The sequence below is a fragment of the Rousettus aegyptiacus genome, unplaced genomic scaffold (assembly GCF_014176215.1).
Source record: "Rousettus aegyptiacus isolate mRouAeg1 unplaced genomic scaffold, mRouAeg1.p scaffold_m13_p_5, whole genome shotgun sequence".
Lineage (NCBI taxonomy): Eukaryota > Metazoa > Chordata > Mammalia > Chiroptera > Pteropodidae > Rousettus > Rousettus aegyptiacus.
In genome coordinates this window covers 100,419,070-100,563,248 of record NW_023416308.1, presented here as the reverse complement: position 1 = coordinate 100,563,248, position 144,179 = coordinate 100,419,070, and the positions used below count along the sequence as shown (strand labels likewise).

Genomic DNA, 144,179 nt, shown 5'->3' with positions numbered 1-144,179 from the left:
GAGGCTTTGGAAGAGTAGTCTGTGGCTGGATTTCAGCTGAGACCTTGATAAGTCATGGGAAGTCACACACTCAAGCCGAATCAGGCGGGTAGGGGTAGGGGACACCTTGACATGTCGTTTATAAACTCCAGGTAGGGAGGTTCTGCAAGCCGAAGTTCCCTCAGCCATGGTGGGACAGGTCATGCTTTTCCACACTCAGGACCCTTTGCCCATTCCAGAACTATCTCCCTCCACTCTCCACTCTCACCTCCTCAAAAAGCTCCACGGAATCTGCAGTAGACATCCTCCATCTGTTATGGTTATATGTCTCAAACCATCTGCAGAAATACCTGTTTTAATGCATTTTATCTTGCCTGAGCCCAACCTGGATTAAAGGCTGCTTCTAAGAAGGGAAAACTTGTCTCTAACGTTTGGGACTGGGGCCATCCTAGAATGTCCTTTCTTTGGGGGTTTGACAGGACAAAACCAAGAAGCAGAAAAGTCTGTGTTCAGCTCCTCTCATGACTGTCCATAGTGTCTTACCCTCTTCCAGAGGCCCAGCACCTCTTAGCCCTCCTTTGCTTCTCCAGCCCTGCCTTTCTCTCACCTCAAAATCATCTGTTTTCTAACACCTTAACTATTCGTATTTGATTTATTGCATACTTATGTAGTGGTTGCTATTTCCCAGGCATTGTTTTATGGATATATCTATATCTATGTCTATATATTATAATTAGCTTCACTAAAACTCCTAACAACCATATGAGGTAGAAATCCTCAACATCCTAATTTCACAGATGAGGGAACTTAGATACAGAGAAGTCAGGTAATTTGCCCAAGGTTACACAGCTCATATGTGGCAGAGGTGAGATTCAAATCCTGGTAGCTTGGCTCCATGCTCTAAATCACAAAATGTGATGACTTTCTATTATTGATAAATATTCTTTAAACTATTTTCTCTTTTGCAAGGCCATTGGTATTTCAGTTAAAAAAAAAAGTCTTCAGCTGAAAAAATAAGAAATGTGGATTTTAGACAGCGAGTAACAGGGATATCTGGGGGTAAACTGCCTTTCAGGTGCTCTTCATCCATATCGCACCTGTCACACGGGCTAAGGGATGCACAGGACCCCCACAGGGAAGGGGTTATTGCACATAGCAGCTTTATCTTGTGTAGGTTAGTCCACAGAACAGCAACTGATGTTGAAAAAATGGAAGTACTATGTGCCAGACACTGGGCTAGAAGCTGTATACACATTATATCAACAACAGTGTGGGGCGGGCAATATTCATTCCCTGTCGGAGATTAGGACATGGAAATATCAAGTGGCCAGTGGCTAAGTAATTCAATTGAAGCCACACAACTTGAAAACAGCAGTCCTCGTTCTGTCTGAACCCAGTCCTAGGCGTGTCTGGTCTCTTTTTACGACACAAAAATGATTAAAGAGTGAAAGCTTCTAGTTTTGTACTCTTTGTTTTTTGGTCACAGTGTCAATTTCGGCAAATGACAAGGTAAGTATAGAACCTTCCATTTCCCCACACATGAGGCAGTTACTCCCCCAGATTTTCACACCATAGAATGTGGTACCACCATTAGCCTAGGTACTCAAATAAAAAACCCAGGACTTGGCCTTTATTTATCCCTTATCATACCTTCTTTTTACAACTTGCCAGCATGTTCTGTCAATTCTATCTCTAAACTGCATCCCGAGTCCATCTCCTTCTGCCCATCTCCACTAGCAACCCGAGTCCAGGCCACCACCATCCATTACCCTGGCTGCACCAACAATGCCTTCCTGTGCCTATCCCACTGCACCTTGTAAGCTCTCTCTGAATAGAAGGCGTATGTGATCTTCTTAAGATAACATTTTGATCTTATTCCTCCCTTAGTATTTATTCTTCCACATCCCACTGCACCTTGTAAGCTCTCTCTGAATAGAAGGCGTATGTGATCTTCTTAAGATAACATTTTGATCTTATTCCTCCCTTAGTATTTATTCTTCCAGCTGGGTTCGAAGCCATGTTCTTGCTCCCTCAACTCATCCCCAGCCATGGTGGAATAGGTCATGCTCTTCTACACTCGGGACTCTTGCCCATGCCAGAACTGTCTTCCTCCACTCTCCCCATGGCTGTCAACTCTTCGAAAAGCTCCACAGAATCTGCAGTAGACATCCTCCTTCTGTTATGGTTATATGTCTCAAACCATCTGCTCAAAGTCTTAGACTACCTCCTGGCATATAGAAAGCACTCAATTAATGGTAGCTCTTGTTAGTGTTTAATGATCATTGTTGTTTTAGTAGACTTTAAAAATGTAGGCCTAAATGATTAGATAAATGAAGTAGGAAAGAGGAATAATATCAATACTAGGCTTCCAGGAGCTTCTGTGAGAGGAAGGTTAGATATTTTTAGAGGAAAAAGATTGTGGGTTTCTAAATCCTTTCTCTGCCTTAAAAAAAAAAAGTTACTACTATTATTGCCACACACAATTACTATGTGCCTAGTGGAAGCAGATTTTACCATAGCAATGTAACATATAGTTTTTTTAAAAAAATAGAAGCACTTAATATATATTTTAAAGCAGTATCTAGACCTGATTGATTTTCCTAAATAAGACTTACCCTGGCTCTTACAGCCCTCCACCACGTTTTTCAAAGACTTAGCAACAAGTACCTAAAACAAAGTGTATCCTCTTTTTCCTTTTCCAGTATCCTTGCTAGCAATCTTGGAAATGACTTCCAGAAACACAAAAAAAGAAAAAAGAATAAAGAAAACTAGGGTTACAATAACCTATGAACTGGATAATTAGACTTTGTGCAATTAACAGAAATAAAGACGACAGTGTGGAGACCTCACACCCAACAAGTGGCAAGGTCGGACTCTTCTTTGACAAATGGTGCCCTGGTTTATGCACCAAGATACCCATCACAGCATTATTTGTACTATTTTGTGTCCAGTGCCAGGGGCTTGCTTCAGTGAGTTATTCCATTGTTTGATGGAATATTAGAAAGCCATTAAATAATGCTGGCAAAGAAATTTTAACACATGGGGAAAGCCTTATAAAATTTAGTGGATAAGAAGGCTTATGAAGGGCATGCATTAAAACCTATCGTTTTACCAGCTACATTGATTAAGCTTTCACTTTACTTCAGGCGTCATTCCCAAGTGAGAGCAAACAGAGGAGGCTTGGAAATGAGTCAGGGGTGGCACAGTGCCATCGACCCCTAAGCTCTTTCTCCCAATCTAAAAGCTAGGATGGGAAACACACCAAAATATTAATGCTGTACATCATGGCAGGCCTTTCTTCTTTGTTCCTCTGTATTTTTCAAATGTTCTAACACTTCTTAAAAAACACTTTTGTTCTCTTTTAATGTTTTCCCAGAAACTTCTACAAGGCAGCGGGTATGGGCTCACATCGCCCCACCCCCTTACCCTGCAAATGTGTAAATAAAGAAACACCTCTATGTCTTTAATTTATAACAGGATAAACTTTCTCCTGTAAGTTGATACTCCGACCAGAAGTCTGTGGGTAGGATGGGTGTTATGTTTTTTTTTGGTAGTAGCTTCTTTTGGCTGATAAACTAGCACTTAAGTGTTTCCCTTTTCCAAACCCCCAAATGGCAAACGTCTTTGTGGTGAGGTGGCAGCCTAACCGTCATTGCCAACGCGAACGGTTCTGGGGACACTTATTTTTAGTTTGCAGTCTAAGCAAGAGCGAGGCAGGGAAACCAGGGGCCTCAGGGCCCCAAATTCCAGAATCTGAAGCATGAAGCTATTAAAGAAAAAGCAAGGTGAAGCCACCAGATCTCTTCAGGAAGGCTTGCACACCTTTTCTATGGGGGCCAGAAAGACAAGGCAGAGCTCTGGTCTTAGATGAGAAGACTGTAATCCACCTTTTACATGGTTTAATTTCTATCAAGGATGCTCTACAACAAAAACGAGTTGACTCCATTTGGATCAATGTAAATTCAGGAAGCCTAGGGGAACTAATTGTAACAATACGGTTGATGATAATAAGCAGAGACTGTGGTAGACATCTGTTCTATGGCCTGCTCAGTACCTTGTTCTCCCTTCTAACCAGGCCTAGAGGAGGGCGCCTCATCTTCTGCTGGTCAAGTAATTGGAACGTCACCAAGCAAGGCCAATTGTCTCTCCAGGGAAGAGAAATCCTGAATGAAGTGACACACGGGATTCCTAGATACCAGAAAGTCCACTAATTTCTCCTACTTAGGTCCCCCAGTTTCCTCTCCTGTATAAAGCCAGATTCGTTAGCTTTTTATGCAATTCTCTGAGCTACTCTGTGGCTTTCTAATATGTGTGTGTGTATTATTATTATTATTATTATTATTATTATTATTATTTAGCTTAAATTAGCTAAGTGAATTTTTTTTTGTTGTTTTTTGGGTTTTTTTTTTTGTTTGTTTTTGGCTTGGAACCAAAGAACTTCCTCTAAAATTAGAGCCCAGACATATTATACTGTATATATGCAAATCTCTCCCTGGCTCCGGACAGAAGGGCAATTTCTCCTCCCTGCTCCACCCAGACCCAAATATTTTCAGCTTAGGGAATAATGAGTCCTCCCTCTTAAACAGGAACTGTGACATTCTGGGTTTTATGAAAGCAGTGGTGATTTTTCCTTCCTTCTTTTTTCCACAAATGCAAGCTTCTTACTATTTCCTAACCAAGAGCAGCCAAGCAACCCCAGCCTCAAAAGAACCCTTCAGACAGGAGAGGCAGTGAGGGCCTGCCCACCTTCCGAGTCTTGCATATCACTGCTGTGGGACCTGGCTTCACTCGTCCTATGGTTCTCAAGCAGGAAAGCGGACTCTAGCGTTGACCTCTCAGAGACCGGCAGGCCCAACAGAAGTGCCTCTGACTTCATGACAGAAGTGCTGGAGGTCAAACAACAATGTGTGCAAAGGCAGAACTGCTCACTCACCCCTACAGTATCTGGCTCCTCGGTCACAGTCACATGCAGAGGTGGCATTGACGCAAGTGGCAGCAGGAAGGGCAGTGACACTCTATCACCACCGCCGCTACTGCTGCTGTTACTTTCCGTGGCGTGGACAATATCTCTGATCTCTGTAGTATATGTATATATACATTACAAGGCATGTCTTACTTCATTTGATGCATTTTGTAACTCCGTAAGGTAACAATCCAGTAAGCAACATTTGTCCCATTTTATGGATATGGAAACTGAAGTTTTCTTTATAGTACGTTACGGAAACTGAAATTTCCTTCACATGCCTGTACTTCACGTTAGATCACGTATTATTATTACTGACAATAACAATGGTAGTCATAGATGTCAAATTATGAGACCTCTCTCCCAAAAACTCTTTAAAGCATAACAAAATCAGCAATAGTTCATATTTATTGAGTTCTCCCTATGAGCTTCAATATTGGAGTTGATGTAATAGTCCTTATTTTAAAGGTAAAGAAACTAGGGTTTGGAAAGGTTAAGTAATCTGCCTATAAACACATAATTAGTAAGTGGTTGAGTCAGCATATGAACCCAAATCAGTCTGACTCCACAAAGTCATGCACTGGACTAGAAAGTCACATGTCTGTTAGTCCATTTTTTGAAAAAAAAAAAAAAATTCCATTGCAGTAAATTGGCCAGACTCTTAAGACTTTCTATTTTAATCTGAGTCCCATTTGTGACAGTTCTTAGTCTGAGGGTAAACATCCTACATTCACTAAGGGCTGAAGAGCTCTTCACTAATATTTTCAGCTCAGAGTTTGAAAAGGTAGAACAACTCAAAGGAGAAGGTGTCCAAGTCCATTCTAGAGACCCAGATGGCTTAAAGGACTTGGGTAAATACTCAGCTGGAAAATGCTAACGAAGCTCCCAGCCTTGGCCGGTTACCTCAGCCCACATGTGCCAAGCTAACGGAAGTTGTAGCCTGGAAAATGTCAAGGATCTACTAAGTCAATTCACACTGAAACCAAGCCTGACTTCCCTCTACACTGTGTACCTCTGTCTGCCCTGTCAGTCTCCACAGTACTACAGACACCAAAATGTCGCAGGAAACCCAGCGGTTTAGGCAAGAAACTTATCACTTTCAAAGCAGTGTTTGCCAGCTAGGGAGGGAAGGCAGATTGGAAACAAACATAAGATTGAAGGTTTGATAAGACTTGGTATCATTCAAATGACAGCCACAGACATTTGAAAGATGCTTTGCTCATGTGCACAGCTTGGGGCAAAATGGTAAATTCAAGGAAGTTGGTCGTGGGCAGCCTTGACCATCTTCAGTGCCTTTTCCTCCCTTAGAAAGTCATCTTCAGACACTCACTGCCCTCAGCTACCGCTTATCTCCAGAGCTGGGGCCTCCCAAGGGTCCCCCGTACAACCCTGTCCTGTCTGACCAAGCCCTTGGCTGTTTTTTTTTTTTTAATTATTATTAAGAAGAGATTTTAAAGTGCATTTCCCCCTTAGCTAATCATTCCTTCAAAGTATTAGCGACTAAACCAAAACTGATAAAAGTAATTCATGATTTATATGCCACTGGGTGATAATGAATATTAATAAATAAATACTGTAAGAGAACTTTTGACATTTACTCTAACACTAACGGAATTTTCTGGTACTCTGAGAGGCTGATGTGATAGAGATGGTTAGTGCTTGCTTTTATCCTCTTTTTCTCTCCTTTGAGACAAGGTCATGTGACTATGGTCTGTGTGTTACATATGGACCAAGGTATTTAATTGCCAGTGAGAGACATTCCAGAATGTTCTTCCTCTGTTGTGGCAACTGTGGGGTCATGTACTGAAATTGAGGTGTCATAAGATTAAAGTAGTCTGAGGCACCATGTAGAGAACTGATGTCCTAGAGACTCATCCAGACCTACAACAGACTTTTGGTGAAACATTATAAACTTGCTTTGTTAATTAAGTAAAATTTGTGCGTTACTTGTTATAGCAGCATAGTCTAGCATATCCTGACTGTTACTTTTGTAACTTCTAATCACCTCGAATCATAATCCACAGTTTGGCTCCTCTGTACTCTTAAGACAGACATGTGCCACTTACTCGCTGTGTGGCTTGGACAAGTCATTATAGTGCCGCAGAGTGACTCTCAGTGTCTCTGTACGACAGGATGGCTGGCTGGTCTCTTCAAGGTGTAAAATTCTACCTAAATGGCAATCCAAAATTGCATGGCACCTGCACCCTGAGGATAACTGCTGTATGCTAAGACGAGGCAGTCTGTCCCCAAGCAGAAATGTTTAGTCCGAACCAAACACTTTTTACCTAGTCATCTGTCTGAACAGGAGGGTCAAGATCCCAGGTTGCAAGCTGATAAGCACACATTTTAGGGGTCTGAGACTTCACCAAGAGGTCATATAACACCTCTTTACCCTTTACATTGGCCATTCTATTACCTCTCAGTTATCGATAACTGTCAAAGTAGAACTGTTCAATTTGAGAATCGGGCAGTTTTTCTCAAAGTTTATTTTGGAATTAAATGGAAAAATCTCAGTTAATGTCTGAAGACAAGAGGTTCACACCTAAAACAGTGGTTCTTAGCCCTTTTAACCAGAGGACACTCTTCAATGCAAAAAAAAAAAAAAGTCCCCAGATGTGCCTGTGTGTAGCTATTAGTGCCCACTGATCTAAAAATGCACTGTTTAAAAAGCTATTTTAGTGAAATTTTAGTAAATTATTATTCATATATTTGAGAAATAGCACACATATTATTCAAAATATTTAGACATATTATATATTCCAGATACAGGCAAGGATGGGCATGTAGGTATACTTGCAGACCCTTTGCAGTAACTCTGAGGTTCCTCAGGGAGCTATTCATACCCACAGGCTGGGAATAGTAAACTTAAGGAATCTAGGAGAATACTGCAACCTGTATTTTGCTCTCGTTTCCTCCCTCTTATCCCTAACCTCTTATTCTCTAGGAAGCAAGTGCTCAGACAGAATTAGGAATGCATAAGGTATGGGGGGGAGGAAGAGGGGGAGTAACAACTGTGGAAGGAAATGTGAGGAAGCAGGAATGGTCACAAGGATGTCACTTGATCATGTAGACTGTTAGACCAAGAGGTTGCACCACAGCAAGGTTGCCCGTTGGAGCTGAGTCCCCATCAGATGGAAATGGTCAGGTCTTTACTCCATGGCCTTGCTCAGTTACTGGTTGGGGCCACTCTGAGCAGAGTGTTACTGGCTCAAAAGCTGTAGCTGGGGAGGCTGTCATCAAGCTACCCTTCAAGGAGCTGGGCAGAGAGTCCTTTCTTGAAGGGGGATTAGATTGGTGTATCTCTATCCACCACACCCCACATTCCCCCATAATTCTAGATTTACCTTTCAAGGTAATTCATGAAGACAGCATAACTCTATAAATGACAGCACGAAGTGCCCTTGGGAAATAGGCCATCTCTAAACCAGCAAAATCAGAAAGAAAATTTTGACCATACGTAAGCATAATTGCATTAGCTAAAGGGTGAGGTGTTCCTGGGAAATGGGATTGTATTCAGTTTAAACAGGAACTCCTTTAATTGCAAATCTGAAATAAGATCAGAGAAATGCTTGCTACACAGGTCTGGTCATACTCTGCAATGAACATGAAAACTCATGAATACATAGTATTTGATCATTAATTGTGGGGAAGTCACAGATGAGAAAAATGAAGCAGTAATGGGAAAGTGGGAAATGGACTGGGGCAGGAGGAGGAGGGGATGTTGGACCCGTCTGGTAGCCTGGGCTCCGAGTAGGTTTTTAGCATGTGGCATGAAGAGCAGGCTGGGATGGATCCAACTAGTGGGAAATGTCTACAAGATCGAACCTGAGAATAGGGACCATATCCTGTCAGTCCGGTTTCAAATATAAACCAGTTCATCTCTCAAGATGCATCTTTCATAGTTACCACGGTGGTTTCCAACTGGGAGTTCATGGAGACCAAGGAGGGCAGAGGGGAGAGCAAACGAAAGGACAGCCCCGGGGGGCTGTACCATCTCCTACGCTTGCCACTAGCCCTCCTTCAAAGAGCGGTCCCATCTTTATCTATTTTACATGTTAGGATTTTGTGTAAGGTTACCTTTAAGAAAAAGGTCTCTTAATGAAAATAAATGAGTCAGTTAAGTACGGTTTCCTAGGTCTCACCTGAAACCTACTGAAATGAGATCTCACAGGAATTTGTACTCCAAAAATGCTGCTCAAAGTACCTCCTGGTAGAAGGATGGCTAGATGGATGATATGAGATAGATGAAAGATGATGGATGACAGATAACTAGTATACATTTGCCAGTATAGTAATTTATAATGCATATTATATCATACACAAAAATAGAAAGTTTAAGAGGATAAGAAATAAATATAATAGAGGCTCTAGTATTTTCAAGGGATCATCTTGATTTCCCCCGAAGCAGGCACACCTTATCCTGGGGGCATTCTCATAGCCTTGTCTGTGAGAGAAAAACCCTGGGGAATAGGGAGATGACTTACCATTACTTACAGATCTAAATCCTTCCCACTATATTTTTAATGGTCTCTGAGTCACTGAGAAAGGGGCACTCCCCATCCTGGCCTATTCCTTTCCCCTTGCCAGGGCTGGGGCCTGGAAGTATTGTTGACAGTGATGGTAGTTGATTACTACAAGGCTGGAACAAGGCAGAAGCCTTTTTCCAAACAAGATGGATTCTTCCTCTCCCTTCCCATCAAGCAAAGATGAAATGCGATTTAAGCAAAACTGAGCTCTACTCAATGTTTCGAACAGTGAGTGGAATCGCTGCCGTTTTAATTGATGAAATGCCCTATAGTTCCACTCTAAAAGTGCATCATACATACATAGTCACTGATATCGGGGAGGATAGCTAGAGAAGGACCAGTCGGAGGGGTGTCGCCCCTGAGCAAGGTGAGTAGATATCGGCGGAGGGGAAATCTCGAGTCCTGATCAAGCAAAGGCAAAGCTCATTAACGCCCCGGGGAATCAGGAGGTATGAGACAGCAACCAGATGTGTTTGTGTCACGTCAGTGACTCAGCTTCTATTTCAGCTACTGATAAATAAAGGACCATTTCCAGGTATGCTATGTTTGGTCGAACCCTAAACTTGGACATTAAGTATAGCCCTAAGGTTAACAAGACCACGCTGCTCTAAACCACAATTATTTCACACATTGAATTAAAAAGAAATTAAAATTAGACACATAAAAAAATAAATGTCTGTGGGTTTCCCACACAATCTACAAATCTCCCTTCACTACCAGCTTAACACAGGAGTTCTGCTTCCATTTTGACAGCTCCTTCCGCCTCGGAGACCTGCTTTCAGTACTGGTTCCCCAATGTGTTTCCCCACCTGTTCTTCATTCACATTCTCTCACCCCCGCTCCTGTACCAATCTGCCTTTCCAATCCCACCTCCAGATGCAGGTACAGGCTTTGCCCCAAAGCCTCCCCCAGTGAGCAATACCTTCTCTGGGGGTAGTAAGCACTGACTCATTGCTTCCTTCTTACCACAGTTTCCAAAACAGAGTCTTATTTCACTCTTGTCTCTACCCAGATCTCTGTCAGTCTGGGCCACCGTGTACGTAAACAGACTCTTAATGGGGGATTCCCTCATTTTCTTAACACCTTCTCACTATCTCTCTTCTGATACCTAATCTCCAAAAATTTGGAAGAAAGCAGTGCTTAAGAAACTAGGACCCTTCAGGATCCATTCTTTCCTGTATCTCAGACTTTTGGCTAATAAAACTCCCATCCTCCTGCTGAGACTCAGAGATCCTTAGAGAAATAGCTCTGTAAAACCAGACAGAACTACAGTCAATTCCATCTTAGTTTCACTACCTACCTGGGCAGGGACAATATAACTTAAAAATAAGCCAAGATTTTTTTTCTGAATTGGGTAGCTAAGTGAGTTTTACTTCTGTTCTTCCAGCCTCAGCGAGAAGCAGTAAGAGATTTACGTGCAGGTAGTTGAAGATGAACGTTCTCAAATTTTTATGTTAAATAGAAGTGTTTTTATGCCTTTATCAGATTCACACAAAGCACTACGCTTAAGATGCTGATAGGAAGGTGGCTCGTTACAAACAAGAAGGATGCTCTTTGACAAAGTCCAACTGCCCTCTTAACTATTCCCAAGTTTCTGCTTGAACCAGCTTGAACTGAGTGTTCCTACCCGTTGACACTCTCTTTTCTCTGGATTCCTTAGATCATTCCCCAGCTGGTAAAGTCTCCTGATAACTCCGAATTAGTTTATGATATTCCTCCACACCTCTACCTGTCTAATCAAGACCAAGCCTGTTCCCTACTGATTTCCAGCATTGACCCCAGCATGCCTTCAGGTTTCACCTCTGCCAAGATGTGCATGGCTTTTTGATTTGGGAAGCAGAGAGAAGCATGCGCAGCAGCCTACGCCTTTAAAACTCCACAAAGCTGATGAGTAGTTCTGCACCAGCATCCATGGAGAAATTTATTGAGAAATTCTTCCATCAGAAGAGGAAATGCCTTCTTGTCTTCTGGAACTTCTTCATGTCTTTGCTTAGAGAAAAAGCAATCTGTAACATTTAGAAGAGATTCCCATGCCTGCCCATCACAAGACCACAGAAATAAAACAAACCAAACAAATAGTCCCCTGTGCAATAGTCCCCTGTGAATAAAATGGAGATGTCTCATCTGAAATGATGCTGGTGGAACCATTGTTGTCACTAAGCCCCTGGAGGCAGGCTGCTTACCTAGTCACCAGGTCTCAAAGAATTTGCATTCCATATGACTTCCGGATGGTGCACAGATCATCTCATGTATTTTTTGTAACATGTTCAATCATATTTGGGAACTAGCTTCCAACTTGGGAGAGTTTCTCAGTAGTACAGAAACCTGTTTCAGCACTGACTCATAAATATGGCGTAAGCTCAGTGCTAGACAATTACAGTGATTCGCATGACCATAGGCAAATCGATCCCTGTTCTGATTTTTCCTTCCAGAAAATATAAATGAAGCAGAGCTTAAGAAATCAGGACTTCCAGGATCCAATTTCCTTCTGCATCTCAAGACATTTATCAGATAAAGAGTATTTTTGCTGTTAAGTAAGACTCTGAGGCTCTTAGTTAAATGGTACCACAACGATATAAAGTAGTATGTATAGTCATTTCCAACTTATATTCTCCACTTGGGCAGGAAACTCAAAGATGAGCCAAATTTTCTCTGAAGGTTTCATTCATTCATTCAATCAATCAATCAATCAATCAATATTATTTAAGTAGTCATGCAGAGCTGAGCATAAATAATCATTGATGCCCACAACTCCTCTTATCTTCTTAGAGAGCATAAATTAGATGAGCACCTCTGTAGCCTTTTTTTCCCCCTTTTTTTCCCCTGTGTGCCATTGAGAATTTCTATATCCCACAGAGAAGACATCTGGGGAGGGTTAATTCACCTCATCTACGTTGCATGCACCAAGGTCCTTAAGTTCAAGCAACAGAAATCAACTCCGGATTAACCAGAGCAGAAAGTAAGTTTATTAAGAAGTGTTTAGGGAAGTTCACAGAATAGACAGGAAGGCAGGAGGCTGAGGCTTGGAAAAATGCGAAGACCAGAACAGCTCCAGGGAAACGGGAAACAGTAAGTATCATTGAGATCACGTCTTAGGAAGAGCTTATTTAAGACATGCTGTGGATACTGCCAATGCTGTAGCTGTTGCCTTCTCTTAATGTGCTGCAAAACAGTTCAGTGAAAAAATGGAAACCAACCAGTTTGTGTCTATAGGAAGTGCCCTTGTACCCTGTGTGGTGGCCACTCCTCTCAGTATTTCCAGGGAACTGGGCGGCTAAGGAAGGTGGGGTCAACCTGGGCTCTTTAATTCACTTGGTGGTCAAGGAGGTGCTCTCGGCTGATAGGTGAGTTTTTAGGAAAAGGGCTGATGGGTTGGTGGAGTCCATAGGTATTCAACGTGGCTAATATGTGTTCAAGGCTAGCAAAAACTAGTCCTGTAAAGGGGGCTGGAGTCAAGGCAGGGATTGGCCAGATGGCTAAGGCAGGACCACGGACAAGGGGCTGGAGGAAGAACCAAAAAAAATGCAGCTGGTGGTTGATAAGTCACAGCTGAAACCAAAGACACGAGCAGGGTACAGATGCAAGGAGTGTGCTGAGGTCCCAGGACAAGGCTGGGGTTTCACCTAGAGATGGGGTCCTGCTGGCAATGAATGGCCTCTGTCAAATGCTGCTCTTAAAAGGGAAGCTGGAAATGACTCCTCTCGGGGCTAACTGAACCCAGAGCACCTAGAATGGCAGTTGTAAATATCTTCACTTACATATTATTCTTTAATCAGCAAAAAAATTAAATGTTTGGCTTTAAAATGAACCTTCCAGACAGTGAGATATGGTAGGCCTGACTTTTGTTTGACTCCAGCTCTTTCCATTAACCAGCTGGGTGGCACTAGGTAAGTGAAAATGTTCAAGGCTTCAACTTCCTTCCGTCAAATGAGAAGGTTGGGCTAAACATTGCCTAAAGACTTTTCCAGCTTCAGATATAACGAGTCCACTTCGAGGGCTCAAGTGTATGCACACGCATGCGTGTGCATGAGTGTGTATGTGTGCGCGCACACACACCCCCCAGGGTGGCGCTGCACATGCGCTCCCAGAGGGTAGTCACAGAACACCATCCATCCATCTCTCCCACTCTGAAGGTGGCTCTAGGAAAGGCAAACTTCCTCAAATACCACAGCTGCTGAAACGGCCCCAACAGTTAGACTTAATTTCTGTTTCCTAACATCCTGACTGTGGGGCCCGGCAGAACTGATAATGGGGTACTTCCCCCAAGTTACTAACCACAAACCGAAAGGGGGAAAACAATGCTACCCAAGGACTTTGCCAGTAGTGGGCAACTGGAGCCAGAAATACAAGCCTGATCTGGGACAGACCAGTTCACAGCTTAGGAATGTACAGTGGTAGCCCAGCTAGGATTTCCCCTTTTCCAAGACAAACCATGCGGGCTCTGATCATGGCTTAAATCCCCGTTGTTACTCATAGAATTATTCCCAAGGTTAAATTGTGGACTATCATCAAAGGTTTCTTGGGAGTCTTTGAAATTATTCAACCATTCTAACTGATGTGCACTTATCAGCCTCTCCACTGAGTGATGAATTGAGCGTCTTTATGTGCCAGGCTCTGTGCCAGGTGTCGGGAACACCATAGTAAACAAAACTACAATGACCTGTGCCCTCATGGGACCTACGGTCTAATGTGGGAGATGAAAAACATATGAATAAATATATAACTACAATGAGTGACATAAAAAAAAAAAAAAGCAGAATGCAGTGCAGTGACAGAGAATAATGGGAGGGCCAAAGGAGAACATATTTGCATAGTGATTAGAGAAGTTCTCTCCCTGGAGGTGATGTTAAAACAGAGGCCAAAAAGATGACAAGAAGCCAATTTTATGAAATGCAGGATCGGGCTGAAGTAACTTGTGTGGTGTGCGTATACGTGTGGTGTGTGTATGTGTGTGTGTGCGTATTTAGTGGACGTGTGTGTGATGTATGCGCACATGTGGGATGTGTGTATATGGTGTGTGCGTGGTATGTGTAGGGTGTGGGTGTGTATGTGTAGGGTGCGTATGGCACGTACGTAGGGGGAGGGGGCTGCATATGCGGTGTGTGTGTGCGCACACTTATGCACATGCATTGAGGATGGGGAGAAGCAGTAGCTTACTAGCAGGGGAGTGCAAGTTTACAGAAAGCTCAACCGATTCAAGGAGTTGAAAGAAGTCTTATGTGGGTGAAGCAAAGGGGAAGACAATACGGGATGAGACTGGTAGATCTGGTAGAGGCCAGATCATTCAAAGTCTCCAAAAAAACCTGATATTTTTTCTTAAACTTTTTTTTTAAAATTCAATAGAAAAGCATTGATGCATTTTAGACAGAGGAATATCAACCTTATTCCTATTTTCTGTTCATTTTGTGGACAACAAAATGAAAATAGGAATGAAATTTGAACCAAGATGGCTAGGAAGGAGACTACTGTAGCTAAGACTAAATGGTTCTCTGTCCTCTAGGGGGCACGTGGCAATGTTTGGAGACATTTTTGCTGGTCAAGACTTGAGGTTTGCTACTGGCATCTAGTGGGTAGAGCCATGGGTTCTACTAAAGACCCTAACAATGCACACCACAGCCCACACAAAGAATAACCCAGCCCAAATGTCAATAATGCCAGGGTAGACAAACCCTGGACTAGGTAGTGGCAGAAGTGGAAAGCAATTGGATTCAAGCTATTTTTTAAGTTGAAATGACCAGGGCTTCCAGAGATTCAATGTGAAGAGAGAAAAAAAGAAATACAAAATGGCTTTCGGATTTCTGTCATGAGTAACATGTCATGAAAACATGTTGGATGGATAGATATCAAAATGTCTGTCTAGTAGACAGACTCGATTGCTTAGCTTAAAATTCCACATCTACTATTTACCAGTCGTGGGTTGAAAGATGCATAGCACTTTGTGTCTCAATTTCTCCATCTATAAAATGGGATGACAGTTTACTTACTTCAAAGGTATGTGATGAGGATCAATAAATCAATCATGTAAAAAGTGCTTCAAATAGGACTGTCATGTGGTGAACAGTTGAGTCCTAGTCACTTTTTTGTTGTTATTGTTGTTAGTATTATTATTAGAGTCTGGACCTCATGAGAGCTAGCAAGGTGAGATGTGTGAATTTGGGAGCAATCAGCATAGAGAAGGCTATGCTAACTAACAATGCAGGCATTTAAAGCTTTGAGATGAGTATGTAAATAGAGAAAATGTCTAAGACTGGACGCTGGGCACTCCACTGGTAGGATATTGAGGAGGTGAGAAAAAATCAGCCAAGGAGACTGAGAAGGATCAGACAGTGACGTAGGCAGAAGTCAAGAAAGGAAGGCATTTCCAGAAGGGGATGTTCAGTTGGGTTCAATTAAGAAGAGAATAGAAAAGTAACTCTTGAATTTCAAGGTCATTGGTGACTTTGATGAAAACAACTTCAGTTAAGAAATAGGATGAAAGCCAGTCTGGAATGTGCTGAAGATTAAATGGAAGAAGATATGAGACAGAGTATTGAAGAGCAGAACTGGTAGAGGTTTGTTAACAAAGGATGGAAATTACTTTCCAATTTAAGATAAATTTTATTATATTTTACTTCTATACCGATGAGAATAACATGGTAGAAAGGGAAACATTAGAGATACAGGAGGGAAAAAAAGACAAGTAGAGAATCGAAGTCCTTGAGAGGTTGAGAAGAGACAAGGCAGGGTGGCCTTTGGTTAGATAGGAGACACTTTGTGCTTTGAAATAGGAGGCTAGCAGAAGATCGATGTCATGCAGACAGGTTTACAGTTTTTATTTTAGGGAAATGAAAGTAAGGAAATGAAGTTAGTGCATGTTTGGTCACTTTATTTCCTCAGTGAAGTAGAGGAGGGAGGCACACCCAGAGATAAGCAGAAGAGAGTGCGTTGTGAGTATAAAATAGCCACCTTGGAAAGTGGGAAGGCTAGACTTCTAGAGAAAAGTGGTATGATTGCTAGTCATCTTTTAAAACTCATGATTATGAATTTTAAGTGAAACCAGTGAACTTCATTCTTTGATTTTCTCCTGCAGTGTCTAATTGTTGAGATGTAAGTGTTGAGAGGTAAAAGGTAAAAACACTGGATACATTAAGCAGCTAGCGTTTTGCTACGTGACTAGGACATAGGATGAGGCAAGGGAGTTGAGGGTATTTGCAAGAGAGTGATTATAATGGTAGGCCATGAAATCTAGGCTGGGATAAGATGGGATATGAATAATAAAAGGGTGGATATGTGGGCGAGAGTGGTGGGGAGTCACAGGATTTGCCTCTGCATTAAAGTAGAATGAGAGAGGAAGTGAGACGGAGATAAGGGGCGATGGTCAGAGAGAGGGTAATGACATCAGATTTCAAAGGTGGTACACGTTCCGGTGATGTCAGCGTCTGGGATGTGAACGGACATGTGGATGGCTGAGGTAGAGTGGAAGGGTTGTCATTGGTCCTGAGTGGATCAAGGAACCAAGGAATTAAGGGGCTAGATGATCATCCATTTAAAAATTGGATATGTCAGTGGGATTTGACTTAGAGAGAAAAGCAGAGGTTTAAGTCCTCAGAGAATGAAGGAGTTAGCAAGACAGCGTACATCTTAGGGGTACACGAGGGAACAATATGACGCTTCCTCCTCTCCTGGACATCAAATATTAAGGGTATGAGAAAATAAAGAGTCTCTGGTTGAGAGGCGTGGAGGTGTGTGGTGGACTCAGGACTGCCAGATCCTAGTAGGGCAACGAATTTGTACTTCAGAGAAGAAGTCACGCCACCTGCCACTTTCAGCCCTCATCTGTGCACAGCAAGGTCTATTACATGATATGAAGTCCAAGCCTGCTTGGTTAAAGCCCCTTCCCTCCCATCCTCCCATTCCCCGCTTCCAGTATAGAGGAAGGATTTTCAAAAGTTTGCAGACTAAAAATAACCACAGAACAAGCTAATTAAGTGGCAATGAGTGGTTTAAACAAAAGCCCACACACAGTGCCAGCGTGGATTAGGTGGAGGCTGTTTTTATGAAATCTACATTGTTTTTGAGAGCATCCTTCCCTCCCCAGCATTCAAGTACAAAACACGCCTTTAAGCTTTGTTTTAAATACTCTAGACTCAAAACTCCTTATAGATATTGTGAGAAAAAGAGTAGTCTGATTAACTCCATGGTTGCTGTGGCCTTTTAAATCCAATCCTCATGCTTACATACCATGGATACCCTAAGCTGTTGATGATAATTGTCTAAGATCAGGGATAGCACTGTAATAACAATAACATTTACTGAGTGCTGAGTGTGTCCTGGGCATTGTTCTAGGCAATGTGCCTTCGTTGCTGCATTTAACGTTCACAAAATCTTTATGGGTTTTGATCTCATCTCACAAATTGGGAAAACGGGACACTGAAGAGATAAGAGCTAAGCCGTAAGGTTTATTTTATCCTCATTCATTTGACAATACTGCCATACGCCGCAAATGCGCAGTGCATTTTCTTTCCCTTTGTCATTCAGAGCAGACACCACGGTCAGCCACAGAATCCCACCAAGCTCGATCCCTAACCCGTTGCTCTGGGAGCCGCTAGCAGTTGTTAAGTGCTGGCGCTAGAAGAAAACCTCTCTGCTTTCCTTCCCTAGACCTTCCTTCCTTCCTTGCTCCATTTCTCCTTGAAACTTGTCCCAGCCCTGCTCCCAAGTTTGAGTCTACTTTGACTCTGACTTTCTACACTCAGCATATGGTCTTGGTCTCTTTCACATTTAACTCAGACGGAGACTCCTGGATCCCTGTGCCCTTTTTCTTGTTCCTTCTCATCCGCACCCCATCATGAGCTGTCTCAGTGAGTGATGCGGTCAGTGTTCATGAGGCACCTAAAGTGCAGAGATAAAGCAGGGCGACAGGACAGAAAAAGAAGGGTCTCAGTGCAGATTCGTCCCCAGAAGCCTGAGCTCCGAGCCCTCTGTAAAAATTTCTATGTGAACAGTATTGATCCAGAGTTTTAAATGTGGTATCATGTTCTAAAGATCCTACAGTTGGAGATGTACCTCTGAATTATGCTGTCCATGCCTTTTTAGAATGCCCCCCGCCCCAAAGCCTCTTGAGTTTAGTCAACTGAGTTGTAAATGTTAAGAAAATCTTTTAATTTTATAGGTAAAACTTCTAGCTGTGTAATGCTGGAAAATCACTTAGCCTCTCTGGGCTGTGGTTGGTCTGTAAAGAGTGTCGATTAAATGGAGGACCTCTCAGGTCTCTTTTAGTCCCAGCATTCTGTCGACATGTTTCAGAGGCTCTTGTTGTTACCTGCTTTGCAGGGCTACGAACTGCCAGCAGTTCTCTCCAGTTACTCCGAAGAGTCACCAAGAGGTGCCCCACGTGCACTCACAGGAGTTCTATCAGTTTCCACAGGTCAGGTGACACCTTAGCTCTCTTTCCTGCTCTGGCTCTGCTCTGTTTTGCCCACTGCTACTGCCTGTGGTGTTCCCTGAGTTGCTGGTTCTGTGGAGTCTAAGGTCTATCACCCATCATCACCATCACAGCCACACGGGGCCAAAGGGCCAAAGCTCCTTTAACATTTGTTCACTCTAATACTGAAACCTGAAGCAGGACTGCCAAACTCCACTGCTGACAACTGGACCCTGAGTGTGCTTGCTAAAAGGCATTGCCAAATGACTATGAAAAAACTTTAGAGGCACCATTCAAATTCTTGACCATATGTCAGTCTCTTCTCTATTTCCACAGAGCAACACGAGTTGGGTTGAACACCGAAGACCCACAGAATACAGGACTGACCTCATCTGTCCCTGGAAACCATCAAGACAAACCCATTATCTGAAAAGCCGGGACGTTATAATTGGAACCACAGTGAGTCACAGCTCATGGGAGTTGGCTCAGAAGCTCTCACTCATGAAATGACATACAGCTTGACATCTACTGAAGCTCATCCTGGGTACCATAATTCAGTCTTGTACAGGGCTTAAGGGATATATCAGAGACAAGTAAGATTCTCAGAGCGCAAGGATAGTCATGCTGGGCCCAGTTTCACTTTTAAGACAGAATATCAGCTACAGGAAGTACAGACAAAGTGACAAAAATCTTTACTAGAAAACAAATTCCCTTCACTGCACGTTTTCTCTTTAATTCTTCTTATGGTGTTGTAGTTGCTAATTTAAGCCTTTCACGTACTTTCCCAGCAGTGAATTGAATTTATGACTTTATTGTACATCCTTCTAGGCCTGGTGGATTTAGAAAGAATATAAGCTTTAAAATCTCAGCTCCATGACTTACTTACTGGCTGTGAACAAAACTGTGAACTTTTAAACCTTAGTCCCTTTATTTATAAAATGGAATTTTTTTATGAGGATTAAAAACAATAATGTATGCAAAGCACCGGGCTCAAAATCCCCCACATGATGGGTGTTCAATCACTGTCAGTTTCTTTCCTTCCTGTTAGAGGTCATCAGATGATACTAGCTCTAGGTCTTGTCAGACACAGAATGCACCCTTCAAAGTGCTAATGCTATTTCAGCTCAGCAGACACTCGTCTAAAGAAAGCTATTAGATACCCTCAAAGTACTATCTTTTTCTCCTGGTAACTAGCTCACTTCCCACAACTTCCCACCACTTTATATTAAGTGAGCCCAACAAATGAGTCACACTACTTACAAAAGCAAATTCGGGAGCTACGCCCAAAACAGAGACATTGACTTTTCCTAAGAAGCTGTCAGTACCATCAAAAGGAGAGCCTGGGGGACCTGGATAAAGAACCCCAAACTGCTAAGCCATCTCTGAGTTCACATGCAAATCCAAGGGCTTAGTTCATTCTTTTCAGTGAATTTCTGTCCACAGTAGTCAATGACAGCTGAGAATCATCACTGGACAACATTGAAACTTCTGCTGAACTTGTTACTTTATATGGTGGTCCTGTAGGGATGGTAGGGGGAGGTGAATACAGTAATATGGCTCAATCACTTCCTCTCTTAGGTATATAGGCAATACAAAATTAAATATAAAATAACACCCTATTTGTTGGGAAATTTAGAGGTGACTAATCACTTACTAAAAACATCCACGATAGCATAATATGACTCTGATTTTCATAAAAATTTCAAGTTATTCATTATCAAAGTGCAAAATAAGATAAAGGAAGCCTGCTATTTGCCAAAGTCATGGCTAAAGAAAAAAGTTGCACTTGGGATATAAACACCCAAGCCTGTAGAAAACAAAGGTGTGGTGATAGAACCTGTGTTGTATGGAAATCCTACCCAAGGAATTAACAAAATTGGTGAAGAACCATGGAAAGCCCTACGAGCAGAAAGTAAAACATTTCTTTATAGGCTTACAAAATCCAGAGTACATGGGCCTCTTACATCATTGAAAGCTGTACGATAATAAACCATGACAGTAAATAAGCTTCTATAAGAAAGAGTCATCGGACACCATAAACAAGAGAGTTAGCACCCTAGGGGCTGACCTATTAGAACAATCTACAAGACAACAAAATCAGTGTTTCAAATAATTAAGGAGTTCTAAGAAAGGGAAGAGAAGGAAATAAGATCTACAGTAAAGAAGAGGACAGTACAGCAAGAGAAAAGACAGATCTGAAAAAGAACCAAAAGAAAATGCAGTCAATGAAACAAAAAATTAACAGGATGTTAGATACGGCCGCTGAGAAAATTAGTGAACTGGAAATAAAACTGAGGAAATCATCTAGGATACATCACAAAGAAAAGATAACAAATATGAACGAGTAGATAGAAAATATAAAAGCTAAATTAAGAAAATTCAGCAGATATAAGATAGTGCTGTCATGGTGTATTCTTCTAAAGGCTACCATTCACAAGAAATACAATATTAATGATTTTTCTAGGGTTTTTATATTTCAGTCTTTATTTAATAAAAATTCCAGAAGGTGAAAATATAGAAGATGGGGATAAAATAATAATTTAAACAAAAATAATAGATAAAAAATTTCCAAAACTGAAGAAAGACAAAAGTTCTCAGTTCTCAGACAGAAAAAGTACACAAGTGTCCTGGTTAGGAAAAATAAAAATTAACAAGTGTCTAAAAAATTTGTGAGGAAAATTGAAAAACTTCAAAAACAATGAAAAATATGGGGAAAAAAACCATAAATAAAAGAATTACTTGAAAAATAATAAGTAATCAAAATGACTTAAGACTTTCTATTAGCAACAATACATGCCAGAAAACAATGAAATAATATCTTCACAGTGCTGAGGCAACAGTTCTGCCACTTAAAAATTCTAAATCCAAATACACTTTCATTCAATAAAGTACGTTTCATTCATAAAATGAAAGTTTAACTTGGAGTGAACATCATAATACATTCTTAAGTGAAAAAATGGATACTTTTGTGTTAGGAAGGAGAGTAAGTATATAGAGTCAATTTATAGTGATTGTATATAAAATACTGGAAGACTACCCAAAGAATAAATATAATTGTTACCTGTGGAAGAAGAGAACTGAATGGAGGATAGGAATGAGAGCAAAACTTCTGACTGATTATGTCACTAATTACTCTTTTAAATTTTTTGTTTAATGGGAAAATTCCTAGAAATGCACAAACTACCAAGCATGAATCATGAAGAAATAGAAAATCTGAACAGAACTATAACTAGGAAAGATTGAATAAATAACCAAAATCTTTCTGACAAAGAAAAGACCAAGGCCAGATATCTTCATTGGTGAATTCTACCAAACACTGAAAAAAGAGTTAACACCAATTCTCCTCAAACTCTTCCAAAAAACTGAAAAGGAGGGAACACCTCCAAATTCATTCCATGAGGCAAGCATTATTCTGATACCAAAGCTAGATAAAACACTACAAGAAAAGAAAACTACATACCAATAGCCCTCATAAATATTGATGCAAAAAAAAAAAAAAAACAATAAAATACTGGGAATAGAATTCAATAGCACATTATAAGGATTATATACTATGACCAAGTGGGATTTACCTCTGAAATGCATGGATGGTTAAACATGTTAACAGCAATCAATGTAATCCACCACATTCACAGAATGAATGAAAAAAAAAAACCCACATGCTCCTCTCAAATGGTGTAGAAAAAGCTTTTCATGATAAAGACAAAACTCTCAACAAAGTAGGAACAGAAGAAACCTATCTTAACATTATAGAAAGCATACATAAAAATCCTATAGCTAACATCATACTAAATGGTGAAAGACTGCATGTTTTTCCTCTGAGGCAAGGAACAAGATAAGAATGCCCACTTTTGTCACACAGTTTAACATCATACTGGAAGACCTAGTAAAGTAACCAGACAAGAAAAAGATATAAAAAGCATCTAAATTGGAAAGGAAGAAATAAAATTATCTCTGTTCACAGATGACATGATCTTTTATGTAGAAATCCTAAACGTCACTCACAGGGACACACAAAACTGTTAGAATGAATAAATTCAACAAAACACAAAATAAACACAAAAATTAGTTCTATTTCTATATATTAATAATGAACAATTTGCAAAGAAAATTAAGAAAATAATTCCATTTACAATAGCATCAAAAACAACAACAACAACAACAACAAAACTTAAGAATAAACTTAACCACAGAGGGAAAAGACTTATACACGGAAAATGATAAAATGTCGCTGAAAGAAATTAAAGACACCAATAAATGGAAAGATATCCAATGTTCATGGATTGTAAGGCTTAACAGTGTTAATATGTCAATATTACCCAAAATGCTCTACAGATTCAATGCAATCCTTCTTAAAATTCATATGGAATCTCAAGGAACCCCAGGTAACCAAAACAATCTTGAAAAAGAACAATGCTAGAGATCTCACACTTACTAACTTCAAAATTTTTACAAAGCTACAGTAATCAAAACAGTGTGGTACAGGCTTAGAGACAGACATACAGACCAATGGGAAAGAACAGCTTACACCACACTAGATGGTGAAAGACTGCACACTTTTCCTCAGGAACAAGAAAAGAATGCCCACTTTTGTCAGAAGCAAAGAAACAAACACTCACATATATATGATCGAATGATTCTGACATGGGGGCCTAGACCATTCATTGGGGAGAGGACAATCTCTTCAATAAATGGTGTTAGCAAAACTTGATAGCCACATGTGAAAGAATAAGGTAGGATCCTTATCTTAAACAACCTATAAAAATTCACTCAAAACAGATCAAAGACCTAAACATAAGAGCAAAACCTATAAAAAATCTTAGAATGAAAAATAGTAAAAAGCTTCATGACATTAGATTTGGCAATAATTTCTTGGATATGTTGTCTGTACAACAAAAGAAAGAGTAGACAGATTGGACTACATCAAAGCTTAAAACTTTAAAACAAAGGACACAATCAACAGAGTGAAAAGGCAACCCAGAAAGGGAGAAATATTTGCAAGTCATATATCTCATAAGGAGATAATATACAAAATATATAAAGAACTCCTACAACTCAACAGCAAAGAAACAACTTAATTAAAACATAGGTAGAGGTCTTGAATAGACATTTTGCTAAAGAAGTATACAAATGGCCAGCCAATAAGCACATGAAAAGATGCTCAAAATCACTAATCATTAGGGAAATGCAAATCAGAACTATGATGAGATACTACTTCACATCCATTAGGATACTACTATAGAAAACCAAACTAAGTAAAAAAATGACATGGGGTAAAGAGTTAAAGAAGTACAAATTAGTAGTTGATTGTTGGGCATGGGGAGTATGGAAGAGAGAATGCAGTTAGCATTAATATGATGGCTAAGTGGAAGGCCGGGGAGGGAAGGAGCATTGGGGGGATCGTTTTATGAACATTATAGATGTCTAATCAATGTACTATATACTCGAAACTAATTTAAATTTATTTAAAAAAATTACAAGTGTTGGGAAGGATATGGAGACGTTGCAATCATTCTGCACTGTGGGTGGGAATGTAATATGGTGTAGCCACTACAGTTACAGTTCCTCAAAATTTCAAAACAAAATTACCACATTAGATAGCAATTTCGCTTCTGAGTATATACTCCAAATAATTAAAAGCAGAGACTCAAGGTAATTCGTACCCCCATATTTATAGCAACATTATCCACAATAGTCCAAAAGAAGAAGCAATGTGTTCACAGACAGATTAACTGATAAACAAAATGTGATACCGATACACACACACACACACACACACACACACACACACACACACAATGGAATAGTACTGAGCCTTAAAAAGGAAAGAGATTCTGACTATTTTGATGGAGCTCCTATTTTTAATTGGATAAACTGGTATTTCTATGCCAGAATGAAGTAAAAGTTAAAAAACCTATCATTTTTTTCAGCATTTAAACTTGGTAAAACATTAAAAATAATAATAAGTACAGGCAATTTTTGTGGTAAATTTTGTTTTTAAAAATATATGTCAAAAAATGTTCCTCTGAATGGAATCCAAATAAGAGTATGTTAAAATATTCAGGTTGAAATATTTAGTTATTTCAATATTTAAAAAACAGAATTGAGTATACACTCCAACCAGCATAAATTTCCCTAATCTTAGCATATACCTCGGCATCTACAAAATATTTTCTCAATTAAAAATATATTTTTACTATAAATAAGTTATTTGAATATACCTAGAATTTGAAATGTATTAGCCACCAATTACAACTTTGAAGATCTCAGGATTTGATGGGGAAAAAAATCCCCACACAATAATAAAAATATGCTGGAAAAAACATGCTTCAGAAAAATACTAGTGACTGTTTTAGAGTTAAAAATGGCTAAGAATGAATAAGTGAGTAAAAAAGACATTTAGGGCAGTGAAAATACTCTGTATGATACTATAATGAAGGAAACATATCCTATACGACACCAAGAATGAATCCTAATGTAAACTACAGACTTTGGCTGGTAATGATGTGTCAAGGTATGTTCACCAATGGCAATAAATGCATCACTCTAGTGAGAGATGTTGACAATGGGGGGGCCTATGCCTGTGTGGGAGCAAGGGGTATATGGGAAATCTCTGTAGCTTCTGCTCAATTTTGCTGTGGACCTAAAATTGCTCTGAAAAAAATAAAATCTATTAAAAAAATTTTAGGCATAAAAATAAATCTGCTAAAGGTATGACTTAATAAGTGAAAAATGTATTCAAGCCAGAAAAATTTTATGTTTGAGACATCACATTAATAAAGTATTATTTTTCCTTTTCTTTTTTTCTATCAATAAGTACTTTTTAAAAATATTTTATTTATTTATATTTCCCTCCTTATTTTTTGTATTGTATAAAATTTTAACACCAAAATAATATTTTTCTAAATTTACTTTGTTACTTATGTATCATAATTACCTACATAACATTTTATAAATAATACATATTTTAATGGAAAAAAAGGCTAAAAAACTGATTAAAGAACAGGAATATGTATCAAGAATATTTATTCTAATTATGTTATTTTAGTGGTCATATAATCAATATACAAACATTAAAATTATTTGCATTAATGTACATGTTGTTTATTTAAAATATTTTTAAATAATTTTTGAATAAAATGACTTTCTGTCATTCTGTTAATATAACAAAAAACTTTCTTAGTCAACAAATACTTCGATCATACATAACAAATTATTTTAGTATTTTTTTTCCCCTCTTCTCAAAAGTATGCTGTCACTTTGAGGGCAGTTAGAAGAATCCTCTGTGTTCTGAAAGCAGTTTTAAAAAGGGAGTCAATGAAATGATTTGAGCAAAGGCAATGAACAACCATTGAGTTTCTGAAGGAAAGCACTTGAAAAAGGACAACACTCATGTAGAATTCCCAACATAAAGCTGAAAAAAATTCTATTGACTCGGTTCCCTCACTGGTTAAAAAAAAGTTTGTCCTAAAGTAGATCCGAAAAGCCAGTCTATGGGAATCACTTAGAGCACTTTAAACAAACACTGAGAGTGACACCCAGAAATGTTCATTTCAAAAGGCTTCCCAGAGATTCTGCCAGGCAGCCAAGCTTGACCCTGCTGACCCAGCTGCCTACTTTGAATGACTCTCTGTGGATGCATGTCTGCTCTAAGATGTTTTGGAAGAATCAGGACATTGCTGTCATTCAACAACAGCACTGAGAATCTGCTAGGTCATCACACCGATTACGCTGTCCCACCCTCATGTTGCTCAGCGTGGTGATAAAAGATAGCTTTACTAGGCTTGCCTATAGACTTCTCCCCTTTCCTCATGAAGCTTCCACTCCTCGAAGCCCTTCTAGGGGAGGAAGATTTGTCCAGACTCTTCCCACTGCAAAAGCTGCATGACAGACAGAAGTCGCCCCTGCCCCCTGCAGTGGTTATCCTCACAGGCTGCACGGTATTCTTCATCTACCAGTGAGTAAGGGATGCCTGAGACAGCTCACCGTTAGAAGTGGTCTATTTGTAGCAGGCAGGTGAGCATTCATTTTTCTTTTTTTCTTGACCCTTGAACATTTATTGTATTTTCCTCCTGTTAAACTAGTCATATAGGCTTGACAGAAGTTTGAAAACACAGAAAAGAAAAAAGATAAAATAAAAATCATCTAAAATATCACCTGGTTTGTATATTCATCTAGTCTTATTTGATTGCATTTACATATACTTTTCAGACAAAAGTGAAAATTATTTTGCACATATGGCTTTGATTTTTTAAATGTTAATCTTATGAACACATACAAGAAGTATTTCTATTTTAATTTTTCCTGGAGATTAAATTTCTTAACTCAGCAGAGGAAGAGTTAAGATGTCTCATTAAAACTTGAATGAACTCTCTCTGTCACACAGCTTATTTATATTAGTAGCTTCCTTAAAAATCAATGACTCCCACTAATAAGACATATATATTAATGTCCCATAGTCAAATACATTAAGAGGCAAAAGAGCTAGTCCTTTGTTATATATCGTACACAAAACAAACATGGTGAGCAATGTCAGCTCCTCTTAGGCACAAGATTAAAAACTAGACTTCATCTACAATTCTAGGAACCACAAGTCAAAATCAGATCACAACCTTCTTTGTCACACTGAACTTGGAAGGAAGTGTAAATAAGATATGCCCTGCCTTGAATAAAAGCTGCTAGAATCTGGAAGAATCTTTGCATAACCAAGGATTGTCTTTGAGGTTCACTCCAAAAACTGAACGACTACTGAGGACAGCTAGTGTCATAATTGTGAGTGTTTAAAGTACAGCACTTTCAGCAAATGAGCACTAATATAATTTGTGAAAAACAGTACACCCACAACTGGTATTCTACACAAAACTAACAAAGTCTCTTTTCTACTAGAGTATATTTCCTTCAATCATTAAGCTGGAAGAGATACGGTTCTGGGACAAGGCTTAGAAGGAGCATAGAGCAACAGAAGCAGGTGATTTAATCATCCCTCGCATTTCTTTTTCCTTTGTAGTAATTAGCAAACATTCCTTTCTCCACCATATCTCTTTGTTTAGGTCATATCAGTAATTATCTGCCCTTCAGTTTATGTGAAACTACCTGAATAATTTATAATGCAGAAGAGCTTATCAACTTCCTTCCCTGTTCCTTTGTCCAAGAATGATTAGCAATGAAATGTTTCAAACATACAGAAAAATAGAGGTAAATAAAACCACCTAGATTTAAGAGGTTAATACTACTGTGCATGCTTAATATATTTTTAATAAACCTCTTCTGTCATCACTGCCACATTTACAAGAATATTTGGCCCTTTGCTATTAACGTGTCTAATCCTTGTATGTAAGTCTCTTACATATTTCTCTGAAGTGATTGCATAGCTGTCAGCTCCATGGTCTTCATCGTTCTAACATGGCCTACTCCACAGGGCAGGAGATGAGACCAACTGGGGTAGTGGCTGCAGCATGGTTTTGGGACCACACATATCTGACCATCAGTCCCTGCCAACTCACTGAATGAATGTGGGCAAGTGTCTATGCCTAGTTTCTCACTTATAAAATGGAATAATACCTACCCTGTAGAGATGCTGTGAGGTGATGTAAGTAAAGCATTATATGAGAACCTAGAACATAGTGGTTATTATCAGCTCATGTATCTATTTATGTACCAAACAATCCTCAAAAGCTTGAGTCCTTCTCCAACCAGAAACTGGCCAAACACTGTCCAGATAATGAACAACTCCCTAATTGTTGTTCTTTAGACTACTACATGGCACTTTTGTATGCCAGACCAGGTTCGGCCCAGTGAAATGGCAATCTTCATTTTTTTTTTTTAAACAGCTGAAGGTGACTTTTTCCTATGCTTCTGATTTCAAAACATGATGAAATTTTATGGAGTTTTATAGCACTTAACCTTATATAAAGTCATATTAATCCATGAGATAAGGGAGTAGCAGTTGGCTATAACCAGGAAGCAAGCCCATGGGCATTATTTGCTATCTATTTCTGTCTCTTCCTTTCCTTAGGGTTATCTGATTTATCATTAGAGCAAATTACCTTTAAAAGATGACATTGTTTGACTCGGTGGTTCTCAACTATAGCTGAGCTTCAAACTCACCTGTCTAAAAAATTTATCTATCTATCTATCTATCCATCCATCCATCCATCCATCCATCCATCTATCATCAATCCCAATGCCCCCACCCAAGGCATCCTGGGAATCTCTAGGACTGGGAGTCATGGGGTTGGTGAGGACGAGGATGGGAGGGGTTAATGTTCCATCAAAGGGAGGTTGTTATGAACCTAGGGTTAAGAATTGCACTGGATTAACTACTTGAAATGGTACCAAGCTGAAGAGCAGTTTAAGATTTGGGGATTTACCAGGAAGTTTTTTTTTCCCCCAATAATTTTGTGGGATGCTGCTGTTCTGAGTCTTCTGTTGCAAACCATGCCTTCCATAGGAATGAAGTACACACACGGTTCATCCGAGCATGGTGTAAATCAAAACACATGTCCACCACTGGAGCAGAAGCATCAGGATCATTTAACTAGATTCTACTGGAATGAGTCTGTGTGATACTATGACTAAGTTAATTGTAAACAACCCCACTAAAGAAGGCTACATGAAAGATAGCCAAAATGCACACGCACACATAAAACGCTGAATTTAGCCAAATGTTCTAAAAAAAAAAAATTCGTATAACACACATGCTGTATCCTTTTGCAGACAAAACCACACCAACTGTCAGAAACTGGCATGAGAGTACCTGGTTTTCCAGATATGAAGCCCAGACTGGCACTGACCATGCTTCCCATACCCCACTTCCTCTCCCCCTTCCTCTTTATTCCCAATAACTGTACGCTCTCTCAGGTCATCTGGCAGAGAAGTGCATCTGAAGATGGAGAGAGCATGAAGAAACCACGCTTCTTTATTAGTTTTCATGGCAAGAGCAAAATAAAAGACAATGGTGTTTCAAAGCAACAACAATTAAAAAGGCAGTATCTCTTTTAGGCAGGCCAACCTTGGAGGGAAAGTAAAAGCTATACTGTTCTCTGTGAGATGACATCATGTGCCTTTCCCCCAAACCAAGAGGCACGTCTCTTAATGAGGCTGCCTACCTGTGGACATTAAACTCCTGCGACCAAGAAGCTACTCCTAAAGGCACTTTTTTTTTATTTTTGGGGGGTGGGGGGATCCTTTTGCTGTTTCACTTTTGATTGACTTCCAGAAATCAGACAGGATATCTCTGGGACTTTCTGGGTTACCTAAGTCAAAGTAATCAGGAACCTGAGTAAGGTTAGATCTGGAATTTGGGCTACTGAGATAGGTAACAAGTTCTATCCCTTAGGACAGAGTCAGCAGGGAAAATGCCCCAGATCACTGGGGTTTCTAGTGCCTGAGGCAGGTAACTCCAAAGCTCGATTCCTCTCCCTGAGAAAATCAGGGCCACCACGCTTATTAGTAAGATAGTGGTGTATTCCTCTCACTGCAACCTCATCTTCATTTTGTCACCTTTGTCTTGCATTCAAGTGCCCTGGCCCATGTCAACTGTGGTAGTTTTCCCTTTCAATAAAGGCTCCAAATAGTATCAAATCCTTAGTTTCTAAGACCATCCAACTCAATGACAATATTCTCCTTGATTAACCTCCAAGAACCCAGCTCAGAAGAGTGCAAAGTTAGGCGGAGAAAATGGTGAAAGTAGTGGTTCATAATCATTCACTTTCTTTCTTTCTTTCATTTTTTTTTTAAGGGAGGAAATCCCCTCAGTGGATGTCTTAGAGAAAAAAATGGTAGCTTTGGACTTGCCCCTACATTCACTCATGCTGGTACTTTTTAAGTTTTTATAGAAGGCAGGTTTCTCTCTGCCTAAAAACCCAAGGGAAAAAACCCAATTCTTTAATTTACTCACATCCTGCTATGCCTTCTCAGGCTATTCATTTTCATATCAAGCCTCATCTTCAGCTGCAACATCCTCGTTTGAAGGAATGGAGGAGAGGGGTCACCCGGTGGTTGTTCCAGTCTCAGAGGGAGAACGCCAAGGTGCCTCTTCCCGTAATAACACGGGGGCTGCTGTACCCAACACCAGGGCTGCTCTAGGCCATTTCAAAACCTCAGCAGGCTCAATCCTAGAAAGAACACCACTTCCTTTCTAACCTGCCTGGGCTCAGTGAGGCACAAAGAATAAATTAAGTAAATTCAGTGATAAAATCTCTTAACTGCCAGTTCCTGAGAACCCAAGAGATAAACAGTAAGAGGTATCCTCAACCTTCAGGGATGAAGAGATTATCTTGATGCAAGAAAAATAAAGGAATGATGTGCTCTGAGGATCTGGGAAGGGGCTCTCCTTCTGCCCTGGGGATAGCCCTGTGTCCCTGGCTTTAGGAGACACCTAGAGCCTGACTGTGAGGTTGACAGTTACCCACATACAAAAAAAGCACAACTTTTGATCTACTTGCAGGTTGGGCCTGTGGACTGGTTTTATTCGATATGGGTGATGTTTCTTTTCTTCCTGTCATGGCAGTTCGTACTGTGCCTCATCCTTATCTTAAGTGTTTAACCACACTAAAATGAACTGAGGGTCAGCAAGGAGCCACAAATGAGGGACGGAGGAAGAGGCAGTAACAAGGGGCCATTTCTGGTTGACAAGGATAGTCATGACCTTCGGGGATGGATGGTGGGAATTGTGGATAGATAATATATGAGACATGACTATAAAATAAAGGCACCCATTGTCCTGCTTGGTTGGTGAAGCCAATTTTATTATCATGCTGTCATATACTGAATGTATATAAGATCTACAGATCTCTTTTATTTATTTTTTAGCTCCAGTTGGAGAATCCACATCCATCTCCTCCTATAGCCCCCAACTCGGTCACCATGCAGCCATCAGCGAAGTCCCATGACCTTTGAATTAAGGGAGCTCTCTCACTCAGAATTTGACATTACACTCTTAAACTACAAAGTCCTCTGTTTTATGCCCATTCGGAAAGTCAAAGCAAACTCATTTACTCTATGGAAACCTACTCGATAACCGTGGACCACGAAAAAGTTGCTTCGGATGGCAGGGAGCTAATATGCTAGTGCTTACTCTATCCCTCATAGCCATTTGACTTTAGGAAAAGACCTGTCTTGTCTTTGGATTTTAGTTCTCTCCTTTTTAAAAATGAGAAGCTGGCTATACATATCTTTCGGCTCTACGTTCTAAGCTTTGCAACTGCAAGGCTGAAGGTCTGAGAATCTATGTCCCGAAAGGGCTTAAAAATAATAATACCAACACTTAAGTACTTCACATGTATTAACTCGTTTAATCCTCTCTGGAACTCTATGAGGTACTATCATTATAACTCCTATTTTTTAGGTGAAGAAAAAGGCATAAAGAGAGGTTGAACGGCTTGACTTGTGTCATACAGAAGTGGTGGAGCGGAGGTATGAATTCGGCAGTCTGGCTCTAAGGTAAGTACTCACAATGACCAGAAATACAGGAAAACAGACAGATCTGAGGACTGAGGCTCCTTGATGTCTGCAAGCTTAGAAAGTGTGAGAGGGAGTATGAGAATTAGTTTATCTGCCAGTCAACAGCACTCACAAAGAACCAAGACCAGAGCCAGACAGCGCCTTCTTCAGCACCTGCTGGATTCTACTGTGTTATTTTGTGCACACCATACCACAGGCAAACACGAGTACTTCACAATGATGGCATGAATTAGGATGACTCTGGCAGCAAAGCCTTAGAAATCACATAAAGATAAAATACCAGCTTGGGATCGCTTTGCCATCTACTGACCTGTCAGTGTATTGATGTGGTTTGGGGTGGGAAATGTTCAAATGATACTGGATGAGGGGACTCATGAGGCCAGACAAAGGGAGTCGCTCTCAAGACTAGTTTAGAGAAAGCGGCTGTCTCCAGGGTCTTGAAAACACAGCCACTCTGAGGTCCTGACTGTCTCCTTATGATCTCCCAGCATCAGCCTCCACAAAATCAAGTGCCTTTCACCGAGCCTGACCATAGCCCAGCCAAGACCTTTGCAAAAGGAAAGACAACATGCTTGTTCATTTTGAAAATAGGTCTATTAAAGAACCCTCAAACCCAACAAGACCCTCTACCAGGAAAAGTTCTGGCCAGTTCGCTGCAGAAAGGTAGTGATGAGAAAGTAGAATGCTATCTTGATTATAAGCTAATTGCACCAGGGTCTAAGTTACTGAATTGGGCCTCTTTTTAATGCTTATTTACTGTAGAAATGTTTTATTAAAACAGAGTGTTGTTTAGTTCTATGCCCTTCGGGTTTTTTCCGTCATTAATCCTCTTGGAACAGGGTGAGGCGGAGCTGGGAACGACACGATGTGACTCTGGGTGCAGCTGTCCTTATGCAACCCAGCACTCCATAAGTTAACAGCGCCTTTTGCGGGAAGCCAACACAACTAGCTGTGCTACCTGACGCAGCTTCGGGAGGCTAGTCACTAAATGTACTGTCGCCAACTGGGAAAGTTCTCTATGTTGGTAATTCCTTTTACTCCATCAACCAAATGGCTATGTGCTATCCTATAGAATGAAATGCCTCTCTTTCCCTTGAGCTAAAACCACCCCATAAGAAACTGTAGATTCTTTGCCACCCTGTCATTGATTTACCTACTGCACTCTGTAACACAGGAGCGCTATGAATCATCCCTCTTAACTTTTCAGCTAACAAAACAGGTTCCTTTTAATACAATTGCTTCTTTATCTAGATTTATTTGTTCCGAATCACAATGAATTCTTAGGGCACAATTTCTTATTGAGGACAGCTCTCCCTCTGTGTTTGCTTAATGATAATTTTTATTTCAAGCTCTTCCTGAGTAATGCTTGCTTTTTCTCAAGGCTTTATATTCCTAGGAATACCTGAGTCACAGGTCGTCAGATTCCAGCATTCATCCATCACAGGCGGAGGCACACATTTTCTTGTCTCTCTCGTCACATGAGTCAGTGAGCAGTGTTAAAATTCTGGTTTATTTTGAGCTGAACTCAGTGATAATCTCTCTTTTTCCCTTCTCTTTCATATTCATTATTTTAATTTGCAGGTAATGCAATAGATAATTATACATTCAAACACTAGTTGAGGAATCACCATGTGCTGGACACTTTGCTGGGGATGGGGAGGGCAGAGTTGAAGGAACATGATCTGCTCTTAGGAAGCTCACAACATAGTGAAAGATCAGGACTAGACAAAGCAGGAAGTGTGCTAAGGAAAGACCGCAAGGCATTTATTGATAGGTGTGCAGAGGAAGGCTTGACCCTACCTGAAAGACTCCAGAAAAATCCATCCAAGAGCCAAGAAGAAGTGATGCTCGATCTGAACTTTAAAGGACAAGTACCAGTCACTTTGGGGGAATCCAAAGAACAGATGGATAGATGTAGATGAAGCAGAGAGACATAATAAATGGAGAAGTTGGAGAGTCATGAAGGGCTTTGTTCCTTTGTTCCTTGAACTTTATCTTAGACAGGAGGGGAAAGACAGCAAATTGTAATACAGAATGGTATCATAGATAAAAGGATAAAATCTCTGCTAAGTTCATAAACATTGTTAAGACTCTGTGTCTCCATTTGCTTCATCTGACATTGCTTGGCCCTAGTGACAGCATGCAGAGCATGGGGAGACTAGTAGAGCCTAGTGCCAATTCATGGTGCCAGCTTACCTCCCGGGTGACTTACAGCAATAACCATCTTCAAACTCCCATGGAGAATTGTGCTTGTTCTGTAATCTGGTCTACAGAGGGTTACAGGATGGAAATTATCCCAGAAGCCTTCCTAGAACAGAATCTCTTTGTAAGAGGTCATGAAATGAGGGATCCAGATGGCAGAGAGCAGTGTAAATGGCACTTGCAGATGAGAAGTGTGCACAAAGGAGCAGAGATGCAAGTCGGCAAGCCCCGCGAGATGCATGTCAAATACAGAGGGGTAGGGGAAGAGGTAAAAGCGATCAGAAGATCCGTGGGTTTGCTTTGTTTCATGAGAACGTTGCAGCACAGAATTTGACGTTTCCAAGTTGGAGAAGTCAGGGTAGAAAGAAACTATCTCAGCACAAATGAGTCAATAGCAAAATAATATAACAAATCACATGGGCTTGCTTGCTTCTGTTTCCAACCTCCTTTCTCCATGCCCCAAAGCAGCCTGCCTGTCATATGACTAAGATATTCTCCCTTTGAAATCATGCACAGAGCTTAAGGAAGCTTTCAGATGGAGATGCCATTACCTTAATAACAATAATAAAAAAGGCTCAAGTACCATCCTAATCATCTCCTATTGTCACTTATATATCTGTAGTATAGCTCATGTTCACTCACGTAGTTAAGGCTCATCAGAGGACTCGGAAACTGCTCAGGAAAACAATTTGACTTCTAATGACCCCTGAACAATTCTTTCTTTCCTCTTGACACTGACTTTAAATTTTCCATAAGAAATTTTGGATAAAGCTAATTCATAAGCAACATAATTTTCTGAGTGCATGAAATTTTTAGGCTTATCTGATTTCACGCACAGTGGCTTCCCCGCTCCAAAACTCATATCGTTCCCCTTCCCCCCATATATATGTTTCATGATGGATTTTTTAGGAATTTAAAAATTTAAAACTTTCACTCAAGCCAAGGTTCCTCAATTTTCATTAGCCAACTTCATTAGTGAGGATGTGTCAGAGACAAAAGCAGTTTCAAACTGCTGGTTCAGTCACATTGCCTGCAAATGACTGTCAGCCTAGCAGAAAAAAAAAAAAGGTTTTTGAGTTACTGTCCCCAGACATACCCTTACGCAAGCACATAACTCCCTGATGTTACTCCCATTTGGTTCATAGTTCCTATTTCACAGATACAAGGAGGCAGGTTCTGAATACTGGACGATGGATATAGGTTCAGTAAATTTAATGCAGTAGGTGTATTTCTACAAACATAAACATAAATGAGGATTTTGGAAGTGCCATTTAAAACTACCTAAAAGGAACTTTCTAGGTAACCCTTCTGTGGATAGTTTCATAAAGCAAAGCTGTTTTGAAAAAATATCACTTTCCATTTCATTGTTCTAATTTCAGGTTTTCATGAATTTCAAAAAGTGATGGAGGTCTCCATCCTTTTTCATTTGTTGAGTAAGTGCCACAGTAACTTAAAACCCAATAGTGCTTTATTGTTAAGCTTTACTAAACAGACAGCAAAATTTGAAAACATGGGCTACAGAAGAGGAAACTTCCCCATGAGTCAGTAGCCAAGCCCAGCAAAAGCTCTCATGCTTCCAGCTAACTAGCCCACAGCCTTTCATTTCCAGTTCTGCTTTTTATAGTGGTCTAATTTCTGGTCAGGAACTGAGAAATTGGTTTAGTTTCTACTTCCACAGGATAGTACTGGTGCTAGCTGAAACACTGTACATTAACAATGGTAGAAAAAGTGGCCGAGTCTCAAGCCCTCAAATATGGGAACTCTTTCTCCTCAGCCCCATTCCACCTTCTCCTCCGTGAGGTTCCAAAAGGATACAGTAAATGAGCAGAGAGCAAGGCCAGGAAAGAAAGACATATTGTTAACCGGCTCCTGCCTCAAAGCCTGATGTAGTAGATCCCAGGGAGCTGGCTTGGAACACAAGCCCTCTTGCCAGACGAACCTAGTTCCTAAATCCAGTCACACATCACAGTTACCTAGGGCGGTCTAGTTTGTTTTGAACTGTAATTCCAAGTCTCACCTCAGACTTCCCTCCAGGGACAGGACCCCGTTAAAAAGCATGGCACAGTGGCCTATGTCTCCCTCCGACCCCACCACCAGCAGAGAACCACTGATCTGCGCTGGAAGGCATAGGGCCAGGGATGTACTGAAGCTAGTTTGTTCCAGCTCGTGAGAGCTGACTGTTAAGTTTTCAGGAATTTTGCAAGTACTAATTAAATTCTATTAAATAAAAAGTTAAATTAAGTACTATTAAATAAATTTTATCAAAACAAAGATGATACTCAAAGCTCATCACTTCCTAATCATCTATAACATTTTACTATTTCCTTTATTCTTGAGATTTTGTACATCTATTGTATATGTAACAGTAGGAAGTGCTATATAATGGTGTGTGGCTGCATATCTTCCCAACTCTGCATTCAGTGACATCACGTTGGTAACTTGAGAGATTATTTATACCATGAAAATCTGCAAATGCTGAAAATCAGGGCTTGATTTGTTGTTGATTATCTCTAGACTTAAAGTAATGAGAAAACGTAGTTACCTACAAGGGAGCTCCCATAAGACTATCAGCTGATTTCTCATCAGAAACTCTGCAGGCCAAAAGGGATTGACATGAAATATTCAAAGTAATAAAAAACTAAGGACCTACAACCAAGAGTACTCTAGTCAGAGATAAAAGAGGTTCTCAGACCAGAAAAAGCTGAAGGAGTCCATCATCATCAAACCAGTATGACAAGAAATGTTAAAGGGGCTTCTTTAAGAAGAAAAAAGTATATGAATAAGAAAATATTGCAAAGAAAAAAAATTTACTGACAAAGGCAAACACAATTAAAAGCAGTTGATCGACCAACACTAAAGCCAGTACAAAGGTTAAAAGACAAAAGTAAAAAGATCGTGTATAATTACAACAGTAAATTAAGAGATACACACAAACACACACACAACACAAGTAACAAATAATGACAAAAACGTAAGTGTGGAGGCTGTGAGTAAAAAATGGTAGTGATTTTAAAATGTGTTCGAACTTAAGCAACCATCAAATTAAAATAGAATGCTGTAAACATAGCTTGGTATATATGAAGCACATGGCAACGACAAACCAAAAATCTACAAGAGATATACAAGAAATAAAGAGAAAGGAACTCAAACGTAACACTGAAGAGAGTCATCAATACATGAGAATAAAAAACAGAGAACTACAAAAACAATCAAATTAATAAAATGACAATAACTATGTACTTGTTGATAATTAACTGAAATGTAAATGAATTAAATGCTCTAGTTGAAAGATAAATGGATAAATATGTAGTACATACACACAATGGAATATTACTCAGCCACAAACAACGAAATCTTATTTGTGACAGCAAGAATGGACCTAGAGGGTATTACACTAAGTGAAATAAGTCAGAGAAAGACAAATACCATATGCTCTCACTTATATATAAAACTTAAAATAAATAAATCAAAGAATGAACAAAACAGGAAAAGACTCACAGATACAGAGAAACCTATGGTCACCAGATGGGAGGAGGGTTGGGTGGCTGGGTAAAAAATGTGAAAGGATTAAGGCGTACAAACTAGCGGTTACAAAACAGTCACAGGAATGTAAAGCGCAGCATAGGGAATATAGTCAATAATATTGTAATAACTGTGATTGCTGTAATATGGGTACTAGACTTAGTGGGGAGATCTCTAAGTTACCACTTTGTAAGTCACGTAAATGTCCAACCACTATGCTGTACACCTGAAACTAACATGATACTGAATGTCAACTGTGACTGAAAACTAAAAATTTTTTAAAAAGTAATGGAAAAATGTCAATAATGCAGACTAAATTTTAAAACATCATGTCTATTAGTCTCTACATTGTGAACAGCACAATATTTGAGGAAATATTCTTCCAGGATTAGAAGATGATCTGATTTCAGTAAAGATGTTATTCTCCTCACTGACAAACATGTAAAATTGCAACATATATCTTTGTTGTTTTAACTTTCACCTTACTCTTCATGTGAAGAAAAATACCAACCGACGTTCATGTCAAGAACCATACTTATCCACCAACTGCGACCATTGTTCGGCTACAGATACAAGAGTTCCATAAAATCGATAAGAGCTATAAATAAAATTTACAACAAAGAGTTCTTTATGTTCTACTATTACCTGTGAATTGTATATTTTAGTAAATTACTATATTACACATTGACTGTATTTAATAGTATTGTGTATTCTACTAAATTTATGATTTGTATATTTTATTATTTGTATGTAAGTAAAATTTCTTAATGTACTGACTTTTGATTATATATTCGTATACATTTCTTTCTCAGAGAACTTGTTAAACATTTACCAGCACACCACTGCCTACACCAAGAACAAAACAAGTTGAACAGCCTCCTTGTCTTCTTCTATCCTACAGGTCCATGCTCTTATCCCAGCTTTTTAGTTTACCATTCCCTGTCAAGAAAATAACAAAGATTGTAGAATAATACAAATCAAAAGGAAAAGAGATTTTCCTGAAGACTCAAAGCAGATAACTTAATCTGCTTAATTCAGCCCTCCCTAAAAAGGAACAGTTTTGGGCTGGTGTGACCACACCTTCCAAGAGGCGATAATAAGAGAGAATCCTAATAGATGGCAATCTTGGCACTATAATGTCATAAACGTCCTCCCGCTTGAATACATAGAGATGGCTCCTTAGGAGCAGAGGACGAGCGGGGGAGAGGAAGTAGAGGTATCAAAGTAGCCAACAAAAGGAATGTGTTCCTAGATGGGGAACACATCTAGGATTCAAAATAAAAGATCAGTATGTGTGCTTCTACCCTTCACCAAGCAGAGTGCACATCAACATCAGGGTTTCTTATGCATTTTATTTTTAAATTGTTGTTGCTTGTGATTTTAGAATGTCTTTCTAAAGGGGAAGTAAAACAGTTACCAAACCAAGATGTATAGAAATTTTTCCAATTCTGTTACTTGGCAGTCTTCCTGCTGGGTAACGTTAGACCAATGTCAACAGCCAACACTAACCACTAAGGAGGTTCCTTCAGTGCTGAAAAGAAGTTGCAATGAAACTCTAAAGTTTTCTTAAATAAAACAAACAAACAAAAAAGATCAGACCTGTTTCTAATCGAATCAGGTTTCTGACTGCTCACGTTACCCTTGAGTTCTTGTTCGCCCATCTATTCAATACCGTGTTTTTTCCATTTGCCACAGTCTTTCCTTAATGATTTTTCTCTTAAAAAAAATAAGCAAAATTCTACCAAATATGTTATTATCGTTTGAGTACCACGAGGTAGAAACCTTTGCTAAGGGAGTACAATTTTTCATTAAAGAAAAACACAATTGATGTAGATAAGAAAAAGAGGTGGCTTCAGGTAAGCTGCTTTTGATGGCTTATTTATAATACTGCAAACATATATGCATAGAAAGACTTTTCTGACCTCTGAACAAGAGATGAGTCAATGCTACCATCATAAAATGTTCACATATCTACCTCCCAGAAAAGGGAAACTAGTCTCAGAACATCTCAGAGAAAGCGTGATATTATAGGCTAGTCATGACAAAGAGTAACACTTTTATTTAATCAGTATGTTCTTGAAACCCAGGCATAGAACTGCTCCAACAAGATTCCTCAAGCCCTTAAAAAAAGGAATGTTTGGTGAAGGTCAGACTGACATATTTAGGGAGTTGAGAAGGGGGAAAGAGTGGGAGAAACCCAATTAGTCTGGCATCATACGAAGGATGAGCCTTGTGTTACAGTTTATGAATAAATAATTGTGTTGGTAATAATAAGAATGAGGGTGTAGAAGTGATATATTTCAAACAAAAACATATCTAGAAAACTGACAAAACAATCTGGGAAAAAATCAGGGACATATTTCTACTTACCAAGCTCTGCTATCTGCATAGAAAGAACATGTACTTTCAACCACAAGGACATTTATTAACTCTAAAAATTTTTATTAGGATTTCTTTTTCCGTGACTTATCCCAGAACGAAAGCAAAGAATTCTTTGGTATCGCCGCACAATAATTTGTCCTCTAAATAAGAACATCAAGGTGTTTTTCTGTTTGACCCTTAATTATTAATCCATACCAGCTATCACCCCTTCATGAATCAGAGGTTAAAGGGATACATCATTCACTAATACTAAAATCTAGAGGACAAGAAATGTCAGATTTCTGTGGCTTTAGCCACAGACTTATTTCTATATTCCTGTAGGAGGTGCTATACTGAGTTCGACAAGCTGTTTTCACTGTATTAAGAGGCTTTTCCCCAACTCATCTTTTTAGTGTGATAAACTCCTGAATTACCTAATAAGGTGATATTTTTAAAAGAGGAATCTCTAGTGAGGCTATGGGGCCAGACCACCTGCCTTGAATCCTGTCACTGCTACTTACTAGCTGTGTAATCTTAGACAAATTACTTAATGTGCCTTTTGTGAAATATTAATAATATTAATAACTATCTAATGGGGTTGTGGTGAAGACTTAATGAGCTAATAATACATTCAAAGCATTCAGAATAACTGGAACACAATACATTAGCTATTACTATCATATGATATTTTCAGGGTCGACATATATATACTTTAGAAACAAAGTCTGTATCCACTTGATGAGACCTAAGTAATTAGATAACTAGAAAAAGTATATTGAAATATCTACCTAGAAAATATGTAAAGTAGAGAATTTCCCAAATGATAATTTTAAACATGTTTATTTACCAGTTTAAGTTCATCAAGGGTAAGGGCTGTTAGCTATGTATGAATCCTCAGTGGCCAGGCATAGACGTTCACCATTGTTCCATGAATAATGTATTTCAACATTTTCTTTTGTTTCATATTTTAAAAATGTCTCACCTAGAAAATACGGAAATTTACTCGAAATAAAGCGACAATATTTTCAATATTACCTCCAGCCTAGATAGATCTCTACACACAAACTGGGTCTAATACAGACTGCTATGCCTTTTTAAGGTATCTTATCATTGGATATTATTCCAAAATAAAAGATCCCATTTTACTTCCCAGCCTCTCTGGTTGGGTTGTTGTGCCAGTTACTAATATATTGTCCCTGAGATTCAAACATACCCTTTAATACCTGCCCTACAATAATCAATGATTCTTTTGAGCATTTCTCCTTTACAGCAAGCACAGTGTTTCTTCTCAGTAGAAGGTGCCCAAGCCTTCTACTAAGGTAATTCTATTAGGTGATTCTAGCGATGCATGGCTGGTCAGCAGGTGTAAAACACCCAGTGATGCTTTGCCCCAGCTATGTGCCCAGAATGGCAGCCCCAGCTCGGCCTGGTGACCACCTTCTTAGAGCCCTCCCAAGAGACTCCATGTACTCTGGTGCTCCAGGCCTGCCACCTGAAGTGACACCCTGATCCCCCTAAGTGCACTAGCCTAGCAACTGCAGCTGACCTGGGTCCTAGAGGGTGGCTTCATTATCTCCCTGGCAACCAACTGCAGACAGATCTGGCCTGGGCACAGCAATGAACTTCTCTGCCACCCAGTGGGCTGAAACTCTTGGGCCCTGACTGATAAAACTATCAACACAGAAGCCTGAAGCCTCCAAATTCAGCCTGAGTCTGAATTTGAAACAGACTCAAAGATACTGATTAAAAGTGTCATGTTCTATATCTTGTTTTTATCCTTAGAGAAACAAAGCTTCTAATTTTTTTTAAGCCTGTATTTTCTAAGCCTTCCATTCAGACACAGAAGTTTTAACACTTCATTTCAGCATTTCAAGTTGACAGTAGTTGTCCATACTTAAAACAAAAATCCCTCCGCACTTTCTGCTTACAACCACCATAAAAGCACAAAAAGAACCACTGCAGAGAACGTACAAACTGATTTACAAGTGGTCATGGAGTAGACAAATTAGTGTTATTACCGAAGAAGAGAACCTTCAGTTCTTGCAAGTGGAAACTGCTCCCTGTTAATATAAAACTATCTCAGCAGCAGGAAGACAGTTTAGAAAGCTGTGTTCTGTAATGTAGTGAACTTGAATTTTGGCGCTGCATAGACGGAGCTATGTGCTTTTGGCCAAATTACACCATCTCTGAGTTTGTTCCCTTATCCTGCCTTACAATGATGATTACAAAGTAGGATATACCTACCTTTTAGAGTTGAGATTAAACAAGATAAGCCAGCATCATTGTGATTAATTTTTCCTCCCGTTTCCTCATTTTATAGGTAAGACTGAAGCAGAGCAATAAGGTTTTTACTGAGAATACAGTAATTTGTAGATAAAAGTTGAAAATAGGCTTAAAATACTCTTAAGTACACAACTTGGGAAACAAAGTATGTACTAAAAGCCAGGAGTTTCATTGAGAAAAATGGGTAATTTCTTAAGTACCATCCTATAAGCTTCCTGGTAAATGCCACTCCCTATCAAACAGATTGCTGATGAGCCACTGACAAAGTGTAGAATAAATGCAATTTGTGGTATTAAATATTTAACATCTTAGGTTCTTACAACACTTTATGTTTTATGAAGTGCTAGTCCTATCATTTAATTTGATCACAACAGCCTTATCTTTAAAAGTCCTGCTTTTAGTAATAGGAATAATGATGAATTTCATAAACTAAGAAATTTCAGAAAAAATAAATTATTTTAGGTGTGGATAAAGGACAATCATGACTAATTAATGACTTTGCTAATAATTTTTCAACTTTTCATAAAAGCTCAAGTTTCCCTTAATTGTACATATCATATAGTAGAGGTTACGATAGAGGTTTAAAAAAAGCTACTTTGCTAGGAAGAAAAAGGCTGCTTGGATTTGTTGCAAAATATATATAGATAAGTGATAAATGTGAAAGTAAACTTTATATGATCAAAAAAATAAAAGATAGCCACTGAGGCTAATAATTTTTCAAAATACATCTTCATACCTCATAATTTTAATTAAGTGGTGTCTTCAATATTACAAGTCTAGACAAACCATACCTTCCCTCCAACTCTGCCTGTCCCCATCTCTTAAAACCAAAGACACTAGAAAATAAAAATTTTAAATCCACAAAACTAAAAAAAATAATTTCATCAGAGGACTATTGCTTTCTCCATTTATAAAAAGTTTAAATGTCCTCTGAAATATATCACTTGCTGTACACAACTTATCAGGACCTTAATCTTTTGTATGCTGGTGATGGGGGCCACAGGGCACTGTGTTTTGGACCGGGAAGCGCATCTTTGTTGATGCATTACCTGACAGCACACACCTGCCTCGTGTATTGATAATACATTGATAATACACTGCAAACTAGCATGCCTAATAGTCTTGATTTTCACCCTTCTTTAAAGCCACTTGACCTAGGACAATTCATGCTTTCATTATATCAAAAACATCCAAGTGGTTCTTGCTGACTGCTGTCCTCTCTGTTTTAACTGACCTTGCATATTGTGGCCAGACTAATCTTAAAGCAATTCTGCATTGTTAACTTCTTTCTTCAAAGATCAACGAAAGTATCCCATTAACGTCACATTTAAATAAATGGCTAATTCTTACCTGCCACACATTTGGTTCTTTCGCTTATTCACTTTACCTGAGACAAAGTCCATCATAATGCAATGTGTAACGAGAACAAATTTTCCCTGAAAACTAAAATTTAAATTCCACTTTTATTTTTCTCCCATACTCTAAGTACAATATTTTAACTCACAGCACCATCTACCTTTCAATAAAAGGTTAGGAAACTAGGTTTACTTTTAGCACAATGCCCAAATGGCTGGCTTATACAATGTAGGGTGAAATTAAGTCCAAAATGCAAAAAAAAAAAAAAAAAAAAAAAAAAAGGAAAAAAAAGCTAAAAATACAAGTTCCATTTGACAGTATACAAAAAATACTTGTACCAGTATACACAAATTTCTTAGTAACATTTCAAACAAAGGAGTCTTGCCAGTAGTATAATGATCATTTTAATCTGCCACAAAAAAAGTCAGCGAGCGAACTGTACCCACAAATGTTACCTAGATGTTGTACTCAAAGAGAAGCAGGGCCGTTTGACTTAAAAATTCTAATGTTCATTGATATTTACATGTCCAAGTGTTAACTGTAATGTGTGTTGCCTTTTCTTTAGAAGTCTTTTCCAATATTTTAGTCATTTTCCCTGTTTAAATGAGAAAAAAAATAACCAGGTATAAAATTTCATTTTTATATCCTCTCAATGTAAAATCTATCAATACTACAAATACACACACACACAGCTTGCTCATGCAGTATACAGTTCATTCTCTATAATGATCCAAACCAAGCACACCATATTCCTTTCTCAAATCAGCGTTATTCTTTGACCTCATGCTGCAATAGAATTCTTTATAGAAGTGCCAATTTCCTTACATTAACGTAAGCACTATAGTAATACTGTAAAAATTACTTTTAGTCAACATGAATGAGCATTTGTACCAACAGCTGAGATGTCAAACCCAGAAAAAGTCAAACTACGAGAAGCAACTCATTAGATGAAAAGCCTCCTTGTGATGTCCATGAAGAAATAAAATGTCTTCAATTTATACAGCATTTCTCCTGTGTAGTTCACAACAACTCTGTAAGGCAGGCTGGGGTGGGGATCAACACTCATGTCCCCTACAGGGAAAGAGATGCAGTATGGTTTATGCATCTCAGCCCATGGAAAACAGAACTCCAAGCCAAGAGTTTATGGCTTGTAGTTCTTTTTTTTTTTTTTTTTTTTGATTCTTTACATTTATTTGCATTTATATTAATGAGTATTTACATTTATCAGTATACCAAGCAATAACATGTAACAGGTTCTCAAATTCTATCATCTACTAATTTTGATTAAGAGATACTAAAAGCAGCTCAAATAATTGTATGAGTATTCACTGTTCTAACCTTAAGCCAGAAAAAAATATTTTAAGGCTGGCTGCTACTTTACATGCTCTATTCCTCAGATATAAAAATTAGAAAAACACACACACAAATTTCAGTTAAAACTGACTGAAATAAAATAATTTATAAAAGTTGTTTTGAAAGCAGCATTTGATTACCACTTTCAGCACAACTGTTAATATGACAAAAGTTCTAAAGCTATTTTTTTAAAAGCTTGCTAAAACTGAGTAATTGGATTAAGATTTTTTTTTTTTAACAACTGATAGACTGTGGCTCTATGTCAGAAGGCTCTTTTCTTAAAGTGTAAGTAGTTCATGTCAACCCATACAACTTGTACCAATATAGTCTTTCTTTTGGTGATTCATGTCAGCAGATACTAACATGACCCTTTCTATGACTAGTTAATTAAATTACCATCTAATTTTTGGTACAACTATCTTGCCAGTTGTAGCAGTTTCAAGAGAAATAAGCTCTTCCAATCTTTACAATAATTAGTGAAAATTCCATATCGACAGATTAAAAAGGATAGTTCTGACCTGCTTCATAAGCCTTCTCTTCTACTCTCTTTCCAAAGTTTTACATTCCATATTCATTATTTTCCTAATGTCATATAAAGTTTAAATTCCTTCTTCCCTTCTGTAGAGTTCCTTTTAAGCTGTTCCCAGAAAATCACTAAAACTTCTGTGTCCTAACACTTAAAACACAATAGAAAATTTTATATATTCTCACATCTTATTGCACAATACAAACTTGATTAAAATGCATAAGAAACAACATTTTGTGTTATAATCAATACTAACTTAAAATGTTTGGAGGAAATAGCATAATTTATTTTAATATATTCCATCTTATTATAAAGGCAAGCAGTTACTTCTGAGGGTACAGATATTTAAACTGTAGTTTACCATTAAAACAAACGAATTTTTTGGTCTCTTCATTTTTGATTTTTTCTTCTTCTTCAGAAGTTCACAGTGATTCAGAAGTGAAAAATACGACTGATAGAAAGCACTCTAAAACATATGGCTTTATGTACATAAAAAATTCAATAATGTTGCCACAACCCCTAATACAATGTGATCCTTATTTATTTACTATTCTCCAGGATATTACATATTCTGTACATATTAAATTGTTCAAGTAAGTATATCTAGAGCAGTGCTGTAAAAGTGAGGTCCCACTGCTAAATTAATGGGCATCTCTTTGAAGATCATTTCTAATTCCAATACAATTAAGTAGAGTTATAACAATTTGTTTAGTTTACAATTTATCATACATTCTCAAATACTCTAAAATGCTTCAAGGAGCCAAACATATAATTTAACTTACATCTAGTTTATTAACACCCCTTTTGTACAGCACCAGAGGTTAAAAATGGATCTGACTAAACAACTGTTCTCCTTCTTTTATTAGTAACAGTTTGTTATCATTTATTTCTACAATATTAAATCCAAGTTGAAAATGAAGACAACTTGGGTCAAATTCTTTCACCTTAAATAAACAACATTTCATCCACTTCACACTTAAATACCTAATTTTTTCACATAGTATATATTTCTATTAACAACTCTAGCTTTGAGGACTAGGCAAGCAGAATAGGATTCTCCAGGTTTGCTTTAAAACTTTCAAGAAACCTGGTAGCTAGTTCGTCATCTACCACTCGGCCGTCACTTGACATTGTGACTGTGACGAGCTGGCGCTGCTGGAGTTTGTCATTTCCCTCTTCATCCTGAGTGAGCTTCAGCACAGGTCGGAATCTTCCAACAGCCAAAATGCAGGCCTGAGGAGGGTTGATCACTGCAGTGAATTCATCGATGCCAAACATCCCCAAGTTGGAAATACTAGGGGTAAACAAAAAGCTCTGAAGGTGGCATTGTCTTCAATCAAAGAACCCGTCCCCCAAGCATGAATTTTTCTTAACTACAAAACTGTGCTACAGACCTTATACCAAGTCATTCAAAGACAAAAGATAAATAACATTCACAATAGCAACAAAAAACAAATATTAACACATATACGAACATTATACCTAATATAAACACCTGTTCGGAATTGAACTGGAAGTCTTAGGCAGTGGCATATGGCAAGAAAAAGAAATGTAAAGTCTTAAGGACTGAAAAAAAATTAAACTGTCATTACCCACAGATTAACTGATTATGTACATAGAAAATCTAAGACTCTACAGATACACTTATCAGATTAATAAGTGAATTTAGCTATACCACTACATAAAAGGTCAAGGAAATTTAAGAATACCATTCACGTACCATTCATGTATCAAAGAATACATCTAATGAAACATATGTAGGACCCCTATACGGAAAAGCACAAAACATAACTAAAAGAAATAAAAGAATACTGAATAAACAAAGGTTTTACCACGTTCACTGACTGGAAAACTCAGTTCTGTAAAGATGTCAATTCTCCTTAAACTAACCAAAAGATTCAATGCAATCCCAATCAAAATCCCAGCAAGGTTTGTATATATGTGTGTGTATGTAAGAAAAATGACAAGTTGATTCTAAAATTTACTTGGAAATACAAAGAGCCAGGAAAAACAATCTTGAGAGGGAACAAAACTGGCAAACTTTTATCACCAATATCAGAAATTATAGCTTGGTGGTACTTAGCCAGGGATAAACGAACATGCCAATGGAAAAGAAGAAGAAAGAACACAGAAACAGACGGAGCACATGCACAGCCATCTTGTCAATGCTACGGAGAAGGAGTAAGCTTTTAAATAACATGACAGAGGGTCAAATTAACACCCATATGAGGAAAAAAAGAGAATCTTGACTTTTATCTTTATACCATGAACAAAGTCCAATTTCAGATAATGATCTACATGTGAAAAGTTATAAAGCTTCTAGAAGGTAATATAGAAGAACTACTTTGTGACTCTTTAGGTGATAATTCCTAACAAAACAAATAGTACCAACAATAAAGAAAAATACTGGTAAATTGGACCTCATTAAAATTTGGAAATTCTGTTTATTAGAAAACAGCATCAAGAAAAAGTTCCAAAGGCAAGGTACGGAGTGGGCAATGGTATTTGAAATAATATATATCTTACAAAGGTTTGTGCATCTGGAAATAAGAACTCCTACAAATCATTTTTAAAAATAGATATAAGACTTCAACACGTACTTTATCTGATGAGTTACCATATACCCCAATGACTGAGAGATAAATGAAAACAGTTTTTAACATTATTAATTTGCATTTCCCTGACCACAAAGAGTACCACTATATACCCCAAGAATCGTTAAAACTTAAAACCTAACATTATTAATGGGGATTCTCATACACTGTTGATGCCAATAAATATAAATTTGCATAACCATTTTGTTAAATTGTTTGGCAGTACCTATCAGTGTTTAACCCAGCAATTATACTTTCAGGTCTATAAAACAAAAATGTGCATATGTAGTCACCATGAGACACACATAAAATAGCACCATTATGTGTAACAGCAGTAAACTGTAAACAACAAAATGCCCAACAATGGTAAAATACTGGCATAGTTATGCAGTGTACTACAGAAGACTATATACTGTAATAATACCAGATAAATGAATGCTTCACACAGCAACATGGGTAATCTCACAGACATTAATGCTGAGTAAAAGAAGTCAGACACTAAGAATGTGTATTTATATAAAGATCAAAGCTAGCAAAACAAATCTATGGTGATAACTTCAGAATAGTGGTTACCTTGGAGGTGATGATTAGGAAGTATATCCTGCTTTGGTTGATTACACAGGTTTCTTTCACATTCAAGCTACACTCACTGTGTGTAAGTTATAACTAAATAAAAACAGAGCTGGTATTAACTGAAGGGTCAAAGTGTTAATAGTCTCTCTACAGTACCTTAAAAGAGATTGCAAGTAGAAAAAAAAATAGTTGAGGTTTACAAATCTATTGTATTTCTATGTATTTTTTAAAACTGCAGAGTGCATGTTATTCTATGAACATCTGAATGGGTTAACTAGCTAACCTTAATGGGTTCCTGAAAACCTGAATAGTCTGAAAATATTTTCTCATATTCTGTTATCTAAATAAAATATGTGATATTTACTTAAATTTTTAAAATGTTTCAGAAAATAAATAAAACAGGATAACAAGGACTTCGTAAGTCTTTTATCTGTGCAATCCTATTGATAACTGAGTTTAAATTTTACCTAAAAGATCCTCCTTGGTACTCTTCAGGCAACAATTTTCCATCTCTTGCTTTCTTTGATAGAACCTGAGAAAAACAGAAAGTGTGTCAACCAACACTATAGTTCACATAGTAAAAGAGTATTTGTCACTTGAAATATTTATACAGAGTACACTCTCATCTCTGATATACTTTAACTTTATGTTTTATATATATCTATATCTATATAGATGATCTTCTCTAAAACAATTTTAAAAATGAAGTTAAGAGCAGAGATAATCTAAGAAGCTAAAGATGTAAATCAAAAATCTAGAAAAATCACTTTCCTTTAAAATTTCAAGTATTGGAATTACCTTGTGCACCATTACTATGCAGAATGTTTCAGTGTTTTCTATTTTGTGTCTACAACTTTTTCTTGTGAGATAAAATATTAGAAGAAACCATTCTTGTCAACCTAGTATTTTAAACAAATTATGCCATAGCAACAAACTCACAACCCACATATCAATTTTCATTCTTCCATTTTTGCCTCTTTTTTTTTATCCATAACAATATATAATTTTAGGCTACTGTAAAAAAAAAACAACTCATAACTTTATATTTCACTTCTCAGTATTATAAGCACCTTTTGTGTTAAATCTTTATAAATGATTTTCAAATGTCTGCTTAACTATACAAAGATGACATCTGCTAGAATTTATTTAGTCATTTCCCCAGTGTGATAATATGGTTTTTGGTTAATGGTTTCTTTTGAATGATTTCATATAAACTCTCAGAAGTGGAATTACTAAGTCCTGGAAAATGAACATTATTTTGATTCTTGGTCATACAGCTGAAACATTTCCTGTATGAGCTAGTCCAGTTTACATTGCCATACAGAATATAAGAATGTAGTAATTTCTTATTACTCTTGACAATATTGATTTCTAAAAACTTTCAGAGGAAAACACAAATGATACCCTGAGAGTGACTTTAAGAAAAGTTGTTAAATTTTCCTTTACTTGCACTTGCAATTAACCACACTTCTGTTCATTTTTATTTGTCAATGCTTCAAAAGTAAGGGAACAGAGGTTGAGTTATTATATATGAAAAGTTAATAATAAATTATTTTGTAAGAAGAGTAGAGAAAAATAAAGTTACTGTCATTTGGGTGGATGAAATAAATCTAGGGCTTACTTAATATTCTGTATTATACAGAATAAACATAATTATGACCACCATTAATAACTATTTAATTTTAACTCACAGATGATTTAAATTTTGAAAAATAAAAAATTCTTCAATTACAGATTTATACTATTTGGATATAGTTACTCATGAAACTATTTGGATCCAAAATGAAAAATGAGAGATGGACTTAGACTTGTATAGTCCATGGAATATCAGAAGTAGAGAGAACAATCTACAGATGTGTTTTTCCTGCCTTAAGCAATGTAGCTGTTCACATGATTTGAACAGGCACATAGCATGTGGACTCTGAAAGGCATTTCTTTAAAGGCAGATGACCACATATCCTAATGGGCTACCACACTAAAACAAATAAAAAGCACATTCATTTTAAAAACCAGATTGTCAGCACACATAATACACTTAAAAAAAAATTCTCCGCAGACCTTAAACACATCAGCCTGGAGTTAAGAATAGATTCTGAGGAGAATTGCTGGTTCTGAAAATTCCTAATTCTCACTGGTAACATAAAAATGCGAACTTAAAGTCAAAGTAGGTGTTACTTGAAGCATCCAGCTGAAAGGATATAATACAAGATGACTAGCAAACACTTCTAAAACATATTGTAGTCTTATTAATTCATTCAAAAAAATTACTGGAGACTAAAAGCAAACTTTATCTCTGACTTTTAAAAGTACTATAATTAATGAAGAATTAAGAACAGTGTGGGATGTAAGGCTTGTTACTATATTACTTTATTTAGGGAATACAAACTTGAACTTGACTGAGACGTGCCATTAGCACCACACACTGACATCCTTGGGATTACTTAAGGTCAAGCAAATACTTACTGCAAGTGTTCTTAACCTAAGGTCCTCGGATGAATTTCCAAGGACCAAGAAACTCCTTGGAAAATTAGATTCAGTAAAAATTTATATTGAAATTTTTAAAAATCCACTGAGCAATCTCCTAGAATTGGATATACGGCAATGAAAGAGAGTCGATGTGAGACGGCAAGGAACAGAAGGCACAAAGAGTAACAAAACCATATCAAGACAATAAAACAGGGAAATGTGAGCGAAGGTATTGTAGCTATGGAAGCCACAGAAAGCCTAAGAAAGTAGCATTTGAAGTAAGAAATGCCTGGGTTTAAATAAATCCTCGCTTCCACTGTTTTTTAAATGCATCATCTTGAACAAATTTCTTTAAGTGTTAAACTCAGTTTCCTCAATTTTAAAACGAGTAAGTTTAGGTTCTAACTATAATACTGGGCTAAAGGGATTTTATGAAATGCTTAGCCTTAGTGTCTGGTGTATCCTAAGAACAAGAGAAGAGAGTGTTGATCATAGATAGCAGGGTCAGAGAGAGAAGCAGGTAGAATGAGAAGCACAGACGAGCAGCCAGAACCCAGCGAACTCTGAGAGTTGCTAGGAATTACGGGAAATGCTCAAGGACTCCCAGAAACCCTAGGACACTCCAAAAGGTTGGGACCGCCCTTCCCGCTGTGGAGAGGCTGCTGACAGTGCTTCCTTCCCACCTCAACTTCAGTTCTTTCAGGATGGAAGGGAGAGAGAATGCTAACATAGCTACTCTAAGAACGATTTATCACAGTATTAAAATTGGTACATTGGTCAGAATCTAAGAAACCTCCCTATAATAGTTAATTTTAACAATGTAATATGTATAAAGGAAATTCTGACTCTACAGTGAAATGCAATTTCTACTGAACTTTATAAAACACTAAAATACATGTATTCTCACTATTGCTGAAAACCCTCCACGAATAAAAGGCAGTATAAGCACTGCCCTAGTAAACCTACTTCTGTTATTTTGACTTTTAAATTGGTTAAATTAATACCACCTCTCAATTATGAAAAACAGTACATTTTTATCTATAAAAACACACTCCACAAATCTTTTCAAAAAAGAGTGAAGAAAAGTTTTAAAATGTCAATTCCACTAAGATTATCTTTAATTATGTCTTACTCGAAGATTCTAAGGGTATGCCTTTTCAACTAGATTGCCTTGCATTCATTTATTTATTTTGGGCAAGTTGGTCACACATTGATACACTGTCAGTTTCCCAAAGAACTCTTACCTTCTGCCTTCCATCCCCCTTACAATTTGTTCTACCACTATCCACACAGCTGGTCCTTCGTAAATGAAAAAATAGAAATCACTTATCTAAATGAATCTGAAATGTTCAATTCTAACACTTCAAGGCTTGTGATATTTCTGCCCCCAAAACACCCTTAGAAATTATTGAGGCTGTCAAAGCTGATCTACTCCCTGTATTCCTGTCTATTCGACATGATGTTTTTTAGTGAAATCAGATTCCACCACACTGGAGCTATAAAATTACTTTAAAAAAAGAAATGGAAAAATAAAGTACTTTTGCTTCTGGAATACTAAGTACTTTCAGTGGTCTCAATTCTAGAAAGGAAATGAGTAAGCTTTTAAGAATAAAATGATGTTAACAGTGAGGTCTACCCATTATCGCTTTCGCAGAAATATAGTTTCAACTTAAACTTTAAAATCTGTCTATAATATTATCTTTAGATTTAAAGTCTAAACTTTGGGAAGGAAAGAATTTGTCTATAAATTGAATAGTTATGTTATTTCTAAATTTCTGAATGTTAAATATTCTTAAAATGGGTCATACCTGGATAAAACCTTAAAACCTCATATACATAAATGACAATCACTTGGAAACACACACACACACACACACACACACACACACACACACACACACACACCTGTATGTATGTGTGTGTGTGTGTGTGTGTGTATAAATATATGTAACTATATATAGATATATGTATATCAATCACAGAGTGACCAGATCATGTCAAGACTTTATCAGAAAGTAAATGCTAACATTTCGGAAGAACAGTATTTAAGGCATACCTTTACAGAGTCAGCAATTTCCTGTAAACCCTTAGCAGCAGCATCTTTTATGATTGGTGTAATTAAACCTTTATCTGTTGCCACAGCCACTGAAATGTCAATAAAGGGCAGTTGCTTTGGGCCCTCTCCATCCCAGCTTACATTAACACTTGGCATTTGCTAGAAAACAGAAATAGGAAAAAAAAAAAAACACGTTAACTAAAGAAGCAGTTTTAGACCAAGGTGGTTACAAAAAATAAATAACATTATTATGCATATTTCAGAGTGAATATAGCTAGACAGAAGGAAATAAAAATTCAGTTTTAAAAAATGGTTTGGATCTCTGTGTTAAATATCTTTTATGTTTGGGAAGAATTATAAAACATACCATCTTTTTTGAAGCAAGCCTAAGGAAAATGATGACGTACATATTTTGATCTCTATATCATGGTTTAAAAAGAGGCTCCGTTTGTTAAACTTGATTGCTAGGAAGTGTTAGACCATTTGCTACACTTCCTGCCTCAATATTTGACCAGCATGACCTTGAGGAGCAGAGGAGAGGGAAGAAGGGTGCTGACGTTCACCCACTCTGTCCCTGCAGCATGAAGGAGGCCTGACTTTCTAGCACAGTCCTGGCAGACATCAGCAGGCCCTTAAAGCTTACCTCTCTATTTAAGAGAGATTTCCTAAACATACGATATATCCTACATGTTAGCATCTATAAACATAGTATATATCCTACATGTTAGCATTTATCTATTTAATATACATATAACTACACTGAGGATGAAAAAAAACCAGACATACTGACTACATGCCTGGAAATAAGGTGCACTGATAACGCCACCAAATATCACAGAAGAAAATGATGCTGAAAAATAGAAATCAAAAACAAACTTCTCTTCTTGAAAATTCTTTGCTTTCTATAGAATAAGTTCCAAGTCTCCCTGTATGACATGTAAGCATGGCAACCCACGATTTGGTTTTACCTACCTACCTAACTTGACTTCTGACCAATGCGCTAAGATGAATTTTCCATTTTACGTGGGCATCTCACTGTCCCGCTGTGCTCATTTCCATTTCTTCACTTTTAAACTGTCCTTTTCACTTCTCCATCTTTCAAAGTTCAAAGCTCATTCTTTCAACTATGCCTTTATGTCAAAATAATAAACAATGAAGTCCAAACCCCTCAGAAGATTTTAAATTCTTCACAGACAACAGTAAAGAAGAAAAACCCACACACAAATAAAGAATATTTGCAAATAAGTTTCATTACAAAATTATGTAACACAAACTTATGGAATATAACCTAAGTTGCACTCAACAGGAAATTTGTAATCTTAAATCATCTTATTGATAAAAAATAATTATAATGAATTACACATTCAAGTTTTCTACCAAAATAAACCTAAGGAAATTAAGGAATATGTAATGAAACAACATAAAAAAGAGAATATAAATATGAAAAAATAAAAGCAAGACAGGCACTGAGGGCATTAATTGTAAGAAACAAATTTAAATGGCTCGAGGCTAGTAAGTTTGGGAATACAGATGAAATGAATGACTTTCTAGGAATATATAAGTCTCTAAGACCGATTCAAGAAAAAGCTGAAAATTAAACAGCTTACTAATTATGGGGGAAAAAATGAGAAAGTTGCCAAGGCTCCCTCCTCAAAAAAGGACTAGGTTTAGATACGTTTACTGGTGAATTCTGTAAAACTTCAAGACATAAAAATCTTTATACTACTGAAACAAGCACAGAGAAAGGAAAGGAAAAAAGTATACAAATTCATTTTGGTGAAGCCATTGATTTAAAAAAAAAAAGCCTGAAAAAGCTAGCACAAAATTTAAATTATAATTACTATGGCTCCAGATACAAATTTGTGCAATGCAGTATTAATGAGCAGCTAATGACCACTAGAGATTCACTTAAAAAGGGCAAAAAATAATTCGTAATTAGACAATCATTAGTATAATTCAAAATGTTATTTGGTCAAAAGACAAAAGCCATGTGAACATTTAGATAGGAACAACTGAAAAGGGTATTATCTTTAAAATTCTTTATTATTGTATTGTTCAAGAAAAATAAATTCCTTATAATCATACTTTAATTACAGCACTTACTAAGCAGTGACCCAGAAAAGTGACCCAGTTATAGAAAAAATGCATGCCAGAAAACTGCAGAGCAGGAGTTGGGAAGCCTGGGCTTCGCATTTACATCTCCGGTCAGACACCTCCACTGTTCGCCTGCTTCCTGCCACCTCCGCTGGGACACTATCAGGCTTCTCAAACTTAATACACTCTGGCCAAAGCCAAACTCGAGATTCTCTCTCTCAAACCTGCTCCTTTCTCATCTTCCCAATCTTAGTACATGAAAAGCTCTATGTGTTCCATTACTTGGGCTGAAATTCTCATCCTTCTTTCTCTCACATCCCACATCCAATCCATCAAAAATCCTACTGGCTCTGCTTTTGAATGTATCCAAAATCCCCACTTTGCAGCAGCTTCATTGCTACCACCTTAGTCCAATCCAAGCCTCTGTCACCTTCTATAGCCTCCTGAGGGAGCTCACTGCTCCAACCCTTGCCTCTCCACAGGCTGTATTCCACCGAACCACCAAGACGGGTTCTCCTTTTTCTCTTTAAGATATAAGCCGGATCATGTTAGTCTTTTGCTCATAACTCTCCAAAGACCTCCTTCTCATTCATAATGAAATCCCTAGCCCTTCCCATGGCCACCAAGGCCTCATGTACTTCTGGCTGCCCTCAACTCCATCCTCTTTTTAAAATTCTGAATCTCATCTCCTACCCCCTGCTCTTGCCAGCTCCACTCTAGCACACTTTATCTTTAGTGCCACGTCTCTGAGTGATGCACCCGCTCCTCGCAACTCTGTCTTGAACAATCTTCTAGCAGGTATCTGCTTGGCTCACTCCTCTTTTTATAGGCCTTGTCTCAATTATTACCTTCCTGGAGAGAACTTCCTTTTGAAAACAACAACCCTAGAATTCTGGCCCCTTACCCTGCTTTTTGTCCTTAGCACTTTCACTATTTGATGTATATCTGTTTGTCTCTCTGAACTACAATATATGCAGAGAGCAGAAAACATGAGACTTTTGTTTACTACCATATTTCTAATGCCTAGAAGCATATTTAGCACAAGCTAGGGGATCAATTAGTATTTGTGGAACAAGTGGTCTTTATTTTGCTATAATTATTTATAAGCCCTTTCGATTCTTAGTTTCTTCATCTGTAAAACTGAGGTAGTGAGATCAAATAAAATAAAATTATAAAATGTGACTTTAAGAGTTTTAGTTACCATATAAAAATCTAAAGATGTGAGACTACGTTAGAGGCCAAAATTTCGGGGTTTGCTACTTACTTTAAGGGTAACAGCTGCTGCCTTAATGATAAAATCATTTACCGATACTTTAATGTCACCTGAAAGAAAAACAAGAATATTAAAGTTAGTGTTCATAATAAACTTTAACACTGACCATTTCAAATTTGTAAATTATAGACTACACTGACAAACAATGATGAAGAACATTATAGGTTTTTGTTTGTTTGCCTGCTTAGTTAATAAAGTTTTCCTGATCAGAAAAACTTGCATTTTATGAGGTCCTCGATAAATAATCTTAACCGTGAATGTAAAAGTCTACTTCTGGACCTTGATTACAATTTTTTAAATTGCTCAGATATCATACATGAGAACTTGCAAGATGCATTATAAGTACAATCAGAAAGAAAAGAATCAACTCCTATGTCTCTAAAGACAAATAGTCTTTCTATGGCTTGTACAACCAGAAGTTTACAAAATGATTCATTTTTTTCTCCTCTTTTCAAATGTCCTTTTTCTGTGTATGCTTTAAAATATACTGATTACATCACAACAGTGGTACATACAGTTACATTAAAGAAACATATATGGGTGCAGTTCAAAAATTTCTTTTTACTACTGAAGTATACAACAAAAAATCTAACATCACTGTATTAAATAAGAGCTGCTTTTTTAACTTATGAAAACAGGATATAGCATATGCCAATGATGAAATAATGTTAGCATAGGTCCTAATGTAATGAATAAAATGAGGTTCTCTGTATAGTTTTACGATGAATCCACTTGAATCACTTTCCTTCCAGTATACATAATGACTTTAAGATAAAGCTGAGGTCCCCTCCCTCCCCACAGAGCTGATCATAATGAAAGCATTTGATTTATATTTTTGCTTTTCCCAGTGGATATGAAAGTGCTGGAAAATTTAAACTAGACTTGATTCTTTATTGTAAGAGCTTTATGATCAAGTCAATGGTATGTGGCAGGAATCACGAATCCTGTTATTATAGTATCATGGAATTTTGCATAAACAACAGCTCATTCCAAAGGCATGCTGGAGGTTTCAGAAAGAGATTAGACGCATTACCATAAATACTGCAGAACTGTCAATGGTAACTGTCAGCTGCTCATTTAATTCATAGCTTTTCTAATTCAAATGTCCAGAAATGCCCAAATTTTTTTTTTTTTTTGGTTAAAAACCCCTCTAGAAATAGAAACATAAATGGATTTCTAGTGATAAGAAACTTTTAATGATAACCCATACAAAAGACTAGGGTCTGCACAAATTCAAATATGTGGACATAATATAATCCTTTAAAAACTCATTATGCTTACTTCTCATAGCTTCCTCAGCTGGTGATTTCCAAATCTACTGCCTGAGTCCATAGTCCTCACTTAAAATTCTCTGCCCCCATCAGACTCGAACATTTAGTATTCTTTGGTTGATCACTTTTTTCATCTTGAAACACCTTCTCTTACTGGCTTCTTTGCCACTACATGCTTCTGGTTTTCTTCTTCTCTATCATTAAGTCAGTTTCAGTTTCTTCCTTTGAATGTCCCCAGATGAGAACTTTTAGTTCCTTGGTTTTGATACCATTTATATGATAATGATTCCTCCAATTCTACCTCTAATCCTGATGTATTTGGAGCTTCAGACTTATATATCCAATCTTTTACATGACACTTCCACTCACATGATTACTAGGCATCTCAAATCTAAAATTTGCAAAGGAAATTTTTTTCAAGTTTATTCAATTAACTCCTCTTTATTACAGATATTTTCAAACATACAGAAAAGAGTGTTGGCGACACTTATTAAGGGGAGAGTAAATAAACAGTTTGTATGAGAATATCGGACATTCTCATGTGCATATTTTTATAAAAGAAAGTGTGGAATGTGTTTATAGAATGTTACATATTATAGTTTAATAGAGGAGTGGAGATACATAGGACACACAGATAATGTGGGGTCTTTGAAGAAACACCAGAAAATTCTTAACTGTAAGGACATATAAAACCTGGATCATGCAAAGATATTACACTAATTTATACCTCCACTAACAGTACTGTGTCCTGCCTCATGAGAGGTAAGAACCAGGGAAATTAACCCATAATAACCTTTATATCATAACTAAACAAGTATGATTAAAGACCTATAAAGGGAACTTCAATGGTTCACTTTTTGAATATTCATCACTTGCTCTGAAATAGCTTTCTACTTGGTTCTTCGAACTTTTAAAAGCTGTCAGGTTTTATTCATATGTAATCTGAAAAGACTATATCTAAACTGATTTGTCAGTTCTACTTTCATTTAGGATGTAGAACACCACGAGAGAAAGTTATTCCCATCCTAACAGGGCTGGAGGAAATACAGGATAAACTACAAAATCATAACTTCCTTGAGACTATTAGGGAACTGAGGAAATAGGTGAACTGAATGTCAGAGAGTGATGATTCCCTCCGAGAAAAGACAAGCACAATAAGTGATTAACCACTGTTGAGTATGGGAAAGTATAAAACAGAGTACGGGCTGACAATGTGCATAAAAGATGGGAAATATGAACAGAGAGATAAAGAAAATGAAAATACTCCAATAGAAATCTAGAGGGAAAAACCATGTTATCAAAGGTAAAGATTTTTTTTTTCTTAGTCAAGCTTTACAGACTTAACACAGCAGAGGAAAAAAAAAATCAGTGAAACTGAAGTTAGGTTGATTTACTAAAGCAAAAATCATTATGAATATATTCTGGGACTTACATCATATGTCGAAGTAAAACATGAAAATAATAGTATAAAGGACGAGGAGGAGGAAATGTAGGCAAATTGTTGTAAGGTTCTTACATTATACAGAAAGTGGTGTAATAAAATTTGAAAGTAGACTGTGATAGTTTAAAGAAGTATATTGTAAATGCTTTCTAAGGAAACCAACATAAGAAGGGAAAGAGAAATAAAAAGTAACTAATCTAAAAGGAGGCAAGAAATTAGGAAAAATAGGAAGCGAGGGGACAATTAAAAAAGGACAAAATGGTACAAATGATAACAAATTGTACAAAGAAAAAACAAAGGATAAATTCATTAAATGTAAGTAGTTTAAACATCTCAAATAATAGACAGACTGGAGGACTGAATAAAAAAAGCAAGAACCAACTATATGTTTTCTCCGAGAATCCAGTTTGAATATAAAGATCCAGAAAACATTAAAAGTAAAAAGATTTTGAAAAGTATAATATAAAACACTAATAAAAAAAGCTGAACTGGCTCTATCAATATCAGATAAAGAAGGTTTGAGGATAAAAAATATTATACCAGCGACAGGCAGAGAAATTACATGACAGGTCTATTCATCAAGAAAACATAAAAATCCTAAATGTATATGTGCCTAATAATAGATCTTTAAAACACATGAACCAAAAACTGATGAAACTAAAAGGAAAAAAACAGATAAATCCACAACTACAATTGAGAGTTTTTAATGCTTTTCTTTCAAGAATTGATAGAACAAGTAGACAGGAAATCAGTAAGGCCACACAAGACATGATCAATACCATCAACCAACTTCAACTGTCATTTATAGAACACTTCTCAAAACAACAGTAGACTATGTATTCTTTCCAAATACTAATGAAACATTCATCAAGCCTGACCTTATTATAAAATAAATCTCAACAGATTTGAGAAGACTTAAATCATACCAAGTGTGTGTTCTCTAAATATAATGGAGTTAAACTAGAAATCATAAAAGAAAGTGGCAAGTCTCCAAATATTTGAAAATGAAACTTACACTTGTAAATAATTCAAGGATCAAAAAAGAAATGGTAAGTGAAATTAGAAAATATCTTGATTTAAATGAAAAGGAAAATAAAAACATACCAAAATTTATGATACAGTTAAGAACTGCTTAAAGGAAATGTAAAAGCATTATATGGTATGTTAGGAAAAGACAAAGTTTACCGATTTCAGTTTTCACCTTCAGAAACTAGAAAAAGAGGAACTAATTAAATCAAACAAAGGAAGAAAATAATAAAGGTGAGAGCAGAAATCAATGAAAACAAAAGTACAGAAACAATTAACGAAATGAACTGCTGGCTCTTTGAAGAAGTCAATAAAATTGATAAACATTTGGCTAGAGTGATCAAGAGAGTTAGAAAATACAAATTACTAATATCAAAAATAGAGATATCAATTCAGATTATATAGATTAGATGTATAATAAAGTAATATCATGAACAACTTTATGCCAATAAATTGGTAACTTAGATGACATAAATTCTCTGAAAGACACAAACTACCAAAACTCAAGTAAGAAGAAATAGACAACTCAGATCTATTTAGAAAATTGAATTCATAGTTAAAAATCTTCCCATAAAGAAAGCCAGAAGCTTAAACAACTTAACTGAGAAATTCCACTAAACGATTAAAAATAAAAGCAATTCTACTCACTCTTCTGGAAAATAAAGGCTGAGAAAAACATTTCCCAACTCATTAGGTGAGATCCGGTAACAAAGAAAAAAAAAATCTCAGTAAAAGAAAACTACAGGTCAGTATTTCTCATATGCACAGATCTAGATTCTTAGCAAAATTTTAGAAAATGGAACCAAGCAATTATGACAAAACTGATGATTAAATGAGTTTTATTCACTTGTGAATGAATGAACAAGGTTGACTCGACATTTGGAAATTAACCAATAAAATTCACCATAGTAACAGACAAGAAAAGGAAAAATAATCTCAAAAACATGTATGAAAAGCATGTGATCAAATTCAATGATTTTTGCTAAAAATCTCAACAAATTAGAAATGTGTTTCCTCAACCTGAAAAAAAAATCTACAAAAATCTACAGTTAACATTGAAGACTGAATACTTTCTCCCAAGATTAAGAACAAGGCAAGAGTGTCTATTTTTACTACTTATATTCATCACTGTACCAGTGCAATAAGGCAAAAAAAATGAAATAAAAGTCATAGAGATTAGAAAGAAAAAAACAACACATCAGTTCATGCTAAAAATTCTTATGTTTCAGCAACCTTAGTTTCAATTGATTTTTGGGAGGAATATTACAAATTTAATAACCTAAAATGCACTTTGAAGAAATTAAAAAATTAGAACCTGTATCAAGAAGAGTGATACCTAAGACAAAATTTATAATATGAAATATTCTTAAACCAGTTTTGGACTTTAAACTTTCTAAAATGTTAAAGACTGCTTTCTTCTGTTATCATACCAAAAAGTATGATTTATTCACTACTATGGAACCAATATATTTCTTATAGGAAAAGAGAACCAATTCTTTTCCCTAGCACAAAAATATGCCCAGATAATTTAACTGAAATAAAAACCTACAAAATGTACATTTCATAAGTAAAGGATTTCACATGACAGTTAGCATATGTATTGCATTAAGTAATTCGGCTTTACTAACCTTTGATCAGATCCTGTCTAACTTTTAAGACAGCTCCAACGTCACAATCAGCAGTAGCATATGCATGAGGTACAGTACTTTTAGATTCAGTTAACCTCTTGGCAATAACTCTTCGAATATTGCTAGCGGGGATTTCAATGAAAGTGCCCTGCAAAGAAATAACAATCTGTCCATTAAACCAAAAAAAGGAAGGGGGAAAAAAAACAAACTTCATAATGGAAATCCAGTCTCAGGTACTTAAGATAATAATGATTAATACAGGAAAAGTACTATTAAAAATTCTTATTATAAGGAGGAACGCAAGAAATTTGAGGAATTTCAACTTTATAATGTGAGACTGTAGAGAAAACTTTATAGTTATATGACTGTAGAAAAAAATTAAAAATTCATGTTTCAGTTGTGAATGGGACATCTTATATGTTTAAGATAATTAAGAACTCTAACAAATCATGAATTCTCCCATGAATGTGTCTGCATGCACATGCGCATGTGCACAAACACACACATACACTCCCAGAGATTCCACCTGTAAATAACTTTTGTTACAAACATCATTTCTTAATAAAACTCAAAGCAGTGAATAAATCAGCAAACCAACTAAAAGCAATTCATACTTATAAAAATGACATAAAATAGAAAAAGATAATCAAATATACTGGATAATCTGCCAAATTATTTGTTTTGGTTTGTCACTGTAAAAATCCACATGTGTACCTTATTTCCTAAAATTCATAATATAAAGTATGAATAAGATAGTAACATCTTCCTGTAACTTTACTGTAGTTTTTCCATTCTGTTTCTTAAACCTCTAACAAAAGCATGATGCATCTTAAATTACATCTAATTCAATCTTTGTCCTTTATTCCATCCTGGGACTGGGTCACAATAACTTCAAGATAATACAAAGAGGCAGAAAGTATAGCTGATTCATTTTTTCACAAATGTTCTCTTATGGAATTAAACATTTTGTTACCAAAGTACTTGATCAAATAGAATAAATGCCCTCTACAGACCATTAAAATTTGAAAATAAGGTTTATCTTCCCAATTTGATTAACTTATTTTTTAAAGAAATAAGATTTGATTACACATAAACTTTTAGTGTATATAGTCGAGAATGTATATTTAAAAAATGTTTCCTATGAAAACCGTACTGTTTTCAATTCTTTTAAAATATTATACTGATGTTTCCCCCCTCCTCCCCCTTTAATTCCACCCCCTTCCACTCCTGACCTAGGGATGCTGCCATTTTCCTTTTTTTTTTAAGAACTGGATCTCTGAAGGCGGGGCATCTCCTCCCACACGCTCACGGCGTGCACCCAGGGCCTGGCACAACTGGGATATGGTCCGTGGCTCATACCTGGGGCGCAAACCCAGGATCTTCTGCGTGTAAAGCAGACATGCTAACCACTACACTATGGAGCCACCCCTATATTGATGTTGCTCTATTATAAAGAGCAATGTAGGCTTCCCTCTTTGTTTATTTATTATTTTTTAAGTGTACATTCAATTTTACTTTTTTTTATTTTTTATTTTATTTTTTATTAATTCTTTTAGGCGAGGCAACCAACCCTTGGTTGCAAAGACCTTGTCAGCATACAATCCCTTATTTTCTTAAATTTATTTTTATTTTATTTTATATTTTAATTTTATTTTATTTTATTTATTTATTATTTCATTTTATTTATTTTATATTTTATTTATTTTATTACTTTTTTATTTTTTATTTATTATTTTATTTTATTTATTTTTTATTTATTTATTTATTTATTTATCTATCTATCTATTTATTGTGTGTGTGTGTGTGTGTGTGTGCGCGCGCGTGCGCGCGCCTACAGCACCTGGTCTTCTTAGGTGGTCTCCCATTCAAGTACTAACCAGGCCCAACCTTGCTTAGCTTCTAAGATCAGACAGGATTGGGCTTGTTCAGGGTGGCATGGGCACAGACCATTCACTTTTAAATAAACTTAATTATCCTCCATTTCTTCTGATGGGAAAGAAATGACATGAAAGACATTAGGAAAGGAAGACAGAGAGGCAAAATAGAGCAATTTGAAAACAAAAAAGGATTGTCATACTGCATATACCTGAGAAGAAAAGAATAATTAGCTATACAGTCTTTATAGTTCTTCACAATGGGACGGACTATCAATTCCTTTAGCTGAAAAATAAAACATATCCACAAAAGGGAGTTGTTTTAAGCTACCAATTATTAGTACCACACCCAAGAAAAGACATGAAAAGTACAATGATTATAGAGCATATTTACGGTACTAAAGTTGTGAAACTTGCAGTAAATTTAAATCGAATCATAATTTCTTTTGGAAGTTAGCACTGTATAAATTTGGTTTGTGCTAGAAAATCTGTAAAACAAAGCATTTGGAGTATTCTGTCTTTATCACTTTTAGCTACTACTAAAATAGATTGCCGAAAGTACTTGCAAAACATACATAATGGTTCTTATTTTCTCTCTTATTTAAATCTGAAAAATAAAAACCTAGTCAGATGACATCACCTCTGCGTAAGGTTGTCCAGGAGTTGACACTGGTGGGATCATTGGCCGGGGATAAGATGGCTTGACTGTGACCTCTGAGGGCGAAGGTGCAGTGGGAGTTATTGGAGGGGCTGGGGTTGGTCTGGTTTCAGTGATCTTGCCCATCTGTTTCAACTGGACAAGCTTGAGAGCATCCCTGTAGATAAGAGGGAATTAGATAACCATGATTAGTAACAGGAACTCTTAGAGGGAAGATACAGAAATATATAGATGTCAAGGCTACGAAGCAAAATGAATTATTTGACCTAGACAAGCAAATCTTATCTCTTACCCGGTCTGCTGATTCATATTATTTGTCCAAAGGCTACAATATTTGTATATTTTCAAAAGCCAAATAATTTTGGGGTGGGGGGGGAGGGTCATCTGGTAGATTAGTAAGGCATAAATTAAATCATACCTTCATTCTTTAGACTTATGGAATAATTTTCACATAGCATTTATAAAGTGTCAACTTCATTGTACCTATGACTTCATCAGGATATCTCTAAATCATTGTTTATTCTAGTGCAAAACAGCTTGCTTATGGCCAGGAAATCATAGCACTGTTAATTTTGCTCAATATGCTATCAGTACAAACTAATCTAATTAACCTAACTCACAACATCATTTAGAATAAAAAATAACTAAAGTAGGAATAAACTAGCTTTTGTATTTCTCTTTAAGACAAAGGTACCTTTGCTTTTTTAAAAGTATACAATTAGACTACTAAATATGGCAAGCTCTCAATTCTTAGCAATTAGACAAACAAGAAATAAGCATATTACTTTAAAACATTAACTCAATTTGAAAAAAATGTTGATGTTACTGGATAGAAATATGACACATATCACTATAGCAACTTTACATTAGTTCATATGCCATTTTCATTAATCTTTGTCTTCTTCATTAGCCTCAACAAGGCAGGGACCATCTGTTTTAATATACTCTTGAAAGACACAAAATTTGTACAAATGGAAAGATATAACGGAATTCTTGACTAAGAATACTCAACATCATAAAGATGCCAATTCTAAGCTAATTTAAAATATGAATCAATCCCAATAAAAATAACACAGTTCCCTGGTCCAACCTTGATAGTGGGGCTACATGAATTGTTTTAAATACATCTGAAAAAATAATAAGAATAAACCAAGAAAACTGATTTATTGAGAAAAAAAGAGCAATGGTAGCCTGATCAGATTTTAAAGCTTTAAAATACAATTAAGAGTGTGGTACAAAAAAAAGTATGATACTAAGTCATGCACAGATGGATTGACAGAATAGAAAAGGAAATCCGAAAAGAGACCTAACTGTATATGGAAATTACTGTGATCATATAAGTGAGTAAAATCCAAATAGATAAGAACAAAATTATTTTGGACGTGATTCCATACTGTAGTGGTTAGCACGTCAGCTTTACATGCAGAAGGTCCTGGGTTCGTGCCCCAGCGGAGCCACGGTCCATGGTCTATGGCCATGCCACCCTGAACAAGCCCGATCCTATCTGATCTCGGAAGCTAGGCAGGGTCGGGCCTGGCTAGTACTTGGATGAGAGATCACCTAGAAAGACCAGGTGCTGTAGGCATAAATAATAATAATAATAATAAAGAAAAAAAGAGAATAGAATTATTTCTAAAAGTATATTTCCGTGTTTTAGAAACTTAAATGTGATTGAACAATGATCTGATACAAACTTAAAATATAAAGTTTCTGTACTCTCCACTCTAATTTTCTGCATTATCACCATTTCTAAGGATCTGGCTTAATTACCAAATTAGAACTGTTCTTCAGTAATGCTGCAATTATTCAGAAAACAACCTTTGTATAGAATATAATTTTACACTGACAAAAGAGATTAAAAATACAGAAGAACAGTGTACTTTTTAAATCCTGACAGTGAATAAGCTCTTCTTTACATACTTTCAGGAAAAAAATGACCATAATAAATAATGGAATTGGTTACTACAAAAAGCACACACGCACTCTTTAGTGAAGATCCCTCGAGGGCCAGTGGCTGTGCCCTGGTTGGCATCCAGTGAGTGTTTTTCCAGAATATTACGGGCAGCTGGACTTAAACGAAACCTAAGAAGAAAAAATGAAGATTAGTGGAACCAATTAACACTTATATTTGATTCAAATACATCTAAATGTCAACAATTTTGTTGATAATTAGAAAAATAGTAACTTATAATGAAGCTAAACAGAGTCCCATAGACAGTCACAGACAAATTAATCTGCACTAGTCTGGTTTATTTTATTATCAAAATATTTTCATACAAATTTCAATAGTAACTCAGTATGAAGTTTCCTCAAAAAATTAAAAATAGGACTACCTTATGACCCAGCTATTCCACTTCTAGATATTTAACCAAAGAAATCAAAAACACTAATTTGAAGGTATATGCATTTCTACGTTTATTGCCACCTTATTGATAATAGCCAAGATATGGAAGCAACCTAAGTGTCCATAAGTAGATGAATGGATAAAGAAGCAGTACATATACAATGAAATATTACTCAGCCATAGAAGAGACAGATCTTACCATCTGCGACATGAATGGACCTAGAGGGTATTATGCTAAGTGAAATGACAAAGACAGACAAATACCATATGATTACACTTATATGTGGACTCTAAAAAAGAAATAAACGAACAAACAAAACTGAAACGAATTCATAGATACAAAATTGAAAAAGACTCATAGATATAGAGAACAAACTTATAGTTGCCAGATGGAAGGGGGTTTAAGAGGTTGGGTGAAAAAGATGAAGGAATTATGCAACACAAACTGGCAGTTACAAAATAGTCAAAGGGATGTAAAATACAGCATAGGGAATACAGTCGATTTTATTATAACAACTATGTATGGTGCCAGGTGGGGGCTAGATTTATCGAGGGAATCACTTCATAAATTACATAAATGTTGTCTACGGCCATACCACCCTGAACACACCTGATATTGTCTGATCTTGGAAACTAAGCAGGGTTGGGCCTGGTTAGTACTTGGATGAGAGACCACCTAGGAAGACTGGGTGCTGCAGGCATTAAAAAAATCAAAAAAAGAATATATATATATATATATATTTATTTATTATATAAATGTCTAATGACTATACTGTATACATGAAACTAATATAACATTGAATGTCAATTGTAATTGAAAAAAAATTTAAAAGCATTATATAAATGTTAAAAAAAAATTTAACTAGTTACTACTCCAAAATATTTTTTCATAAGAGTAGATATTCATAAGGAGAGAGTTCTATTTTGAGTAACTTTCACATGGCTCAACACATGCATCCATAAGGAACTATATTGTTCTTTCAATTTTTTTGTGGTAAATATATATAGAATTTACCATTATAAGCATTTTAAGTATACAACTGAGTGGCATTAAGAACACACAGTTGTGCAACCATCACCACCATCCATCCCTAGAACTTTTTCATCTTCCAAAACTGAAACTATTCCGCTTAAATACTAATTCCCCCTTCCTACATCCCCCACAACTCCTGGCAACCATCATTCTGTTTTCTGTCTTTACCAATTTGACCACTCTAGATGACCCACCTAAGTGGAAAACACAGTATTTGTTCTTTTCTGACTGGCTTGTTCTATGTAGTGTAATGTCTTCAAGGTTCACCTATTGTACTGTGTGTCAGCACCTCCTTCCTTTTTAAGGCTGAATAACATTCCATTGTAGGTACAGAGCATATTTTGGATACATAGCTTGATTCCACCTTTTGACTATTTAGAGTCATGCGTTTATGAACATGGGTGTACAAATATCTTTTTCAGTCCCTGCTTTCAATTCTTTTGAGTATATATCCAGAAGAGGAAATGCTGCATATACTATAAGGTAATTATACTTTTAATCTTTTGAGGAACTGCCATACTGTTTTCCACGACTGTACCATTTTACATTCCACCAGTAGTGCATTAGAGTTTGTCAACACTTGTTATTTTCTCGGTTTTTGTTGTTGTTTTTTGCCCAATAGTCATTCTAATGAATATGAAGAGGTATTTCATTGTAGTTTTGATTTCCAATTCTATAATAATCAGTGATGTTGGACATCTTTTCATGTGCTTATTAGCCCTCTGTACATCTTCTTTAGAAGAAATGTATATTTGGATCCTTCGCCTATTTTAATTAGGTTGTTTGTTTTGCTGTCTCTCAATTGTATCCTTCACGTATTTGCTAGTCCTTAGTATTTACATGAAATCATTTTTACTTTATATAGACTCCAGAAGAGTAAGAGAGGCAAAACAAATATGTTGATTCTATAGACAAGTAAACTGAGGCACAGTGAAAAGTCATACTACTGGTGTCCATTCTTCAATTGAGATCTTTAAGTATAGCAGCAGACACAAATGACAACATAGTCAGATTAAAAAAAATTATAAAATGGGTTGGTTCCATAAGTTTATAACTAAGAAATTAACAACACATATGGGACATGTTGCATTTCTGGGCAATAGCTGTAGCTGATATGGCTTCACTGTTACCAAATCTTCAGATTTTTTTAAGAGAAACTAAAATTTTAAATTTTTTATGGAAAATTAACTACTCACCAACCAATGCAAAATTGTTTTAAAAAAAGAATATTGGAGTATAGGCCCACACCATGCAAGTTCACAGGTCAGCCAGTTTTTAATCTATACTACGGGATCTCACCTATGAAAGTTTCTAATGATGGATCTTAACGGAATGACAGAGTACACATGTTATCTTTGCAAGGGGAGAAGAGCATCAAACACAAAATGTCCATAAGCCTACCTTCTGATTTTCATGGCAAATGAAAAGAAAACAAAGGGGAGTTAAGGTTATCAAGTCAAAAATACTGTGTGACGACAGGAATTTAAAACTCAGTACTTCAAAAGCACTGTGAATTTTTCCTGACAAGAACTGACAATGGTAAACTAAAGGGAAAAATACTTAAAAATGAAAGGGTCTATGCTTTTATTTAAATTCAAAAGTGGTTTTTAGGACCTTTTCTCTACAAATAACATTTTCCTATAAAGTAAGTTTGTATTATAGTGGCTATTAAAATAAATACACAAAATGTTAGAATTTTCAGTCTATCAATTAAAGCTATGTAAAGCTAAAGTAAAATATTTTTTAAATATCTGTGCTTTCAGAACTGAACAAAATGAAGCTCTAATCTGTGTCAAACTCAAATGCAGAATAGCTTAAAAAGAAATGCATGTCAAATGCTAATTCCATTTTATATCGAGTATACATTTGAAATTGGAATTCATTTTGCTGTAATTAGAACCCGGGAATGGGAATACAATATGAAGCTTTACATACTGAATTCCATCTGGAATCCTAAAACCTAATTCAAGCTCAATGCAGACACGGACTGCTTTGTTCTCTACAGGGTGCAGAGGGCTTCCGCAGTACCTGGAACGTAGCAGGTACATGACTGTTGGCTGAATGAACAATGATGGTACAATATTCATTCCTAAGTCTCATTTTCCTAAGAAGTAAAAGGAGAGATCAGTAACTTCCTACTTAAAATATGTACAGAGATGTTTTAAATGTAATGGTCAAAATATCCTAAAAGTTGCCATAACATTCTTTTTAAATCATCGTTCAAATAAACATACTCACTGTAGTTTCCCTGGTGCGTGTTCCTTTTTGACAGGGACAGCAGTCTGTGGTTCCGGTGAGGGGTGAGGCACTGACGGTTTGGAAGGTGCTGGTGGAGGCCCTACGTCTTTGGGAATTTCAACATGTTTCCAATCTTCTCCTTCTTCCACTAGCAAGCCAATTAGTGAACCTAGTCGTATATTTTTAGATCCTTCTTCAACCTATTTTTTAAAAAGAAAATAACTGCAGCGATAACAAGGCTCATGACTTCAAAAGTTTATTCCTTTGTCGGATAATTCTGTACTGATTAAAAAGATCTCTTCATCTGAACTAAAACCTACTTCCAATATAGACTGCCTCCTCCATCTCCCACCCACCCACCAACTTCCTTTCCTATCTTCCCCCACTTACACCTTCCTTCACCGCTCTCCCCCTCAACAGTTACTAATGCTATCTCCTGAAATAAAGGAAAAAAATCTAGAGTCTCTTTCTTATAGCCTTTACATGTATAAGAGCTAGTCATTACTATCTTCCTTCTAATGTCAATCAGTACAAATCCAAACAGAAGACTGTGGTTATGTATCTCAACTATTTGTCCTTCCCAATAGTTTCTGTACAAAGGCTTAGGAATCCCAGGAGCTAAGAAGGGGTTAATTCCCCCAAGCTAGTCCTATTTACTAAAATTAATTTAAAGAAAACTTTTCAGGAAACTTAGTACGAAAAAAAGGCATACTATTGTATAGACAGAATTGGTTAACTACTCTGGTTAATGTTCAGTGTAGTTTCTGTCTTTTTCTATATTTGTTTCTCTGTATATATGCTTACATACCTGAGAAATAAAATAAAACCTCATAAAATTTTTATAAGTACATCAGAAACATGGTGGTATCTCAGCTAACCAAACACTTTTTCACAGGTAATGCCAATTAAAAATATAAATAAAAACAAAGATAAAACTTAAGATAAATATATTTTAAGCATTTTAGCAGCATTAATTTATAAAGGACTAATTCTTATTTACTTATTTAAAAAAGTCCCTAGAGAACCTTCAGATGATAATATTTTTTAAGTACTGCAAGAAAATGTCATTCCTTTAAAAATTTCTATTATTCCCTTTCAATTACTTTAAATAAGATTCATTACAGATGTAAGTTAATGAATAATTGAGTGATAGGCTGCAGAACATTCACTAATATAGCAATTATAAGTAGAAGCATAACTCCTAGAATGAGTTTGACATTTCTGAGTAATATTAATTTTAATGTTTATTAGTATATACACTATTCTTAAAACAGTAAGGCATAAGTTCTGAGACTTAGGAAGCTTTCTAAGTTTACTAATTACTGTTGGAGAAGAACAAGAACAATGCTTTGATGAAGCAAAATATATATTGGATATGGGTATGTAAAACCAGATAAGGATGTGTAAGGAATTGCAATCTGTGGAAAAACACTAAACCCAAGAACAATCTGCTTAGCCGTCACATACTAAAAAGTTTTACTTCTGTGGACTGCTCATCAGTCTTTACTACGTCAAAAAGATGAATTAAGGTTATTAACACTTTTCTTCTAAAATGTCTAATTACTTGCTTATAAACTGCTAACTCAAAATTACAACATAAAATGACTATTCTTTACAAATGATAGAAAAACGCATTAAGTGACATGATATCTGCTTGAAATTAATTCCTATCAAAACTGAACCAGAAATGGGATCAACACCCAAGTACAAAGAACATGATTCCAATGTAAAGCATTATTTAAAAAAAAAATAAATAAAGTTTTATTTAAAAAATATAGATTTCTGAAATCTGAATGATACTATTTTAAATCTGAAACTGACATCTCATCTGTTTCATTTACTACAATAAGTTATATAAATGATTCTATATGTACTCTACCAATTGAATCCTTCACAAGTATGCAATCATGAGCATTTATTATCATTTCAATTTTTACCAGACCTAAACATCAAACTTATTTTTAACTACTAATATTTTTCCTATTAAATTATGACACCATAAAGCATGACACTATAATGGATACAAGTAGATACCACCATTATAATTCCATTTAAAGTCATTAAAATCACTAAATGAAGTTAAAATAATTTCTGACTTTCTTTCCCTTAGAAATAGTAGATCTTTTAGAGCTGCAGACTAGTTTGCTTATGTTGTAGCAGCAAATATTTAAAACTGGCATAAACTTAGTAACAGAAGAGTAAATAATGCTCTTTCCAAGTTGTGTTTAGAAGCCAAACATGCGCACCTTTGCTACTGCTCCCTCTGAGTTAGCACTGTGGGTATGCTCCACTCCACTAGAGCATGTGGAATTCAGGGACACCTCAAACGCCTAGTTCTTTTCCCAGGCAGTTGGTTTACCTGATCAAAGTTGCCTCGTACTCTTGTGCCACCGATCTCTTAATATTAAATGCAGGATTTTTACACTTAGCACTGCTACAACTGCTGATTAATGCTGAAATCTGTCAAACTATTAGCTTTTCCTCCCAGTTGTCTATAGACTTCCTGAGTTTTACTGCAGGTTCTGCTACTTAACTAATTAGGTGACCTAAGTAAAGTTTATCTCATCATGCCTGTTTCTTCACTTACAGAATGGAAATAATAACAGCAGCTACTTCACAGAGTTGTTTTAAGGAATAAATGAGTTAGATGTAACACACTAGTAATTACTACATAAATATGAAAGGTGGTATTATTATTATTGTGTTTTCCTCCAAGTGACTGACTTTTAAAACAAAAAATATACTCATGGATCAACACGGGACTGCAGAGGAGTGCTCCTTTGGTAAGGACTGAATTCCATCCCTCGGTATGACCCCTAGTATGGAGCCTCTTTACCACAGGCATCTCCATAGACTGATATAAATCACCTGCAAGTGTGCTAAATACAGTCAGCCACATAAGCTCATCAGTGAACCAAAAAATAAGAGATGAAGTCAAGAGACAAAATAACTACAGCAGTATTTCCCAACAGAGAAACTGTGTGAGGGGGTTCATTCCATTAAAGGTGCTGGTAAATAGTGTTTTGATTCTGACATTAAAAGATAATCAGTAAGTTAAGCAATTATTTGAGTATTTTTCTTTCTAAAAATAGAACAGCTTGAGAGCTGCTCAGGGAGCACTGAAGGAGCATGCACAGTGGTTAGTGAAGACCTGAGTCACAGGACTCCTGACTTGGGGCGAAAACTTAAAGATTTTCCATGATGGTTTGAACCAATACACAGTTTTAAATTGTTTTAATTCTTAATTATATACTGATTAACTTATAATGAATTTTGAGTTTAGGAGGAAGATACATAAAAAACACTGAAGCTGAAAACAAATAAATGACAAAATAAGCTAAAATGCAGAGGCGGGAGAAGAAATATTCATTAAGTCCTTGAATAACAGTTTGTCTGGCATTTAAGTGCCAACCTCTGTTCTAGCACAGTATTAATTCATTTAATTCTCCTAATAATCTTATGGGGTTAAGGGCTATTATTATTCCCATGTATAGAGGATGAAACTGAGACACGAAAATGTTAAATAACTTGTTCACAATCGCAAGGCTATTAGGTATCTATTAGGTATCAGGGCCAAGAGTCTAATGCTGTCTGACATTAGACATAGCGTTCCATATGATCAGTACCAAATCTGTGAACTGCATTCACATGATCAAAATTACCATATAGCATCTCAGGATAGTGCCACTGTTGGCGCGATTCTCGAATGGAGAGATGGGACACCGAGGCTATAAGCAGGAAGCAGTGTTCATTGGTGCCAGCACCGGCTCAGCAGATTCTTATCTGAAGGCTAAGCCCCAACTGTAACATAATGGGCAGTTTTATATAGTCTTGTCATTCCTACACAGCTACAGATATAAGGAAGAACCCTGACTGGTTGGCAAGCTATGAGAAAACTAATGTTAGCCAGAGAGTCCTTGGAAGTGGGGGCTGGGGGACAGTCAGGAACGAACTTGTTTGAACAGAAAATGGCCAAGCAGGGTCAGGCGGCCACACTACCATTTCTAAAAGCAAGCTTAAGAGAGAAGCTACAATGTAGACTATAATTGATTTAGCTTTTAATTCTTGGGGAGCATACACTCATTTACCATTTTGATATGTCACTCAACCATTTCAATACGAAAAAATTAAAACTGAGAATATCTTTCATTTAACTGAATTTGCTCTGAGCTTTGAGAAGGTATTTTCTCATTTAAAAGTGTTAGTCCACAAAGAAGGGAAAGCCTCACAATTTCAATTTTCATCAATAAACTTTCAAGCTATAAAACACAACTTTGAAGGCAATTGTGGGCAATTTAATAAAAAATAAGGGGGGTAACTACAAATAAAATAAAACCATATTGAAAAATACCATTCTTTAGTAAACACCACTGACACAGTTTTAGGGTGATACAGCTAAGAAATTGATTGAAGGCAACTCTAATAAACTCTCCAAAATGTCAACCTTACAATCTATTTAATTAATTTATCATTTAAAAACACCTGCTGTCCAAATTGCTGAGTAATAAATTTAAGCTTATGAACCGATAAGTAATAATTTAAGGTTTTCTGCTCAACAATTTACTAGCAATTAAATGAGACTTTAACTTTCCAATTAACTAAACTAAACTGGAAATAAACTATAAAATTATCTGTACTGACAGCAAGTATTCTTTATTAACATTATTAAGAGCTTCTTAGCTTTTTTTCTGGTTCTAATTGAAATGCAATAAATATTATTTTTATATTTAAAGTGGAATTCAGATGCAAAAATTGTAATAGTGAATACAAAGAAAAGCATAAAATTTTGGGGGGAGAAAAAGAAGGCAAAAACCTTTCAAAGACTGGAAATGAATCCCTGTGGATAGCAAAACAGATTATAATTTCTAATCCTTTCAAAAATGTGGGAAATCTAAAAACTAGTTTTATATCATCACTTGGCTTTAATAAGCTCAAATGCCCAACTTCTTGATTCTCAAGGTAAAATCTCTTTTATGTATTCCTATAAAAATCATTTTATCATGTATGCTTCTACGAGAATTATTCCAAAACGAAAGGTGTAACTTGCCAGTGGGGGATTGTGAGCGGAGTGGGGTGAAAGACTAAAAACACAAACAAACCAGTAATAATACCACCTCCATTTTTCTCCATTTCCCCACCCCCATAAAATTGCATACATTATGATATTAATATATTTCCTTTCTTATTATTCAAAAAGCATGTAGAAGAATAAGAAAGCCATAAAGCCCTGAAATGTACATTCGATCTTTTCTTTGGCAAGGAAATAGCTATTTGTGCCACTGAAGCTGCTGTCAATCATATCCTCCACTCCTTTCTGGAGCACTGGGGGCCAGATGAACAGCCACTATTGACCTATAACATCATTAGTAATTTGAAATGCACTTCTAAGCAGCTAAGTGGAAAATGCTATCAATTCTGGAAGACTTTCATAGCCAAACAATCCAGACAACCTAGGGCTAGGAACACAGCTGGCCAAAAGCACACACAACAAAATGCAGCTGGGTTTATTACATATGATAATTCAAATAACCTTTTTTTCCGAAATGCTGCATAAATTAGTCAAAGAAACTATTTTTGGTGTGAATATTTATATTTTCTAAGCCTACAATCTTAGCTATTACATCATATATTTATATTTAGTCATAAAGGTACAGAAATTTTAGCCCTTCATTCATATTTCCTCCAAGGAAATATTTTCAACAACGTTGTTTTACATGGCCGTTAATACTGTAGATGACAAGCAAAGGCAGTTTGACAAATTAGAATGTAAAAAATAAAAATGTAAGTGACTAGTAAAAAGAGAAAGGGGATTTTTTAGTATGATACATGAATAAAAACTGTGTATAGATCCACATCTAATTATAGCATAACATTCCAAAGTGTGGTCTTTGGACAGAATATACAAAGAAAGGTATTATATCCGTGCTCAAAGCAGAGTTGAGCTGGAGTTTCAGAATTAAAAACACATCAACAAGGAACCATGTGCAGCTTATCTGTACAAATAAAAATACAGAGGCATGAATGGAGATTTACTGTCTCATCACAAAAAAGCAATACAAATAATTCTACCAAATACAGAAAAACATGAGATCCAATGGTCACTAAAAGCTGACTGAATACATTATAATAATGGGAATAGCAACATTTATTGACACGTGGTGGGTAATAAGTCTTGTGATGAGTGCATATGTATCATTTCACTTAATCTCCACTATTACTCCATGAAGTAGGTATTATCATCTCCAATTTACAATGAAGAAAAAGGCAAAGAGAAGTTAAAGAATTTGCCAATTATTACATCATGAATAAATGGCAGAACTTATTAGCAATAAGAATCAAGCAGTGTGACACCTGACCTATAATGTTAGCTGCTACATCATACTATTAAATCATTTTATTAAATCATTTGATTATTAAGAAACAAACATGCACTGTCAGTGAATATTCAGGCTTTATGCATTTTAATTTACTTACTTTTCAGAGAAACTCCATTTAAAAAATAATATGGCTATTATAGAAAAATTTTAAATATAGAAAAAATGAGGAAGGAAGATCTTTTGGTTCCACTCCCCAAAGACACTCAAAGTTTTTATAACGTTTTATTCTAATCTTGTCTATACATATGTTTTTCCTTGAAGTCCTAAAAGATTATCTATACACAACTTTAAAGCATTTTTCCAAAATTTTTTGAATTTTTATTACCATATTAATTTTTACTAATGTAACATAAAGAAATCACATTTTTTTGTAGAAACAATTTTTAATGGCTATATGATATTGCATATTTTCTTAAGTAATCTCTCTTATATTGCTAGACATTTTGGCTGAAGGGCTGTAATAACTTCAGCTTCTAGTAAAATCACTAGAGTATCCAAGTTGCAGCGCCGTATTTTAAATTAGTTATAAAGATGCTCAGAGAAGGGCACTCAAAATGACTTTGAGATGTCCTAAATTAAATTACAGCAGGCCAGAGGGTGGAAGGAAGGGACAAGAAAGGTTAATCAGTTAACACTGCCAGGCAAAACCAACAAAAGACTCTTTGCATTCCTGAATGTATGTCCAAATTCTGAATTAACCTTTAGTTGGCTATTTCCACAATTACAGAAGAGCCAGGCAGTCATTCACCAGGCGCCTCCTCTCCTTGCTGATGCTTGAACTTTCAGGACTCTGCCCACAATCAAACCCAAGGTGCAAACACTTCTTCCTCAATTGGCCTGCTTCACACCTTCTCCAGGCACTTTATCTATAGCCAATGCAAATTTTTTCAAAACAACTATAGCTTTCTTCCCTAACCTGTTTGCATAAGAGCCCTTCATCTCCAGGATAGCTGACCTGTTTGTTATCTTCTCACCTAGACCTTCTTATCAGACTTCATTCCCCTGGACCCAGTCCCTTCTTAGGTTAGCATTTGGCTCTATAAACCCTTTTTTTAGAAAAGCTCTGAGCTGGGAAAGTTTTTGTTGAACAACTGCATATATTTAAATTTAGATCTAAAAAGAAATGACTGATCTTACTAGATTCACAGGCATATTTTCCATAAAAATGCTCTTGGAACAGAAAACAACACTACTAACACACATGACTGTCACCTATATTCAAGTATGTGAAATATTCTACATACATATCTTTTTACATAAATATATTTTAAATGATTATAAAAATGTCCAAATCGTATGGATAAGCAAGACCTGAACCAGGCCACTGAGTGCGGCTTGAAATCTACAGACAAGACCACACAGAACAACTTAAAATAGTCTTGTTTGGGAACGAGCTAAACAGATAACTTTACACACTTCCAGTCCTAGGAGTCCTGGAGATTGATGAAGATAAGATTTCTTATTTTCACGTAATTAGAGTAAAACATTCCTTCTTTTGGCTTCTACCAACTTTAAAACTTGAAAACTGCTAGCTCTAAGCTTTAACCCATTGTTTAATAGCCTTCTCTCATCTCTCAGTCCAGAGTGCCTCTGTTCTGCACTACGGAATCCAAAATACTGAGTATCATTGTTAAGGTAGGAATAGTTCTATGTGGTTGATCATCGCTGGCTATTATTAGTCCTTAACACTAAAATATTTTAAATATCTTAATTTAAAATGTATTATGTACCAGATAATACAACACTATAAATAAATCAGTAAAAGTAAAAGGTAAATTTATTTCAAGGAACTTTACATTTAAGAAATCTTCATCCTGTTGAAAAAAATCAAAATAAAAACTTACCACTATTTTGGCCAAGATGCCATCATCACTTGCATCTAAGGTAACCACAGCTTTGTCAGTCTCTATTTCGCATAAGGCATCTCCAGCACTCACAGCTTCACCTACGAAACAAGACTAGGTTTGTTTTGCTTTTTAAAATATGAATATTAGTATCTGGGCTGGTGTGTGTATATGTGTATAAAACATGAATAATAAATACCATTTACAATTCTCACTGTGTATGTGTTTGCGTGTGTGAATATGTCTACATGCTTTGCTGTATTTTTTGAAAGCTCTATAATGGACATAAATTACAACTGATATAATAAAAAAGGAGTTACAAAGATTATTGAGCAAATATTAAAAAAGAAATCACATTTTAGAGACAATAACAATAAATGCATATCCTCCTCTGAACAAATCAATTCTAGACCCCACATTCCTTTCTTTTTAATTAACTTTGGCTATTAGTCCATGAAAAATTTTACAATTAACAGAAATTCTGGGTTAACACTGTAGGCTAAATTCAGAAAACCTGTTGGTGTCACGGAGCATAAATCAACAAAGCATAATAAGTAAAAAGAGAGATAATCAAAGATACAACTGAGGTCAACAAGAAACATTTCTGTGCAACAGAAATAGTACTGAAACTCAAAAATGTTGAGCAGGACCCGACTGCTGGTTTCTAGATCTAGAAGCAGGTTGAGGGGGTAGGGGATGGGAGGAAAGGGAAGGTAAAGTATCTTGGTTTCTTCTGGAGTAAAGGGAACCAAAAGTGACCTTATAAAGCCAGGAGACTGAAATCAGATTCTCAACTTAAAGCTAGGGCTGGGTCAGGGTTCCTCTACTCACAATAGGAGGCTGATAAAACACGCAATCAACGCCTACTGACTAGAACTGTGGCTCTAATAAGAACTGTGGGTCTAGCAGAGAGGGAACAAAAACAGTGCCTCAATACCAGGAACAGAGCCAACCCACTCTCTGGCTCCATTACTGTATCTGCTAATATCACCAGTAGAAACGGCAAAATCCCTGACTGGGGAGTGGAGGACAGAGAGAGTAAGGGATTGGGGGGGAAGGCACTGAAACACAAACAAATCCTTCCACTAAAAAGTAAATTACAAAACAAATTTCCAAAACATGTGAAGAAAACCACAAAATTAATAATTGCAACAGAAATTCATTTCAGATGTAATTCATTTAGTGCAACATGCCAAAGATTTTTAAATAAGTATCTTGAGGATGTTCAGAGATATAAATTAAAGTTAAAAATCCATCAGAAAACAAGAGAGAGAAAAAAACAATAATGTACTGAAATAAAACAAAATAATATCACATGGAAAAAAAACTAATTGGAAATCTTAGAAATAAAAAATACAGTCAGTGAAATGTAAAGAAACAATCTATGGGATATATTCTAGATGGATATAGTGACGTGAACTGATAGCATTTAGAAACTACCTGGAACTTAATATAGGAAGACAAACAGATAAAAACAGAAAAGAGGAGTCAGATACAGATCGAAGCTGTAATATTTATCTAATGGGCTTTCAGGGCAGAGACTGGGAATGGTGAAGAAGCAATACATGAAAAGATAACTGCTGAAAATTTCCCAGAACTGAAAAGATATATATACCCTCAAAATAAAAGAGTTCTGAACAAGTTTAGAATAATGGCTATCTACGGTACATTGACTAGTAGGGGGCACAAAGGCCCTTGTAACTTGTTGGAAATATTCTGTATCTAGGTGGTGGTAACCTGGATATATGCCTGTGTAAAAATTAACTATCTTACCCTTTGTACAAGTATATACCTTAATTTAAAAAATTCAACAGAAAAAAAGAGTATTAGACTGTATAAATATGAATCCACATTAGATACAATATAGAGAAACTGCATACTATCAACAATAAAAACACAATTATAAAAGCTATCGGAGGAAAAAAGCAGATTACCTCAATGGAATGACAGACTGAGAGCACACTTTTCAGCAGCTGTAATAGAGGTCAGAAGACAATGAAGTAATATCTTCAAAACACTGAGGAAATGTTATATGTAGCCAAATCATTATTTAAGAATGAAGTTCACGTACTCTTTAGACATATGAAGGCAAAAAAAATTTACTATATATTGATGAGTTATTACAAAATGCAGTTCCTCAAGAAGATGGACACAGGCAATCCATGGGCTACAAGAAACAAGTTACCACAGAAACTGATAAAAATGGTAAGTATTAATCACTTATGAGGTCATTTATGGGTGCTTAAAAAGGTGTGAAACTCAAACTCTAAAAAAGAATAAAATGAACAAGGGAATGTTTATGTGATAGGTAAAGAAGGCTAAGAAATTTGACATAAATCAGGAGAAAAAAATACTGAATAACTCTAGATTTTATTGGAAAAATTTAATTAAATATGTGTCTTAAAAACTTAATGGTATACATCAAAAAATATAAAAAGAGAAATAAAATCCACAGTAATAAAAAAAAGCTGAGGAAACAAAAAATAAAAATTATCATCCTTTTTAAGACACATGAAATGAAAAAATACAAGGAAAACAGAAACAAAAATGGTAGAAATAGGTCCAAATCTATCAGTAATTCTAATATATAGAAATGAATTAAAGCCTCTACGAAAAGCAGAGATTATCAAAATGAATTAAACATAAAACCTAGATAAGTGTGGCTTAAAACAAAAACAATAAAAAACAAGGAACAGAATAAAGATGCAACATACAGATATACCCCCCCCCATACACACATAGGCACACTTGACAAAAGAACTTAAAGGAAAATCTAAAACACTAAGATAACAAACATGCTCTGAAAATTCACTGTACAGAAACTACTTTGTTGTATACCAAGATGTTCACATAGATGGTTGTAGTATTGTATATCTTTAGTTAAAACAGTTCAGAACCACCAATATACACTGTTTTAATGAAATAAACAAACTTATCCATTAGATGATATCTAGTGAGCACCAAAAAAGGTGCTTGGTTTAACTCCAAAAAGATTTTTCTATTGAACAAATATTTATTAAAAATGCTTTAAGGCACTGAGAATACAGAAGCTGGGGAGGGGGGAAGTTAAGATTTCTGACCTAAGAGGCTTGCTTACTTTCTAGTGACAAATTAACTGAAAATTGCAGTAGGATTAAGTGAAGTCGGGATGCTACGGGAAATTCAGAAGGGGCATCGAATTCAGTTTTGGGAAGGCAAAAGAAGGCCTCCTAAAAATAAATGACATCTGATCTGAGTGTGAAAAGATGATGAGGAAACAATGAAGTAAAGGGGCAGCAACCCAGGCAGAAGGCATAACATGCCCAAAGCCCTGGGCGCAAAAGGAAAAGGAAACTCTGGAGTTCTGGCTAATAGCACCTGAGAGACTGGATGAGATTAGGATGGTGAGGTAAGCAGGAATCAGACCAAAAAGCACCCTTGTATGTCAAAGGGAGAAAGCTACAGTGCCAGATTACATAATCTTACATACTTCTTTATATGACAGATGATTTAGTAGTTAAAATAGATTGTATTTCAAAGGGGAAAAAAAATCACACACCCTTATATGTTTTTGCTGTAACCATGGAAGAAAACAATTGAACTTGGCAACCTAGCAATCAAATATTTGTAGACACCTAGAAGAGAAATTCTGGCCATAGGAAAACAGACAATGATGTTATCATCTGCACCCACTTATTTCACATTCCAAACATCCTTTACGAAACACCCACCAGTTCTACTTCAGCCATAGATCAACCTAGATGATTTTTTTCCTATTCCTAAATTCCTGTAGTAGTTGTAATTTACTTACGATGAATCAGAAATTGCATTATAAGATGTTATATTGCTACTATTAATAACTTTGGTTAAAACTAGGTTTTCTTCTATTTACCAGACTATGAGTTTCTTCACAATAGGAAGAGGACACACCTTAAACATTTTATATTCTACCTCACTTCCTCAAATTCTGGCTAGTATCTCATACATAATGAGTTGGAGATTAAAACACTTCAGAAAAAAAATTGCCATTTTACACATCCTCATTTCCTCATAAGGTATTCATCAAACTGTCCTTTATCTTTCTTTTGGTTCTCTAACATTTGGTTGGTAGAACGTTTCTAACATTTAACAACTTACGTAGCCTATTTCTTTTTTATTTTATTTATATGTACATCTATTCACCTAACATAGATATATTTATTACCTATATAAGTATGCCACAAGGGGACGGAGGAGAGAAGAGAGAGGAAGGAAGAGGAATGGAAGCGAGGGGGGAGAGAGCAGAAAGAGGGAGGGGAGAGAGAGGGGAGGGGAGGGGGAGAGAAAGAAAGGGAGAGGGAGAAAAGGAGAGACACAGGTAAGGACCTATCTATTGTGTGAACTTTCCCAAGGAAACAGCCACGTTTAAAACACTGTATTATTATATAAGGATACATTACCCCTAATTTATCATGAAACTCAGGTTCTATCTATCAACTAATCAAACATAATATAAATGCCAAAAGAAAATTTTGAGACTAAATATTGAGTCATGAAGATTCCAAATATATTGTTTCAGCCTTGATCAACAATTTAGCACTATGATTTAGAAAAGCTGCAAGGCAGAGTGGTTACAAGGAACTCTCCCAACTCAGACACAGGTTTGAGTCCAAGCTCTGACAATTACTGTAATCTTGACCAAGTTACTTAATCTCTGGCTTTCAGGAAGGTTTTGAATGTGCAGCTATATTAACAACAACAACAACAAATGGAACTGGAAATGTTAGGTTAACTCTTTATATACATCTTCAGATAACACTTTACAACATCTTTAGATAAAAATGTTAGTATGTTATTAAGAACCAAGACTCATTCTAGCTCCCTATTCTATACTGTTATTTCAAACAGGTCACTCCACAAATTAGTGTACAAGGCATTACACTAAGGACTGGGTATAAATACAGCAAGATATGGTTCTGTCAGTAACAAGCTCATAGTCTAGAGAAGATAACTGAGAAGCTAGGAGACAGCATTGTGGTTGGTGTGACGTGACAAACGGCTCCTCAGCTGCCACGCTGATGGCTGGCTGGTTGTAGAAAGAGATGGCACCTTGCAGGGTCCCTGTGCCAACTCCCCATGGTGCAGACGAGGTGGAGCGGGCCCGGAGCGAGAGTGCGGGCCCCAGGAGGGGCCAGAGCAGAGGCCCGCCCGGGGGCCGCTCCCCGGCACCGAAGCCAGCATCATCATTCTGTTCCTCTGTCCCGATGGGCAGCTGCCAGAGCTGAGGGCTGGAGTGTACAGAGGTTTCTCTTTCCCTTTTGAAATTCTGGGGATGAAGTATATAGTCTTGATGAAACACGGCTGATAGAGATGTTTATGTTACTAACTAAATGCATCCTGTGGCTTTCAAGAAATAATTTTGTTCTGCCAAAAAATTAAAAATGAAAGTCTTCATTTAAAAGATGTGTGTGTTGGCAGCAGTAAGACCTTATCTGTAAGACTAAGTAAATCAAATCTACTTTAATGTTCATTAAAGAAAAAAATCTCTTTTTAGAGCTATGTTGAACCATAATGACAACAATGATTAGAGACAAGAATAATTCAATTGTTCAGTCAACAAATAAGTATTAGCTGCCCCTTTATGAATGATATTGCATAAGCTACTATGGTAAAAAATAACAAGACAGACCTGCTACAAGAAGTTCCTAATCTGACTGAAGAAGAGTACAAACAAGCAGCAATGCCAAGTCCATCCAGTCAGTGCCTAGAGCAGTGTGGGAAGACAGAGGTGGAACCCCTAGTCACAGTTAGCTAACTCTTTTCATTTCATCACATGTGAAAAAAAAAGATATTATTTGCATGGCCCAAGACCTCAGGCAACCTGGCTCCTAGGCCATGTGAAGTTCTGCCTTCAGCGCTAAAGGTACGAAGAGCAGTTTGAGAAGGAGACTGTAAGTACTTGAACATGTAGCAAGTGGTTACTATATTAGACAGTGCAGAAAGAACATTTCCATAACCACAGAAAGTTCCACTGAATAATACTGTAATATAGAATTCCACTCACCAATTCCAAAATCCTTGAATAAGAGAAATACTAACAATAAATGTAAAAAAAGCATAATGATGGAATGCTATTTAGCAACAAAAAATAAGTAAACTGCTGGTACACGCTATGACATGGAAAAACCTCACAAACATGCTAAACGAAAGAAGCCAGTCACAAAAGACTACATATTATATGATTCTATTTATATGAAATGTCTAGGAAAGGCAAAATTTTAGAGACAAAATGCAAATCATGGTTGCTTAGGGCTACTTATGTGAGAAGAAAGTGACTATAGTCAGGCAGCAGGTATCTTTCTAGGTGACAGAAATATTCTAAAACTGGATTGTGGTGATGGTTGCATAACACTGCATTTACTAAAAGTCAATGAAATGTGCACTTAAAATAGGTAAATGTTATATTAATTACACTTCAATCAATCTGTTAAAACAGTCGTATACTGAAAAACATATTATTTGTAAAACGCCCATTTCAAAAATTTTCCATTTTACACCACAAACATAACTACAAATCCCCCAAATAGAATCCAAAGCCTCTTCTACAGTAGATGCCAGAGACCCATATAACGTTCTAGTGACACCTAGCGATAACACTTCAACAGTGATAAACTTCAAGACAGTTTTACATCTGAATTTTGTCATTATATTACACGAAACTACTTGAAATACTCAAAATTCCCAGTCACATGAGAGAATGCCATATACTTGAAGGATAATGCCGAGAGCAGCAGCAGCAAATACCACTGATGAAGCACGCACTGTGCAGGTTCTAGACACCGTCCATGGCTAAGGGCTTCACAGAACTATCTCAGCGAAGTTCTGTTCCAGTGTTTCACTCTATGCTCTTAACTATTTCAAGAAAGAAAACAATGTTTTACATACCCTCAAAGACTCTCTCACCAAAGGGGCAACAAGAATATTTTCTTCCTTTTTGTTATTTTAACAAATTTGACCTTCCAAATGATGAAAAAAAAAATTATATCCACTTTAATTAAACTGAAACTGTCTGAAGCATACTTCCTCCCAAATAACAAACTTGTAAGAAAGATGTGGAATTATAGCTCAATGCACTTTCCAAGAATTGCTGTAGTGTTACCTAGCACTTTTGAAGTGTTTTCTCTCCTAATTCAATGATGCATATTCTTTACTCGATCTTCAGACTGAAATTATATTTTCAGTAGGAAACTACTTTTCTAACATTCATTAGATCAACAATGATGGGAATAATTTATATGTTATATTAGTGCATGTTTCTGTGACTTAAAAAAAGAAAATGAAATTGAGCTATACACAGAATTCTAAAACCAGGGATATATCTTAGACCTCATCTAGTTCAACTTATTCCCAGATATTTCAGGACAGAGTGGAAACCCCAGAGGACAAATCGTGATTCCTAGGGCAGAGTTCTTTTCATTGCACTCTTATTGCCTTGATTTAAAACACACACACACACACACACACACACACACACACTCTCTCTCTCTCTCTCTCTCTCTCTCTCTCTCTCTCTCTCTCTCTTTCAGTAATAGCAGTTGGGAATTACAGTCTCAAATTTTCAAGAAACCTTATAGACTAAATTGCTATCCATTAAAAGTTATCATATTAGCCTTTGCTTGAAAGCAAATTACATTCATAATTAGATATAACACGATTCTTTTTCATGAAAAAAAGTCAATCCCCTTAATGTTTGAAGGTCTAAACTCATTGTTTTAAATAGTGGTGACCATACATTAATAAAGATCTCAAGATAAAAAAAATATTTAAAAGCTCTAATAAAAAAAGTATATAAAAAGTTTTCTTTCAGAGTATAATTTTAATATAGAATGGCTGAACCAAGTTATTCTAAATATATCAAGTACCAAACATACTTAGACATACAGTCATACCCATAAATGTTATTAAAAAGAAGTAAATTATCAGACCCCAAAAAGCAATACATGATTGCATATCTAACATATTTCGATTAAATCCCAAAGGTGATGAATTTAAAAAGCCAGTGAATTATTGAGAACCAAGGATTAAGATTGCTCTCAATTATTTATAGTGTACTGGCAAACAAACGTTTCTCCTGAGTTGACAGAACACAGAATTTTAAGAGCAATCTTCAGGGAAAGGTGCTCCTCGGGCTTAAAGTATATCCTGCCTTGTCCTATATAAAAATAGCACATTGTAATCAAAAAGAAAAAAGAACAGAATGAAGAGATCATTTGTCTCCTGGCTCGTCATCATACTCTCCATATTCTAATGAGTGTGAAGAGCTTATCAGAGTGTCTGTGGGCTAGAAGTCTGAAAGATAAATGTGGTTCAAAGAATCCTCTTATCTACTTGCCTATCAGTTCTCAAAGTGTGAAGAAATTTAATCTTTTTATAATAACCTTGAAAGACTGTTCTGTGTCTGAATTGTTATTTAATAACACCAACACTCTATCATACTGAATATGGAAATAGCCAAAGCTGTAATTTATCAGGAAAAAGAAAGTTAACAATAGATTCCAACTGATTACATTATTTATAAAGGTGAAACTTTCTTAGGTACTGATAATTATTTTAAAAGATGGCCAACGGCCATGCAGAACCAATTACTCAAAATGTTTCCTACTTCCTAATGAAGTACTGGCTCTTTCATTTATATGATATATGTGTTTCTCAAATTCTAGAATATTCTGTACCATTTTTAAAAATATTACACTGCTTACTCATTCCCTCCTTTTTCTCCAGAAATTCCTATTAGATTACTGATTGATTCTCATTTTATTCTTCATGTCTCAATTTCTCTTTCATATTTTCTACTATAGTATCTTCTGTGCTACACAAAAGCTAATTTTGTCAGGCTGGTCTTCAGTTCACAAATTCTTTGGTCAGTCAAGTTTAATCATACTTTACCTTAATCTTGAGTTTTTGTTTTTTAATTTTAGAGACAATATTTTTCATTCCTAAAAAGTCTATTTGTCCTTTTCAAATCTGCCTAGAGTTTTTAGACAGTGTCTGTCTCTTTTTTTCATATTTTCAATTCTGTCTCTTACATGATTAATCATTTCAAACATACATTTTTAGGTATCTAATAATTACAATGAACTGAAGTTCTCAGAAGTCTGGTTCTGCAGCTCGGTATAACCCAATGATTTTTATCAGTGTAACAGTGAGATAAAATTCCTAGAAGTAGAACTACCTGGGCAAAGGGAAATATAAACATAAGTTTTCTAGATATTGACAAATTCTTTTCTCCAGGGTTTATAACATTTTGCATTTCCTTCAGCAATGTATGAGAGAGCATGTTCCCCCCATTCCCTCCACAGCCTCATCAACTGAATAGCTTGTCAAATTTCTAATTTCTGTCAATGTGATTGGTAAGAAATGCTATCTCAGTGTAGCATTAGTTTGCATATTTCTTATTAGTAGAAAGATTAAGTATCTCTTCATTTGTTTAAAGGTAATTTGCAATTCTTTTTCTGAAAATCATGTGTTCGAATATCTTCCTCATTTTCCTATTGAGCTAATACTTTTCTTATTCTCTAAATTTTATTAACCCTTTTAATACCCTTTTCTAATTTTCCACTTGTTTTTTTTACTTTATGCAGTGTTTACAGCCACATAAAAGTTATTAATTTTATTGTAGAAGTTATCAACATTTCCCTTACTGCATTTGGATTTTGGGCTGTAGCTGGGGTGTTTATTTCACTTCCAGGTTCAGAAGAATTCACCATTTTTTTCTTTCCTACTACTTGTCTGGTGTCATTGTTACACATTGAGTATCTGATTCATTTGTAATTTTTCCTTGGCATAGCATAACGAATAAATCTAATATTGTCTTCCTTCATTATACACTAAATACCCAGGTACGACTATTTATTTCCTCATTTTCTAGTTAGTTCTATTATTCTGTCTTTTTAAGCACCAATACCACAGTTTTAATTATAGGGGCTTAAAAATGTTTCAGTATCTAGTAAGACTACAACCCTGCTTCACTGCTCTTTCAAGAGTTTCCCTTACATTACTCTCACTTATTTGTTCTTGCCAATGAAATTTATAATCAATTTGCCTAACTCCAAGAAACACACACACACACACACACACACACACACACACACACACACAGAAGCATCAGAAAGCTAAAAATTAACTTAAAGGGATTGACAAATTTATGATGTTGAAACTAAAAGTTAAGTATAAGGACTACAACCTTAGGGAAAAGAACCTTAAAACAGTTTATCATCCTCTGCTTGTGAACTCAGAAAACTTTTGTTACAATACCATGGGAAATTTTTACTTAAACAAACTTAGATTAACTAGCTGAGGAACCCAATTTATTTCATTTGTCATGTATTGTGTAATACAACTGATTAGAAAAAAAAAAAGATCAAACAACACAAAGCATTAGTAATGTACTTGCTCACCTTCCTTTTTCAGCCATTTCACAATGTTCCCTTCTTCCATTGTAGGAGACAGTGATGGCATTAGTATTTTAATAGGATCGACTGAAATCAAAAAAAAGGAAAGATTAGCCACACACATAAAAATAATACAACTCACTAGGCATTAATAAAAAAGTCAAGTAAATTAATACCAAATTCAATTTGAGAAAGAAAATACTCCAAAGTTGAAAAGACTCCTAACTAGTCGAACTAAGTGTCCAATAAATGGTATAGAAATATAAAATTTTCAACTTTTTAAAAATAAAACTTGATTTGAATACTTTCAACTCCTTTCTCATAGTTCCCCAGTCTTTTATGCGTATTTTCAAGCCAGGCGTTTACAAGATTAAAAAAAATGAAAAGATGACTTATGTTTCATCTTCTTCCCCTTTTGTCACTACAAAAAAATATTTACAAGTTAAATTATCAAAGAAAAAGACAAATACGAAAAAAAGATAAAAACTAGGGATCTGATAACTTACAATAGGATAATCAAGATTAGACTTGAAGAAATTGTGTTTTTATTTTCCTCTAATAGTATACTATTCAAGAATCAAAGGTTCTGGCTGATAAGTGTGAAAGGTTTGCCTTGTTATGAATGATCAGGCAAGTGAATCTAAGGGGTTAAATTATGTTCCATATCACAACTCAACTGGTGATCCAAAAAGGGAGACTCAAACCGGAGTGATCTCTCCATGAAGCATAGCTACCTTTTCTTCAGATATCGAAAAAGGAGACACCCTATATATTTGGCCAAATGTGCTTCCCAATAGTCACTCATTGAGCACACAGCTGTTAGATTACAATTTATATAAAGTTTATACTAATAAAAGTTAATAGCATGCTCAAGCTCTAGCAGTAGCCATCATAACAAATTATACTTCATGAAATCTTCCATAGAACTGATTCTCTCCTCAGACTGTTCAACGATCAGACCCCAAAAAGCAATACATGATTGCATATCTAACATATTTCAAATGTGGAAGAGGACAGAATGGATTTTTATTTTTGCATTGATGTTTTAGGGTCAGAAGCAAGGGTACTGAACACTACTATTAAAGGAAGTTAAATATTTCCTTTGAGAAACTTAACTAATTTTACTCTAGCTTTCAAATTGAGAGTTCTTATGTCTTCACGATATAGGAGTTCCATCTCCGAAGGATTAGGAAGGCAGCGTCTGCGTTCTTTTCCTTTTTCATTCTCTCTTCTCTAACGGACTGGGGAAAGACCAGAGCTCTTCCGTGTGCTAGGAGTAAAGGGACCTGCCTTTCAAAGGCAGATGGCAAGCCCACCTCTCTCTGTTCCCACCATTAGGACCCACTGGGTGTGAGAAAGCAATTCAGGTATGCGTGCTTGCTCTGTATACACAAACTCTCCCTCTCAAACAAAAGCCCCCATCTAAATTGGGGTTGTACTGGGAAGTCCAACTATAAAGGCCACAGACTAAGTCACATTCTCCACCCCAACAAAACCATCAGCGTTAAAACTGTTACTTTTGATCTCTATTTTACCTCTCTCTAAACTCAAAAAAGAACAGAAAAGAATTACCATTCCATCCCCAACGACGATGGAGCCCAAACCAAACTCCAAGTCAACATGTCCGTTTCGTCAATGAGAAAACTACAATCCAGATTGATTAAGGTATCTGAATTCTGCCATACTCTCAAGACTGTACCCTACTACACATACTACCTCTCGCTCGTTATTTATGCAGGCTATTCATCCAGAAATTTAAAAACGACAAACCAGACATATCAAATCCATGTGAGCATTCTTCTTATGTCCAATTAAACACCCTGATAAACACTTTCCCTACCTTGGGCAAGAAACCACTTTTACTACTGACAATGAATATTTTGAATGTGGAAGAGAGCAGGTAATCCTTAAGTGCATTATATCTTGGAAATAGGGAGGAAAAATAGCCACAACGAATTTCCTAACTCCATTATTAAAGCATAGTTATCTCAGAAGAGACTGGAGAAGCTGTGCTCTCTCTCTCTCAATAACCATCATTGAAACAGTGTCGTTTAATTTCCGAGCCACCTCTAGTTGAAAAGAAAATTATAACTAGAATACAACTTTTAAAAATCTCATTTTTTTCTTAGCAAATTAAGTCCCTAAGGACTAAAATAGGAACATTAAGATATTGAATAGGAAGAAAATAATGCTGACTCCTATGCACAACCTCAGGGCATCATTATTTATAAAACACTGGAGCACCAAATTCTTGAGTGAATCAGAAATAGGGAAATGTGCTTAGGGGAACAAACACAAATACACACACACACACACACACACACACACGCGCGCCAACTTACATTGTGACATTAGTGATGGATCTCCAAATTCAAACCACTTAATTACAAGAATTTTTAAAAAGTGCTCAAAGCTGGATACAGCCAATACATTTGGAAATAATAAAATGAGCTTTCTAATCCCCTACATTATTTGTGTATCTATTGCCTATTCCATTTTTTACATGACTTGATGAAGAAAATAAAAATATTTGCCTAAAGAATGTAAAGCCAGCTTAAGCCTGAGCTTTTAATTTTTTTAAGCTCACTGTGACAAATGGGGGTTGGAAAAAGAAGCAAGCAAACAATCCTTAACAATAAAACAAATAAAAAACCTATAATCTAACAGCTCCAAGATGAAGCTAGCCTCTTATTGAAAAACACAGCTTAAAACAAGTCCCAGTATGTTGTTTCTATCCAAAAGTTCAAGGCTGGCACTATGAAATAGAATACTTCATAATCACATATATATTAAATTTATATCAAATAGAGTTCCATTTCAAAGAAGGAAAATCAATGGACTTCAATGATTCTATGTTCAGATTCTAAATTTATGACAAACCCTAAATCGGTTCTCTCAAAACAAAGTCTGTCTTCAATATTTTTATATCTCGGTTCCAGTTGCCATGATACAATTCATATTTATATTACAATTCTATATGCTATTATAATCTCTCACCCACGAGACCATCACATTTCCATTATTCCTGACATTAAGGACTATATTATAAAACTTTTGCATTTATTATTTTCCAAATTACCATATCAAAAGCAAAATTTTTTCATATTTTAAAAATAAAAAGAACATAATCATTTTTCATCCAGCTACCCTTCATGGATGATTTGAAATTGCTTCTCTGAATAATAACAATAAAATATAAAAATTGTGTAATAGATCACTATCCTTACTCTGAAACGAAGGTGACAGAAAGCAAAGGAAGACATTTTGGACATCTCCATTATTCAGTACTATCTCTTGATTGATTACACTGGTTTGCTATGGAAAGTAAAATGTGCAATGCATTTTCTGATTAACCAATCTATCCTCAGCCTGTCATGCTAGAAAATAATTTCAAACATAAGCATTAATTTATTAATAATGGTACATATTTCATTCTAATGTATCTTCTTTCAATGGAACATTATACACATCTTTTTCAAATGCATTTTTTCCAGTGGAAAAGTAATTATACAAGCATAATATCAACTTTGAGTGACAGGGCTACACATAATTAATATCCACCATTATGACTGCTATGGAGATAATGTGGGCTTTTCTAGACTCCTCAGAATTTTAACCTACCCCTAATATTTCATTAAATACAGCTTCCCTATTCATTCCAGTAAACAGTATATTCTACCCGTCACTCAAATCGAGGAGGCCTTGAAATGTGCACCCACTGTATTTCCCACTAATAACGGCCCAACTATGGGTAAGAAGAATAAAGGAAATGTGTGTGTTTTCTCCACTGATCATATATGTTATTTCAATTAGTAAAAATACCTCAAGTAGTAAAAAATACGCCAAATTTAGTTAGAATTTAACCCTTTTGTAGTCATTTTAGTATTCCATTGCTTTCTATCAAGCTAACAAACTATATGAATGGCTTATAAAGTCTGTCCTGTACAAGTTTAAAAAATATTTCAGATGACTATGTACATTTCCAGTTTATATTTAAATATACTGATTTTAAAAGTCTCACAAATCATTCAAACCGTCTTACTCTTTTTTTATTTCCTCAACAGAATGACACAATCAATTAAAAATTTTTGCTCAGCATATCGCTGCTTTATCTGCCATATCAGGCACTTGAGCAATCTATCAAGCACTGATTTTTATAGTAGTTTCTCTGAGCAATTCCTACATTTGTTCCAATCTTTCTACAGCATAATTCTGTTTTCAACATCAGATATAGTACTCTGGTCCAATTCTAGTTTCTTGTTCCCTAAAGTATTCCTTCTACCCTAAGAGCAAAACACTCGCACTTTACCAAATCAATTCCATCAAAGCTTTAAACTGATGATCTACACATCAATTCTCAAAGTTCTCTAGGTTAAAAAAAAAAAAAATGAATACAAACAACATACAAATGCAGAACAAATTGCTTTGTGGCTAATGTGAAGCAGAGCTAAGCTCCATTACGCTGACTAAAGTAATTAAGGAAATTCAGCAGTTTATATATGGTACAGCTTGAGTGTCATGCTCTATTCCATTTATATGACTATAATCCAAACACGAAAAGAATGAAATGAAGATAGACTAAATAAAGAAGGAAATTACCCAGTACTTTCTTAGTGTGCCTCCCTATTCCTAACACTAATTGGCTTCTTCTCTAATAGGGAGAGATGTTCGTTTAATCACCTTTCTTTTCAAGGCAAGAATTCATTAAGTAAAACTGCATCTTTAAAACTTACGTTGAAATGAAACAATTCTGCCATCTGCAGGCTGAATAAAATAAAGCAGAATAAAGAACAGGTAATTTAAAAATCAACACCAGGGCACAGAATAATAACACTGCAGCTTTGAATAAAGGAAGCTAAAGCAATTTTTTTTAATGGGTGCTTATCATGTAACTCTTCTTTGTTCAGTTAGTTATTTTGGTGTGGTAATGACGTGAATATACATTTAACAACAAAATATATGCATAATAGTTTGAGTGAAAATAGCATTTATAAATCTTGCCATACATAGTACAAACGTATAAAAGATGTCCACTAACAGTATACATAGCATAATGTAATCTCTACTTGCTTAGCTTGTACACAAAAGACTGAAAGGATACACTCCAAAATAACAATAGTAGTTTCTCTAGTTGGTGAGAGTGTTACAAGTACTTTTCGTTACTTTTTTTCTTATAATCTATATGCTAATTTTCTATAATAAATTTATCCAATTTTACTCTCTCTCTCCAAAACTTATCTAACATTAAATTTAAAATGTACTTTTGTCGTTGTTATTTTTAGATACAAAAGAAGGGAAAATGGCATATAATTTTGGAAGCGGAAAAGTAAACAGAAGAGTGATAATTGACTAACAGACTCTAGAAAGCCAAACAGTGCTGGGTTAACAATCCACTCTCCTTCAACAGAGACTGAAAGACTGGACACTGTTTTTACTGGATACAGTATAACAGAGAACATTTGGAATAGAGGTTCCGCCTGGACACCTGGGATGTGTGGACACTGCAAAAATGAGTTACCCACAATTATCTGATGTGACTGAGAACACAGAAAATTGTGCTGAAAGCTATCAGATGGTGTGGGATGAATTAGCAGCAGTTACAGAGAAAACTAAAGCAAAATTTTAAAAGACCACAATGTCAGGAAATGTAAAAAGTAAGAAAGGTTAAGAACCATAATATGGTACGGTATATGACAATCCTCAGTTGTGTATAGTATTTGTTTAGTGTAAACAATGAATATGGACTTAACCAAGAAATGCAAAAGAATTACATTGGGAGAATGGGGAAGGAAAACATGGGGGTGGCAATGGCCAGCAGCATTCAGGAACAGGGAGAGGAAGCAGACACCAGAAGAAAATTGAGACAAAACTCGTTCTTCTAAGGAAGACTGGGGAAGTAGGGAGAGAGGGGGCAGAGACCCACTGTATTGTTATAAGCTTTTTAGTACTATTTGACTATCTAAACCAAATGCATGTACTACAATGTTAAAATAAACATTTAATTATTTAATAAAAATGTTCAACTAATTTTTTAAAGAAAAACTCAACAAGGAACAGCATAGCATAGCGATTTAGATAACAGGCACTGGCGCCAAAGTGCTTAGGTTCAAATTATAGATCCACCACTTACAAGTTACTTAATTATTCTGTACCTCAGTTGCCTCTTCTGTAAAAGATAGAGTTTTGTAAGGATTAAATAAGGTAAGACTGTTGTAAAGTCTTTACAACAAGGCCTGGCAAAAAGTTGATCTCAAACATATTAGCTACTTATAGGCAGCACAGACCTCATTAAGAAGGTGGACTTCTGCAAGGTATCCAGACAGTTGGCTAGATGTATTGTAATATCCTTCTTTCAGATTCCTTCCTCCTGTAATAAGAGATGGATTCACAGGTTCCTTTCAGCTTCCCAACCTCAATTTGGCTCCCTTTTTACTCTTTCCTTTACCATAACTCATGGTATATACCATATCATCAACTCTTTATCAAAAAAGTTGCTCCTTTGTTATAGAAATACTATCAAAAACTCAGATGTCTAAAGGGAATAAGCAGGTGAGAGAAGAGGGCTGAGAACATCTCAAGGTTTTTTTTCTTTAGATCCAGACATGCATTATTTTCATATTAAATCTGTAAGAATTTTCTTCCTTTACATATATATACACAACAATATCTGTTCTCTGCCATTTTTCCTGGTCCATCTATTGTTTACTGCTTTCAACTCAGATAAAGTGACAAGAAAACTAGAGGTGATAACATATACCAAGGCACATTCAGTTTTGCTAGCTGTAGAGGTAATAGAAAGTACAGGGGATAAGGGTAAACTAGAAAGTAATTTCCTACCTCAAAAGAACAATCATTCCTCAGTCTCAACTAACTGCAGCCACATAGGCCCTAAATTTAAATTTGCAACAGAAGACAAAAATCTAGATTTCTGTGTAAATTAAAGTTCCTAGTTTTTAAATGTTGTCAATAAATGTAACTTTCTTCTAAAACAATGTAGGTCAGTTCATTGGTTGCCATTTTGCAATCCTACTCTGGACCTCTGTGTCCTTTTATAACTTCCTAGATTTTATTTATTTATTTGTTTGTTTGTTTAATTTCTGAAGAAATGATTTAAATTCTCCCCCCATCTACCTCCCTCTTTCCCTCTACCCTCTGGTAACCAGTAGTCCATTGTCCATAACCATGAGTCACTGTTATAACTTCCTAGATTTTTAGCTTCTCTACATATTTATTTAATAACTATAATATGGAAAGTCTATAGTTATATATTAGGAAAAGTACTACAAAGGTTGAACCTCATTTATTTTTCTACTCACATGTTATTTAAAATTCAACACGTTCTTCCTTAGAGAGAATTAAAATCAATATTATTAACATCTTATTAGTTATCAATTAATTAAATTGCAAACCATGCCATTTAGTCTGAAAGAGCTGCCAAGAGAACTCTTCAAAGTTAATTAATTGCCTAAGATAGGTTGAAAAAATGTTTACAAATGCTAAATCAGTTATGTAAATGCCACATCTGGCCTCTGGTACTTTTTATATCTGCTATTCTTTTAGCCTGGAAAGACTGTCACCTCTAGGAAGCCTTTTACACTCCCTTATCATCCTGAACTTATCCCTCAGAGTTCTGCATACACTACTGAAATCATGTCTTCATTGTTTAGTTCCCTAAGCATATTATACATACCTTAAGGATAAGACCTATACAGAATTTAGGACTGCATCTCCAGAAGTTAAATATGATTAAATGGGCCATACACACACACACACACACACACACACACACACACACACACACACCCTCCTCTTCAGTTTATTAGTATTATAGCTGTGTGGCTCTGGGAGATCCACATAATTTCTCTGAGCTTTAGCGTTTTTATCCAGTAAAATGCAGATAATGCCAACTTTCCTAGGTTGTTGTGGGAAGTGAATAAGGAGTTCCGGGAAGTGCTAAGCAGACAGTATATGTCATAGCTCTTAAAAATGCTGCCAATAAATACCTTTTAAGGAAACCAAAGTTCCAACTAACAGATTTTTAAATCCTGGATAGGTAGGTGGAAAAAAAAAAAGGAAATAGTTCAATAATCATACTTAATTCATAGTCTATACATTACCAAACAATTGTTTAGTTTTGTGAAAATTTCTACCAAGCTTGAGGAAAAATGAACAAACACCATTTAAAGTCCTGCTTTGTAAAAAAATTGCTCAAGAATTGCCACATGTATTCAGCATGGCAAAACAAAAACTTGTAGGTGAAAAGTTAGGAGACAAATTCTGGCTCAGCATTAGAAAAAAAAAAAATCCAAAACTTCCAAATAACTTAGAGTTACACAACACACAGCTTCTGTGGTAGACAGAATAATGTCCACAAGTTTCTGATCCCTAAAAGGTGTCTAGTTCATAATACTCAGAAGCTATGAATGTTATGTACATGGCAAGAGAGAATTAAGTCTGCTAAACAGCTGGCCTTGAGATGGGGCTAACAGCCAGTATTATCTAGGTGGACCCAACAAGGGTTCTTATATGTGAAAGAGGGAGGGAGGCACTAGGCAACTAATAAAATTTCCTTGGGATGTAGTGTCCTCTCCCTTACAGATGATGCTCAAGCAGAGTTAGACAAGTTGTTCATGGGGCTTGGGGGAGATAAGTCAAATGTCATGATACATCAAATAAGGATTGTCTAAGTGAGATTCTAAAGGCAGGCGTCCTTAAACTAGGTCTAAGGAAAACCCTGAACCTGCATGAACATTTTTGTGTGTAACCACATATGCCCTTTTCTCTGGAGAGAGGATCGAGCATTCAAGTATTTTCAAAAGGATCTGTTTTACAAAGTTAAGAACACTCTTCCTAGATTATTTTCAACACTGAATGTTTACTATTCCATGATTTTCTAAAGCGGTGAGTCTCAAAGTGTAGCCCATCAAAACCAATATAATATAAAGTATCGAAACATATCCAAGGCTGTCTGTAAAATGCAGATTGCTGACCACCCAGAAAGAATCCCTGAGAGCTATAGGAAAGTTCAATATGTAACAAACTGGGGGAGGGAGGAAAGGAAATGCTACATATAGTCGAAGAGCCACTGTTTCAAGGACTATTTTATGAAACAATCTGAAAAAAAAAAAACTGAAATAAATTGTTCCCATCATGAAGTCTCCAGAAATCTCACTGCACTCATCTTACCATGTAACTTTGTGTAACTTATTATTATTATTTTTTTCTGAGGCTTGGGTAGCCCAGAATATGTGGGCAATGTCTACTGCACCTAATTTTTTAGATTAAAATTGATTCTGTGGAGTGACAGAATGATGATTGACAAGTAATGTGTTACTTTAAAAGAAAAAAGTTAATCCTACAACCCCAACCCACCCCCATGTAAAGAAAAATAATGCCCCGCATACATTACCCACTGTTAAATACTGAAATTTTGTTAATTGTGTCAATATCATAACTAAACGCCAATTTTATATAATAAACTTCCTCGTATGAGTCCCCTCCTAAATTTCACTCTTTCATGTTCATGTTCTGCTGGACCGACGTCTGTGATGCTGTAGGCATTTACGATCAAGTCCTTTACTAGTCGCATCGAGCAACCCAAGTGGCCTAGAAGGTAAGATCTTCCAATAGAGACAGGCCAAGAGAATAAGAACAGCTAAGAGTGCCTCTTGAATCTCAGCAACCTTAGGAAGCTTTGGCCCGACTGAGATGCCTGACAATCTGAAAGGAAACTAAGACGTGACTGGGAAGCGGCCTGAGATGAAGGCGTTTAGGACTTATCTCCGAGTCTCCAAAAAAATCCCAAAATTCCAAGGCAAGGTCAAGGGAAATCATACCAACCAGCGGGCCAGGGATGGAGTCAAGTTATCCCAGGTCCCAAGAGGACCTTTCGCGGCATGCATTTATCAGGCAGCCAAGTCAGCGAACACCTCCTCGAGAAAAAGCCAAGGTAATCGGGAGCCCCGAGTACCTCCACACCCAAATGCAGGCCCTCAATCAAAAAGCCCCCTGACTCAGGTTCAATGCTCAACTACACAGAGGAGCTGGTGAACCCTGGCCACTCACCCCGCAGACATTGCGCGCTGTGAAACCATCTCCAACTAGCTCCGCGGCCAACAGACCATCCTGCAGGCTCCTTAACCAGGCCCAGGCTTCTCCAACCGCCAAAGGCTGGGAGATAGCGCAGCACCCGTAGGTCACAGCCTAGCCTCCAGGAGGCCGCCATCTTCCCGGCCTTCTCGGCCTTCTCACCGGCTGCCCGCAGCAAGGCCTGATCGCTCTGTCCTCAGGCCCCTCCAGGCCCCGCCCCCACCCAATTGGTCACGCCCCCTAAACGCCAGCCTCTCCTCTGAGTCTTGGAGTCAAGCTCTCCTAGCTCCGCCTCCAACTCCATTGGCCCCGCCTCCGGGACGGGCGTCTGCGCCTCTAGTTCCCAGTCAGCGAAGCCCTCTCAGACCCGCCCTTCGCCTTGTCTGCCCCCTTCCTAGGGCTGCCCTGAGCACCGCCTGATTGCACAAGCGGCCTCGCCGCGTTAGCCCTGGCGCTGGACCGGGAGCAAAGCCGTGCGAATATAGAAGGCTGCGGAATCCCCCAGTCCCGGCCATGTCTGGCTGTCCAGAAGGAGACTGTTGTTCGCGGCGATGCGGCGCGCAGGTAGGGGCGGGGCTGCCGGTGTCCTTTATTCTGAGGAGGCAGGGCGCTGGCGGGCGCGGCCGCGGCCGCGGCTGGGGGCGGCCGGAACTCCTCCCCCACGCGACCCCCGCGCTTCGCCACCTCCGCCCCGCATGCCGACGTGAGGCCACGGTCTGCGGGGGTCTGCTCCCGGGTCTGGGCTAAGCTACAGCAAGAGCTGGGCACCAAACGTTGAAAAAAGAAAAGATAACGGAGGAGAGCGTTTGGTGTCTTAAGTGTGCGTCTTAAAGCAACTTAGGAAGACAGGCCAGACATGGAATCGTGAAGCGGTGGCCTGGAACTAGAGCAGAAACAACGAACTCTGGTGCCTGATTTCTACGCCCTGGCTACCAGCTCTACGTTTGGCACGTGGTAGACACGGGAAACGTTCGCCTGGATGGGAACTGTGCCTCAGTAGCCAGGACTTTTCCTCTTAAGAAGTTTGCCTGCCTCGGTTTAGATTATGAGATGATCACAGAAACGATTCTTAAGGCAAAGTCAAAGGAAAATCCTTCCGTGGGCTGTTTACACTTTTCACTTGCTTACACTCACCAACGATTTTATGGAACACCTGCTTGCTCAGCGATACAGTGGTGGTTCAGGCAAATGGCCTGGGGTCAAGAGGAAAACTAGACAAATAAGCAATTTCACTGTGTGAAACCCTGCTTAAGAGGCAAGGATAAAATTAACCCCCTTATTCCTGCCCAATTCTTTCTTAGGGCTGGAGGTCCCAATTAAAAAGTAATAAAATGCAGGAGATACTATTGCAAAAAATTTGTGGGGCAGGATGAAATTTTCCCTACCCTTCCAGGTTCTTTTTGGCTGGTCTAATAATTTAACATGAGACAGGTTGAGAGAAAATACCCAAATTTAATAACATAGGTACGTGTGGAAACCCCCACATATAGGAGAATCAGAGACACCCTACTCATACAGAGAGGTTCAGAGGCAGAAAGGTAAAATGAAGAATATACTATATCCCTAGCTAAGGATGAGGTGAGATGCTCTGGGGCTTCAGAGGGGAGGGAAGTAATTCAGCTAGCCCCTGAGCACCTTATGGTAGTCCTCTGGGGACCTTCCTTTCACATTCCCTAAGTGGTTACCCTCAAACCTCATCATCTTAACTCATCTCCCCCAGCCTGTCTCACAGATGACCTTAGCTCCAAAATCACAAAGAAAATGTTAACAATTAGACGTGAACTTGTCAACTTCAGATTTCATCTTCCCACCTACATTGTAATATAAAAGGTTAAGGACTAAGCATCTAGAATCAGACTGTCTGGGTTCAAATCTCTTATCTGATGGTCTTGGACAAATTAGTCTGTCTTAGTATAATACACTTATAAGGATTAAAGTCCATAAAAACCTTTAAAATAGCGCTTGGCAAAAAATAAGCATTCAATAAATGGTAGCTGTTCTCGATATAGATTGTATTACATATATACTTGATCTTTACCTTTCCTCTTTTCTAAGGCAACTACTTCCCTGTTTTCCTAATTCCAGCTTTTTCTGTCTCCACAAATACTGACCTAACTAGGCTTTTTCTCTCCTATATCTTTAATCTCTCCCTATTTCTTAATTTTGCCTCCTAATGTGAAAGAAAACTGTTTATTAACCAGTTTTTCCTTCTGTTTCTCTAGCCCTTCATAGCAACACTATTGAAAGAGTAATTAGAATTCTCTGCCTCTAAATTTCTTTTCTTAACCCATTTCGATCTGACTTAAATACCCAATCTATTGAAACGGTTGTTCCTTAAGGTCATAGTTGACCTCATTTACAAATATAGTTGGCCTAGCAAAACCCAAACCCAAGGTGAATCCTACTGTCCACCCTCCTTGTAATTGCACTGTGCAGCCGAATATTGCTAGAGAAAATTACACAACTGTGCTGACTGGTCTCGCTTCATATTCAAGATTTCAGCCTCAAATTGGCACTTAACACTGCCCAGCAACCTGCTTTGTTTCCCTAATAGTCACTGTCCCACTCCTAACGATGACCAGTTGATTCCTTTTATCTCTTGACAAGGCTTTCATACCGTGTCCTCACACTGACTTAACTGATGACTTTGTTTATCCTTAATACAGTAGGAGTCATAAGAAATACGAACTTCATCACCTTCAAACCACAAAACCTGCAGATCTGCCAAATCATGTACCCATCTCTTTTCAGAAAATGGAAGACGCCTAATCCTTCCACATGTTCACAGGATCTCCGTCCCCTCTCACGTTCTGAATTATTTCTCTCCCTCTCACCATGAAATCAATTCCCTTTCTGGAAGGACTATTATCAGTATAATTTTCAAGCCCCTGTGTGATCTCACCCCTACAAACTCCATAGTCTACCACTCTCAGCATTTCTTAATCACTGCTGTAACCAACTGGTCTTTTCTATTTTTTAAACTCCTCAAGCATTTCCTCATTTAGGGCCTTCATACCTGCTTTTTCGTCTGTCTGGAGTGCTATCTTTCCCCAGCACAAAGCCTTGTTCATGCATACACACTCATTCATCAAACACTATGTTTTTCACATTTGTTAGGTTTTAAATGTCACCTGCTCAGAGAGACCTTCCTTAATCACTTTAATCAAAGTTGATCTCTTTTTGTTTTCTCTAAATTCCTTGTTTTTTTCCTTCCTACTTAACTACAATGTATATTTATATTTATTCTTCTCTTTATAAAAACTACCCCCAACAGTGTAGTTCCTTTCGAGCATGGACTTTGTCTTGTTCATGGCTAAAGTCCCAGAAAGTCAATAGTAAGAACTCAAATATTTACGATTCACGTCCCGTGAATGGCATCACTATCCACCTATCTACTCGGCTAACCTAAAACTTGGAAGCCCTTGAAGCCTTTCTTTTCTTCAGTTTTCTTACCCAAAGTTCATCCTTTCTTTTTAACTTCTAATATATCTTTCAAATCTATCTCCACCGTCACTCCTTTGCAATTTCCTATTAAAACTCCACAGCTGTCTTACTGGTCTGGTCTTTTATTTCTTCGGTCACCACATTTCATCCTCTTCTCTCCACTGCCACTATAGAAATGTGGAGAAAACTAAAACAAGATCTGGTTATGCCCTCATCTATTTAAAGCCGCTCAGTGGTTTTCAAACACCTATAAAGTCAAGTCCAGACTCCTGTGCATGGCATGAAAGATCCTCTATATTCTGCTTCTCTTTCTCCTCCATCACCCAGAACTTAATTTATAACCAGTTCCAACTACTGAGAGTTTTCTCTGAATGAAATACCCTTTCTCAACCTACCCAGCATACGCCTACCATCCTTCATTAAGCCATCTCAGCCATCCCCTCCTCTATGAATCTTTTCCTAACTCCTGCTCCCTCCCACTTGTAGCTTCTGCTCCTTTAATGCCCTGGACTGTCTTGTATTATACATCGCTTTGTTGTTTTATAGCTGTTAGCTTCTTTACTAGATTATGAGTTCCTCAAGGAAAAGGAATTTATTGTACTGGTTTTCATTTTTTCAGGGCCTTTAGTATAAGTTGCCGAATGAATAAATGAGAGGGTTCTATAATAAGTACCAAAAGAAAGATACATAGAGCAAATGTCATGGCACAGAGTTCGAGGAAGGGGTGATCACTTCCTGCTATGATACTGAGAAAAGGAATTATAGGTGAAGTGGGTAGGGAGCCTAGTACGAAGGCTGGCAAGCAGGAGTTCAACAGCTAGAAGTGGTGTAATTGGAGATCTAGATGTACAATAACAGTGCAAAGAAAAAAACATATATTCTTGGCTGGCAAAATATGTCTTAGTTACCTATTGCTGCATAACAAATGTTGCAAAACTTAAGCTTAAAATGCAAACATTTATTGTTTCACAGTTTCTGAGGATTAGGCATCCAGCATAGTTTAGCTCCAGTTTCTGGCTCAAGGTCTCTCATGAGTTAGCAGTTACTCTGACAGCTGGAGCTACACTTTTCTCAAGGCTTGACTGTGGCTGGAGTGAGCTTCCAAGCACGCTCACGTAGTTGTTGGCAGGACTCCGTTCCTTACTGATTGTTGGCCACAGGCTACAGTTCTTCACCACATAGCTTTCTCCGTAGGTTATCTAAATATCTTGAGCTGCTGACTTCCCCCAGACCAAGTGACCCAAAAAAGGGAAAGGGTAACCAGGATGGAAGCTATAGTCCTATAGCTAACCTCAGAAGTGATATACTATCATTTCTGTAGTAGTCTGTTAATCATATAGCCCAACCCCAGTACAATATGAGAAGGGACTGTCTACCATGATGTGACTCTCAGGCGATCATTAAGAGCCATCCTGGTGATTGACATCCACAACTAGGCTGAACAGAACTGGGAGACTTATGTGAAAAAGTGAAAAAAAATATTTGAAAAGTTAAATTAGGGCAAGAAAACAGGAACTTAACAGACAAAGGAGGTGGTATTTGGGCATTAGGTGATGTGAGGAATGGAATTCAGTGGTCGAAGTAATAGATTATTTTAGTACTAATAGAGGGAAGGGTAGCTGGAGAAGAAAGGAGAAATTGTAGGCAAGGTGACCAAATAGGAAAAGATAACCTTAATCCTCCCTGCAAATGTCAGTCTCTGAGTTTTTACTCACCTATCATAAAATAAGAAAAATAAGGACAGTGAAAAAGTGAATTTCATAAAATTAATTGCAAAGGATTAGCTTTTATTCAGAGATTATCCTTCCTACCTTTTATGTTTAAAATGTCCTTTATTTTTTGAAGAAGGTGATAGTATTTGTTAAATATAATTAATGTAACTTGGCAATCTTACGTCAGTTCCTAAAATTAAAAAAAAAAAAATTATTGATCTTGAAATGCAGAAGTTTGAGAATCACTTATCCAGGTTACTAATATATGGAAACTGACATCAGCAAGGGTCAGACTTGCCTTAGAGTCTTCTGATTGCTAGTTAGTGCTTGACTAATGTGAAGAAGAGTTTTTAAGGAGAGAGAGCTAGAGCTTTGAGTGGGGGTGAAGTTGCAAAGAAAGCCAACATGCTCGGAGAGGAGAATGAAATAGATGCGCAGAAAGAAACAAAAACCAAAGACAGATTAAATGCCGACAGTTTTGCTGTCAGCATCCAGTCCCTTCCTGAGGCCAGTGTCATGAAAAATTCTGAAAGATTGAAATGAACCAAAAAGATTACTAGGTATCTTGGGGCTATCTTTGAACTCTTGTACAACTCTGACAGTAACACGGATGATAATTATTCATGAGAATGCAAGTTGCGTTATAGAGATTCAATTTATTGCTGCCTGGTGGATATTGTCCAGCTTTGCATGTGTAAATCCAAGATTCCTGATTGCTTATATGTGCATGTGTTTGTTTTGAATGCTCTTTAGAACCAGTTGTAACATCTTTCTGGTTCCATCATTAATATCTTTGACACATGTTTATTTTATATTCATATTAAAATCCAGGAAAACCTCTGTCCGAACAATACATGCCTCTATTATGTCTAAATTGAAAGAAGAGTAGAAGAAGGGATTAGAGCCATGGCTGTGAGCTGGTATCTTATCGCAGTGACAATTGAGGCTGATATCCTTAAAAGGCTAGATTGAAAAATTGGAAAAATAAACTACCAATTCAAAAACTTTTTAGACTTTAAAGTTTTTAATATATACAAAATACTGTATACTGTTAAATATTTCTCCCTCTCTAAATTTAGAGTAGAATCTCTACTGTAAGCAGCTAATTGTAATCCGTCTTTAGATAGATCTTTCAAAATTCTTATTCTAATTGAAAACCAGATGTATCAATAATAGACAAGTAATGTTATTGACATTCAGGGGAAAATTAAGTACTAACTAAACCTTTCCTTCCTATCAACTCTTGTTAAAAGTATATACTCTGATTTTTACTCTGGACAATATTAATGACTGCATTTTTACCAAATATACAATTTCTTCAAATTGTAATTCTGTGGGTTTGAATGATCAAATGAAACTTTATTAACAGCTGCCTTATCATTGTTATTCCTGTAGCATGAAGTTGGCCAATTGCTATAATATCTCAGTACTGGAAAAGACAAAAGGACAAAGGAAGGCCCATAACAGACTATTTTCTATAATGTTTGTGGCTTGCTGTGCAAATTGATGGTTTTAAGGATTGGAAAACTGCAGGAGTTTTCTAATTAGCTGTACTTTAATATATAATTAAAATATCATTTATAGCCCTAAAAAAAGAAATAGCAATTTATACAGAGTATGGATAACTTGGCTAGATTTTGTAAGGACAGATAGAAGAAAAAAACAGCAAATTTTACTATTAATTTTAATTCATGAATTTTTAACTCATTAAAATGAGAAGGAAACTGACATTGACTGTGTCACACATTGTGCTGTGTGCTTTATATCCATTATATCTCATTTTAATCCTCATAATTTTCTCATTTTATGGATAAGTAAACTGAAACCCAAAGTCACACAAATAAAAAATGGTGTAATGTGGATTTGACTTTATGTCCGTTAGCTTCTAAGCCTATGTTGAATCAGAACTTTTAAAAATTTCAACATTCCCATGTTCTTAATTTTATATTTTGAAGTCTACTCCATCAAATTATCATTCATAATATTTAAATGGATATATCAAATATTAACAGTGCATTTGGAAAAACACCATAATTTCAAAAATCTAGTTAAATACCTGAAAATTCAGTCTGTTCAATAATAATCCCTCTTTGGATCCAAAGACATTTTTTTCCCCTTTACTCAGTGCCAAGATTTAATAAGCAAACTTCCTTGCTATACTTTTCTGCACAGCGGGTATATTTTACCTGGAAGATATAGCTCCATGAGATCTCAAGTGTACGTAGGGATTTTTTGTTAGATGGCCCATTTTGAGTGTGCCTTGGTTTTATCTCCTTTCTAGTGGCTGGCATAGCTATCACAATTGAAGCTCTAGGTCACCAGAATTTTGGAAATAACCTTCAGGGAAATGATGGCTTTGGAGCGCACTTCTCTTCCAGGTGGACTTACTCTCATTTCTTTTATGGCCCCCATGAGACCTTACTTCCTTGAAGTTCAGCAATTTATTTGGAAATCTTTTAAAAAATAATTTATTTAGCATTTTTAGTTGTTTTCATACTGGTAAAAATAAAGGAATTATTTATTGTTTTTGTTTTCAATAATTTTAACTTTAAAAAGGGGAGGGAAACTTTTTTTTTTAAAGAAGTAATTATTAGAAAAATAAAAATAAGGCTTTTTATTTTAACTAGTCTTATTGTGCTGATCATTTTTACAATATATACAAATATCAAATCATTATGTTGTATGCCTGAAACTACATAGTGTTCTATGTCAATTTTACCTCAATAAAAATATATAAATAATTCACCAAATATACATACATTTCTATATACACGTATCTTCATAGAAATAGGCCCAGGAAGTATTAATTGTGATTGTTTCTGAGTGAGTGCTTTCTATGTTATTTTCTTGACTTTGTATTCCATAATGACTACATATCGCTTTTGTAATAAGACAATAATCACTATGAAAAAAATACTTTTTTAGAAAAAAAATATTGAACCAACACACAGAATATGAACAGTTATCACAGTGTATCATATATATCATGCCTTAATCGAATAAGATGTTTCGTGTAAAGAAATTTACTGGATGCCAAGCGTGTTCCTTTCAGCACTAGATTCTATTTTAGGCATTTCAGTAGAGACTTTATAACGTGTACTGGGCACTTCTCCCCTTCTTTCTCGAAGCCTGATCCATAGTGTTGGACTACATGGCCCTATAATGAATAATTCCAGGTTGCCAAATAATATAGTAGATCCACTTTCCAAACATTAAAAACAAAGTATGTTTTATAATAGTTTTCTCTCTCACAGTATTCTCTCTCTGGCAGATTTTCTTAAATTTCCTCAAATTGGCTTCTTGATAGAGATGTCAGCTAGAATAGTCACTTCATAAAATGATGTCTAGTTTTAAAATCATTGTCTTCTTTTTAAGGACCAGGAACATCCAAGATACCTGATCCCAGAGCTTTGCAAACAGTTTTACCATTTGGGCTGGGTCACTGGGACTGGAGGAGGAATTAGCTTGAAGCATGGGTAAGTTTCTGGCTGATTTCACTTCTGGGACATCATCATAGAAGTAGACCTCAGAAAATCTAACATGCATTATGTCCAAAGGACAACTGATGCACAGTTTTGTGTGATACTGAAGGTATTTCATGTCTACTTGGAGAAATGGATATTTGCATAACTGAGTGGAACAAGTATGCAAAAGTTGCAGATATAATAAAATACCTAAGGATTTAAGAAACAGTTTCTAATCAGAATAATTTGGTTCCCAGTCTTTGGAGTACCTAAGATAAATAACATGCTGCCAGTGTGTTCATATGTCTGGAATTGCAAAAGCTCTCCTCTTACAAAAGTAGACAGAATTTGTTTCAAAAGTTCAGATACATATTTTAAAACCACTTAAATGTAAATTACTAAATATCAAAAATCCTAAAAATTATGTTTTATTTAATCGAAAGAGGCAATATGCCTTTTTAACTCATGTGTCGTTATTAAAAGACATAGCACCTACTGGTCCATGTTGCTCAGAGGACAAAACAAGAGGTACTGGACTTGAAACAGAAGGAATGAATAGCAGTTAATTGTTTATTAGATTAATCCAAGGTCATTCCTCCGAGAGGATGAAGAAATAAGTAATTCACTAAAAATAGAAGTAGAGGTTGTGGAATCTCATCCTCTCAAGTGTTTTTCCTCTTGTAGTGTTTAAGGAACCTTATCTGGAGGCTGAATGTTGCACTGAATAATTTGATTTATTTCTTTATCTTACTCAGTTTCTTTAACAAAATTGGATTAGTACAATATTGATATAATATTGAATATATATATAGTAATGCCCCCAAGGCAGCTACATTGTATAAAGGGAAGAAAATGTAGAATATAATCAGACCACTTTGAACAAAAAGGATTTCATGGCATAGTGCAAGATGATGCCATGGTAATTTCATCTGCTTTAAATTACCTAGTAACTCATGAAATATTAATTGAACTGTGGGAAATGACAGGAGGGGCCTTCGTCAGCAACTATTACAATTATGCGTATAGAGATGCACTCAGTCTGGAAAGGTCACGTTCCATGTGGTACATCGTACATCCATGATTGCCTCTTCTCTTACCATCAACCCAGCGCTGACATGTCAACTCAGCATTTTGTAGGCTTTCAGATTATTTTGCCAAAACTTTCAAGTTGACATATTTCCAGCAAAGTCCTATGAAAACAATATTTGTTGTTGTTTTATCCATTTAGGAGTTGAGTCCCAGTGTTGGTTTCTCAGCTGTATTATTTGTAATAAGTTATATTCTAAACATTGCCTTCAGTTAACTGCCTTTTATTTGCATATGCAAAAAGTTTGTATATGTACAAAATAGAGCTTCCTACCAAACTATGTTAAAATAACCATTTTTAACTGGCTCTTTAAAAGAAACAGCAAAGTTAAAAAATAGAATACAGATAAGGGGCCACTGCAAATCTCAAGAGAGAATATTTTTAATTATAAAGACATAAAATACTATGTTCTTTCTAAAAGAATTTTATTAATGCATATATTGAAATTGTGTCTGGTCACCCTAAAACACTATCACCTTTTAAAATTATATGGCTTTTATAGCGCTGTAATCAATTTACAGGCAAGTTGCATCATGTGTATGAAATGCTTTTTCCTTAGTTAGATTCTTAATGGGTGAGGAGCTCCTCCTGGAGGTCACAGTGAAAACAACCACAAATGTATGGCACTGTATTTGGAATCTTTTTAAATTTGTGCTTTACAGTGTAAAATGGGTAATTTGTAGTAAAATGCTGAATTTTTCCCTAATATTTAAATAACTTCCTAAACCCACATCAACTATTTTATTAGCAGCATTATTCTCATGTTATTAGTGAAAGTTTGGTTTTCTTTATCTGATGCTTAGAGCAAATAAATTTGGAATGAAGTATAAACTCAATAGATTGTTTCTGGAGTAACATTGACAATAAACTCTATGGGACTATAAAAGTATTTACGGATTTCAAGGTTTGGCTGATAACATTCCAGCTTATGCTCTGACATGTGGCACTGAAAGATGTGTATAAAAGACAACTAAAGATAAATATGAGTTAAATCAGAAGAAGAAAATGGAAGACCAAGAAAAGACCAGTAATCAAGGCAATTTTAGGATACTCAGCAGCCATTGTGTTTAGGTCGGGTCCCTACTATTCACATTTAGCATTTCCTGTTTTCATGAATATAATATTGTTATGTTAGATGCTAATCCCGTTGCATGCTATTAGAATTAAAATTAATAAACTCACATTATAGACAAGATAATTAAGGCACAGTAAGACAAATGATTTTTTAAAGTGACTCAACAGTAAATAAAAATAGTATTTTGAACTCCTAGGTTTTGTCCCCTGCTTAAAACATAGTGAAAGAGCAGGGAGTATAGAGAAATAAATTCAAAGCTTAACACCTTGAAATTCAAAATGCTTTTTGTTTGTGGCCTACAGCACCAAGTAAATAGTTTACTTTTAGTCTTCAACATGCTTCCCTCCTATAATAAAAGCTCTGTCGCCTTCGTATTTGTATCCAGATAGCTCCTTCATTGTAGATATAAATATATTTTTTTCTAAAACATTTATCTAATCTTTTAATTACCCAAGGTTGATCAAAGTCTAAACTAATTTCTGTTTTACAAAGGCAATAGTAAAAACACCTTTGGTGTACCAAATTACTTAAATGAACAGAATAAATGCCCTGGATTTTCCTACTTTGTAGATGAATTTTGTTTACTAGTAGACTGTTTTGTACTTCATTTGGGTCTGTTTCCAGGACTTCATAAATTTCTCCTACACAAGACCTACAAGTCCACTTACCAGTGGAGGTGGTTAGACTATGTACCACACATGATCCTAGAGTTTCTTCCATGTTACACGAGGACAAAAGATTTGGATTCCTGGTATTTATAAATGGCCTTTTTTTGAACAGAAGGATATTATTTTCTTATGCAACAAAGCGCTAAAGCAGTAGCAACTTTGTGAAAACAAATGTTTGAATGTTACTTACTGTGCTTTGAATTTCACTCCCATTATCAGGAGCTTTTATTTTCTAGACCTTAATTTACCACTGACCCTTAAAGGAACTTTTAATTTACTTTACATTTTTGTAAAGCTCTGCATTTTGACCCTACATTTTACAGCTTGATTCGATACAGGCTGTCATCCTCATTTTCACTACAAAACAGTTAATATTTATTCAGTGTCCCTGTGTCCATGCCTCAGTGGTGGAAGTTGAAATATGCATGTGTTAGCATTTCCTTCATTTGCAGGTATGTGGCAGCTCTTTTGTACCCTCTTACAGCAAATGAAACTGATAAATGAGCCGAAGGACTTTTGTTGAAGAGAAAGAGAATTTAAAGACGGTTTCGAAATTGATCGAATTTTAGAGCATCTCGAGGTGAATGGTAGGATATAACACAACATTCTTTAGTAGAGAGATCTTCAGATTATAACCATGCTGTTTATATTTTTAATTTTTTTGCAATTGTTGTAGCTTTATTACGGCATATTTTCACAAGATAGATTTTTTTTTTTCAAAAAAAGAAGCACACTGTTCCACCCAAAAATTAGCGAAGTCTTAATGCTTATTTGTAATAATACTGTAATAATTTAATAAACTGTCCAGCAGAGGTCTCTGAACTTCATGCTTTATAAGAGCATTTAAAACAGTAAAATTACACCTGATTCCTTGTAAAATAGTTATCTCCTCTACTCCTTGCAAACATATTTTCTCCCAATAGGATTTTAAAATAACTGTATTCCACATACTAGAATAAACTCTGCTTATTCATGCTTAAAGATTCATGTTAAAGACTTGTGTTTTCAGATTTTCTTTTTCTTAACCAGATAAAAGCCTGATTACCAATGATTTTGCCCCCATAAAAAGAAATAAAGATATGAATATGAAAACATAAAAAACAAAAGTAATTATCAACATTTTACTGTATCACTAGCATTACAAAGGCATTCAAGTATTGGGTAATCTTTCTATACAGCTTACATAATTAATTAAATCAAGCAGCTACTTATATGACTTGGTTTATAAAGTAATCAGTAATGGTTGGACTGCAAGGATACATTTTTCTTTGTGCAAATGCAGAACATTAGAGTTTAATAAATACCAATTTCTGTATTTTGTGTTTCCAGCGACGAAATCTACATTGCTCCTTCAGGAGTACAAAAGGAACGGATTCAGGTATGGTAAAGGGATCCCTTTTAAACCCAAATGTCTTTTCTTCTCTACTTGACTATTGTTTTGTGAAATGAAATTAATTTTCAAAGAAATGTTAGTTTTGAAGGGTGGTTATATTGTGGTGATTTAAATAACTAATCAACAGACATTAGTTGGGTAACTATTAAATTTTTTCAAGGTGGTAAGCATTCTGCATGCAACCAGTCTGTTTTGAAGTATCATTCAACCTCTAGAAGGCAAAAGAGAATAGCGCAATCTTAAGACATAATAGAAAGGAATTCTGACTTTGCAGCATTGTAACACCATCTTTATTAGGACAGTAGGATAATCAGATTGAAGGGCTCAAATGGACCAAGCTGATTCCTTTTTAATAATAGCAAAGCTGTTCCAATTTAAAGTTATAAAAGTGTATTTCAAAATTTTAGAAGATGCATTCTGTATTAATGCTAGAATAACACCCCAAATCTATGTAAAACAAACACATAATACCATCTATCTAAGGCATAATGCTTCATTAATAAAACATTTGCAATAAACTTTGTAGTTTGTAGTAAACCCTGGCAAATGAAAGTTATAAGTCCAGAGTATGTATGTGTTACTAGGAAAAATCTGTGGATTTACATAATTCCCTTAAAGTTGAATAATAATAAACCTTATTGAGATTAACATTTCTGAATACCACTTAAGATTCTAAGAGGCTAAGAAAATTTTACTCTATATTTTTCCTCTTATATTATGAAATATGAAAAAAATTGTAACACTCATCTTAGAATAATGATTTATATAGTCACTCTGAAATAGAGTTGTGAAATTACAGGGCAAAGTTGAGAAACTAAATCAATGAAATGACAGCAACATCATTACATACATATTAAATTTTCCATATCAATTTTTCTTCAAATTCTTAAGGAAGAGTTTTCAGCTCTTGAGACTATTCTTATTAGTAGAAAATATTTTTTATTCTCGAAATGGCTAAAAAATGTTGAGAGATAAACTATACTTATATCAAGATTTAAAATGTGGGTTGACTATATAATCACTGTGCATATACTGTATACTACATATAAATATATACATATACATACAAGAAAGGGGACATTTCTAATTATATAAACCTTCTATTTTTCTTTTTCACCCTCTTTAAATAGCCTGAAGACATGTTTGTTTGTGACATCAATGAACAGGATATAAGTGGACCTGCGCCATATAAGAATCTGAAAAAAAGCCAATGTACTCCTCTTTTTATGAATGCTTACACAATGAGAGGTAGGCAGGAAATGTATTTGACATAAAGACATATTTGCAGAGTAGGCTCCTCTAATGGTAATTATTATCGTAGTTAACATTTCTTAGATACCTATCACGTGCCAGAACTTTAAATATGTTATAACCCATTTTGTCTTTGCATCATCCTATGTGGAAAGTCCATTATTACTCCATTTTACATATGTGAAGACAGAGGCTCTGGGAAAGTTTTCCTAAATTAAACAGCTAGTGAGTGTTGGGGCCAGAATTCCAACCTAGGTCACTGTGATTCCATTAGATTGTCAAATTGACTAACTAAATATTTTTACAATCAGATTACCGCTCTTAGGTTGGAGTTATGCTTCTGGAAACTTATAGTAGAAGTGAATCAATTTACAAATGAGGAAGAATCATGGCCTTTTTTTCACCTCAGTGGAGGTGGTCCTTTCTTTTTGAAAAATTTGCTGTGTGATAAAAATAGGAGTCTTATTTTAATTCCCAGAAATAGTGGTAGAAAACCATCCTGGAAAGGTTGAACCTAGAGAACAATGTGAAAATAGGAAATTAAAACCGAAGTGCTGGCTCAACCATTGCAATACAGTCATTAGAACCATGTTTTAATATAGCCACTGGATGAAATCAATATTGAGTAAGCAATCATGCCATTACTCCTGGACATTATCAGCCACTGCTGAAAGGATGAAACTTCAGGAACAGATTCTAATAGCATGAAGGGTCTTTCCCAGCACGAAGCTAATAAACTTCCAATTGCAAAAATAGCCATTAGTGAATTTTATATCATATGGTTCCTTTTAAGGAATTATATCTATACCTTAAAATCCCAGCTATCTCTTATGCTACTAAGATATAGCCTGTGCTATGAATCCTAACTTGGCGATTAAGCCTAAGACTGACCTGGGTTCAAATTCAGGCTCTGTCACTATTGTCTGAGAACCATGGACAAGTTATTTAACATCTCGGAGCTTCAATTGACCATTAAATCAAGGAGATAGAATTACCTCTATGGTTGGTGTGATGGTACAAAAAGATAACATATATAAAGGAGGTTCGCCCCATGCCTGGCACATAGGAATCCCTTAGTAAGTAAGTGGTAATATTATTATGATTATGATCTCCATTATAGCTGTACTTCAGACCATCTAAAAGATATTTCATGAGCATGTGTATTGTGAATTGTCCTGATACTAAAGTTTAATTTTTTTTGCCTTCTGGCTCTTTTATCAGTTTTTCTCTCTTTCTACCTTCCTCCTACCTACTACGTACTGCACACTTATTGTCCTATGTTAAGAAAAACAAGTTCAAGACCATATATAAATGTGTGTGTTCATGCACATATATATATGCATGTGTATATATCCATATATACATATATATTTTTCTTTTTTAAGGTATAATTTAATTGTCACTGAGAATATGACTTTTTTCTTCCTCCACCAGGCGCAGGCTCAGTGATTCATACCCACTCTAAAGCTGCTGTCATGGCCACCCTTCTCTTTCCAGGACCGGAGTTTAAAATTACACATCAAGAGATGATAAAAGGAATAAAGAAATGTACCTCAGGAGGGTATTATAGGTATTTTTTTCTATTTTTCCTTAAATAATTTGAAAAGTGTTTTTCCTTCTTTTGATAAACAGGCTGCTTATTTTTTTTATGCATTTAATGAGATGTGTGGGTTCTATGTTAAATCTTAACCCACTTAATATTATACTTTCAGGCCTATTCTTAGTGACACAAATCAGATGCCTCTCCTCCTCCAATCCCACTTTCACCCCAGCCTTGGTAAATTATTAGCAATACAAATAATGAAATGTTTGGTAGGGCAATATGAAAAAACCTTGGCTGAGACCTCTGTAGAGATGAAAAGATTATATCCCTATATTGAAGCACCCAGAGAGCAAGATCTCCCCACTTTCCCTTTGTCTGCAGGAAGGTTCAGCCCTGACTCAAAGTTTTAATTCGTTGTGAGTTAATTTAGTATTTCTAGAATGTTTTCATATTTATAAAATTTTTATAATTATTTCAATTAAGTAGACTCTATATTGTTATAATTTTTCAGTATGGAAAGTAGCACAGACAGTATAGAACAAAGACCTAGGTAAAATCAAATAAATCCACCAGCCCACAAAAATGTAGTAATTATTCATCAATCTAGAATATAGTAACGTGAAGAAACATGTTCTTGGTGCTCAGGTACAAGCTAAGCATTTCATTTGAATGTATTGGCACTCTTACTTCTGAGCCTTCACCTTTTTAATTTCCTAAAGGGCCTCGTTTAGAGGGAAGGGTGCCAGTTTCTCTCAAGTGTTCTTAGCAGCAATATCTTATTGTTACTGCATGTAACAGAAGATACATGTTTAAACTAGTGTTGAGATATTAATTTGATTTGATATTAGTATCTATTGTGTGCCTAAAGCATTCCTCAGCACTGTGAAATACCTATTCACAAAAGTTAAATATTTTTTATCACGAAAGTATACATACTAAAGATTGTCCCATATTGCCATCCCAAATCTTGGTCTTAAAGGAAAGGCATTATGTGTGATATCAATTTCATTAGCATTTGATTGCTTTGGTGAAAAAATAAAAATAGGTCATAAGAACATGTTGAAAGGGTAGGTAGAGGAACAGAGCACAATAGAGAGCTTTGGATTTTGTGGAAAGTAAAAGACATGAATGAAAAGACGCTATTTCTTATGGATCGTAACATACACATTTGGTATATTATTTTGCATGTTTCCGAATGTGAAGAACACCAGAACACCATCTTTTTTGAGACGTCCTTTGCAATTCTGTTGGAGCCTTGCTAGGAAATCAGTAATGGACTCATTATTACAGTTCAGTGGGCAGTGATATTTTATCAGAGTTTGGGAGAAAGCCTAAGAGTCTAGTTTTCAAAAGAAGGAGTGATGAAAGCTGAATGAAGTAAGAAAAAGAGTTTTTGATATTCTCTAGTCTATTTTTTTAAAGTCCATCTTGGAAAAAAATAAAAACTTGCAAATGTCTAATTCTTATCAGAGGAAGTTACGATATTTAAATATAATTGTCCTCCCTTTTGGAAGCAACATGCATATGATCGAGTGAAAACACTGTTTTATGGTCAAAGGACTGTCCTGGCTCTGTTCCTTACTTAGTGAACTACCTGTAAAATAGGTGGCTTGGGTCAAATTATCTTTCAGGTCTTATTTTGCTGTGAAATTGTTGTGTCCCTGAAAACATAACCGACTGTTCAGTATATGCCAGAGGAAAATATGTTTGTGGTTCTCCAGGCCAATATCAGGAAACATGGAAAGATTCCCTCCACGTTTAAGAATATTTTACTTAAGTGAAATAACAAGCCGCTCCATATTGTTAATGATAATGGTTGGCCAAGTTACACATGACAGCCACTAAGCCTGTACCTGCCCTAAAGTAGCAATTTCTGATAATACTTTAGCTAGAACTTTTGGGGGGTTAAGTTTAGCCACTACAGAGGGAGTGAAAAAGCAGATATTATATTACCAAGGCAAGAGAAAGTCATATGAAAAGGAAAACATGTCTGAGTTTTGACTAGTTATAAATAACCTCAGGGGTAGACTTAATCTTTACCAGTACAAAGTTTTTTGCTTAAATGTTACATTAACAAAAAGAAAAACACATATTCTGATGTTATCACATGTATTCATGGACATAAGGTGGAAGTAAAAGAAGTTCTAATGCCACAGATAAAAAATGTTCTGAAAATATTATCATACCTTTAAGTTATCTTCACAAGTTTCTTGCTATCCCAAACCACACCTGTATTTATTAATTTACCTATCTGAGACACTTTGGGGTCCTGTAGAGATAAAGTAAGATGATTTCATATCATTGGAAAATTTATACTTGGTAAGTAGTTCAATTGTTAATCCTTCTTACAGTTCTGATTCTGATATCATTTCTCATCTGTTAAAAATATTATGATTGTCTCTGCTTCAAGGAAATACTTGTATGATCTTGATAATTTCTTTGTTATGTTTTGGTATCCTATACAAATTTCTGCCATTTATACTTAGGATTAGAATTATGCCTGCCAAATCCCTAAGGTGTCTTTTGATACAGATATTTGTGCAAGATACGCAGAATAACATGCAACATCTTGTTCATAATTTGGAGTAGCCTTCCCAATATAAAAAGAACGTCTAACTGGTTGCTTGCAAAAAATTATAAATTTTACATATGAATAATTTTATCTGTTTTAATGGGAAAAAATGGCTTGTCTTATAGATATGATGATATCTTGGTGGTACCCATTATTGAGAATACACCTGAGGAGAAAGACCTCAAAGAACGAATGGCTCGTGCAATGAATGAATACCCAGACTCCTGTGCGGTACTGGTTAGACGTCATGGAGTCTATGTCTGGGGAGAAACGTGGGAAAAAGCTAAAACCATGTAAGTATAAAAAACATGTGGGACAAGGCACTATATTCTAAATGCGAAAGAGCGAAATGTCATATGATTTTAAATGAAGTGTGACTTTTTGTATGTTATTGGTCAAATTTGTTTAAATTTAGTTTATTAATATTATTTCTAGATATTTAATTTGCATTGGGTATTCAGTTTTTAAGAAACATTCACTGGATGAGTCATTATTTGGCAAGGTGCTATGCACTTTGATACAAAGAAGGAAAAGCAGATCTTGTTCTAGGAGGTTAAGGCTGAACAGGAGATTAAGGCTGAACAGGAGATTAAAGCTAACCCAAGTTATATGATTTGCTACATTTATTTCAAAAAGTAGCACATAGTAAAAAGTTTAAGTTAAATAATATATTTTAAACTCCCTTTTATATTCTGAGAAGTATGTAATATGGTTTCATGACTCAGTATGACTCCTTTTCATGTTTTAATAACATTTGGGACAAAATAAGAAAAATTTGGCCTTCAACTGAGAGAAAAATGTGTTAGGAACAGGCAAGGTGGAAAGGATAAACGTGGTTATTAGGGTTGGAGAATGCTATTTCCCTAAACACCTTCAGTTCTTTTTGTTTTTTCTTTTATAGGTGTGAGTGTTACGACTATTTGTTTGATATTGCCGTATCAATGAAGAAAGTAGGATTGGATCCCTCACAGGTTCCAATTGGAGAAAATGGAATTGTATAAGCCAAAGAGAAGTTATATACAGAGACAAAGCTTATCTTAATCATTAAATGAAACTTGACCTTTTTTTAATGAATTGAAAATTTTCCCCGACGCCATTAATTTGTCACTAAATCCTGTAGATGATCACCCTGAGTTTCTTCTGACATTGGGTGATATTTGCTTAAATTCTTGTAATTTTAAATGACAATGCAGTGGAATAAAAATTTTATAATCAGTATTTTTATGTTTATTTTAAAATCTATAACAGCAAAATATTTCCCTTTAAATTAATTCCCCCTCTTTTTTTATATATACACTCCCAGAGAATTCCTCTTATTCTTTAAAGTTGCTGGCAATAATAGAATTCATTGGAAAATTTCCACTTAATCATAGACTTGGCACTTTCTTGTTTTTGCCAAAACTAGTGGTCAGTTCTCTATATTTTTTGTGACTTTACAGTAGCATTACTGCTGATTTACTCCCTCCTTGAAACATTTTTCTCCAGGCCTCCATGACACCAGACTTATGTGACTTTCTACTTACCTCATCAGTCACTCTTGTGGTTCTTTTCTTGAGTATTTCTTTATCAGACTTTTAAATGTCGCAGGGTCACAAGGCTCTCTGCCCTAAATCATGGTCTTTATCTGTACTTTTTTCCTAGGAAACCTCATGCAGCGCCGTAGCTTTAAATATCTATGTGCTGATGACTCAACAGTGGTTTATCTCTAGCCCAGACCTCTCTGTATTCCATACTTCTCTCTCCACCTCCTACTTCTCACCATTTGGATGTCTAATTATCATCTTAAATCTATTAATGCCCAAAACAATGCTATTGAATTTTCTTCCCTATAAGCCATTACCTTCCCCTCACCCCAAAACATTTTCTGGATGCTTATGCCAAAATCCTTTCTGAGACAAACCTCTATCTTGTTCACTACAACCACAAAAAATGCCTGACACATCATAAGCACTCAGTAAATATCTGTTTTCTGAGTGGTGGAGGTTCTTCCACTGGAGAGAAAGCGTTTCGGTCACTTCTGCTTAACCTCATTTTCCTCATTATTAATATGGAGGTAATGAATGAAAGAACAAACCACAGTGCTTGTCGCATAGTAGGTCTTCAATAAAATTACCTTCCTTTCTATAAATCCTATTTAATCCCCATTAAGCGTGTTTTTAAGCAGGTATTATTTTAGATAAGTTGACTTTTTTAGACAAAGACATAAGCATATTTTGAAGCAGGTATTACTTTAGATAACTTTTTTAGATGAGAAAGTTGAAGCTGAGATGAGAATAATAAATATGTAGAATTTAAGAGAAAGTATGTAAACGTCTTATCACAGGGCCTGTCATATACTAGGAATTCCGTCGACTATAAATTTCCTAAACACTTCTCACTTAGCAATCCTCCAGGTAACTGTCCTGTAAGTCAGTCATTCAAACTGTGAGATAGCACATCTTTGATTGTATGTTTCTTCACCCCTGGAAATGCAGAAAAGGTTTGCAAAACCTGATTTCAAGGTAGAAGTAAGTAATAGCTGGTGGAAGTCTATCTCCTGCTTGAATTTTTTTTTTTTTTTTTTAAAGAAGAATATAATTCCTACAATGTGAGGTCCAAAGGTGAATACAAATACAGCTCTGGGAGGGCTTATTCTCAGTGAACACATTGTGTTTAGTGCATATTTATAGAAGGGGGCAATGGGCATTCTTCACATGTCCTTGTGACTTGTTCTTTCAATTATTCCTATTTCTTTAAATAAGAGAGGAAATGTTGCTTATTAATGAAGGATTAAACTGGTAAGTGAGATAGATCAAACACTTCTAGTGCAGGACATAACATTCACTCTCAGATTGAATAAGGGATTAACATTTTAGTCAAGAGTCTTGCCATTTGTTTCGCAAATGATTTTAGAGCCTTTTGGTCCCACCCAGCTCTCTTTAATGAAAGGTACCACAGAATAATACAGTTCCCAAAGTGTCCCAAACAATCAGAAAGGCAAAGTCATAACCTTAGAGTTTCATGTTATATTTCTATTTGCTCAAATATTTCCCTTTTGATGAAGAAAACTGCCATGTCTCAGCAATTCTAGTCAGGGTGTTTGGATATGAGACTATTAATACGGACAGCACTTTTCAAGAAGCAATTTGAATTATCCTACCACAGTGCTTTAAAATAGGTCTACAAGAGAAAGAGAATTTGGTTTTCATTTCATTGATCTGTAGTCTATAACACTGAGTCATCACATCTTGGATGATAATCACTGAAATAGGTATTCTTTTGTGGTCATAAGTAGTGTTTCTGTTCTTTCACAGTTCTAATAGTGAAATTTTATTGTTTGGAAGTATGTTTTATGAAAATTAAATAAACCTGACTTAAAAAAATAGATACACTTCTCCTCTATGTACTACCTCCTTGTTGAAAATTGTACAATTTTTTTATTATTGGACTTTTAGAAGCCAGAGAATGAGCAAACCAATTCTTATTATAAGTGCCGTATTGATCTCCTCTATGATTGTTCTTGAAACTTTCTGATTTAAAAGTAGTTCAAGGATAAAATCAATGTATTCATGTCATTAGACTGGCACCTAGCACAGGTCAGGTGTAATTGTCGTAATTAGAGCAATCTTATTTTTTTAGGAACCCATGCACTACGATAAGGACCTTTAAATGCAGTACCTTATAGCCAATTCTTATAATAACCCTTGAAAGTATTATTGTACCCATTTTACAGATGATGAAAATGAAATTCAGAGGTTAAATGATCGAAGTAAAAATTTACCAAGATCACTCAGTGAGCCCTTTGCTCTTTCTCACATTAACTCAATTTTATCTCACCAATAATACCAGTTGCTCTATGAATGTAAAGTTTTCCTCTTAAAGCATATGTGGCTCCTGAGATAAGCATTAGAAACTTAGGGCTCTAACAGAATTTTTAATGTGTTCACAAAGAAGCATCTTTGACTTTACTGACCTAATATTTCCCAAAATTTCTTTGGAGAACATTTAATGATGATGCATTGAGTTTCCATTTATTATTGAACTGTATGATTAAATTTTATCCTTTTAAATATAGAATTCTGTTATTTTACTTATTTTACTAAGTTCCTTTTACTTTTCTACTTGATAATTTTTATTGCAATAAGGACCACATCTTTGCAAATGAAACCAAGGGGTTTTTTTTGTTTTTGTTTTTGTTTTGAAATATAGGACAGCTGCACCTTAGGTTTGAAAGTTAATGAGTAAAGTGGAAATCTCCAACAGTCAAAATTACCTTAAAAAATCCTTTACATCATGAATAAAGTACCATACTATATATGTGACTTATGACCTTAACCTAGTTTCTTTCATCCCTTTAATAGTGTTTGTCTATGGCCCTCAATCTTTTCCTTTCTTGAGGCTATCAATCATGCCATCATAAACTGTTTATCTTCTACTTGAACAATGTGTTTTAAAATCACTCAAATTTTTCCATTGGTTTCTCAAATGTTTGTTGTTGGTTTCAGGTTTAATTGTATCTATCACTTTTAATATAAGTAAGGAAAAGGGATATTGCCCTGGCGTACAACCCCTTTAAGTTAACTTTAAATGATTCAATGCCACTGTGATTAAAACTCACTAGCTAGCTAAGATTCACTTTCCTCCTGAGTGGTTAAACTTTCCAGTTAATAAATTTTCTTTCCCATACTCTGATATAAAAAGATGTGTGTGTGTGTGTGTGTGTGTGTGTGTGTGTGTGTGTGTGTGTGAGAGAGAGAGAGAGAGAGAGAGAGAGAGAGAGAGAGAAATCTTATGTTCATTTAGGCTTGTATGATTTTATAGAGACAAGCGCTTAGGACAAATTCCCACTGCTAACACTTCTCAGTGTTAACTCTGAGAGCGAACAACAAAATACCCTGTCCCAAGGAAATACAATATAGTAGTGTAACAAATACTTCCTTGAAGCAGGCAGCTGTGTTGGTGTCAGATGCAAGGTTGCCTAGCTAAAGCAGTGATGACCATCTGTAAGTTTATCAGTTTGATGCAAATGATCTAAAAGACATCATGAAAAGGATATAACTGGCAGGAGAGAAAGGGGCAGGGCACTGAGTGTTCTGCCTAACATTGAGTGGTCTGTCTTTACCTTTCAAATGATATTGCTGCAAACCAAGGATGGTAAGCAGATGTCACTAGGTGTTGAATGAATGACTCTTGGCCTTCCAGCAATATTAAAGCAGGTGGGTTCTAGGAGTAAAATAAAATGTTTGCCTCACCGCCTCCTCTAATTACACTGGGAGAGAATTGAGCCTGAGAAGAATGAATGTCATGTTAGCTTGTGTACTTTGGATATAATTGGTCATGGTGGTTAATGGAATAGGACTGAGAAAGTCTTAAATCCCTGTTTGGGACAATTGGCAGGGGGAGTTATAAATAAACATATCAGCAACATATTACATGGCAAAGAAGGGGACTAGGAAGAATAAGATTACAAAAGAAAGAGAGAGGGAAGGAGGGGGAGAGAGAGAAGAAAAGGGGAAGGAGGGAGGGATAGCGGGAGGGAGGGAGGGAGGGAGGGAGGAAGGAAGGAAGGAAGAAAGGAAGGAAGGAAAGAAAAAGGAAGAAAAAAAAGGAGAGAAGGGGAGGGAGGAAGAGAGGAAGAGAAAAAAAGCTTATTAGCTATCTCTTTATTGAGGGTCTTTAATTTTTATGAGTCTTCCCATTAGCAAACTATGAATTGATTTATTCGTTAATCATATTTAATAATAATAAATGCATAAAATTTATGTCAATTTCTTAACAATCTCGTGATTGCAGTGTTATCACTATCTACCAAACAATAGAAGCTTCTGACCAAGGCATGTCCTATCAATTTTCCTACATAGAGCAGACAATCAGAAATGTTTGTTTTTTATTTTTATATTTTTATTTTTAAAATAAATTTATTTATTTCAATTATTTTAAAGTATACAGTGCATTGGTTAGACATTTCAGAAATGTTTTTTGAATAAATGCCTGCATTACAAATGAAAACATAGGTTTGGAAAGATTAACTTGCCAGAGTTAACACTGAGAAGTGTTAGCAGTGGGAATTTGTCCTAAGCGCTTGTCTCTAAATTCTGTGGCATTTGCTGATAGGCAAATATTGCTCAGCAAATCAGATCTATACATTTGATTGGTAAAATTTTAAATTGTTCAAGATATTGCACATAGGGACATTTTCAAGCTGATTTATCTGTTTGCATTCCTTATGGAAAATTTAGTTATATTCTCTCTGACATTTTACTAAAACTAAAATATATTTAACAAAACACATTTTAACAGTATTTATAAAGATGATTAACACTGGAATGTTAGACTATCACAATATTATTAAAGAAGCAATTATTTCCTCATCTCTTTCTACAATTCTTAAGAATGAACTCATCACATTTCTGCCTTTTCACTTGGTTCTAGTAGTTCTTCACTGATATGAAAATCTTGATAACCTCTGTCTCTTGTAACTTAGAAACGTGTTGATTCTGTTTTAAATTCAAACCTCTAAGGAATTTGCAGCTAAGTGACAGTTTCCAATGGCACTTTTAAAGCCATTCATTTTGTAGGAAGTCAGGTATAATTCTGCCCTTTAAATTCCCCTATTTTCAGCAATTATTACAGTTAATTTAATTGCATGGCATCTCTAAGTAGTGATCTTATCACACAATGGAATGAATTAACTCATTTTGATCTATATTTATCAATGTCATATCAGCAATCCATGTGTGCTTTTTATAGAAATTCTCTGAAAAAGATGTCTGCTTCCATTTCCCTTAGTTTCAGAGCCTATTGTAATTTTCTCCTCTATATCTTTTAATTCAGAAAGCAAAACTGAGCTCTTATTTCAAGTTGCTGATTTCCTTTCCCAGCCTTGAATGACATTGTTACAACCTTGCTGTTTTGTGAAAGCTGGCATTGTGAAGGAAGGATATTACTTTTGCCTCAGGTAACTTCATAAGAATTATCGTTTAGGATTTACAATGATTCTGACTCACCAAGCTCACAAAAAAAGTGTGATTTTAACCCAGGCCTTAACTACTTCTAGCTGTTAATCTCCAATCATTTAGTACCATTCACATATTCTTCAGGCATGTTTCTTAGTTACTTAAGAAGCAAATCACCACCTACAGTTCCAATATGAAATAAAAACATTATTGTAAACCAAATTCGCATGATATTACAGCATCTGTTATCACCTGTAATCTGTCTTAATGCTTTCACACCCTGGGACTGAGAGGTTTCCCTACTAGTTTCCTTTTCTTCTATTCCTCCTGTTTATCCATTCTCAATTAGGGAGAATTTGAGGGGCGGGGGGGGGGGGGTGGGTGGGAGGGGAGCGGTGGTGCAGAGAAGAAGCAAAATGTTTGTTTGAGATCACAGTGTCAGTACCCTCTCTCTAATTCAAAGTGAACCAGAACGGCTGAGGAGGCCTCACTGATTCCTCGTACTTATGTTTACACTGCCATAGCTTCTTCTGAAGGGCCACTGTGAGCTACCAGATTTTGGAATTTAGCCTGTTTCCATACCACATCACATTTCTTTTGACTATATACCTAAGATCAATTAAGGAGATTTTAATCATTGGTTTATTACTTTTGTTCCTTGTTCCTTTTTCTTGTTTCTCTTCCTTTAATTCTTTAAACATATATCTTTTGTTTGATATTTTTACTCTTCTCTCATGACTTTTACTTTCTCTGCTAACACCTATATTCTCAACATGTGAGCACTTTTAATATTTTTACATTGAGCTTGTGATAGAATTCCTTAAACTTCCTTCCATTTTTTGGCTGTTTCCTAAGGATTTTTTTAATTCCTAATTTCAGCTACTTTTCTTTTATATTCAGTACTTCTTCAGTACTCATGCATTGGTATGTATGTCGTGATAAACTGTTGTTAGAGTCTGCCCAGTTCCCCTCATTCATTGGAACCACTTCCACTGGACCGCGAAGTTCTGGAATGGCTGTCAGTCACAATGTCCTGCCTGCCCTCTGGCTGCAGGCATAAGCACATGGCTCAGGCCTGGCCAATCATGGCACATCAGTCCCCTGCCCACAGGGATGGTTTCAGGTATGAGGTTCCTGACTCAAAAGGAGCTGTCAGGGCCCTTCCACTCTCTGCCATGCAGAGGACATCTGTCTCTGGCTGGAGAGAACGGAACCGACACACAGAGAAGCAGAAAAAGCAGCTGCAGAAACAGAGAAAGGAGCTAATAGAGAACTAACTACTCAGCAAGTGAGTTTCAGTATCTGGATCAGGCAATGCCTTTTGAGTCAGAAGGGATAAATAAATACGCTTTCTTTTTTTGACTTAAGTTATTTTGAGTCAAAAAAGTCTCAACTGATAGCAGTGCCTGACTAGTAGTAGATGCTCTGCATTGCATGAAATAAAAAGCTAACTCACATTAATGTTGATGAGACCACAGTCTTTGAGGTACATTCCTTCATATATAATTGGTACATAGATAAATGATGTTGGTATAGTGGTATAACTGGAAGTTGTGTTGGTACATATCCAGTTTTTCTCAGCACATCGTGTTAGATAATCAGGGTATGCTTTCACAACTGAGAAGACTTTGGAAAATATGAAAACCATGGAGGGGGGTAGCTAAAAATCTGCAGAAGTTTATTCTGTATTGCAAATAAAAAGGCTGACTTAGTAGCTTCACAAGCCCTCAGTGTTTTCAATCTGTTAAATTATCTGGGGGCAAGAGTGGATAAAGACACCAAGAAAACACTTCCCTTATATAAAACAATGGATTAATGAAGAAGGTTTCAGACAATCATATTTCTAAACTGGATCAAAATAGAGTCTCTAAAACCTACATCTTAAAGAAGGAACTACAACCTCATGGAATTATAAGGACGTAAATGATGAACAGTGATGCTAAGTGCAAACACTGGAAGAGAGCTAACTACACTAGCATTTTTATTAGTAATATTTGTATTGGTGTTCCGGTTACAAAGTCCCATGAATTTTGGGGTCTGCTTTAGCCTTCCTTGTCGATCCCATATGCCTTATTATTTTTAGCACAGCATGGATTTTTGAGGAACATATATATGATATTATAGTATAATATATATTTATAATATATTTAATATATATATACATACCCACATTCTGAAAAGGATTGAGGACCATGTAAAATTTACATAATAAGATAATTTGGGCAGAACAGGGAGGGAAAGGAAGAAATAGAAATAGAAATACAGCCATTAAGGTTGAAGGTAAACGCAAGGCTAAAACAATATGGATGTTCTACATTCCTGTGCTGGTGGACATACTATTCAGATTTTGCTTAAAAGGCAATTCCACAGCAAACTAGTTAATTAATTTTACTCTTTATCTCATTCTACCCAGTTGGCTATGTTAGTTTCGACTGAAAAATAAGAGTATAAACTTGATAGAGTATAAATATTTTTACCCATTTATTTAATTGTGAATGTGATAGACTTTTACATCAATAAAAACAGGGGTTTTGTATATTTTTAATTTTTGGATATTCAGGATCCTGGCTTATAAATAGGTGCTCAATAAATATTTGCCAGAAGAATGTATTTAAAAAAAAAAACAATTTATATCCTTAGGATCTGAATTATTTCTTATTTTATTTCCATGTTTATTTTTTGAGTAGATTTTTCAACTTAAATTCATATTTACAATAAATATATACATTTAACATGATAGAAAAATTCAAAATGTACAAAGGAGTATGTCCTTAGATTAATTCTTCCCACTCTGTTCTCCTGGTCACCTACTTCCTCTTTTTGGAGGCAACCGCTGTTAACTGATGTCTTGTGCATCCCTCTGCATACAGTCTATGCAAATATAAGAATATGTCTATACATATTTGCATTGGATGGAGGAATGCATCAGCCATATCCCGTTTCATGGGAAGCCTTGGAGTGGTGTCAACAGCCTTAAACTGTCAATCCCATTCAGAAACTGTCTCAGTTGCAGGGTTGCTCACTCAAGGCCGTACCCTTCCCAGTGACTGAGGAAGCAGGAATATAAAGGCATGGCCATTCCAGCCTGATGCTAGACATGTCTGGTGGGCCAATTTAATTCCAGAATTCTTTCTCCCTGGAGTCAGCTGAGGTCATTGGGCTGTACTATAGCTCGACATCTCACTTTGTTCAATTCTGCTTCTGCCTCTCCCTTCCACAGATAGGGTTGCCAACAGTTCTAGTTTTCCAAGGACCGAAGGGTTTTTTAGGATCCTGGATTATCAGTGCTAAAACCAAAAATATCCCAGGAAAACCAAGATGAATCGGTTACCTTACCCACATGTGTTGATCTCAAAGATACCACCTAATAAACATCTTGTACACTAAACGTGGTCTCGGAGTCTGCTTCCTGAGATACTTAGCCTGTGACAGTAACAAGAGTGGTCTGAAAAAGTAGGTATTAGAGTTTGAAAGCTGAATCCCTTACCACCAAGTTGGCATTGAGGAGCCCATCTATTGGTAGGTGCAACAGATGGCCCCTGCTTCAAGGTCATGGTCCAACATCAAAACTTTTCACCAATGGTAAAGTGGGACAGTTTACAAGGAAAACATTACTGCATACAGTGTATCAGGCATTTGAAAATTATGAAGGAAATAGTCACTATAATGACAGTGGAATTGGCTCCTGTGATTGTTGCTCTGGTATACGATAACAAAAGCCTGAGAATGATCAACAGGTGATTGAAAGCCAACAGTGAAAGCCAGAGGGCTTCCTTGGTCACTAAGAGACTCATCTCCTGTGGTAGGAGAGCAAAGAAAGCTGAAGAACAGAATAGTTTTAATCATTGGAGTATCTGAGATTCAAAGGATGTTCAACTCCTAACTAAGGCCAGCCTGCCATAACAAAGTCAAAGCTCTTATTGTGAAAGAACAAGACCTTGACACATTGGATGGGGAACTAAGCATTGATGGTCCTGAAAATCTTTCATTTCCAGATTCCCTGAACTGTGTGAGCCTACGGAATTGAACTCCCCTCCCTAATAGTAGCTAGTACTCCTCCCTTGCCTTTTCCCTTAAGACAGCATTTCCTAGGATTTGTTCCCAACTCCCCTCTTGGCCACTAGGTGCAGAGCTAGGGTTAAGTCACAGAATAACCCAGCCAGGGTTGATAAGAGAGGAAAGGAACCCCCAAGTAGCTGCAGCACCTACCTACAGGTACCAGCAGGAGCCAGAGGACTTCTGTGGGAATGAATCAAGGATGCTTGATGGAGAAAGCTGCAGTAGGCTGATTATGGGAGAGTTGATACCCAAGCCAAAGGGTCTGAGGTGGTATTGATAGCTGGAGACCCAAAATGTTATCATGGCCTATGATGCCACCTGGGGTCAGATGAGGCCAGGTTGTAAACGGGCTGTTGCCCAAATTCTGGCTCACTGTGGGACGACTAGGTCCATAAACCCATCTACTGGTCATTTCCAAATACATAATTGGAATAGTAGATATAGTTGGGAGATGGTGCAACCTTCACATTGGATCCTTGGTCTGTGGAATAAAAGCTATCTATCATAATAGAGAAGACCAAGGAGAAGCCTTTGCGGCTGCGAACCACTCCCATCCTGCCCCCAGACAACATATTAAATAGAAGGAAATTTATTTCATTGAAGGGATGACAAGAGCAGAAAATAATGATACTCTTAACAATCCAAAAGGGGCAGGGGTAGAGTCCCATTTTATCTTCATGCAATCCACCTGTTTGGGCCCCTGCAGAAGTCAGAGAGGTCTCCTGGAGGATGACAATAGACAATCACAAACCCAGCTGCAGCTGCCACACCAGATATAGTATCTTTGCTAGAGAAGGTTAACATGGCCTCAGACATGTGATATGGAACCATCGAATTCTAGGTCAGAAAAAAAGGGTCAGACATAATTTGCCTTCATGTAAAATAGGCAGTAGTTATAGTTTCCCCCAGAGCTGTGTTAGCTCTCACTCTCACAGTCTAAAAAGATTTGAACTTCCTGTATATCTCGTGGAACATGATACTGATCCACTACATTGATGACATTATGTTAAATGAGCTGGAAGCAAGCAGTTGCTAGTATCCACTTCCGTGGGTGGGAAAATAAACCTTACGAAGATTCCGGGGCTTGACACATGATGAAATTTTAAAGATACAATGGTTAGGGGCATGCTAAGATATTCCACTCAAAGTGAAAGACAAATTATTATGTCTTGTACTTCCCACCAGAAAGAAGGAGGCACAATGACTTGTAGCTGTCTTTTGGTTCTAGAGGTAGCATATTCCACACTTGGGAATACTTCTTCAATGTGTCTTAAAGGGCTGTCAGCTTTGAGTGAGACCCAAAGCAGAAAAGAACGCTGCAGCTTCTCCAGACTGTGGTGCAAGCAGCCTTGCTGCTGGGGCCCCATGACCTAGAAGACTCTATAGTATTTGAGGATCTGTGGTGGGAAAAGATGTCATGTATAGTTTATGGCAAGTCCCATTGGGACAATCACTATGCAGATCCTAGACTTCTGCAATGGAAGATAATTTGCCTTTTAAAAAATGCTAGTGTGCTCCTGGGCCTTGCTAGAGACAAAACTTGCTTACCAAGGGTGATGGTTAATTTTGTGTATCAGCTTGGTCAAGCCTATGATGTCTAAATGTCTGGTCCAACATCAGTTTAGATGTTTCCCTAAGGTATTTTTCAGATATGATTAACATTTAAATCAGTAGACTTCCAATTAAGCAGACTACACTCCATAATAGGGGGGTGCTCCTTTAATCAGTTAAAGGCCTTAAGGGAAAATATTGAGGTATTCTGAGGAGGAAGAGATTTTTCTCCTCTAGATTTCAGTTTCAAGATGGCAATGCCAACTTTTCCTTGTGCCTCCAGCTGGCTTGCCTGATCTGCAGATTTTGTACTTGCCAGTCCTACAATTGTGTGAGCCAATTTCTTAAAATAAATCTCTCTTTTTCTAATGTGTGTGTATACATACACGTACATACATACTATACACACACACATATAAACATACGTATGTGTGTGCGGGCATGCATGTGTGTGTGTGTGTGTGTGTATATATCCTATTAGTTGTATTCTGACTAATACACCAAGTTACCATGCATCTAGAACACACCCATCATCATAATGAGCTGGGTTTTGTCAGACCCACCAAGCTGTAGTTCAGACAGGCCCAGCCATAACTCATAAGATGGCAGTAGTTCACCTGGGGTCAAGCATGAGTTGGGCCAGAGGTCACATGCCAATGAATGGCAAGGTCTATGCCATTCATTTGTGTTGCACCAGAACTTCTCCCTTAACTCACACCTATGGTCACTTGGTAGATTCCTTCCAACTAATTGACAGAGAAGGAAAAGGTTTGATTTATGGATGGGTGAACTTAGTATATAGGTGCAAGCCAAAATTGGCCAGCAGGTGTACTACATTCCCACCCAAGTGTGGTCTTGAAAGATAGAGGTAATGTAAAAATCCTTCCAATAGGCAGAGTATCATGTGATAAATCTGGTCTTCCACTTTATATGGACAAAGGAAGTAGCCTAATGTTAAAATATGTACAAATTCATTGGCAGTGACAAATGGTCTAATTGGCTGATCAGGCGCCTGAAATGAGAAAGATTGGAAAATTGGGATCATATTGGCCTGGGGTGGAAGCATGAGAATAGACATATGACAGTGGGCATGAAGTGTGAAGATTTTTTAATCACACATTAATGCCCATTAAAGGGCATATACCATAGAATAGGTATGAAACCAATGGACAGGATGACTCAGTCAGTAGATGACATCCAGCCTATAAGTCTCTCTCTGATAATCCCTCCCACAAATCATTTGATTAATTATTTCAGACTGAACAAATCCTCAGTGGACCACACCCCTAGTAACTAAGAACAGCCACCAACTTCGGCATTCACAGCTAAGTTTTATGGGCATATCTGAGGACTCACAGCAGGAGGAGACAACTAAGGGACAGATCTGGAGGCCCTGATAGGATCATGACTCTTCATGGCAATGAGCTCATTATTCTTCCATGCCTAGACTTGACCTGGAAGTAAATCTTCCTGGGCATTCAACACTAGAATACATTTACACAATGAGTGTGATGATACTCTGGGCATTCAACACTAGGATACATTTACACAATGAGTGTGGTGATACACCCTGAAAGGAGCTACCAGTTACTTCAGATGCAGCAATCCTTTCCCATCCATGTCTACTTTGCAAGGATGCCACTGAATAGCTGTACTGGGACACTCCCAAAGGAGCTCAAACTCACATTACTGGAAGGAACCAAGCTTCTATTCTCCCCGGAAGGAGTTCTATAATCCCCCTTAGTAATACAGCTGCCTCCCAAAGGAAAACATGAGAAAATCCAACAGGCATGGCTGCCCCGGAAAATTGCTGAAACCCTCACTGGTTCCACCAAACTGGTACTACCATTGCATTGCCATGGCAGGACACTCAGGTGGCAATATCTATTAAGTAGCTGAAAATGAGTCTGTATTTTGTGGAAAATGGCATCTGAGAAATCTCGGCAGTTCATTAATTCATTCATCCATTTAGCCAACAATATTTATTGACTACCTACTATGTGTCAGGCATTCTGCAAGATGTTCATGGTTTTTCAGGGAGAAGACAGATCTGCTCTCTGTCTAGTATTTAGAATCTGATGAAATCGTGGAAGTGTCCATTGAAGCCATGAGTATAGATGATCTTTCCAAAATCACTAACCTTTGAAGCACTAACCTTTGGGGCACATTCTAGAGTGTGAAAAAGAGAAGAGAAACCAATAAATGAAATAGAGAAGGAGGAAATGGGTGAAAAACCAGAAGAGCATAACATTTAGTTTAAGATGTGAGAGTTTCAAAAAGAAGAAAGAAGGTAAAATATCATCCACTGCTAAAAATCAAGAGTAAGACTGAGAGGGGAAAAAGTGCAGCATAATATTGGTAAGAATATGGACTCTAGCTTTAGAAAAACACAACATTGAGTCCTGCCTCCACCATTCGCTTATTGGTGATATGACTTAGTGGGGATGAAAATGCTTTCTTTAAGACTCATGCAAATGAGATCATGTATTCAAAGTGTTAAGTGTATGTGTATATATATATATATATATATATATATATATATATACTTCTTAATATAGAGAGGTTTGGTTTTTTTATGGTTGTTTTTTTTTTTTGGCACCTTTGAATTTGCTAAAAAGAGAATTGATGAATTCTAGAAAGTTTGCCTAGAGTTTTTAAACTTTAAAATCGAACATGTTTTTCTTCATAAAACTTTCCAGTGTTTATGTATCTCAGAACAACAATCTTCCACTATGCAGCCCTCTGACAGGGTGTAGGAAGAAGGGTAATAAAAGGAACATTTTTCATAATAATTTAGAGCCACTATTTTGTGCCCAGATGCTTCAACCTTTTGGCTTAGAGAATGTGGTCAATCACACTGCTGAAAATTTAAGCAAAGTATATACCCAGGATTTCACAACTCAGAACTTGGGGCTGCATTGGACGCTGTCTCCCACAGCTAGTGTAGCATATAAATAAACCAAGCATCAGGCTCACCCCAAGTTAGAAGGCTACAAAATATTTTCCTCTTGCCCTTATATGGACCTTGGCTGCAGAGAGAATAGTAGGGAACTATTAAGAAAAATAGTGGGGGTAACTGTAGTTCTTTCTAAAAAATCCCAAATCCCAAAGGGGAGGTGGCTGAGCTGGGGAAAGACTGAAAAATGGAAGCCTGATGTCAGAGCGTCAAGGAGGAAACCTTGAAAAGTATGCAAAGACCACTCATTGGAGAAGTTTGGTAGTGAAAAGACAGACACTCAGGGAATTCTGGTTGTGCCACTGTCAACTTCAACCCAAGCTTAGACTAATTACTTAAACTAAGTCCTGTTTGATGAGTTGGTTTCTCAAGCAAGCAATCTGTCTCAGCTATTTCCCAGGGCCTGGCTTTCTCATGTTCCATAAACAGAAAGGATTATAATCCCTGCTAAGATGTCAGTGGAGAAGATTCTACTTTCTAGTACGCCCAGCCTGCAAATAATGATCTTGACTAGAAGATTGCAAGGCAGTTAAGAGCAGTTAAGGTGCCAGGTTACATTGTCTTTATTCCAGCGGGGGAGAGATCATTCTTTCTATGCCTTAGCTTAAACAAATAAAGCAATCACTAGCCGTCTAATGTTCTGCAGTGACACCAGGATTCATGTCAGGCCCCACTCTTGGATGCAGGTATGGCAGCAATGAGGTCATCTGTGTGGATTTGGCTTTCCAAATCACTGACGACCTAAGGATTAACTCTAGGGTTGGATCATTTTCTCAAAGAAGGACTGGTCAGTGATGGGGAATGAAAACTGTGATTTGGCTCAAAATTCGTTAAGACCTTGCATCCCAAATCTATTTCACAGCATCTTCTGCTGTGTTCCAACTGGTCCTAATTCTGACCCTAGTGAACTTGGGGACACTGACCTTTCATTCATGCTGTCTCGCTTCCAATGCCTGCCCTTGTTTGCTGAAGTGACTCTACCTGCCTGTGTCCACACTCCTGGATTTACAATAGGACCTGCCTTTGACCTGCTATGTGTACATATATATGTCAGCCAGGGTAGTGAGGGAAATTGCCAGAATGTTCACCCCAATGGTCAGAAAGCATAAAGACCAAATGATCATGGTAATGTCTGGCTAATGGGTTTAAAGCCTCCTAAAACTTGAGATTCACATTTTAAGTAACTCTACATACTAACCTCATGGCCATACAAAGAAATTTCAAGGAGAGCCCTTGTCAGAGCATCTTTCTAAGTACATTGACACACTGTATAGGTCATTGGCTGACTTGGGACAGGTAAGTCTCTCAAAATGATAAGATGAGATTTTCTACGGATTTCCATTATTCAATTTATATTCAGACAAGACATTCTGAGATTAGTTGCTGACTTGTGAGTACAGGAATAAAACAAAACATTATATTCTTATTTTTGTTCATTTATTTGTTCAACATGCATTGTTTTGAGCATCTGCCACATGCTGTACACTGTGCTGAGTGCTGAAGGTGCAGTATGAGCAAAGCCAGCTGGATTCCTGTCCTAATGGAACTAGAAGAAACCAGTCAAATCATCTTACCAGTAAATGGAAAAGTATAAGTGCTACAAAAGAAAGCTGTGGGGTGCTATAAGAATGTATGATAAAGAAGTCTGACTTTGTTTTGGTGGTCATGATGGTTAAAGAATATCAAAATTTAATTGCCAAGAAAACAGAAGACACTCACGGCCCATCATATGTGGAAACCTTGTATAATTTAGTCTTAGCTATATAATCCCTCCTCAATTCTTCTCCAGTGTTTCATGTTTCCTTCTGAATGAAAAAGGAAGACTAGAAGGTATCCACATAAGTTTAGGGGGGGCATTTGGATAAAGAAGTAATCCAGTATGAGAACATGATTCCCTAATTCACTAAATTTGAGGCAGACTATGCTAGTTGCTATTTCCTAAATGAAAAGCTATCACGTAGAATCATAAGTTGATGACATTCAATCTTTTTGTTCTATAAAAGCAGCAAATTCATAGACTTTGGGTTAACTGTATAGAGACTTCAGATAAAGAACTTTAAAATGTGATATTGAAGAACAGGACCGACCTGAAACCACACAATAAGGAACCATGCACAAATGGTATTTTTGCAATACAAGGGTCAGTAAAACTCTGTGACAAACAAAAAGATATAAAAAGAAAGACCACTAGACTGAGTTTCAGGAGTCTCTGGCTCTAACCCCAGCAAGGCCACTAACATGTCCTTTGTAACTTTGCAGAAGTTGCTTTTGCCTCTGAAACAACAGTTTCTCATTTGTGGAATTAAAGGGTTTGAACTGTGATATTTAAGGTTTCATCTCCTCAGGACACTTTCCTTGCCCCTTGCTACTATAAGACAGCAAGACTTAGAGTAAAATTTCTATAATCCCCAGCTTATTTATGATGCTTCTTTATATGGACAGGTGCAGACAAGTGGCAATAGGACCCATATCTGTCTGTCCAATGCATGTGCTAGGAGCCATGTGGACCAACACAGGAATAGATTCACCTTTCCTAGTCAGATGATTTGTGAGGTAAGAGCTCAGATTTGGATCTCAGCTAGCTAGCATTAACCATTTACCACCTGTGTGACTCGGGTAACTAATTTCAATTCTCTGAGACTCTACTTGGCCATCTATAAAATGGAGATGCCTATCACCACTTCTTAGGGCGGTCATGCATCTGTCATATAATAAATACAGGTAGATAACTTTGTGAGTATGTGGAAAATGCCGGACTCAGACTGCTGGGTTCGAATCCCATGTCCACTACGTACCAGCACCATGCCTTCGGTCAGATTACTTAACGTCCCCTTCATTTCACTTTCCAATTTGTAAAATGGACATGATATAGAGGTATGCATCAAAGGCAATAATCCATTTAAGTACATAAAGCAGACAGGACTTTTCCTTGGAACTCAATAGAAGTTAGCTATTATTATTAATACATGGTAGCTAATATTGCATATATTAGAGTACATACTCTATATCAAAATTGCAAACTTTCAGCAGGAAACCATTATTGAAGACATGACCCAAAGAATCTGAGAAGTAATTGATTTAACAGCTAGCTAAAGCAAACACGAATTAATTACTAAGCTTTTTGCCCTTAATGAAAATAGAGTATTATTGCTCAGTACTTAGATGCTGAATCCAAAGAAATGAGACAAGAAAAGCTTTCTGAAGTCCAGCTTGGTCACTGGCATGCATTGTCTCCATTCTGTCGACTGGCATGACCACGTGCCGGCTGCTGAAACCTCACATCTCACAGCAGAGCGGCGAGTGGGAACTGCACATGGTTTAGGCCTGCTGAGAGTAAGGTCATGATTCCTGGCTTCGACACTGTCAAACAGTGCTGACAAAGACACCACTGTTTTCCCTGACAGTACAGAATCATATTACTGCACACACAAGTATCTCACACCTGGGAAAGATGAAATTACACTGAGCTTAATCCTCCGAAACCAGCTTGACAAGAAGTCGCCTAAACATTTAGGATAGGAGTTGTCTCCTGGCAAAGAAAATATTGCAGGGCAACTGGGCAGTTTTCGTTAATTAGAAGGGCCTGGTCCTGTCAGTTAAAATAATATTTGATCCTTTATGCTCTTTATTAATTATACCTTGAGAAGTCTAAACGCAGACTCTTTTCAATGGGCATTTGGGTCTTCTTCACTCACCTTTATTAAGTGAGGAAATAGGCCTTCGATGAGGTTACATAAACATATTAAAGGAAAGCAGATTGATTCCAGATACTTCACTAAAAATAGATACACAAATTTATCCCTTTCAGGAAAACTGAGCTTTCCTCCAGTTGGGCTCAGTGAAGATTACGTGCATGCTGGAATGTGTCAGTGAACACATACTCAGTGTTGTAACCAAAACTGAGGCCAGACAGGGTTTCACAACCTTTATCTCTGAGCTTAAGTAACCAGAAAGCCAGTATTTGGGAAGGCGTTTGAACAAAAGTCCTCCAACGAGCTCTGCTGCCCACCCTCCCTAGCCACTCACCTGAACTCTCTTACCTGCCAGTCCCTCAGGGTAGGCGGGGGAGGTCGATGGTCAGACCTCACACCAGCAGCAGCCACCGTCCCAAGCCATCTATCTACACAGTGTACAGCTACGGATTACTGTGGCCAAACTCTTTCCTCTTCTGTCTCCCCAAGAAGATAACTTAGTTTGGAGTTTTATTAAAAAAATTAAACATATGAAACATATCAATTGATCCTCTTACCAAATGCATAATAATGCAAAGCCGTATGTAAAGGGGGTATCAATCGACATTTTTAAAGTTAACAAAAATAACACACAGCAAAAAGAAATCAAAAAAGGAAACATATGGTAAAAAAAAAACTGAAAAGTCTCTGAAATTATACCATTAAAAGTAGACCTTCATAATTTCTCTCCTTAGCTACCTAGTATCCTTCCCTATAGGCAACCAGTGTTATCAATTTCTGTTGATTCTTCTAGAATTGTTAAATGCATATTCAAGCCCGTATGTATAAACTTCCTTAAACACACATGCCCACACAATTGGTAACAAACCTAACCCCCTTCTGGATACATTGCTTTTTTCATTATATATTAAAGATTCTGCCACACCTGTACATACAGGACAGACTTGCTCTTTTAAAAGACATAAAAGAATTCTATGGTATGGATGCACCATAATGGACTTAATTAGGTACTTACTGAAGCACATTTAGGTTTTTTCTCCCAATCTTTTGCTATTACAAACAATGTCATAACATACATATTCTTGTATGTACATCATTTCCACACGTTAACATACCTGCAGAATAAATTCCTAGGAGTGTTGTCAGGTTAACAAATGTGCACACGTGTAATTTGTAACACGTGTGATAAATATTGCCCAATTGCCCTCATAGAGGTTGTGCCAATTTACCTTCCTATCAGCAATGCATGAGAGCGGCTGATTCTCCAATCCCCTTTCGGGCCAGTGTGTTAACAAACCGTTTGATTTTTGCCAAATAAGCAGTGATAATGATGTCTTACTCTTGTTTTTATTTGCATTTCTTTTATCGTAAGTAGGCAGAACATCTTTACAAATTTTTAGATGTCTTTACATTGTCTGTTCATGTCCTTTGTCTCTTGATTTGTTAGACAGTTTTTCCCTTTTTTTTTATTGTCATATAACTGACATATAATGTTATGTTAGACATAGCGATTCAATATTTGTATGTATTGTGAAGTAATCACAATACGTTTAGTTAACATCCATCACCGCATGTAATTCCCTTATCGATTTGTAAACGCATTTAGTACATTAAGAAACATGGACTGTGCTGTGTAGTGCAAAATTTTATCCTAAGTTATTGTTTGACTTTGGACTTTGTGTTATTTTTTGAAAATGTTTCTTTTGCATAATTGAATTTATTAAGCTTTTCTTTCATGGTTTTGAAGCAATGGAATTGAAAGAAGGCCATGGACATTTAACCTACCAAAGTCAAAACTGACCAAAAGCCAAACTTCTCAAAGTGACCAAGAGTTTATGTTTTTCTTGCTTCCCTTTCAAGTCTCATCTTTACACATCCTCTGCAAGCACATCAGCTCCCAGCCATATAGATTATATGTATCTGCCAAAACAAATGATCATATCTATTTATTTGTTTATACATACAGACTATGGCATAGGCTATCCTTTCTACTTGAAATGAGATTTTCAATCCTGTACTCTAAATTTATCTTGTTTCATACAAAGCAACTCAAATATATCCTGTGTGAAGACTTCCCTGCCTGTTTCATCTAATCTGTGCATGATTAGTCATGTAGCATTTTCTACATACCCTTTTGGTACTGGTCATATGCTTCAGTTCATACCCTAGGCACCAGTAGTGTGAGCTCCAGAGCCAGGCAGTCTGAGTCCAAATCCTGGCTCTGCTACCTACTTGGCATGCAACTGACCATGAGCAAATTACTTGACTTCTCTGTGCTTCAGTGTCCTCATCTGTAAAATGGGGATGGTAACAATGCCACACAGGACTGCCTTGGAAATTAAATGGGTTAACAGTTGCAAAAGCATTAAACAGCACCTGTGTCAAGAATAGTACCTAATACACAGAAATTACATATGAAATAAATAAAAATGTATTGAACCCAACACTAATCTAAGCAACAGCGAATAAATCTCCCGGACTCAGCCATGCTATAATTTTTCTGTTTTCCTAACTATATTTTTTCCTAGACTGTAAGTGTCAGATATTGTGCATTACTCAACTTTGTATCCCAAGCATTTATAGTAGCTTCGTTGAATGAATGAAAGAATGAATGAATGAATAGATAGATAGATAGATAGATAAATGCTTCCCCTTCCAAGGCTCTCACTTTAGTTAAAATATGGTATAAATAATGTAAATGGTTTGTAACACAAGCAAACACAAAGTCCTTCTACGTGTGGTTACTAAAGAAAAGGTCAAGGAGACCAGTGGAGCAGAACAAAGAAAAGCTCTTGGAGGAGTATCCTTTAAAGGTTTAAATCTGAGAAAGTACATGGATTGTAGAGACAATTAAATCCAGGGAGGGGAAATGACCTACACATGGGACCACTTGACCATCCTCTTAAGTCCTAGGCAGCTCCACCCATGTTATCAAATACTTTCAAATATATCCACATCCATCATAACTTGGGAGTAAAAAAAAATTTTAAGGCATTTTCTAATTTGACTTTTGAAATTATTCTCTATGAGTAACTCTTTTGATTCACACTTGGTTATGATTTCTCAGCAATCACTGGATACAAGAAAATCTATTCCACAGGTTATTTTTAATTATAAAGATGTTTATAAACATTGAATTTAATAATTGATGACACTGATATGTACTATAATTTATCACTACATCACCAAACATCTTAAAATTCTGATTTCATTATTTCCATATTTTGGAAGCAAAATATTTCTTTCCTTTTTTTCTTTCTCCCCACCACCCACTCCAGGTTTCAGGTATTTTAATCAGCTCTTGAAATGTTCTCGGGCCTAGCCTAGGCACTCTGCTTATAGCGCCTAATGGGCAAAGTAGCCCTGCTTGTTCAAAGGCCAGGAGGCAAGTGTAATCAAGTTTTATGCTGAATATTGCAAACTTATTTTTTCTGTTGAAGCCAAGTATTTATGTAGAGGATTAGTTGGATACATACCTATGAAAAGAAACAGCTTTTTTTGTAAGTAAAGACCTGTTGCAAAAAACAACCTCACAACTTATTTCAGGTGGGAAGTGGAGGTGAGGAGGATACATTGCTTTTCTCATCATTTGCCAAGAACACCATGCCCTCATTTCATCTCAAAGTCTATGAACACGCAACACCGGACACAAGATCTGGGATCTAAAATACTCTTTCCTATCATAAAGCCAATTCTCACACTTTTTCCAGAACAAATTCTCACACATTTTTCAGCTTCTTGGAGCCACTTAGAATCTTCTTTTTTTCAACAGCCTCCCCCCGTCCCCCCATCCCCACTCGCCAAGTCACTTGTGCCAGATGTTGAATATCACAACCCTTGATAATGGATGAAAGATTCCACCTTTGAATGATAAACAGGAAAAGGTAAAAATGGATTGAAGTTAATAACATCATTTAACCTGAACCAGGTGGTGGGAAAAGAATACTGGAATAGAACATCCAGCTGGACACGAACAACGGCCCCATTGCAAAGGAATCAGGATCAGTGTTTTGCACAATTCTGGGGGCAATGTTCACACAAGGAATTGTAAAACCTTGCGGGCCTGAAAGCAATGGTCACACACCTCTCAATTCTGGAGAAAGGAGGAGCAAAATGGCCCAGAAGAAGAAAGGATATTCTATGGAGTTGCATGTATGCTACAAATATTCCAAACTGCAACTGATTCCATGCTCAACTCACGCTTTACCTGTAATTTGCATAACCAAGTGCAGGGGAGGTTTGGGGGGAAAACCAGGACTCTACCCCTGAACCCAAGCCAAACCTTCAGTGACTGGAGACTGGGAAAACTGTTGGGTGTTTTTTTTTTTTTTTTTTTTTCATTTTAATCTAGTTTCTCTTTCCTAATAGCATGTATAGGACAAACGTGTTCCATTCTGCAGCCCTGGAACTCACTATTCATGGTTAAGTCACCACCTGTGAGGACTTTGTAAGGGTTAGTAGAAGTTTACCTTTACATAGAAAGTAGTGTAATTTACACAACAAAATGCAGTCCCTTGTTTACTTACTTACCTCACCTATTGTGAGTTTTTCTCATTTCTCAGGTCAAGGTTTTTACTTAGGGCCATAACTGCAGAGTTGACATTGCTATGAAACACTTCTTGACTACACCTAAAGAGCAACTCGCCAAAAACAATGAATGGTATTTCACAATCTGAGTGGGTGTACTTCATCTAACTAATATGTAAATAAAGGAGTGGTGAGTGAGCAGCTCAACACTGGAGGGGCCTCTCAAGAAAGCTCAGCTACTAGAAATCAAGGGCAACTGCACTCAAATCCTGTGTCACTGTGGAATTTAGGCACAGCAAGGTAGTTGGGCCTGGACCAAGGAAAGGACAAAAGACTTTTCTCTCTCAGGAGCTCACCCACGTCAACAGAATTGGGTCTCCCATGTAGTTTCTATTCTGGACTTTTTTTTCCCTTTTTTTCTTTTTTACTGTTTCAAACCACCAGAGAATTATAGATAGTCCCAGAGAGGAAAAGATCAGTGCTGTACTTTTGTCATACCCTCTGGCTCATATCAGGGTAAAAGCCCAATAGGCCAGCATGACCTGAGGTAGCAGAAGCACTCAGGCTCAACCAGACCAAGGAAAATAGGGATCTTGAAAGAGAAAAAATAATATTTATAGGTACTAATGAAATCACTATAACAATAACAATTCAAATGTCAGTAGCTAGCACTTGCCCACGCTTACTTGAACATGTAAGGTTCATGTTCTGCTCACCTTCCAAGGTTTTCTGGTTGTCCCCAGGTGATGTTCCATAGGCATTTGCACACAGTCCTGTTGTTTTCTATTCTCTTTCTGTGTTGATGACTTGGGTTCCCAAGATTCCCTCCATGGTCTTCATGACAACCCTGGTGTCCATGCCAAGGCCATGTCTCATGGTGCTGCCTGAGCTGCTAATCTGAAAAGGACCAGGTCTCACAGAGCCCCTTGTGAAACAGCTCCTTCTTGCCTCTCTTGGGGGTTGGGGGTGGGGTGGGGTAGGGGGCAGAGTTTAAACAGGAGTCCCAAGGGGTCAAACTGGTCCACCTGGAAACGGATATGAGATAGATTTAATTCTTTTCTCTATTTCATCCCTTTTCCCACCCTTTATTCTCCCCAGCCCTCCTTCTACCCATTCTGTTTCAATATATCAGAGTGAACCCCAATAATCTACATTTTAATGAGTCTCCACAGAGGCAAGATACCACCTTCTGAGAAGCAACACTGTGTTCATTAGTAGCCTGCTAGATAAAGCTGTAAGTCATACTTAGATCTGAATACAGGCTTTCCCACTTACTGTGTCCTTAAGCAACTGACTTAATTTCTTTATGGCCCAGTCTCTTCAATTACCAAATGGAGATAATAATAGGACTTAGCTCATAGGGCTGTGGTTAGAATTCCACGAGATCATTCATTTGTGCCTGCCTTGTGTGAATACTTTATCGAGGGCTTATATTGTTACAAGCAGTGTTCTAGATGTTAGAGAAACAGCATAGACCAAAATACACAGAACCTTTGTCTTCCTGACGCTAGAATTCCAGTTTAGGAAACAAATGATAAGGAACAAAATAACATAATGTTGGGCAGAGGTATACATTCCATAAAGCATAAAGCCTGATTAGGGTATGGAGAGTGACAGGGAGGCTATTTGAGAGAGGGTCGTCAGGAAAGGCCTCTTTGAAGAGATGGTGTATGAGCAAAGATCTGAGTGTAGAATATTTAGCATAGTTTGCACACAGAATGTTTAATAAATGAGATGATTAATAATATTACTTTCAAGGGTCTCATCTTTAAGATGCTCACAGACTATGCCTGGACATATGCTAGTTTATTTATTTATTTTTTTAAAAAAATACATCTCTAAACAACATTTTTAAAAATCATCTCATTTCACAAACATAACCACTCTTATTTCAGTTATTGTATCTCATTAAATCTTAGTCTCCCATCTCTGGTTATCTTTCTATTGGGTGTCAACACCAGGCTCATATGGGTGTTTTCACTGCTGATTCATTACCCAACAAATGTCTGTCTGTCAGTACCTGACGAGGGTAGCAACATACTCTCTAGAGTGGAGCCACTGTATGTTTGCTTTCTTGGAATCTGGACTATAGAAGGGGAAGGAGGTGATGGAGAAGGCAGTGAAGCACATATAGTAGACAGCACTGCACATCACTCAGGGACATAATTCTATTGGTGGGAGGTAAGCCAGCAGGGATGATGTCACTGTAGAATTATCTCAAACTCCTCAGGAACCACTGAAACGTGGCATTGCTGTCCACACACTTATATTCTTATAAACTTATATTCAAATTTATATATCTAAAGGAGGGCCCTTGCTTCAAGTATCACAATGGCACTGATACAGAAATGTTTCGGAATTTCTTTTGGGGGGACTCTTTCAGAATCTAAAATTTTGGAGGTGGAAAGAAATCTTAACGAGCATTTTTAACCATATCGTCGAGACATTGTAATTTTGTTAAAAGGAATTTCTAAAACACACCAAAGTGCTATAGATTTCAAATGATGTCTTCTTTTCAGAAAAAAAAATATATATTAGAACAATGTCAAGGTAATCCCTACCACATGATTCCACTTTTACCTCATTACATTCCAATATTCTTTCTTGAGTGGGAGGCAAGGGTGGAGTTACTGCCAGCCTGCTGGGAAATGTCCGTAACCTGCAGCCTCTCTTATGGGTGCCTAGGGGCACACCCTTGGGAGTGTGTCATGCATGTAAATCTTATCTGTCACATCTGTTATCTGATGGAAGGAGGTTAAGAAATGCTGAACCAACAAAAATCCCATATTTTACACATGAGAACATGAAGGCCTAGAGAGGCAAAGTAGCATATCTAGACCATCCAGCCAGAAAACTCATTAGAACTACGGCCTGAGCATTCTGTCTTCTGGCTCTGAACAACTCGGCCTCTTCTGAAGCACCTGTCTCAGGTCAAGTTCCCTGGAGGCAGAGCTTCAGATGGTAATTCTAGTGTAAGAGATTTGTTAAAGAAGTGTTCTAGGCACCACTCAATCAATCTAGGAT

General features: G+C 36.6%; 2 protein-coding genes, 1 long non-coding RNA gene and 3 pseudogenes across 3 annotated transcripts; 3 read left to right on the top strand and 3 right to left on the bottom strand.

Moving 5' to 3' along the window:
• Positions 1-45,216: 45,216 nt before the first annotated feature.
• Positions 45,217-99,412, bottom strand: PDHX (pyruvate dehydrogenase complex component X). The gene is made up of 11 exons (XM_016133095.2): positions 99,203-99,412; positions 89,144-89,224; positions 78,729-78,829; positions 70,508-70,707; positions 66,876-66,974; positions 64,875-65,049; positions 62,361-62,508; positions 56,986-57,044; positions 53,628-53,786; positions 49,573-49,637; positions 45,217-47,232 (listed from the first exon to the last, which is right to left on the bottom strand). The coding sequence occupies exons 1-11, from the start codon at positions 99,360-99,362 to the stop codon at positions 46,974-46,976; spliced, it is 1,506 nt and encodes a 501-aa protein (XP_015988581.2). The 5' UTR covers positions 99,363-99,412; the 3' UTR covers positions 45,217-46,973.
• On the bottom strand, positions 64,189-64,307 carry LOC118603601 (annotated as a pseudogene).
• Positions 66,359-66,477, top strand: LOC118603230 (annotated as a pseudogene).
• On the top strand, positions 67,819-67,937 carry LOC118603642 (annotated as a pseudogene).
• Positions 89,424-99,196, bottom strand: LOC118602812. Its single transcript, XR_004950816.1, has 2 exons — positions 95,422-99,196; positions 89,424-93,901 (listed from the first exon to the last, which is right to left on the bottom strand). It is a non-coding gene; the product is annotated as an uncharacterized LOC118602812 (long non-coding RNA).
• Positions 99,413-99,609: 197 nt separating the features above from the next.
• LOC107504110 (APAF1 interacting protein) lies at positions 99,610-118,653 on the top strand. Its single transcript, XM_016133104.2, has 7 exons — positions 99,610-99,790; positions 107,758-107,858; positions 112,006-112,054; positions 113,200-113,317; positions 114,755-114,890; positions 117,561-117,728; positions 118,337-118,653. The coding sequence occupies exons 1-7, from the start codon at positions 99,740-99,742 to the stop codon at positions 118,434-118,436; spliced, it is 723 nt and encodes a 240-aa protein (XP_015988590.2). The 5' UTR covers positions 99,610-99,739; the 3' UTR covers positions 118,437-118,653.
• The last annotated feature ends 25,526 nt before the right edge of the window (positions 118,654-144,179 follow it).

What these genes read in the sequence shown, in the direction of transcription:
- PDHX (XM_016133095.2), bottom strand. Translation starts at nt 99,362, where the DNA reads ATGGCGGCCTCCTGGAGGCTAGGCTGTGACCTACGGGTGCTGCGCTAT. An exon ending in GCATCTTGGCCAAAATAGTG is followed by an intron (nt 70,708 to 78,728) that starts GTAAGTTTTTAT and finishes TTTAAAAAATAG; the next exon opens with GTTGAAGAAGGATCTAAAAA. An exon ending in CACGCACCAGGGAAACTACA is followed by an intron (nt 66,975 to 70,507) that starts GTGAGTATGTTT and finishes TTTTCTTCTTAG; the next exon opens with GTTTCGTTTAAGTCCAGCTG.
- LOC107504110 (XM_016133104.2), top strand. Translation starts at nt 99,740, where the DNA reads ATGTCTGGCTGTCCAGAAGGAGACTGTTGTTCGCGGCGATGCGGCGCG. An exon ending in TACAAAAGGAACGGATTCAG is followed by an intron (nt 112,055 to 113,199) that starts GTATGGTAAAGG and finishes CTCTTTAAATAG; the next exon opens with CCTGAAGACATGTTTGTTTG. An exon ending in TGGGAAAAAGCTAAAACCAT is followed by an intron (nt 117,729 to 118,336) that starts GTAAGTATAAAA and finishes TTTCTTTTATAG; the next exon opens with GTGTGAGTGTTACGACTATT.